At 45.5% G+C, this 121261-nt stretch overlaps 2 protein-coding genes across 2 annotated transcripts; both read right to left on the reverse strand.

Moving 5' to 3' along the window:
* Positions 1-13051: 13051 nt before the first annotated feature.
* On the reverse strand, positions 13052-32876 carry LOC148527158 (granzyme A-like). The gene is made up of 5 exons (XM_088469421.1): positions 32810-32876; positions 31651-31795; positions 26357-26501; positions 17540-17806; positions 13052-13204 (listed from the first exon to the last, which is right to left on the reverse strand). The coding sequence occupies exons 1-5, from the start codon at positions 32862-32864 to the stop codon at positions 13052-13054; spliced, it is 765 nt and encodes a 254-aa protein (XP_088325547.1). The 5' UTR covers positions 32865-32876.
* A 283-nt stretch (positions 32877-33159) lies between these two features.
* LOC148527159 (granzyme A-like) lies at positions 33160-106038 on the reverse strand. Its single transcript, XM_088469451.1, has 6 exons — positions 105975-106038; positions 105743-105919; positions 68276-68417; positions 62591-62732; positions 40269-40568; positions 33160-33425 (listed from the first exon to the last, which is right to left on the reverse strand). Exons 1-6 carry the CDS (start codon positions 106036-106038, stop codon positions 33261-33263), a joined length of 990 nt encoding a protein of 329 aa, XP_088325577.1. The 3' UTR covers positions 33160-33260.
* Positions 106039-121261: the final 15223 nt, after the last annotated feature.

Here is a 121261-nt window from a genome sequence, read left to right on the forward strand (position 1 = left end):
TAATTCTGCCCTCTCTCTTGGGTGGCACCGCACTCTTAACCAACTTATTTCTTATATTGGGTGCCCTCCTATACACGAACTTTGGCTTCTCTGATATGATGGATTTTAACAAAACATCCTTCCCCAAAAGATGCCAATGTCTCTTAATTATTTTTTCCACTTCCTTATATTGACTTCTGAATGTGGTAATAAATGACAAATCACTGTTATTTCCCAACTTTTTCTCTCCTCCCCTGATCGGTAATAAATCATCTCTATTAACCTCTATCATCTCCTTGATAGGGCCTTCTATATCGGCACTTTTGTAGCCTTTAGAGAGAAATTTATTTTTTAAGGTTTCCGATTGTTCTTTAAACACTTGTATATCTGTGCAATTCCGACGGACCCTTCTTATTTGTCTTTTCGGAATGTTCTTCAACCATAATGGGTGATGATTACTACTCCAGTCAATATAGGAATTACTATCCGTTGGTTTATTAAAAGTTTTCGTTTTAAGGACTTTATCTTCTACATATAATACTAAATCTAAAAAATTGACACTCGAAACACTACTGTTAAAAGTAAGAACAATATTAAAAATATTATCATTAAGATAGTTAAAAAAGACCTCCAATTCTGACTCACTACCTCTCCATATAAATAAAATATCGTCTATATAACGATACCATCTCACAATGTTGGGGGCAAGACTATTATTATTCCAAATTTTCTGGTTCTCCCAGTACCCCATGAAAAGATTTGTGTAAGACGGGGCAAACCGAGTGCCCATTGCAGTACCTTTACATTGTTCATAAAATTTCCCGCCATGCCAGAAAAAATTATTAGTGAGTATAAAATGTATGCCTTCAATTAAAAAATCAACCTTCTCATTCCCCAGGTCCCCCATATTCAAAAAGTGCTTCGTTGCATCTAACCCGTGAGAATGTTCAATTATGGTATACAGACTAGTCACGTCTGCAGTGACCAAAATGAAGTCATCCTCCCAATCAATGTCTCTTAATTTATTTAAAACCTCACTAGTGTCCTTGATATACGACTTCAATTTCCCAACCTCTGGTTGTAGGTGATAGTCAATAAAATGGGACAAGTTGGATGTAATCTCCTCCATCCCAGCAACTATCGGGCGACCCGGAGGGTTTTCTAGGTTTTTATGGACCTTAGGTAATATGTAAAATACTGGGAGGCTGGGATTCTCTATCAAGATGTATTGTTCCTCCTTTTCCGAAATAATCCCTTTATCCCTTTATTTCGTCAGAAGGGTCCTTAAATCCCTATTAATCCTCTCACTGGGATTACTCCTCAGAACTGTGTAAATTTGCCTATCATTGAGTTGCCTCATAATTTCCTTTTCATATCCTGCCGTGTTCATAATTACAATACTCCCCCCTTTATCGGCGGGTTTAATTGTGATGTCTTTATTCTCACTTAATCTTTTTAAGGCGTTCCTTTCCTTCACAGTGGTATTTTGATTTCTCCCCCACTTAGGTTCGAGTTTCTCCAAATCCACTGTGACTGCCTTGTTGAAGCATTCCACAAAGCACCCCCGACTAAAGACGGGATTGAAAGTGGACTTCGGTCTGAAAACTTCTTGTTTGGTAGTTCCACTAGTTTGTCCTAAAAAGTATTTTTTCAAGGAAATCTTCCTAATAAATTTTTGGATGTCCAAATAAGTCTCAAATTTGTTTAATTTGTTATTTGGCGCAAACTTGAGACCCTTTTTCAGAACACATTCTTCCTCTTTTGTTAGATTATGTGTACTCAGATTGAAGATCTTAACTGTTTCCTCTTTTTCTTTATTCTGACCTAATTCACTTCCCTTTAGAAGTGCTGATTTAGATTTTTTTGTTATTTTTTTCATCAGCCCCTTTCCCCTCTTTCCTCTTTTTTTGTGTTTCCTTATAGTCTGCGGGTCCATTTCCTCCTTCCTTAAAAATCCTCCTCTCCCAACACTTGAAATCTATTTTTCGTGTTCACAGGATTTCTATAACTAGTTTCTCTTGGGTACCATTCATCCTTAACATAATAGGCTTTTCTCCTGGGGGTATTCCTGCTGTTTGGAAAGTAAACTTTCCGATTACTTCTCCAAATCCTTTCATCATCCCTTTGGCGATAATTATTCCATTTCGCATCATTCCGCTGTCTCGTCCTATTTGGTCTATAATCATCATTCTCCCTATATCTTTCTCTATCCCTAAAATGGTCTTTATGTGTCAAATAGGAATTCCCCTCTCTTTTCTTTAAGCTATCTATACATTCACAAGGGGTATCGTCCCCCTCCTTCCATTTTCTCCCTCTAGGGGTGTGATTTTGTTCCTCCTCCTCTCCTATACTGAGAATATCATCCTCTACTTGTTCCTTATCTCGAACACTTTCCATTTTATCCCTTCTGAATTTGGTCTTTTTTCTCAGGATAACTTCCTTTTCTTTTCTAACAATCTTATTCTCCATTTCAATTTCCATCGCCTGATATTCCTCTATTTTACGAAAGGGTTCTAATTGTACTGTTAGGGCCTGAATTTCCTCCTCAATATCAACTAGATTTTTTCTCCTTTCCTGAATAATAAGCTCCATCAAGGCAAAGGAACAATCACTTGTTATTTTATCCCATCTCGTATAAAATTCACTACTTTCATTTCTTGACGATGCTCTTTTATCTATTTTTAAACCTTTAGGTATTATCTGCTCTGCCACATATCTCTCTAATGTGGCTGCATCCCACCATACTCGACTTTCTCGCATCAATACATGTTCTAAACTCTTCAATATGGCCCCTACTTCGTCATCATTACTTCTATCCCTATCTCCACCTCGATGTTTCTCCACTGTGTCAAATAGGGTATTGATTAACACTTGACGTTGATTCCTATACCCCAACATGATGCAGCTGATGAATTTATAGAGACAAAAGATATACTTAAAACACAGTAGAAAATGCACCAGCGCTTCACATACACTATTAAGGCTGCAAAAAAACTCTCTATTCCTCCAAATAAAAGTCACACGAATATATAGAGATATAGTTCTTGTGCCACTAGAAAAAGTCACCAAATATTTCTCTGTAAAATATAAGGAATAGGTCCGATGATATCAGTCACCAACGTTTCTTGCACAATATTACTGTCTCAAATCTTCTTATGGCCCAGGATAACACTTTAATGAATATTCCAAAGATCATGTAAACGAGAAGAAAATAAAAATTTCTGTATGGTGAAGTACGTTTAGACAAACTTTATTTCCACATCAACATATAAAAACACAATCCAAGGATAGGGTAAAGATTAGATTTAGTATTATATGTAGAAGATAAAGTCCTTAAAACGAAAACTTTTAATAAACCAACGGATAGTAATTCCTATATTGACTGGAGTAGTAATCACCACCCATTATGGTTGAAGAACATTCCGAAAGGACAAATAAGAAGGGTCCGTCGGAATTGCACAGATATACAAGTGTTTAAAGAACAATCGGAAACCTTAAAAAATAAATTTCTCTCTAAAGGCTACAAAAGTGCCGATATAGAAGGCCCTATCAAGGAGATGATAGAGGTTGATAGAGATGATTTATTACCGATCAGGGGAGGAGAGAAAAAGTTGGGAAATAACAGTGATTTGTCATTTATTACCACATTCAGTAGTCAATATAAGGAAGTGGAAAAAATAATTAAGAGACATTGGCATCTTTTGGGGAAGGATGTTTTGTTAAAATCCATCATATCAGAGAAGCCAAAGTTCGTGTATAGGAGGGCACCCAATATAAGAAATAAGTTGGTTAAGAGTGCGGTGCCACCCAAGAGAGAGGGCAGAATTAAAACGACAGGGTTCCACAGATGTGGACTTTGTCTGATGTGCAGAAACCACAGGGGACAATCAAGTAAAGTTGAAACCTTTATTTCCAATGTGACCAAGGTTAGGTATAAGATTAAAGATTTTATTACCTGTAAAAGCAAAAACTGTATATACCTTTTGGAATGCCAGTGCGGACTCCAATATGTTGGTCGCACTTCAAGACCTTTAAGGGAACGCTGGGCAGAACATTTAAGAAATATAAAAAAAGGGTTTGAGAAACATTCGGTCTCCAACCACTTTAAAGAATTGCATGAATGTTCCGTTAAAAGTCTTAAATTTGTTATGGGCATTAGTCAGGTCACCAATCATTGGCGAAAGAAAAATATAGGTGATGATCTGGCCAAGGTTGAAATGAAATGGATTTATGACCTATGCACCTTGTCCCCTAATGGATTGAATACAGACTTTGAGCTCAAGTGGTTTCTTTAATGGTTATGTATCGTTTATGGACTTTTTTATCTGTTTTTATTAGTATATATTATTCATGTATTTTACCATATATTATATTTATTCTGTGCTGCACGTTGAGGCTACCCATTTGGGTATGGTTTTAGTGTCCCTTAAAATCGGTATTAAGTTTAGCTGTAGCAGCTTTATATGTATTTGTAACCAGCCTGTATCACTATTTATTTTGCTTTTTGCACATTTATGGTGACTATTAGTATACTGATCCGGTTACCCACTCCGTATGTGGAACGCAATTTTCTGTGTATGCGTTCCAAGGAGGTTGGGAACAACAAGCACATCCGGGATGCTGGACGTGACGTATTTCCGTCACGTGGAGGGCGTGACTAGCGTCATGTGGTAGGCGTGACTAGCGCTATCGGTTGTACATTCCCGATAGCTACAGTAGTAGGTAAGGACCATGGAGGTATGGCAGCGTCAGGATGTTGAGGCTGTCACCATGGTGACTTTAGATTGACAGCAGGATATGGAACGATATGCGCTCCGGACCGGAAGTAAATGGATAATGGGGAATCAGGAAACAGGAAGCACTATGCGTTCCGGCTGTGGAACGCAATTAAGTATGTTTGTGGATTATATATTTAATATTTGATTTTAGTTATAGAAATGAATATATACAGGTTAACTGATAAAGTACCTAGTGGATTAAGGATAGTGATTGATCTGACAGATTAGGACTAAGACAAAATTGAAAGGTTATTGTCCTACCCAATGAGAAACCAGTAAGGGGGATATAAGTGAGTGGCATACAGGACACACATACCCTGAGGAAGGCTCTGATTATTGGTGAGTCGAAACACGTTGGTGTGTGACTGGTACCGTGGGGGGATATCTCCAAGACTGAAGCAAGTCCACGAGTCATTCCCGGGAGACGTAGTGGAGTTTTACCATCTTATGCTTGCTTGGGTGCTAGGAGACTACACCCCTATAATACGGTACACGGCTAATCTTTACCCTATCCTTGGATTGTGTTTTTATATGTTGATGTGGAAATAAAGTTTGTCTAAACGTACTTCACCATACAGAAATTTTTATTTTCTTCTCGTTTACATGATCTTTGGAATATTCATTAAAGTGTTATCCTGGGCCATAAGAAGATTTGAGACAGTAATATTGTGCAAGAAACGTTGGTGACTGATATCATCGGACCTATTCCTTATATTTTACAGAGGAATATTTGGTGACTTTTTCTAGTGGCGCAAGAACTATATCTCTATATATTCGTAATGCACAAAGATGTCTTGTTTTGTGTCCTCATGATTGATGAACCCATACTCATGTCACACATGGAACCAGACGACTTTGCCTGAAACTTTCCCTGTGTGAAGAAACTAATGTTTCCTTTCCTTGAATGGTGACAATTTGCAGCTTCCTGTCAGGCAAAACTGCTCCTTTACTGAGCTGCAGAAAGTCTCTATCCTCATTTGTAAAATTTACCCTTTTCCTCTCTGGAACAATAGTGGAACCTACTGTATATCGGTCATACCATTAATTCGCTTGGATCCGGTAAGAGACAGCAAAGGGCATATCCCTACTTACCAGAAACACCTAAACTACTGATACTTACCTTTATCTGAAAACTACACTATACTTACCTGAGTATTCCAAAATTGTTACATTATTTATGTGTGTCTTTTCACAATCGGTGTCCTTTTTTTAGTCTGACTTGAGACTCACTGCGACTAAAGCCCTGTACACACTAGATGATGTGTGTATGAAGTGACCTTGTTGCGATGAACCTGGCGGGGGTGCCAGCATCAGCAAGTGCATACACACGACGATGCGGCAGGATTTCACTATAGAAATCCCGGTGCTTAGCACTTATTGGCTGCTTAAGGTTAACTTAAGATTACTTTAGAGGTAATCAACGGTGAAAACTGCTCATTGGCTGAGAGGCAAAATCCTCGCCTCTCAGCCAATGAGCGCTCAGCAGTAGGATTTCTATAGTGAAATCCTGCCGCTGAGCCATCATTCCTTTTTTGGGAGGTCCTGACTAGAGGTCAGGGGTAATACTTGGCCGGGGGACCAGGTGAAAGGATTCCCCTGGCTGTGTCATTACCCCCCCCCCCTCCGCTAGAGATGGATTGGTGCTGGTTATCATAGATGAAACTACAGATCTGGTAATGGGTGGTCCCAGTTTTAGCACCATGTCAGATATTGGAAAAAACACACCAGTGGCATCCTTCCCCATGATGTCACCTGGTGAAGGGCGGTATGTCGCCAAAAAAGGGTCATGGCCTCGTGAACAGGGGGCGTGGTCCCTTGAGATGGGTGAATGGACTCGCAGCCAGAACCCCAGTTGTCTAATGTGTGGAAGACGTACGGGTGAGCACTGTGCAGTGCCGGCTCCCTCTCACTGTTAGGAGCTGAGTGCTGCACTTAATGCTATAGTGCAATACCTGGCTCCTGTCACCTTGGTGTCACCCTTAGGTGGATTTTTGGGGCCCAAGTCAGTTTGAAAGTCTTTTCTTAACTATATGGTGGTTTCTCTGCAACGGGGAACCTCTGAGGAATTTGAGCCTCACTGGGCAGTGTCTTCAGCCGGTATTCACTATTCATGTAGGAGATCACATCTGGAAGAGGCCTGTTTATGTAGAAAAATATCGTTAACTGTACAGAATTTTGCCCGGGACAATCTGGCATATTCAGTAGTTAATAACACCATGCATGCCGCTACATAACATCTTTTGTCAATTTAGTATGAGCATAATTTTTACTATAAACAACAAACAAACAACATGGAGCTGCCAGTGACGGCGACGCGCGCGTTTCACTGTAAGCAGCTTTTTCTAGGCTGAACAGGTTCAGCCTTGAAAATCTACAGGTTCAGCCTTGTTATTAACTACTGAATATGCCAGATTGTACCCGGGCAAAATTCTGTACAGTCAAAGATTGGTCAATCCAATAGGCTGATATTGCCGGAAAATATATTGTTACAGATCAATTTATAGTTAGCTGTGTATATATTAGAGCTAACAAGCTAACGCTAATATAGTAAAATTTGTTGTGTGCCCTGAGCATCTGGACCTTACACAGTGTAACACCAATGACACGTACAGCATGAACTGTGTTACATTTCTAACAAGCTGATATATGCTGAATGAGTTAGATTGTTGCAAATTAGCTTATTACCTACTCTCTATTTATTAGAGCCCACAAATTGACACTGTCACACTGGGAATTGTTGTGTACCTTAAGCAGCTGTATGATACATAGTGTAATACTCATGGAATCTAAATCACTCTCCTCCTGCATATAGTATAACTGGCAGCAGGAATTATTTGATACTACCGCAGACTGGGAACAACCAGCCTAACATAACAACCAAGTTATTATCTTGATTAAAGGGCCATTATATTAATCCAATAAAGATACTTTACCCATGTTAGAGACAACCATCTGTGGAACCGCGGGTGTAACCAATTCTCTGTTTCCAGATATCTTGTTACATAAAACTAATATATTTCAATGTACCACGTGAATGTGTAAGAATGAGACTATCATTATTCATCTGATAACAGCTCAGTTCAAAGACACAGTGATAACCTGGTGTATTGACTGATAAACCAACACCATAAGGAGTCTTTATTCATAACTTACATAATCAGGAGGAGATTTTGGATATGAATTTCTCCTTTTAATAATATGTGAATTACATTATACTGACACCCTGATACAGTGGTATGATATTTTTATTCACGAGGTATAAATAACAATATAACAGCAATATTGCAGTGATGCTCTGATGTTAGTGACATAACTTCCCTATAAATTGGTGTGTCGTATTCATTATATTGGGTGCAATACTTACCTATGAGGTAGGATTAACATCATAAAAGCTATATCTGACAACTAAACACAGCGCCAACAGGATTACTATTTGTGACATGTTAATTACAATACATGTGAGATTGAATCTGACACTCTGAGGATATAGAGAGGGTATCTGGCCGCTCATGAACATAGCATCTAGAATGGATAGGAAATAATTAGAATCATTGATAATTATATACAATGATTTCATCCATCATTATAGTTGTTTAGTTACAATTATATTTCACGCAACAACACGTCAGTGGATCTGCCTTCTCTTTTTTTACTATATATGTGTGTTTTGTTTGATATCAATTTTTAAACCTTATATTTCACTGTATATTTCCCCTCTAATTGGGAATATTTATTTTAGATTATAACCAATAAAAGTTATATTTTACTTTATTATTTACTTTACTGCTGCGCCCATTACCAACAACTCCTTTTCTCTTTTCTAATTATATGATCTAACTTAGTTGGTTAGGGCTGCACCCCTGTTACTCTATAAACTATCGAGCCAAGATTATATAGGGGTCTAGAACTAATTCAGCAGAGTGCAGATACTTTCCCCTTTTTCCCCTTTTTCCCCTTTTTCCTTTTTCCCCTTTTTTATGAATATATACTGTAGTTACAGGAGATTTGTGCAGGAAAAATGTGAATTTCCCTGATCAAACTTCTGTGTCTCACCAGGCTCCCCTGTGTTACTCCAGACCCCTCAATGTCTCCATCCCCAGGCCCCTCTGTGGTTCTCCAGGTTCTCTGTGTCTTTTTATCTCCAGGCCCCCTTGTTTCTCACCAGGACCCCCTGGATCTCACCACCCCCAGGACCCCCTATGTCTCTCAATCCTCAGGCCCACCTGTGACTCTCCATCCTCATTCCCCCAGCCCCAGTGTGCGTCTCTCAGCCCCATTCCCCCGGCCCCAGTGTGCGCCTCTCAGCCCCATTCCCCCGGCCCCAGTGTGCGTCTCTCAGCCCCATTCCTCCCACCCAGTGTGCGTCTCTCAGCCCCATTCCTCCGACCCAGTGTGCGTCTCTGGGTTCACAAGTCCTGAGGAAGGTTATCTAGTTTGAACGCAACGTTGACTCGTTTTGTGCCCGCAGTGTGAATAAATCTATGACTTAACAGAAGCCCTGTTGAGTGCTCTCAATTTTTTTTTCCTATAAATATATATATTAGAGATGTGCAGGTTCGGATTTACTCGGTTCTTATCGCCATTTTACCGCAAGTTCGGATTAGTTCGGACTTATTTTATTGGCTATCCAAAATACGTGCTAGCCGATAGCCAATAAAGTGCTGCTTTGAGATCCAAGTAAATCCGAGTAAAACCGAGTAAATCCGAACCCGCTCATCTCTAATATATATATATATATATAAATATATATATATATATATGTATATATATACTTAAATACATACTTTTTACATCTACTAATAAAGAAAGTGCATTTAAAAAGTATAGGTTTCATGAGAAAATTTTTTATGAAAATTAAAAATAGAAGTTACAGCCAAAAATTAGCACCCTCAGCTGCTGCCAGAATAATAAATGCCGACCCTGCAGTATATGCTTTTTTAAAAAAAAAACTCCTCTTCTGTTCTTCTGCAGACAGGCTGTCACTGTCAGCTCAGTCTGTCAGCGATAGCGTGGATGAGGCCGCGGCGTCCTCCTCCTCCTCCGGGCAGCTCACACAGCACCTCCGTTTCTCAGTAACACATGAGCGCGCACGGACTGACTCCATGATATCACCGTAGGCTAATTCTGATTGGGCCAACACTGGAGAGGCGGTGCTGTTGTCTTTCTAGGTCCTCCCGGTCAAGTGCGGGCTTATGCAGCCGCGTTAACACCAACCTGACTTCCAGCTATTAATTAAGGTTAGAAAAAAAGCAAAATGGCACAGAGGCTAATGGGTGGTCCGGTGCAGCCCCGGACCACCCCATTATTTTGCCTATGCTGGTTATGGGTAATACAGGGAACCCCTACTCTTTGTCCCCTGTATTTCCAAAACTAGGATCGGCTTGGCTGAGCCCAGTGCTAGTTGTGCTAAATACAGTGGACCCCTACGTCTTTTGTCCCCTGTATTTTGACAACCAGCTCTGGCCCTGAAAAGCCTGGTGCTGGATGCGTTAAATACAGGGGACCCCTACATCATTTGTCGCCTGTATTTTCACGACCAGGACCGGCTGTGAAAAGCCTGGGGCTGGTTGTGCTTTCAAGAGTGGGCTGCCATTTTTTTTTTTTTTTCACTATATATTCAATCTTTTTTACACAGATGCATGGATGGATCTCGCTGATCCAGCCCTGCCTCTGTGTCTTATTGATTTTACAAAGATGCTTGTAGCACGGATCGCACTGATCCGTACGTGCATCTGTGACAGAAACTTGCATCACGGATCTCACTGATCTGTGCAAGCATCTGTCTGCTATCAAGCACGATCTAATGATATGCAAATCATTAGATCGTGCTTGATATATCTTGTGTCACATCATGCAGCTTTTGCTGCACATCGTGTCCTGGAGTGCCGGGGAGAGTTCAAGGGATATCGTTAATGAGATCGTATCATTGCCTACATCATTCTGTGTGTAGGGGTCTTAAAATTGAAAAAAAAATAAAAACATTTGCGTCTGATTTGAGGAGACATTCTGATGCTTCCAGCCACTTGGTTAATTATTAGGTGTATAATCCATCTATTAACTTCAATATATTTCTATTGTGTGGCAGGATTTTTTGAATTTTGTGTACTATGGGCCTGAATCAGCATGGATCGCAATTGCGATAGCAGCTGCATAATCGCACGAAATGAAGCTGCAAAAATATGCTAATGCCTGCCACCACTCAGTCAGCATAGAGACGCCCACTACCACTTTCTCAAATCCATAATACCTCGCAGTACCGCGTATACATCGGTAACATCGGCCCGTCACGCACAATTACAGCAGGTCTGACCTGTCTCAGCAGTGAGTACTGTAATCGTAGTGGCTAATTTATGCACGCCCATGCAGTGGCATTCAAATGAACAGGCACGCCTGCGTTTCTGCAACTACTCCCCCATCACCCCACCCCCAATACTCACGGCCTGTCACTCACTTTGGGATGGATTCCTGTCTGCGTGCGTAATCCCAGTGTGATCGCCTCGTGAAGTCACGCCTCCAGCTGCAGTGCAGTTTTATCTCAATCAGGTATGACAAGGGGAGGGACTATCAGTGAATAGGTTACAGAGATACGATTTTTAAAAAAAATCACATATTGCGATTAAGTTTAAGACTGAATCTGAAAAAGGGCCCAGAGTTTTTATGTCAGTACAGGTTAAATAGCTTCTTACTGCATTCTATGGGCAGTCCTTATGGTCTCACCACCCAAAGCTATGTGTGCGGCATGGACTTCGGGTCAAGACTCCTCTTGTTGGGCCCTGCCCACCAGTACAGCATATTGAATAGGTGCAAAATCAGAAAGTTACTTCCAGGTATCCCAGATGCACTTACATTAGTTATCTGAGGTCACAATAATAATAAAAAATCAGACAATGTTTTGGATTGTTTCAGACAAACATTAACTTTATTTTGGATTTTGCTTAACAAAGGAATTAGCCTATAACAGCATGGAGGATTTTAAAATGTGTAGAAAGTAGTTACATGGAATCTGATTGGACAGAGGTGCTGACTGGTGTGAATGTTTTTCCATCCTACTAATTCTAGTGGCTACGGGGCTGGTTCTACTACTAGGCGAACTTAGCTGGTTGCCTTGGAGGCCAATATTTATGGTGCACCTAAAGCACTGAATGAGTGACATGGAGGCGCAGCACGAAGTAGTCACTCAATGTCAGTGTAGGCTTGGGGAATGTGATTGGGACCTGTATAGCATCTGTTTAGTAGCCGGTTCAAATCCCACAGGAGGAGATCCCGACGCCGGCTGGTAAGTACCCTAAGCCTCCCCTATCCCCCCCAACCCTATCCCTCCCTGGGGGGGCCTAAACCTAACCCCCCCTTCCTGCACCCTAAACCTAACCCTCCCTGAGGGGGCCTAACCCCCCCAAAAAACCTAACTAACCCCGCCACACTCTCTAGACCTAAACCTCACCCCCTGCGGCTAACGCTACGGACGCCCTAGTCTTATCTCATTCGGGCTGTCGTCCTTCAGCGTTCCGGCATCAGGATTATGATAGGCGTCTGTATTTCGACGCCTATCTTAAGTACCCCGTCGAGCTTCTCTTGTCGGGATATAGACTGGCGCCATTTAGTCCGCCGGTCTATAAACTGCATCCCATGATGTCCCTGTCCATTGCCACAATTCTGGACTTACGGGAACAGGAAATATCGTCAGCCTTCCCCTGTGCTTAGGTAGGAAGCAGCAGGGAGAGGTTAGTGCTGTTTCATGGGTGGGAATGGCATCCACAGCACTTGTGCCATGCCTGGGTGGTTAGGAAGCAGTGGCATCACTGAAGCACTCCAAGATATTGGAGCAAAAATTCTGAAGGCCATGGACATTTCTTTCAAAGTATTGAGTAAGTGAAATGATTTTTCTAGTTTATGCAGTAGGGCAAAAACAAGATTTATGGGGAGATTTATCAAATCTTAGAGAGAGATAAAGTGGAAATTCACAAACAAATTTGGAATGAGGCGACTAATTCACACAATGGTTTTGGAAGTTTCACTTATTTCTACTCTTTACCATTTCTCCTTTATATAATGTATTTGTGTCATATATGTATTCAGTTCCATAAACAGCTAGTAGAATATCTTTCTAAGTTATATATAAAATATGAAGCATGCAAATCAGCAGTTATAATGTGAATTGTATTCAGTATGTGAGCCACCAAATGACCAACATTAGTTTACAAATCAAATCCGGAACATTTTCACATTCCCTATGTTCCAAGTACAAAACACAATAAAGACAGCATAGCAATAAGACAATAGTATTGTATCTGTAGTTATTTCTTTATTTGTTTATTAATCCATTTCACATATTCTTTAGTGAGACGCGTGTAGACATCTGCTCCATTGGGAGTTCCACACAGTATTGATCCAAAAGAAATGATACCTTTTTGGAATCCTCCACAAATTAGCGGCCCACCAACATCACCCTGGAATGAACAAATTCTTATTAATCACTAATATATTTGAATAAACCACCAATGTTTACAGTTTGGCATGTCTGTCAAATTGCATATTTCTGTAAGGGCATATTTAACAAAATAATTAGCAAAAATGAAGCATCCCCAGAATGTACTATAGGGGGGGCTGCAATATATACCGGAGATATCTTCTGTGGTCTCTTTATTTTTCATCGCAAAATTGTGAAATTTATCAAGCATTTTCCGGATCGGCATCCATCACCCCTTACTAGCGCATGTGTAGTCTGATAGTTGTTCATGCACATTAGGCTTGCCGGAGCCGTACCTGGAAATAAATATTGCTTCTAACTCTTTGCCAGTATTGGATCTTATCGGAGCCCATATCTCGCCGAAAGACATTGGATAAATGTAATATTTTTATCATTTTGTATTACCACGATATGTGGTCATAAGAAATTTTATTTAATAGGGCAAAATTCACAATGCTGGTAAATATGCCACTATGGGGCCTATTCATCATACCTAAAATGGCCCGTTAACCACGCCATTCATCATCAGGGGTCTGACTAAGACCACCTAATATTCATCAAACTCCGAAAACTGAAAGTTTTCGGAGTTTGCTTGCGAGAACAAGCGCCATCTTCAGATGGCGGTTGTTCTCGTAACCACACTTTTTCCTATGGGAAGAAGTTCTGGGGATGCGAACTGGGATCCCTCCGCCGACTCCTCACTGACTCCCCGGTGGCTTTGTGTACATGCGGCAATGGGGGACAGGAAAGTAATGCAGCTACTTCCATAGCTGCGTTATACCAAACGTCTCCTGATGATGAATAGGGGCCTTAATGAGAAGAAGTCACCATAACCACTGCCTATTCAATCTGTTAATTTCAGGAAATAATAGTAATTGGACTTTCAAATCCATATACAGTAGCTGCTGCATTCAATTAATTTCATTTTGAGATTTGATTAAAAATGTAGGGTTCTGAGTACTCAAGAGATTGGGAAATACAGAGGTAAGTGATTTTATGTCAGCACATACCTACTCTTACATGCTCCCTCCCCATTGAGATCCCTGAGGTGAGGTATAAGTTGATGGTGCACGGGGCGTGGCATGAACTGTGTAATTGCAGACCCGCCCCCACACCCACTATGCAGTGCCGCTATTTGTGCCATTGCGCAGCTGGGGGCAGGGCCATGATGACACATTTAGCTGTGACTGGCACCATCAAGCCCCAAAACATTTTATTCTGTATGCAGACTTCCCTCAGGGGTTGTTTGCCGTCAGGCTGGACATTTATAGGGACTTAAAATGCTGTGTAAGTTCTGCAGTAATGTATGCAGAACTATTGGTGTTGATCCTGTATCTGCTTCTTTTATGGATTATGGCTCTCTACAGGCATCGGTATATAATGCCGGTAGCCGCTGGAACAAATACCGACAGCGGCAGCCCGGTGGGTGAAAATCCTTAAGTACCTAAAGTACTTAAGTACCCTAAAAGTACTTAAGTACCCTAAACCTCCCCTCTGCCCCCCTAACCCTCCCTTAGGGGTGCCTAACCCTACCCTCCCCCCCCTAGGGCCTAACCCTAACCTCCCCCCCATTGGTTGCCTAAACCTAACCCCTCATCCCTGCACCCTAAACCTAACCCTCCCGGGGTGGTGCCTAACCCTAACCACCCCCTCTAGTGCCTAACCCTAACCCCCCGGTCCCCTAGCCTAAACCTAACCTTTCCTGGGGGGGTGCCTAACCCTAAATCCCCCCGGCGATCCCTAAACCTAACCCCCCAATCCCTAAGTGTATACTTACCAGGCAGAAAGGACGATTGGTCCGGCATCCTCGGCGTTCCGGCATCGAGATTAAGACAGGCATCGGTATTTCGATGCCTATGTTAAATCCCTTGCCGGGATTACGCTGTCGGGATTGAGACCGGCGGCCTCATAACTACATCCCCTCTCTACATGACTGAGTAAATTTGGATGGTTTTATTTCTGAAGTATCTTCTTGTCAGGTGTATGACCCTCAAACCCCTTCACATCCCCCCCACAAATTTTTTTTTATATAAAACAGAAACCAAAGGAACCAAAATAAACAACAATATTGTAGTATATTTCAGACAGGTAACAGATTCCTGATAATAGATTTGTGCTCCAATTACCTTTGAACAAGGGCGGACTGGCCGTTATATTTTGCAGTCAAAATCCCGGTCGACCGGTTGGTTGTGGGGACGCTTTTCAATTGTGGCACCGCACCCCTATTTGTGTCACCCGGCTCATGTAAAATACAGTGTTACTCAGGCAGCCAGGCTGCCTGTCAGTGCCTGTCCTCGGCTGAACATCACTCGCGAGATAAGAAGCCAGGCTATTAAAGCCCTACCCAGCATGTCATCTGTGTCACACACCGTGGTGCCATCGAGGGGTTAGGAAGTGTGCAGAGAGCACACCAGCAGGCGCGGGTCTGTGGGTGACCGCGACAGCTGGCGTGGCAGTGTGGGGTAAGTTGCAGGGCCAGGGGCCACACCGGCAGTCTGTCAGCCCGATTGTCTCCTCTCCACTCTCCCCTCCCCAGGCTGTAAAGTGTGGAGTTTAATTTCACAGCCTGACAGGCTCTGAGTCTGCAGTTAATCTCACAGCCAGGGGAGGGGGCAGAGTGGAGAGGAGACAATTGGGCTGGCTGCAGTCAGTACCTGGTGGTAGAAGTGGTAGGCTAGCCACCAGAGCGTCAGCAGATCACTAAAACCTGGGCTGGGAGTTTAATTAAAATTAAAATTCATGAGATCATCCCCGGCCGGAGAAGGACGATGCCAATGACAATGGGGCTGGGCTGGCTGCTTTGAGGCTGGGTCTGGGAGACCTACAATAGCAGCACTGCATGTCAGGTGACATGACAGGTCGAGGCTGGGCTGATCATAGGAAGATGGGGTCTGAGAGAGCTATAAATATCGCTCATCTGTATCAGGGGGGATGTCTGGGGTGGGGGCACTGGGGGGGAATGATTATTGATGATCTGAGGGGGGGTTATTCTGTACTTTTTAGAGATGATCTGTGGTGGGGTAAGGTCAGAGGGAGCTAATTTTTGCTAAGGGGACATGATGATCTGTCTAAGGGGGAAGGGGGATTTGCTGAACTAGGGGGATATGATCTGTCTGTGGGGAGGGGGATCTGCTATACTAGGGGGAGATAATTTTGCGCTAAAGGGAGATGATCTGTCTGTGGGGGAGGGGGATCTGCTATACTAGGGGGAGATAAATTTTCCGCTAAAGGGAGATGATATGTCTGTGGGGGAGGGGGTTAATCTGTGCTAGGGCAGAAGGATGGTGCTGGGGAGATGCAGGACAATGCCACTGGGGAGATGGGTAGCGTGGCTTGCGGACATGGCATTTCACATTAGGCCACACCCATTGCCACCAGGCCACACCCACTTCTATGGGCACGCACCCCAGGCGTGTGCACATAGGGCCACTTTCACAACACTTTAATTTCCCAATCCGCCTCTGCCTTTGGAATGGTATTAAGCTGCTTGAGAAATAAAATGTACCCTGGGGCTGCTGCTCCTAGTGACACTGTTCTGGGGATAATTATGTGGGATTATTGATTGGTAGGAGACCCTTCTTGGCCAGAGAATCTACAACCAAATCTCAAATAAGCTTTTTAAATGTTTTATCCATGTATGGGCATTTTATATCATTGTAAAAATAAATAATCTTTGTTTCTAATACTACACTATGGTACTTTTTTTTTCTCCATGTAGAGGTACACCGACATCCCGACAGTAAATGGGGGTACCGACACCGGCATCACAAAGCAGCAGAATCCTGATTGTCTGGATGGGTATGTAACGGTATGTAACCCCGGGGGGATTAGGTTTAGGCACCACTGGGGGGCGGGTTAGGGTTAGGCACCTCCCAGGAGGGTTATGGTTAGGCTAGGGGAAAGGGGGGTTAGGGTTAGGCACCACTGTGGGGAGGTTAGGTTTAGGCACCCCCACGGGAGGGTTAGATTTAGGGTGCAGGGAGGGGGGGTTAGGTTTAGGCACCACTGCGGGGGGGTTAGTGTTAGACACCCCCTAGGGAGGTTAGGGTTAGGCACCACCAAGGGAGGGTTAGGGTTAGGGGGGAAGGGTTAGGTTAGCCTACTTACCCACCGCTGACGGCATTCTGATCCACCCGGCCTTCCGCTGTCGGGATTTCAGCCGGCGGCTAATCATACCGGTTCCGTCTGGAACATACTGCACTAGTTGGTTTTTTTCTGTTTCCGTTTCTCTCCCTCTCTCTCTCATTGATAAGGTGGTAGTGACATCAGATGATCTAAGGTCATTTATTTCACAGTGTATTGATCTGATACTCACATTACAAAAGCCCTTAGCTGCTTCTTTCCCGCTGGTGCACATCATGTCCTTAGTGATTCTCACTGTTGGCCTCCACTGTGCGGCACATACCTTCCTGTCCAGGACGGTCACTCTGGCCTCCATTAGCTTGTCTGTAGTGCCAGGTTTTTTGTTATCAGTCCTCCCCCATCCGATTATATCACAGACACTGCCGGGCTTAGCATCAGTACATTTCTCAGGAAACAGAACAGTTTTCACAGATTTCGTTAAGTTCGCTTTACCCGACAGCTTTAAAAGGAAAAGCAAATTTACATTAGGTATTTAATCTAACGCAACAAGCCTTATCAAATCATGTGATATTGGTGGCTTGAATTTAATGGCACATAGTGTGAAAATATACCATCATTCATAGACCGCCCTTTCATTCATCTATTGCTACCTACAAAATGGTTGAACAATTATTATTAATTATGTATTAATATGATATTTACAATTATTATTATTAATGTTAGACATTTTATATTTGGGGTCACCACTTTCTGAGGATTGCCCTGGGCTGAGCAGTTTGGGCTGTTTAATGCTTTGTCAGGGGGACCCCACACTTTGTGTCTCCCTGTAATGGCAACACCACCTCGGCAGGTTCAGTCCAGTTCTGGTTATAGGAAAACAGAGAGAACATCGCACCAGTTCCCCCCCGATTTTCCTGTTCCAGAACGGGCTCAGAGGACCAGGGCTTTTTTTTTTTGTGGGGTGGGGGACCACTCTGATTCTTATTCCAATCTTTAACCCTTTCTTTACACTACACACAGAAGCACTGCACCGATTAGACTGATCTGTGCAGTACCTCGGCACAACACGCAGATCACAGGCACTTCTATTCATTTCTTCTATTCTGCTCCGAATTCTGTTGTGTTTTTAATAGGGGTGAGCGGATTCGGATTTCTGAAATCCGAACCCCCCCGAGCCCCCCCGATCCGAGTCCGATCCGAATCAGGCTCGACTTTTCCCGCCTGACTCGGATCTGAAATCGAGGCAAAACGTCATCATCCCGCCTTCCGAGTCTCGCGGGTTTTGGATCCTATATAAGGTACCCACGTCGGCGCCATTTTCTCACTCGGCTGTGGACAGTGAAGAGGGAGGGTGGGAGTTAGGGCTGTGTAGTGTAGTGTAGTGTAGTGCTGCTGTTGTCCACTACTTCAAAGTCCATAGGGGCTGGCTGTGTTGTGCTGTGCTGCTGTTGTTAATAGGGGCTGTGTCCACTACTTCAAAGTCCATAGGGGCTGGCTGGACTGTGTTGTGCAGTCAGTTCTCCATAGGGGCTGTGTCCACTCCAAAGTCCTGTGCAGTGTCCCAGTCCTAAAGAGGTGCTGTAGTGTTGTCCAGGGGGTGCTCTGTCCATCAGGGGTGCTCCCCCCAAGTGCTAAAAAAATAATATATTTTCTGTGTTTGTGAAGTGTGTGCGCAGTAGCGCACGTGCATCAACATAGTAGTGCCAAGCGTGCGCCTGTGTCATAAGTAAAGGCCGGCTGGCTTGACCGTTAAAGGGTGCTGTAACCGCCGAAAGTACACTCCAGTCCAAACCAAAAAAAAATTATTTTCTGTGTTTGTGAATTGTGTGCGCAGTAGCCGCACGTGCATCAACAAAGTAGTGCCAAGCGTGCGCCTGTGTCATAAGTAAAGGGCCGGCTGGCTTGACCGTTAAGGGTGCTGTAACCCCCGAAAGTACACTCCAGTCCAAACCAAAAAAAAAATTATTTTCTGTGTTTGTGAATTGTGTGCGCAGTAGCCGCACGTGCATCAACAAAGTAGTGCCAAGCGTGCGCCTGTGTCATAAGTAAAGGGCCGGCTGGCTTGACCGTTAAGGGTGCTGTAACCCCCGAAAGTACACTCCAGTCCAAACCAAAAAAAAAATTATTTTCTGTGTTTGTGAATTGTGTGCGCAGTAGCCGCACGTGCATCAACAAAGTAGTGCCAAGCGTGCGCCTGTGTCATAAGTAAAGGGCCGGCTGGCTTGACCGTTAAAGGGTGCTGTAACCCCCGAAAGTACACTCCAGTCCAAACCAAAAAAAAAATTATTTTCTGTGTTTGTGAATTGTGTGCGCAGTAGCCGCACGTGCATCAACAAAGTAGTGCCAAGCGTGCGCCTGTGTCATAAGTAAAGGGCCGGCTGGCTTGACCGTTAAAGGGTGCTGTAACCCCCAAAGTACACTCCAGTCCAAACCGAAAAAAAATTATTTTCTGTGTTTGTGAATTGTGTGCGCAGTAGCCGCACGTGCATCAACAAAGTAGTGCCAAGTGTGCGCCTGTGTCATAAGTAAAGGGCCGGCTGGCTTGACCGTTAAAGGGTGCTGTAACCCCCGAAAGTACACTCCAGTCCAAACCAAAAAAAAAATTATTTTCTGTGTTTGTGAATTGTGTGCGCAGTAGCCGCACGTGCATCAACAAAGTAGTGCCAAGCGTGCGCCTGTGTCATAAGTAAAGGGCCGGCTGGCTTGACCATTAAAGGGTTCTGTAACCCCCAAAGTACACTCCAAACCAAAAAAAAATATATTTTCTGTGTTTGTGACTTGTGTGCACTGTGGCTGCACGTGCATCAACAAAGGAGCAGCGCCAAGCGTGCGCCTGTGTCCCATAAGTAAAGAGCCGGCTGGCTCATTTCTTAAAGGGTGGTGTAACCCACAAAGTGCACTACTCTCCAGCAAAAATAAAAAAATATTTTCTGTGTTTGTGTGCGCTTTAGCCGCACGTATATATATCAATATAACATAAATGGAGGACCAAACTTTCTCTGATAAAAATAAAATAGGGAAAGATCAAGAACCACTTCCTACTAGTGCTGTTGCTGCTGCTGGGAGTTGTTCATCATCCCAGAGAGGAAGTAGGAACATCACTACTTTTACTAAACAATTGACCCTCCAACAGTCCCTAGCGATGAGGATGAAGTACGACAGCAGTCATCCTGAAGCAAAACGTATAACTGAGGCCTTGACTGCTATGTTGGTGTTAGACGTGCGTCCGGTATCCGACATTAGTGCAGTGGGATTTAGACAATTGATGGAGGTAGTGTGTCCTCGGTTCCAAATCCCGTCTAGATTCCACCTGCATCCTCAAAGCAGCAGCGACAAGCGTGCGTCTGTCTGTTAAAGGGTGGTGACACCCTCAAAGTGTGCTACACAAACAATTAAAATATTGTTCTTTTTTTTTCTGTCTTTGTGAAATGTGTGGGCTGTAGCCGCACCTGCATCCTTAAAGCAGCAGCGACAAGCGTGCGTCTGTCTGTTAAAGGGTGGTGACACCCTCAAAGTGTGCTACACAAACAATTAAAATATTGTTCTTTTTTTTTCTGTCTTTGTGAATTGTGTGGGCTGTAGCCGCACTTGCATCCTCAAAGCAGCAGCGACAAGCGTGCGTCTGTCTGTTAAAGGGTGTTGTAACTCTCAAAGTGCTCCAAAAAAATCAAATTTTTTTTTTAATGTGTTTGTGACTTGTGTGCGATGTAGCCACACTTGCATCCTCAAAGCAGCAGCGACAAGCGTGCGTCTGTCTGTTAAAGGGTGGTGACACCCTCAAAGTGTGCTACACAAACAATAAAAATATTCTTCTTCTTTTTTCTGTCTTTGTGAATTGTGTGGGCTGTAGCCGCACCTGCATCCTTAAAGCAGCAGCGACAAGCGTGCGTCTGTCTGTTAAAGGGTGGTGTAACTCACGAAGTGCTCCAAAAAATAAAAAACTATTTTTTTAATGTGTTTGTGACTTGTGTGCGATGTAGCCGCACTTGCATCCTCAAAGCAGCAGCGACAAGCATGCGTCTGTCTGTTAAAGGGTGGTGACACCCTCAAAGTGTGCTACACAAAGAATAAAAATATTCTTCTTCTTTTTTCTGTCTTTGTGAATTGTGTGGGCTGTAGCCGCACTTGCATCCTCAAAGCAGCAGCGACAAGCGTGCGTCTGTCTGTTAGAGGGTGGTGTAACCCTCAAAGTGTGCTCCACAAACAATAAAAATATTCTTTTTTTTTTTCTGTCTTTGTGAATTGTGTGGGCTGTAGCCGCACTTGAATCCTCAAAGCAGCAGCGACAAGCGTGCGTCTGTCTGTTAAAGGATTACATCGGTGACAGCATCCAAGTAGGCATGTCAGACAGTCCGTACCTGTACTGGCAGGAAAAAGAAGCAATTTGGAGGTCCCTGTACAAACTGGCTCTATTTTACCTGAGTTGCCCCCCCTCCAGTGTGTACTCCGAAAGAGTGTTTAGTGCAGCCGGGAACCTTGTTAGCGAAAGGCGTAGGAGGTTGCTTCCACAAAATGTGGAGAAGATGATGTTCATAAAATGAATGATCAACTCTTCCAGGGAGACCAGCCTCCAGAACGTACAGAGGGACCTGTGGTTCCAGCAGGGACGAATTAATACTCTGTGAGGATGAGGATGTACATAACACTGAAGAGGGTGAGGAATCTGTGGATGAGGAGGATGAGGACGACTTCTTGCCTCCGTAGAGCCAGTTTGTGCAGGGACAGATTAATTGCCAGCTTGTTTTGTGGGGGCCCAAACGAACCAATCATTTCAGCCACAGTTGTGTGGCAGACCCTGGCGCTGAAATGATTGGTTTGTTAAAGTGTGCATGTCCTGTTTATACAACATAAGGGTGGGTGGGAGGGCCCAAGGACAGTTCCATCTTGCACCTCTTTTTTTTCTTTGCATTATGTACAGTTTGGGGCCTAGTTTTTCAATGCCATCCTGTCTGCCACTGCAGTTTCACGCCTAGATGGGTCACGTGTTTGTGCCGCCCACTCGTGTCGCTTAGCATAGTCATCCAGCTACCTCGGTGCAACCTTTTGGACATAAAAACACTATTGTGAGGTGTGAGGTATTCCGAATAGACTGGAAATGAGTGGAAATTAAGGTTATTGAGGTTAATAATAGCATAGGAGCAGAAAAACCTACAAATTCTGTGATTTTAGCTGTTTTTATGCTTTTTTTCAAAAAAATACAGATCCAAAACACAAAACCCAGAACCCAAAACACGGAAGGGTGGTTTTGGCAAAACCAATCCAGATCCAAAACACGAAGAAAGATCCAGATCCAAAACCAAAACACAAAACACGAAAAGTGGCCGGTGCACACCCCTAGTTTTTAACATGATTCATGTAAATACATGAGTTGTATTTCTGTCTATGAAAAGTACTCATGTGTGGTTCCATGTTCTATTGACTTCTATTTGCGTGTTTTGTCATCTACAGTACTTCAGTGCGGAATTGTATTTTTGCTCTCGTGTTTGCTTTAAGTAAATCTCCAAGTTGCAAAATCAGGGAAAACTCGCACGGAAATGAAATCTCAGCAAGACATAATTCTTAGGTAATACTGTATACCCCCAAGTGTAACTCCTGGGACCTATTCATCATCAGGGGCCTGAGGTACTTTAGTATCCTCCTTACTGCCCCCCAGCATACACTCTGGTACGGGGATAGGATAGCTGCTAAGGAAAGCTGCTGTCCCTGTGATTAGTTACGCAGTTAGAGAAGTAGCTGCGTTACTTTCATTTCACCATGACCGCCTTCTGTGGTCACGCATGCGCAAAGCCGCCGGAGAGTCAGTGAGCAGGTGGCGGAAAGTCAGAGAGGAGGCATGCGCAAAGCCGCCGTAGAGTCAGTGAGCAGGTGGCGGAAAGTCAGAGAGGAGGCATGCGCAAAGCCGCCGTAGAGTCAGTGAGCAGATGGCGGAAAGTCAGAGAGGAGGCATGCGCAAAGCCGCCGAAGTGTCATTGAGGAGGTGGCGGAGGGATCCGCTTGGAGCGTGGCTACAAGAACAAGCGCCATCTGACGTTGGCGCATGTTCTCGCAGGGAAAGTCGAAAACTTTCAGTTTTCAGGTTTTGCTGAATATGAGGTGGTCCTTCTCAGACCCCTGATGATGAATGGCCCGGTAACTTAAATATGTGGAAACTAGTGTTTCCGCATGGTTACTGGGCCATTTAACGTATGATGAATAGGCCCCACTATTACTCTTACTGCCAGTCCATACTGTAGCATGACTTTTGTACATCAGAGCAGTGAAACTCTCATATTAATATAAGAAGTTAGAACCAGAGAGGTAACTTACAGTTTATTGTATCCTTTAGTAATAAACTGAAAATATGATTATAAAGACTTATTGGCTTCTTACTTTCTTTCAAAATCTATTTAGTGGATTTTAAATTCAGTATTAGCAGTATTAGTATTAGCAGCATTAGTATTAGCAGTATTAGTATTAGCAGCATTAATATTAGCAGTATTAGTATTAGCAGTATTAGTATTTGCAGCATTAGTATTAGTATTAGCAGTATTAGTATTAGCAGCATTAGTATTAGCAGCATTAGTATTAGCAGTATTAGTATTAGTATTAGCAGCATTAGCATTAGCAGCATTAGCATTAGCAGTATTAGTATTAGCAGCATTAGTATTAGCAGTATTAGTATTAGCAGCATTAGTATTAGCAGCACTAGTATTAGCAGCATTAGTATTAGCAGCATTAGTATTAGCAGTATTAGTATTAGCAGCATTAGTATTAGCAGTATTAGTATTAGCAGTATTAGTATTAGCAGTATTAGTATTAGCAGCATTAGTATTAGCAGCACTAGTATTAGCAGCACTAGTATTAGCAGTATTAGTATTAGCAGTATTAGTATTAGCAGCACTAGTATTAGCAGCATTAGTATTAGCAGTATTAGTATTAGCATTAGCAGTATTAGTATTAGCAGTATTAGTATTAGCAGCATTAGTATTAGCAGTATTAGTATTAGCAGCATTAGTATTACCAGTATTAGTATTAGCAGCACTAGTATTAGCAGCACTAGTATTAGCAGCATTAGTATTAGCAGCACTAGTATTAGCAGCATTAGTATTAGCAGTATTAGTATTAGCAGTATTAGTATTAGCAGCACCTTTGTGTGTCTATTTGTTTTTTTGTTTGTCTAAGATATTGTTTAATGTTTGATTGCATATATGTGTATGACGTGTGTTTATTGATGATGGAGATGTAACAGGTGTAAATGAAATACTCCTTATGAGAGTCACAGGGCCTGAACGCACGTTAGCAGACGCACGCACCCATCGGCTGCGAGAATATGCTTATCAATGCATACGCACGGAGACCGCAGCACAAGATGCAGACGCCCAGCCCCATACTAAGCTGCCCATCTCCCTTTACTCACAGCCTGATCAGCATGCAAGATAGCATAAACATCGGTAACATCGAGAACCATTGGAGACATTAGCATAATAGTGGTTGACCTCACCTGATGCAGGATTTTGGCCGCTTCCTGTGTACACCTTACTGTATGGCTGCATATGTCACAGCACTGCCTTAATTATGCATACCCCTATAACGGCGTTATAACGCCTGCGTTCCCTTGACCACCCCCCTGTCACCACCCACAAACGGCACTTCCTGTCAATCAATTTAAAAAGGGTCTGCAAATACACAGCGTGTAGTCTGTGTACCATAACCCTTTTGCACTGGCTAGTTTGCACACGCACAGTGCACTGCATATGCATGCGCAGTGCAAAAAATCATCCAAAAGCGTGCGTTCTCTCCCTTGCGTTCCTTGCTGATTTAGGCCCCCAGTGCTCTCTATCCTCTGCATGTTGTAACTTATGTCAGGTTTCCTCCTTTAGTGTGTTTTCGGTACAGCACAGATCAACGCATACAGACCACACTTGCCGACATTCTGGCTGCCCCTTCCTGGATCGGGTAACCAGGTCGCCACAGCGGGGGGCGTGATGTGGCATATGGGGGCGTGACCATATGCCATTACCCGGCAGTGAGGGTGGAGCATGACCACACGATCATGTCATCGTGGCCCTTTCACCACTGCAAAATGCAGAGATTGGCGGCATTGTGAAGCAGGGGGCGGGGCTACGAAAACATGATTCAGCACGAATCACATCATTGCCCCCCTGCGCTTCGGGTGTGTGTATGTGGGGGTGCAGGGGGTTCAGGGGTATGCGGGCAGGTGGCGGCCAGCCGGGAGACTTGCCCACTTTTCTGGTAGGCCTGGAGCGCCACCTGATTTTTGGAAGCCTCCCGACCGTTCCTGGAGGGTAGGCAAGTATGATACAGTCCCACATTACAGTCTGACTGTGGTATGGAGGAAATCCACTTAACTCCCCGGATGACTGGGAAGCAAGTGGATTTTACCTAAGTGCAGAGTTGTGTATGGGACCCGCACCCACACCCCTGCACACAGCCCTTAGTGGCTAGTTTGGTTAATTCAAGCTACCAAGTAGCTAATAATCAGGGATGTATAGCAAAGACACAGAAGTCTGGATTATATGATTAAGGTTCTCCCTGGAGGAACATCCAAGTATCCCCAGCAGGTCCCATACCATCATTGGGCCATGTAGGGGGTCCTCACAACTACACCAAAACACTGTGACACTCATTAATAAAGAGTATTTCATTTACACTTCCTATGTCTGCATCATCAATAAACACACACCATACACATATATGCAATCCTCCTGAACAACATCTGATACCATAAGTAGACACACCAAGGTGCTAGAGCTTCAACAACTGTTTATCATTGTTATATTACTAAGAGACTGGATGTCTGCAGTTGAAGTTGCTCCTGATACACTTGTATATTGCCCTAAGCACTGGATCCTAACACTCCCCTTGTGTCATGCTTTATGTACACCCTGTTTTCTCTACTGTCCGGCACTTGGCACATTTTGGTACACTATAAACAAACATACAATATTAATTGATGTACATCTTCTTGGAAAATGAAACAAAAACAACCAAATATGCTCTATAAAGGCACACATGATTCCATGTAATAGATAATAAATTGGGAATTTACCTTTAAAAGCAGGAGATTATTAATGTGTTTTTCTTTATTAAATTTTGGATGTGGAATTGCTTGTATAACTGTGAAATGCTGTCTTTGGCTGTTTTTGGTATTCTTTATAGAGTGAACACCGAGGTCAACAGTAGTTGTCTTATCCCTACAAACACAAAAGAAAACTGTCTAATATACAGTATGCACAGACATTTCCTTTCCAGGCCTGTAGTGACATCATAGGGAACAAGTTAGCCACGTTAGCATTGGGTGCCTTAGCGCTGCAAAGTGAATACTTTAAAATAGTACAAAACAGTTAAATGAACATGAGGTTAGAGCATATGCAAAGCACTGGCAAATGCAATATTCATTTTCCAAAGTAATATAAAGAATGAAAATTTCCCAAAAGCATACTGTAATAAACTGCATAATACATTTATTTATAATGAGATATGTACCTTACATGCAAAGTTCCATGTTTTGCAGCGTAGATGTCAAAACCTAACAACATGAGCATTACAGCAATGTACATCAGACATAGTAACTGTCTATTCAAATACCTGCATATAGGAAATATACCAGCACAGCTGAAGCACCTCCCTATAGTCAGGACTTCAACATGGGTACTCAAGAAGATCCTGCAGTGCAAGGAATTCCCAAAGATGTTCGCTCAGAAGGAGCTTGGACCAGCTTTATCGCGGTGGCTCGCAGCTTCCTGGGCAACCACAAGGCTGAAAACTATTCAGAGTTAGTTGAGACTTTGTTGAGGAACTTCGGCACAATGAGGTCCCTCAAAGTCCATATTCTAGATGCTCATCTTGAGAAATTCAAGCAGAACATGGGAGCGTACTCAGAGGAGTAAGACGAGTGCTTTCTCCAGGACATACTGGAGTTTGAACGCTGCTACCAAGGACAGTATAACATGAACATGATGGGAGACTACATCTGGGGGCTGATTAGTGAACGTGAACACAGGGGCGCCGAGAGGGGGGGGGAGCGGGCACTAATTACCTTGCCACGGGCTTGCTGGAGGGGCCTTTCGGGGGCTGTGTGCTGTGTGCTGGGATGCAAAGGTAGACTGCTTGCTGCTGCAGCAGCAGCGTCAGTCTCCTCTGCCAGTGGGGAGAGCGATTATACTGATCGCGCCCCCCTAGATTTATGCTGGGCTGAGGGGCTCACAGCGCCCCCCCTCCCCAGCAGGCAGTCCTGCAACTATATTTTTTCTGTTTTTTTTTCTTAAGCGGGCGTGGCCACGCCACCCACGATTAGGCCATGACCCCTTCACCCAGGACTGACTCCAGGTACACATGCCCATAAAGCACTGCACAACAACAAAGAAGCAAAAGATCCTTGGCATCTGTGCCTGTGCACCACATCTGCAGCTTATCCCACAAAGCGACAAGCTCCTTGTACAAGTGCAGGCAGCCGTCGCCTACAAAACGGGCACCACGTATTGTAGAATGGTCCAAGTCGCCATCCCCGTTCCAATTGGGGGAGCTGCGTGTGATTTCGCAGATGTATGAAAATTAACATACAGTATATAAAGTTGTACAAACATGACCAGAATTAGAAGTGAGTAGCTTTTCGAGATTTACGATTATACAGTATATCATGTTCACTAATCAGCCGCCAGATGTAGTCTCCCATCATGTTCTTGTTATACTGTCCTTGGTAGCAGCGTTCAAACTCCAGAAAGCACTCGCCTTGCTCCTCTGAGTACGCTCCCATGTTCTGCTTGAATTTCTCAAGATGAGCATCAAGAATATGGACTTTGAGGGACCTCATTGTGCCGAAGTTCCTCAACAAAGTCTCAACCAACTCTGAATAGTTTTCAGCCTTGTGGTTGCCCAGGAAGCTGCGAGCCACCGCGATAAAGCTGGTCCAAGCTCCTTCTGAGCGAACTGCAGGATCTTCTTTATCTGTGGTCCCACAAAAATACTGGCTTTGACCTTTGCCTCAGATAGCTTAAAGAAGAAGTACTTGAAGGCTGCTAAATCTTTATCTAGAGCTCTAACAAATTGTTTCATGAGGCTCAACTCAATGTGTAGTGGCGGCATCAGCACCTTCCTGGAATCCATAAATGGCTCCCACTTGACGTTATTCGTCCCCACACAGAACTCGGTCCACAGTGGCCAGTGTTCTCTGTTGTAGTTGCCCTTGGTGTCCCTGCTGTCCCAAAGGCAAAGGAAACTGGTAAATGTGGTAAAACCGCCTTGGAGACCCATTATGAATCCCACCATGTTGAAATAAGAACATTTCAAAATATCTCTGACCAGGTCTCGAAAGCATAGTTTGTGGGAAATAATTGTCATTTTCTATACTCTTGGGCCAAAGGCACTTAGGAAGTTACACTTCAAACGCAAGGACAAACAAAAAAATTTAAATTTGTTACATTGGACCTGATTCGCTACGATTGGTCCGGCGTCCTGTCGGGGTCCTGGCGTCAGGATTAACATAGACGTTGGCATTTTGATGCCTATATTAAATCCCCTGCAGGGATTGTAGTGTCGGGATCGAGACCGGCCGCCATGCGGCAACCGGTCTCATAACTACATCCCCTTGCACAAGCCCTGGCCTTATTCAGAAATTGCTAATATCCACGCACGCTATCAGTGCAATGGCTGCTTAATTTATGCACGCCCCTGCAACGGTGTTCAACCGACCCCCCCCCCACCCGTCACCACCCGCAAACGGCACTTACTGTCAATCACTGCTCTGGGTCTGCAATCGCAATTTTGTTTGCAATTGTTAGTTCGCGCAAGCGCACTGCGATGTATCCGCAGAACACAACATTTGACCGATTGCGTGAGTCTTTGCAACTGCGTTCCTTGCTGAATCAGGCCCATAGTGATAATCAGATATCAATGACCAAGTTAGATACTACATATAACCTAGATATGTAAGTCTAAGGCAAAACATGCTCCATGGTGATCACCAGAGCAGTGGTACTAAGCTTTTCCAGATGATATACCGTCACTGAATCCATTAGTTATAATAACTGAATATAATTCCAACATATGTTCTGGGGACTTAAGATCTGAGGAAACCGAAAGTGCTGGAGCCAAAAGTCCAATTTCATTGCAGCCCGGACCAGCAGGGAATTTATCCTCACTGAGGAAACTATTACAGAGGACATTCACCTCTCATCCTAACATTGCTGTAATGTGGGGACACCTCACTATCATCATGAGAGCCAACAGTATTGCCGCACCTGAAACCTAACCATCCCGGGGGGGGGGCCTAGCCCTAACCTCCCCCCAGGGATGCCTGATCCTAACCCTCCCCCTTAGGGGTGTCTAACCCTACCCCCCCCCAAACCCCCAAACCTAACCCTAACCCCGTTACGCTCCCTAAACCTAACCCTCCCCCCACGGCGAACGCTAAGGGCGCCCCGGACTTGCCTCATTCGGGCTGGCGTTCCGGTGTCGGGATTAAGATAGGCGTCGGTATTTCGACGCCTATCTTAAGTCCCTTGTCGGGATTTCCTTGTCGGTATTAACTACATCCCAAGGGAAGTATGGAGGTAAGAGTGGAAAATCTACCAGTCTTTTCCCCATATTTGCCTAAGTACATAGACGCCAATATGCTTATACATCTGAATAATTGTAAAAAGGTCATCAGCTAATTTTTCTTTAAAGAGCTTTGAGAGAAAAGTGTTATTTTTGGTTGACTGTTGGTATCTGATCTTGTGTTTTCACACCTGTAACAGGAAAAGTCTCACTTCTAACTCAGGATGTTTCATATCAGCTCATCACATTTTCACCATTTTTTTTTAGATGTACAAATGGGGAACATTATCACAGTTCCTGTAACTGCTGTCCACACACTGTACACCTCATATCTCAGCATATTCCAGCTCATTAATGGTTAATATTTTTTGGATTACTGAATACAAAAAATGAGTCATTTGCTGTAGGATTACCTTTATTCTGTATAAGTCTATATATTAGCCGCCAGCAGCCTTAGGACATCACAGAGTTGGATATTTGTTTATGACATACAGTATATGCAGCCCTGCCAGTCACATGAAGAATCTGTACGTTTAAACCACCAGGAGCTGGATGGGCTAGGGCCAGGGTGGCATTTATTGAGTGGCTGTGGCAGGTTTTTTTTTAAAACATTGTTTAAAGAAATGTACTGTACTATGCGCTCGCAAGCGGGTCGATTGGCAGGCAGTGCGAACATGCCGCATGCACACTACGTGTGCGCAAGCCCTGGAGCGAGAGAGAAAGTCTCTCGCTCCAAGGCTCTCTACAAACAAAATGTTGATCGACAGCTCACCCTGTTTTGTAGGCGGGTCGGGGGGAGGGTGGCTGGCCAAACGGAGGCGTTCCCATCATGAGTGATATCAGTAGTGAACTTCTGGATCTATTAGAGCCGGAAGCTCACTGGGGCTTGCGGTAGACGAGACCCTACCACAAGGGTCTTGTCGCAAGCCCCGATGGTTGGCAGTCCGGCATTGATGGGATGCAGATGCTAAGGGGATGGGGGGGGGGGGGGCTGGTCACCCTTCTGAGACTCCTGCTTTGCTATCTTTCTAGAAAAGAGCACATTTTCAAACATATGCTGAGCTGTCTACACTTCAAGTGAGGGGTGTGTGGCTACACCTGGTAGGGGCTTTGTGCAGAAACTGCCCATTGTACAGAAACGGGCACGGTGTGGCCATGCCATGGTGGGGTTGGATACTCCTCTTGCACTGCCAGGCTCACAGATAGACCTGCCTATTTTGTACCGCGCCTCACCCTCTTGGCACCTCTAATGCAGAGTTGTTGGCAAAATGGACATAAAAAAGTATTCTTAAAAAAAGCATGGAAAAATAATATACGTCTGCCTGTGAGAAGAGCCGTACACATGAGATGCATTAGCCCTTACATTGGCAGCATATGCGTTTGATTTAAGACAAGTTATCATCATCACAGTGTATTTGTGCCTGTACTGTAGCTGGTGCAAATTCCTACTAACATGTATACAGTATGTATGGTTCTACAGGTCTTCATGAGCCGATTTTGCATACACACTTCCTTACTATACCAAAACTACATTAGTGCTCCTCTTTTATCATGCAAGCCTGCATAGACGCAAATGCTTACACCCATTTCATGCAGTATACTGTACACTATGCAAACTCGTATCTTGCAAACGGCATCAGGCCATATTATAGGCCCAACCCATATACGACGAGAGACATACATTTCCAAAATAGACACTGATCTCTCTCTCTCTCCATCAAACTCTCAGAGACATATACATGTGTTGACCATTGTAAGTGAATCCAGATCATACATATACAGTATAATAATTGGGATGTTACTCACACTATACAATCAGCTGATGTTAATACCCAGTTGGGTTTGATCAGTGTTCCTCCACAAAATGCTTTTCCAGCTGTTCTCACTAGAGCCATGTACGGCCTGGAGTGAGGAACCACTTCCTTCCCTCCTATAATTTCTGCAGTATCACCTGGAAATCACATATTTCTGTTGTAAATCAATATGAAAATGAGGATTGTAACCCTGTTCAATGCTTATAATGTGTTTTCAATATAGCAATTCAGTAAATGTGTCTGGGAGACTTTTGACGAATTTAGAAAGCATAGTAAAGTGAATAAAACCCTCTTTCTTCTATTTCTTTATATAATGTACAGTGTGCCTGATTCAGACCCGCTCATGAGCGCATAGCGCTCGCACGTGGGTCGATAGTAGGGTACTGCTCACGTCACGCATGCGCAAGCCCCGGAGCGAAAGAGAAATTCTCTCGCTCCGGGGTTCACTACAAACGGGGCGGCTGTCGATGTTGATCAACCGCTCGACCCGTTTTGTAGGCGGGGAGGGAGGGTGGCCACACAAATGGAGGCGTTACCGAAGGAATGCCTGCCATTTGTGGGAGGCACCACTGACATCACTAGTGATGTCAGTGGAGAGCTTTCTGCTCTGTTAGAGCAGGAAGCTCTCTGGGGCTTGCGACGGGTGAGACCCCATCGCGACCATAACCTGGCCGCTCGCAAAAGCTGTGGGTGGCCGACTTTAAAAAAAAAAAGTGGACGTCCTGATTCAGAACAAGCGCTCTCAAAGAGCGTCCGGCTCTGAATCAGGCCCAGTATTCCTTGTTATTTTAGATCAATATATCCCTCCTTTTCTTACACATTCTTGAATATGCTGGTGATATAAAAAGTATAATAGTAGTAGAAGTAATAGCAATTCTATTACTATACTAATACTACTACTAATACTACTACTAATACTAATACTAATAGCTTCATAAAATGAAGTTGGAACCATTGTTATTTTCAGTGATTAAATTGAGTTCTTGTAATTTCAGGAAACACAAAATACACTGAGGATAACATTCTACTCAACAGAGCACCAACATCATTTGTTGAGATAGTATTTCAGATTTTAAGTGTATATTATGTATATAATCAATGACTAATGTCACTAGTATGTCCGAAGCAATAGATGTAATAGAGATACTTACAATTTTGGATCTGCAACATTATTGCTACAAGTAATGGAATCCTTAGTAGGCTCATGTTGCTCAGTTGCCTGCCCCTTGTAACTGATCTGAATGGCGTAGTGGTATACTTGCTATAATAAAGGGCTTGTTGAGATGTGGTTTTGGTGTAATGCTATAGATTAATAGGGTACTTTTATGTTTTCTTCACTCTGACTGTATGATCACATGATGGGAACATCTGCTGTGTTACAGTTATGCTTTACAGACTTAATCAAATGGAGAATATACATTTTTGACACCAGTGTGTGGTTTTAGTAATGCTTTATTGGAGGGAACATGTGAAGAGTCAAAGAAGATGAAAGGTTTATTCTTGTAGCAGGTGAATAACAGATTGAACATTAGGTACAGATAGCTGGGTACGGTTTACTATAATAGAAAGAGATAAACATGATGTAATCATATAGAAGAAGAGCTAAATCTTGTTTCTCTTTGTTTCTTTCTCAATCCATTTGATGTAGTCATGAGTAAGTAATGTGTAGACACTTGGTTTGTGAGGGTATCCGCAGGGTACTTTGGGACGAAATGAAACAATACCCCTGAACATGTTCTTGCAGATTAATGGTCCTCCAGAATCACCCTAGAATACACAATATTATTTCATAAGAGTTTCTCCCATTTCCATGAAAAGATGTTTAAAAGTGAATTAAAAATAATTTGACAGTGACATGACTACTGGTACACAGTAACATATCTACTGGTATACAGTAACATGACTATTGCTACACGGTGACATGAATATTGGTACACAGTGACATGGCTATTGGTGCACAGTGACATGACTATTGGTATGCAGTGATATGACTACTGGTACACGGTGACATGATTATTGGTATACAGTGACATGACTATTGGTACATGGCGACATGACCATTGGTACACAGGGACATGACTATTGGTACATGGCGACATGACCATTGGTACACAGGGACATGACTATTGGTACACAGTGACAACACAGTGACATGACTATTGGTACACAGTCATATTGGTACACAGTGACATGACTATTGGTACACAGTCATATTGGTACACAGTGACATGACTATTGGTACATGGCGACATGACATGACTATTGGTACATGGCGATATGACCATTGGTACACAGGGACATGACTATTGGTACACAATGACATGACTATTGGTACACAGTGACAACACAGTGACATGACTATTGGTACACAGTCATATTGGTACACAGTCATATTGGTACACAGTGACATGACTATTGGTACACAGTGACCTGACTTTTGGTACACGGTGACATGAATATTTTTACACAGTGACAAGACTATTGGTTCACAGTGACATGTTATTGGTATACAGTGATATGACTACTGATACACAGTGATATGACTATTGGTACACAGTGACATTACTATTGGTACACAGTCATATTGGTATCCAGTGACATGACTATTGGTACATGGTGACATTATTATTGGTACACAGTGACATGACTATTGGTACATAGTTACTTGACTACTGGTACACAGTGACATGACTACTGGTACACAGTGACAAGACTATTAGTACACAGTGACTTGACTACTGGTACACAGTGACATTACTATTGGTACACAGTCATATTGGTTCACAGTGACATGACTATTGGCACATGGTGACATGATTATTGGTACACAGTGACATGACTATTGGTACACAGTAAGTGTAACATGACTATTGGTACACAATGACATAACTACTGGTACACAGTGACATGACTATTGGTACACAGTGACATAACTTTTATTACACAGAGACATGACTATTGGTACATAGTCATATTGGTACATAGTGACATGACTATTGGTACATAGTTATAGTGCAACACAGTGACATGACTATTGGTACACAGTGACATGACTATTGGTACACAGAGACATGACTATTGGTACACAGCCATATTGGTACACAGTGACATTACTATTGGTACACAGTCATATTGGTACACAGTGACATGACTATTGGTACACACTGACATGACTATTGGTACATAGCCATATTGGTACACAGTGACATGACTATTGGTACATAGTCATATTGGAACACAGTGACATGACTATTGGTGCATAGTCATATTGGAACACAGGGCCTGATTCAGAGCCGCTCGTAAGCGGCCACTCATTCGCTCGGAGCGATGTTCGCACAACTGCGCATGCGTATGGGTTGTAATACGCATGCGCGAACCAGTCATTGCGGCGGAAATTGTGTGCTCGCAAAATAGCGAGTGCCTGCTAATTTGAGTGACAGGATGAGGCGTTTGTGGGTGGTAACAGGGGAAGGTGCTTGAAAACGGGGAGTGGAGATCCGAACGCAGGCGTGCCAAACGGTCAAAACGGGCGTTTTAAGGGTGTGCATAATAACAAAGCAGCGTCATCGACCACGTCACTTGGTTGTCTTTTAGCCTGAACTGCTTGCATGTTTGCGTTAGGAAAACCTACCACAAGCACTGCGAGCAGTTCATGCACCTTTCGATGTACTCGATTAATCTAATAAATAGCGGAGATGACGTAGGATGCGAGCGGCCAGGGGGTGTTTTTAAAAAAATAGCGAGCGCATGTTTCGTTTGCTCGTTCAGACATAGAGGCGTCAATAGACCGCAAAGAGCAAGCGCTCTATTTAAATATCCGGCCCCTTTTTCTGAACGAGCAAGCGCAAATAGCGTCCAGCTCTGAATCAGGCCCACAGTTACATGACTATTGGTACACAGTGACATGGCTATTGGTACACAGAGACATGACTATTGGTACACAGAGACATGACTATTAGTACACAATGACATGATTATTGGTACACAGTGACAACACAGTGACATGACTATTGGTACACTGTCATATAGGTACACAGTGACATGACTATTGGTACACTGTCATATAGGTACACAGTGACATGACTATTGGTACACAGAGACATGACTATTGGTATACAGTGATATGACTACTGGTATACATTGATATGACTACTGGTGCACATTGACATCACTATTGGTACACAGTGACATGACTATTGGTACACAGTGACATGACTTTTCTTACACAGTGACATGACTATTGGTACACAGTCATATTGGTACACAGTGACATTACTATTGGTACATAGTCATATTGGAACACAGCGACACGACTATTGGTACACAGTGACATGACTATTGGTACACAGTGACATGACTATTGGTACACAGAGACATGACTATTAGTACACAATGACATGATTATTGGTACACAGTGACAACACAGTGACATGACTATTGGTACACTGTCATATAGGTACACAGTGACATGACTATTGGTACACAGAGACATGACTATTGGTATACAGTGATATGACTATTGGTATACATTGATATGACTACTGGTGCACATTGACATCACTATTGGTACACAGTGACATGACTATTGGTACACAGTGGCATAACTACTGGTACACAGTGACATGACTTTTCTTACACAGTGACATGACTATTGGTACACAGTCATATTGGTACACAGTGACATTACTATTGGTACATAGTCATATTGGAACACAGTGACATGACTATTGGTACACAGTGACATGACTATTGGTACACAGTGGCATAACTACTGGTACACAGTGACATGAATATTGGTACACAGTGACATGACTATTGGTACACAGAGACATGATTATTGGTACACAGTGATATGACTACTAGTGCACAGTGACATAACTATTGGTACACAGTGACATGACTTTTATTACACAGTGACATGACTATTAGGACACAGAGACATGACTATTTGTACACAGTCATATTGGAACACAGTGACATGACTTTTGGTACATAGTTATATTGGAGCACAGTGACATGACTATTGGTACATAGTCATATTGGAACACAGTGACATGACTATTGGTACACAGTCATATTGGTACACAGTGTCATTACTATTGGTACACAGTCATATTGGTACACAGTGACATTACTATTGGTACACATTCATATTGGTACAATGTGATATGTCTATTGGTACACAGTCATATTGGTACATAGTGATATGTCTATTGGTATACAGTCGTATTGGAACACAGTGACATGACTATTGGTACACAGTGAAATTACATAACCATATTCTATCAAAAAATTCTGTGCCATTGGCAATAAATTGCAAAGTTTAGCAGACGTGAGCACAGGATTTTCGTATAGGCTCTAGGGCTGATGCGGAGTGAAAATTTTGCCCTTTTGTGATGTGCATCTTGCATGGTTTTGTATTGCGTATGCTACAGAAGCTAGAGTAGGCAGCTGAGAGGGAAGCAGGGGTGCCAAGGGGGAAGTGAGGAGACTCTTTATCCAGGCTTGTGATGGTTGGAGGTGCCTGGTAGGGGCCCACTTCTGTCTCCCCCCCCCATAATAGATAGATGCATATTGGATGTTAAGAGAGAAGAGAGAGATGAGTTACTGTCCAGTCCAGCACACACCCTGATTTGGCCATGCCCCCAGTACCCGGGCCCATCACCGATCTTGGCGGCCCTTTTATAATGTAGGCAGTGTTCAGTGAGGGTGCGTTGATGGTATTGTGGGCTGAACAGGTGGATGGGGCAGATAGGATCAGGGGCGCCGAGAGGGGGGGGAGTGCCGCTCCCTCCCTCTAACCTATTAGCAGCCCAGCACACATTGCTGTGTGCTGGGCTGCAGTGGGAGACTGCTCACTGCTGCTGGTGGACCCAAAGCAGAAGTAGGTTTTGACTTTTATGTGACGTTTCTACTGAACCCACCATCCGTATTTTTGGACACAGGCCACATATTGAGTTGCATTCCTACTTATAGGGTTGGTTCTATAGACCAGGAAGTGGATGCAAATATTGGAGCAAAACTATTTCACATGTTTTACTTTATATAGAATAAATTATTTACTTATTTCAAAATGTTAACTTTTAGCTCAGTTAGGACCCTATTTATCAATATTATAGGTTGTCTCCCATATCCAAAAATAATACGAAATACAGAATTTTTTCAGCATGACTGAGATAGTGAAACCGTTGCTTTTTGATGGTTCAGAGTACACAAACTTTGTTTAAGGCACAAAATTAGTAAAAATATTGTATAAAATGACCTTCAGTCTGTGGACCTGATTCAGACCCGTTCGCTAGATGCGGCCGCTTGCTCCCAGCGTATGGAAATTTGGCTAAGTGACGTCAAGGCAGCTGCTCGCAAGGGAAGTCATAAGCACGCCCACTATGTCTGGGCGAGCGATCACTTTATGCTTGTAGACGCCCACCAGCCTGTCTTAAGACTCCCAATTGCGTACGTTATCTCCCGGAAGTGTATGAAACCACTGGTACATCGATCACCATTGGAAGCGATCGCAGCACTTGAGGTTGACTATACCCTGCCCCAAGCACTGCGAGCACTTTAGTATCTAAATCAACCAAATGACGAGTCCTATGACGCTGCCTGGTAATTATGCACGCCTCTGAAACGGCATTCGGATTCTCAGGCACGCCTGCGGCCGCACCTCCACTCCCCCCATTTCTAGTGGCCTGCCCCTGTTACCACCCACAAACGGCTTCACCTGTCACTCATTCTGCTGGGCTGTCTATGCTTGGTGAGCGAGAATTTCCCCATCTTCATACCAGTTCGTGCACGCGTAATACGAAGAGTATGCATGCGCAAATTGAAAAACATTGGCAGCGTGCGGCAGCTTGCGAAAGCATCTGAATCAGGCCCCGTGTGTATAAGGTGTATATGAAACATAATTGAACTTCATGTATATACACAAACTTTGTTTGAGCCACAAAATTATTGAAAATATTGTATAAAATTACCTGCAGGCTGTGTGTATAAGGTGTGTGTATATAAAACATAAATGCATTCTGTGTTTAGATTTGAGTCCCATTCCTAAGATATCTCGTTAGGGTATACAAATGTCCCAAAATACGTAATATTCCAATATCCAAAATACCCCTGGTCCCAAGCATTTTATATATGGGAGACTCAACCTGTATTTAAAAAAAAATGTGAACAAGGGTGTTTTCACGCCCTTTTCACATTGTTTTAGTATCACATTAATGTATTAAAGGGCTTATTGGAGCAGTTTTCATAAAAAACTGCTCCAAGCCCTTCAATTTGCATATTTTTAGTAAGCAGATCTCATTTACCATACTTGCAATGGAAAATACTAAGGGGTAAATTTACTAAGCTGAGAGTTTGGGAGACTTTGCAAACTCTGGAGAGTTTGGGCATTTTTTCCCACTCTCAAATTTACTAATGTCAAACTCGGGAGAGAGATCTCCTTTGCTATGGGAAAATACTGGAGAGTTAGCAAACTCTCTTCAATTCACCATCAGCAGAACTTGAGAACCTTTTCACTGGTGAAGAAAGAATTCTGGAATTTACCAAGCAGAGAGTTTCGAAACTCTCATGAGATGGGCAAACTCTCCTGCAAAAACTCGTGAAAAAAATACACCTGCCTGTGATCTGAGAGTTTAGCAGAAACATACACAGATCGCTGTGATCCATGTATGTTTCTGCCTGTAAATACAGAAAATAAATTTAAATATCAGAAAAAAAATAACATAGGGTCCCCCCTTAAAGCTTAACCAGCCCCAGGCTTGCCAGCCTGTCTTGGTTTCTAAGATTACGGGGGAACCATACACATTTTGTTCCCCGTAATCTTAGAAACCAGGACAGGCTGGCAAGCCCGGGGCTGGTTAAGCTTTAGGGGGGGCCCTATGTCATTTTTTTAAACAATTTTAACCCATCTTTTTAACAGGTACAACACAAGCAGCTTACACATATCTCACTGATATGTGCAGGCTGCTTGCTCGGGAGAGTTTTGCAGAGAGAAGACGCTGCAATCTCGAGTGAGTCATCTCCTGCAAAACCTGCTACTCGGCAGAGAAATCTTGTTCTGCTTCACCATCGGACATCTCACTCTCAGCCAAACTCCCTTCTTTGTAAATTTGAGAGTCTCAGGAGCTTCAAATCACCCGAGTTTAGGTGAAGCTAATCGAGTTGAAAAAAAAGCAAACTCTCCCAGACTCGATTCTTAGTAAATTTACCCCTAAATGTGATCTGTTCTGATTTAATAAAAATTAAATACAGTGAGATATGTGCGGAGGGGATTCGCAGGGACAGGGGGCTTTATCGTTAGCTCTGTCCCTGCAAGTGATAATTGATACATCCCTGTGATAATTCCTACATTTTCAATACGAATGTGGATTGTAGTAAATAGAGGTCTTAGAGATGAATCATTTCCATGTATTTAAGTTGTGCAGATACAGTAGGATGCAGTAGGAGTTATATTAAGGAAAGTAACTGGTTTGGGTGAGAAATGTAAGTTCAGGAGTGTCTGCCCTGCCAGAAGCTCATATATTGTAATCTGCCCTTGGATGTCTCCATCTCTTTCCATAGGTATGTAATCATGGTGATGCACCTCCTTTATTATAGTCACATACTTACATTGCATACATCATTTCCTCCACATATTTCACTGGTACACATCATATTCTTTGTAACTTGTTTTGACCTCAGAGATTTTATCCTGGCTTTACATGTCTCTCTGTCTAGGACTGCAAGAATGACTTCCATCAGCTTGTCGGGAACACTGACTTCCATCAGCTTGTCAGAATTCTGGACACCGATGTTTTTGGTTCTACCCCATCCTGCAGCCTCACAAACGGTCCCTCCTTTGACATCAGTGAAAGTTGTGGGTAATGCCAGGGGTTTGACAGCTTTGTTTAGCTCTGCTTTGCGAGAAAGCTGTAAAATAATAATAATAATAATAATAATAATAACAATAAAATGATAATTATCATCTTCAAATCTGTTATGAAAAACAGGAAAATATTTACAAGTTTAAACAAAGCACTATTTGTATTATTATTATCTTACATTTTTAAGGTGCCACAAAGTGCCCTTAGCACTGTACAAGCAATATATATACTAACAGTGTAACTTGACCAATCATAAGTATAATACAGTGTAAATTGACATATGATTGGAAGAGGGGAGATGCAGAAGGGGCTAGTGGGGTATGTGCCCCAGTGCTAGACATGGAGGCGCCAGTCGGTACCTGACAAAGGGAAGGGGTGAGGTAGCACTGGCATGTGTGCATAAGGGAAACATATGGCGCATTGAGGTTAGGTGTATGAGGAGTAGGATACATCTGTATTTCGGTAACTAGGAAGAAAGGAGGCATAGGAAAGGATACAACAATATCCTTATTACATATCACAAGTAACATATAAATCAACAATAATTATCACAACCTAAAGGAACGAGTAGCCTGGTAGGTTTCAGAAATTGGAAACTATAACAACAACTTAACTCTACACCAGGAGTGCTAACCGCTAACAACCATCAACAATAGCATAGTCCTTATAGTAAAGATGTCAAATTCAATTGCAAGTCGTTGGTAATATTCCCACAAGGTTGTAAAGCAATTTGTTAGAGCCCGATAGAATAGCTGAGTAGATATTACGATGTCTGGTTAGGGATTCGGCCAACATCCCGACAGTCGGATGCAAGCGCTTAGAATGCCGGTGCCAGAATCTTGACCATCATCATACCAATGGTAAGTAGCTGGGTTAGAAGGAGGGTAACTGTTAGGCACTAGGTGTGTAAGTGTCGGTATTTTAAATCTGTCATGCTGCCAACATCGGGATTCTGACCGCTGGGATCCTGAGCACCAGCATCCCTTACCCAACTCTCTGGTTACTGGAGGAGATGTATTATAGCGGCACTTATCGTGTTGTTATAACACTTCCTGCTATGTCTCTTTACCGAGATGAAGCAGGAAGCCCTAATGATGAGATGTATTACCATCCCTTCAATCAGACAAGGGGAGTGATAACTCCCCCCTTTGGCGCTCCTTGCTAGAGACCACAGTGCATCAGCCCACTTGCCCAGTCTTCCGGGGGTGGGGGCAGCACTTGATGTTCGTGAGGCTCCCGACAGTTTCGGGAGAGTAGGTAGGTATAGTCGATTTCGCACAGTTCACAATTGAGAAAATATGCTAATGTTTCCAAAGCTTATCAGAGCATAAGGACATCCACTGCTACCTTCTCATATCCATTGGACATCACACAGCAGTGCAGACATTGGTAACATTAATGCAGATCTGACCTGTCTCAAACACAGTGTCTCTTCTGACATGCACAGGGGCGCCGAGGGGGGAAGGGCAGTGGGTACAACGTGTCCCCTCACACCTCATTGAAGAAGGCACCTGTGCTGAAACGCGTTGGAGACCCTCACATCAAACCCGACACCGATCCAGGCTGACCTCCACTGAAGATCTCCATCCCCACCAGGGACCGCCAGTGCAGAAAGCACTGGTCCGCACCGTTCACACTTCCAGTGACCGGCTCCACCCCGGACCAGCCTCTCCCCGAGCCCCCCCACCCCCCTCTCTGGTGTGCTCAACAACTGACTCCTGGCCAGGGTTGCCTCCACCATCGATTCCCGTTTCCACGAGGGACTGTCAGTGCAGAGAGCACCCCGCACATCCGGCTGCAAGTCCGCACAGCCAACATCGCATGTGACCAGCTGAAATCCCAGTCACACCCTCCTTATCTCCCCCTCCCCTCAGCCTTTTCCAATCTGTTTCCCAGGCAGACCACCCCACCTTAGCAGGGGTGGTCCTAGCACACACGCTGCAACCCAGCCTCATAGCAGCTGACCCATCCATACCTCTGGTTCCGCACCACCAGCGGCACGGCCGAGAACCAACCTCAGCTGCACACTCCGTTTGCTGACCTCCGGAGACCAATCAGAACTGCCGTGCACCTGCAGCACACCAGCACACTGACCTGTCTCAAACACAGCATCTCTCCTGACACGCACAGGGTTGCCGAGGGGGGGGAGCGGGTACAACGTCTCTCCTGACATGCACAGGGGTGCCGTGGGGGGGGGGGAGCGGGTACAAAGTCTCAGCTGACATGCACAGGGGCACTGGGGGGGGGACGGGATGGTTACAAATTACCCGGGCTTACTGCAGGGGCCTGGCCTGGCACCGCTCTCCCTCCCTCTTGAGTCATACTGCACTAGGAGACTGCTCGTGGCTGCTAAAGCACCAGCCGGAGCAGTCTCCTATGCTGATTGTGCCATACTTACCTACCTTTTCTAATCTCTTCCCGGGAGAAGCCCGGGTAAGAGAAGCAGGATGGGGGCGGGGCCTAACGAATCGCGTCATTAAGACCCGCCCCCTCACGGCAAAACTGCCGCGATTGGGTAAAATTTACATAGGGGGCGGGGCCAAATGCTGTGATTCATGCAGAATCACATCTTAAGCCCCGCCCCCTTCACGGAGACCCGCGATCGCCGCGGGTATTCCCCTCATTCTGCCCACTTCACTAGGAAGTGGGCAGAATGCGGGAGAAATGCCTACCCTTCCAGGGGTGCGGGGGGTTACCCGAAAAATCGGGAGCCTCCCGCGAAAACCGGGAGGGTAGGCATGTATGGATTGTGCCCCCCATTGGCTGTGCGCCGGGTTGAGGGGCACACAGAGCCCCCATCCCCAGCACCGCTTTGCGGCGCTGAAAAACATATAAGATTTGTAAAAAATTTTGTCTAAGGGGGCATGGCCATGCCTCCCGCAATTAGGTCACGCCCCCTGGGCCCGGCACGGATCTCGTCGGTCCTGGACACGCAGAGAGCTCTCAATCTGCGAAGGAGATCGCAATGGCTAATTTATGCACAACCATAAAAACGCTGTTTAAATGGTCAGACATGCCTGCGTTAATACAGAGAATGATGTACTAAGCAAAAGAGGGCCTGATTCAGGGCCTGATTCAGAGCCGGGCGCTCGCTCTGAATCAGTGCCCTCCCTCTCTTTTTTTAGAGCGGCCTCCTGGCCGCTCGCATAGCTGTGGGTAACCACCCACAGCTATAGCGAGCGTCCAAAAAGATGTTGACCATCGCGACCATCGGGCTTGCGACGAGACCCTTGTGGTAGGGTCTCGTCTGCCGCAAGCCCTGGAGTGCTTTTGGCTCTATCAGAGCCAAAAGCACTCCCACTGACATCATTTGTGATGTCAGTGGGGCCAGCCCCAGATGGTAGGCGTTCCCATGGGAACGCTTCAGTCTGGCCAGCCATGCCCCCTGCACACCCACCAAAGGGGGTGAGCTGTCACTCAACATCGGCAGCACGCCCCCTTTGTAGCGAGACCCATAGCGACGGCTTGCGCATGCGCACGACGGAGCCGGCTCCCTCATGCGCATGCGCACTTGGCCAACATTGACCCGCTTGCGAGCGCTCAGCGCTCGCGAGAGGGTCTGAGTCAGGCCCTCAGTACGGATCACAACTGCAATTGCAATAGCGATTGCGCATGCAGTCTCACTGCGAAGATATGCCAATCCTCTGCGATCACTATGCTGTCGCAGTACAACATAAGGACACCCATCTTTCCTTACACACATCTGTAATGCTTAGCAAGACTGCAAAACCATCAGTAACATCAAGTACCATCGCAGCCTCACACACACTTGCAGAGCACAAGCTCTGGGCCTGATTCAGACCCGCTCGCGAGCGCTATGCGCTCGCAAGCGGGTCTATGGTGGTCCAGTGTGCATGCGCACGATGGAGCCGGCTCCGTCATGCACATTCGCGCGAGACCTGGACAGCGACGGGCAATCCGTCGCTCCGGGTCTCGTACCAAAGGGGGCGTGCTGTCGATGTTGAGTTCCCATGTGAACGCCTCCGTTTGGGGGTGGCCCCGCTGACATCACGAGTGATGTCAGTGGGAGAGATTTCGGCTCTGTTTGAGCCGAAATCTCTCTTGGGTTTGCGGCAACGAGACCCTACCACAAGGGTCTCGTCGCAAGCCCGATGGTCGCGACGGTCTTGACCATTGCGACCATCTTCCTGGCCGCTTGCTATAGCTGTGGGTGATCACAAGAAGGCCGGCCCTGATTCAGAGCGAGCGCTCTGTCAGAATGTCCGGCTCTGAATCAGGGCCTCTGACCTTAATCAGAACTTGCTAACCTCATCGCACGCAGTGAGTATACAAGCTGTGGAGGGCATCGCAGTGGCTAATTTATGCACGCCTCTGTAACAGCATTCAAACACACTGGCACACCTGAGTTTCGCCGACCACCCCCCTGTCACCACTTCCAAATGGTACTTCCTGTCAATCACTCTGCAATGGGTCTGCGTAGCCACTGCGATCACAGTGGAGTGTTCGCACACTGCGATACATACGCATGCCAGAATGCAACAATTGGCCAACTGCATGCATAATCGCAAATGCGATCCTTGTTGAATCAGGCCCAGAAAGTGGTACAGTCAATATTAAATGTTAAATCCCCCCCCCCAAAAAAAAAGTTACCGATGTTTACGCTATCTTGCGTACTGATCAGGCTTTGAGTAAAGGCAGATGGGCGGCTTAATATGGGATTGGGTGTCTGCATCTTGTGCTGCGGTGTCCGGGCGTATGCATTGATTAGCATATTCTTGCAGCGGACGGGCGCGTGCGTCTGCTATCGTGCGTTCCTTGCTGAATCAAGCCCTCAGACCTCAGGACCGTGTGCTCAGCTTGAACACAGGCTGCAAAGAGTCTCAGAAGACCAGAGCAGCAGGAGAAAAATCTCACACTTCCGAAAAGCTGTCTCTGCTGAATGAACACCTTTTTGGAAATGATAATTAAGTAAAGGTTATATGATGGGTGCCTCAGTTGCTTATATTGAACTTGCGAGTTCATCCCTTAATTATAACAGAGCACATTTTTTTCTTGAATAGAGCCCTTTATCTTTCCCCACTTTATCACTTTCCAAGCTTTGATAAATACGCCCCCAAGTTTGAGAACCACTGTGTTGCATCTGCTCAAAGCTATAGCTCATGACTCATTTTGAAATCCATTCAGTTCTCTTTAATGTTACTTTTACTAAAATAAAGTGAAAAAGGGTGTTTTCACACCATTTTCACATTATTTTAGTATCACATATAGTTATTACAGGGCAATTGGAATAGAATTCGTAAAATTCTACACCAAGCCCTAATTATCACTTATTTTTAGTAATCAGATCGCATTTCCCATAATTGTAATGGGAAATGTGATCTGGCCAAAGGTACTAAAAATAAAAATGTGAAAAAATACCGGGGAAAGCCCTGTGATAATAACTCCACCTGGAGGTGTCGTTATCCAGCATCTCCCACGGTTACCGGACTTCTGCTCCACTCTAACGGGCCTGGAGCCGGCCCCAGTGATCAGCTGTGTGGTCTAAACAGACCACACGCTGATTCACTGTAAATAAAAAAAAACAAAACACCTGTGTCCAGGGACCAGTGATCGGGGCTACGGGTGATGTCCTCCCTCCGGCCGGCTGGTCTCCCATGCTGCACTGGTGCCCAGTCGTCACCTGAATGGGTCCCAGTGGAGGATGGGATGTCAGCTGACCGGAGCCATGGAGGACATCACAGGAGCAGCGATCACCGGAGGTAAGTGTAATTAATGGAGGGGGGGATCGCGGGGGCGGGGCTTAGCGACGGCTAGTTGCCGCATGTGTGGGCACTTGTCACAGTATTTTGCGAAAATACCGTGATAAGTGTGCGGAGGGGATTCACAGGGACAGAGCTTTCTCGCAAGCTCTGTCCCTGCAAGGGATTTTTAGTAAATATCACACTACAATCTGCATTACAAATGCGGATTGTAGTAAAGAGAGCCCTAAATGAGTTGTGTGGAGCTCTGGAGACTTGACAGTTCAATTTTATAGCTTCATGAGTTCATGGCAGGATCCAGCTGCAAGCTTCAGGTAAGAGAAGGATCCAGGAAGCACTACCTGCTTCACTGTATGGTGGGCAGGTTACATTAAGTGTGGTGGCCCAAAGTGGACAAGGCACTTCGTATTTCAGGTAGTGACATACATACCTACCCTCCTGGAATTCATGGGAGTCTCCTGATTTTTCGGGTAGCCCCCCGCTCTCCCGGAAGGGTAGACACTTCTCCCACATTCTGCCCACTGCCTAGTGAAGTGGGCAAAATGGGGAGAATTTCCGCAGCGATCACGGGTCCCCGTATAGGGGGGCTGGACATAATGAAACGATTCTTCATGAATCGCATCATTTAGCACCGCCCCCTATTTATATTTGAGCCAATCACTTCAATTTACTGGGAATGGGTAGTGATGAATGTGCTTCAGATGCTGGTCAGAAAATCCCACATTACACTTACGGGCCTATTTATCATTAAATATTTGCTGCATATTCCCTGAAAAAAACCCCAGTTTTTGAGGAATATCTGCAAATATTTAGTATCTCCCCAATGTATGAAGGAGGGACCGCAGCAGGTATCGGAGGACGCAGTATCAGTCTCCCTGACTAAGGGGCCTATTCATCATTGCTAAAAATTCTCTGGAGGTAATTAGGTTTAGAGCTCGCATGGAGTTCTACCTAATTACCGCAGGAATTCATCATTCCTCCTCCCCATCAGTATCTAGTCTGAAAAGCGTCATTTTTGTAATGACAGATTTTCGGGACATAGATACTTTTCCCTCTCTACTCTAACTTACCGCAGCTGTAATCAGTGCTGCGCATGCGCCGTTACATTCACAAAAGCGGCGCATGTGCAGCACTGATTACATCTGTGGTAATTATAGGACAAAGGCTATGGGCCTGATTCAGCAAGGATCGCAACTGTTAATAGGCACGCAATCAACCGATTGTTGCGTACTGCGCATGCATCACAGTGTGCATGCGCAAACCAGCCACTGCGATCGGAACTGCGATCGCACAGGCTATGCAGACCCACAGCAGGGGGATTGATAGGAAGTACCGTTTGGGGGTGGTGACTGGAGGGTGGGTGGTTGGGGAAACGCAGGCGTGCCAGTGCATTTGAACGCCATTGCAGGGGTGTGCATAAATTATCCACTGCGATGCCCTACGCAGCCTGAGCTCTCACTGCGGACAGGAAGGTTAGTAACTTCTGTTTCAGGTCTGACCTTGTGCAAGTGTACATGAGGCTGCGATGCTACTCGATGTTACCGATGGTTTTGCAGTCTTGCTAAGTATTACGGATGTGTGTAAGGTAAAGTGGGCGTCCTTATGTTGTGCGGCGGAGGCATAGTGATTGCAGCGGATTATAATATGATTGCAGTGAAACTGCGTGCGTAATCGCTATTGAAATCGCAGTTGCAATCCTTGTTGAATCAGGCCCTATTTCAGTGTCCATTACTCCCTCATTTGAGAAAAGTATATTTCTGTGGGAATGAGAAATCCTTCAGCCACATAATACCTGATGGTATATTTACCTCAGATTCTGAAGTGAAATTTTAATGTAACTATTCTTGATCGTCTCCATAATATGGTAATTATGTTGCTATCAAAGATACTGTAAATAAATATATATATAAATAATATGGATTTCTCACAGGGAAGCTTGTTAAGGCAAATCTATTTTTTCATTCCCTGGAACTGCCCGTAGCAGGCAAATATATCCTGTCCAGAGCTGACAGAACAGTTCTGCCCATAGTTGGCATCAAGTGGAGACCTGAAATTTTATTATAGGGTACTCTCATGATAAACCCTTTGCTGGTCCTTCCCATATTGAATAATCCACAAGTCCCTTTTCTGTGGCAGATGGGGAGTCTGAGGCAGTAACTAGATGGGACAGCTGTGTATTAAAGTCACATTGTGCACTTAGGAATTTCTGTCAGAGACTGATGATAGAAGATATAGGCTGGGATGTACTAAATGGAAATGCGATAAAACCCCAATTTTCGGGGGTTTTACCGCATTTTCCATATATACTATTGGGTGGCCGCCAGCGCACCAACGCGGAGGGTAATGGCAGATTTTGCTGGCATTCTCCTATAGAAGCCTATGGGCTTCTACTGCATCGGGTCCCTCCCAGCATGCCCCGTGGCTGCCGCGTCACTCTGCACATATGCAGATGGACACCCAGGTCATAAACCCAGAAGTCCAGGGTGCAGCAGTGATCGCAAAGAACAGCTCTTATCAGAAGAGCTGTCCGTTCTGTACTAATCACATATGTTAGTACATATGTGATCAGCAGGGATGCGGTGACCAGGGGCGCCGAGAGGAGGGGAGGGTACTATTTACTCAGGCCCGGGCTTCCTGAGGCCCGGGTAAATAGCTGCAGTGGGAGACTGCTCGTGGCTGCTGAGCAGCAGCCACAGCAGTCTCCTATGCCTGTGGGGGGGAGCAATCACACTGATCGCACCCCCCCTGGCTTTACACTGGGCTGAAGGGGCTCAAAGTGCCCCCCTCCCCAGCGCAGCGATGCTTCTTGGTGCTGCAAAACAGTTTTTTTTCTCAAAGGGGGCGTGGCCACGCATCCCGCAATTCGGCCATGCTCCCTTTTATCCAGGCCCACCGCAGCTCTTGGCAGGCCTGGCAGTGACTGATGGGATGTACTCTGCAAGGTTAGTACATCCCATCCATAGTGTTGGTTTCTGTCACAGTTACAGTATATATATTTTCACCCCTGACTGTAGCAGGCTCGATCATGCTAAAAAATTTTTTATAGACTTGTCACTGTATCATCATCATCATCATCATCTTTCTCCTTAGGTATTAGTTGTGAGGAAATAAATAAGTAAATAATAATCCCTCAGACTCTGAGGTAAAAAATGGATTCTGACCATAATGTCACGATCATTGCTGTACCACCTCCTGCCAGTGGTGTCGCTCTCCCGGTGCTGCCTTCAGCACACCTCAGACTTTTTATGTTTGCTTACCTGGACTATTTGCTAATTAAGCAGTTGTGGGCGACACTTAAGACTTACCAATTTATACCTGCTCCACTGTGTGTTCTGGGCTGATTGGCTGGACACCGCTGATGCTTCCTTCCCGTTCCTCAGCATCAGCTGTGTCCAGCCAATCAGCTGTGTGAGCTGTGACTGAGGCATTGACAGGAGGACGGCACTTGATCAGAGGGGAGGACTAAGCTCTTCATTTCGATACAAGAGGATTTTTGAGGACCTATCAAAGAAACCTTGATGAGCTTCTTGAAGGTTCCCTGCCTGTAAGTAGGGTATGTGTTTGCCTTTGTATACCACCTCCAGTTGTTGTGATTTATATATCGGGGGACGAAACGAGGAGGGAAGATAAAGTTACCTATATAGGATTTTCCCAACTTGCTTATATATTTCAAACACCCAAAAGGAAGTGTATCTAATATCGAACCAAAGGGGAGAAGGAGAAAAACAGGATTAAGTAGTTCTCTTTTGGACATTATATTTATTCTTTGAGATTTTGATATGCAGCGCCATCCCGTGTGCAGATTGCTTTTGTTTTATACTGTATTTTGAGTTGGGTGATACTCGGAATCTGTACAATAGGAAGGCTGCAGGTTTTGCGCACCCTCTCCTGACACTTTTTTTAGTATCAGTACTGGATCATGTTGGAACTGATGATGAATTGCAGTACTGGTTCGGGTTGGGACTGATGATGATGAATTGCAGTACTGGATCAGTTTGGGACTTAGGATGATGAATTGCAGTACTGGGTCAGTTTGGATCCGATGATGGAAGTATTGGATGGGGCTGATTGTTGGAGGTATCGGCTGGAAACGATAGAGGTAATGTTTACAAGTCTCTGAGGTAAAACCAGACTGGAGTGTTAGATGGAATAGGAGACTCGATAACTACACTTGGAGCTGGAAAATAACGGACTGGGACCATTCAGATTCGGAGTACCTGGGAGCTCAGCACAGAGCTGTAACTTCAGCAGAAACTATGTTGTACTGGCAACAGAGGCCAGTCAGAAAATGGAATTTATAGGCTGCACCCATGCTGTGGTTTAGGAGGGAATTCTGATGACACGCTGTGAGCAAGGGGCTGCTGAGAGCCATCTCCATGATCAGTGACAGGACACTGAGCGGACAGGGCAAGAGCAGCGCAGACAGACTTCAGCACCAGCCAGGAGCAATGTGCAGAAAGAGCGGGCATCCGTGATATCCGGGAGTGATGCACAGCGCAAGCGGACCTCATCGCTAGCATGACATGGGGGCACGAGTCTTGTTAAACTTCTTTTGTATGATGATGACATTAGTTATATTTCTACACAAACAGGCATCTTCCAGACCATGTGATCTCCTTTGATAATAGTGACTACTGACTGAAGTCACCATCTGCCCAGGGAGGATCAATTTCTTCAGAGATTCCCCATTACAGAGAAACCACCATATAGGTAAGGTGTATTTTGATTTAGTATACACAAAAATAGTAGTATTTTTTTTTTTTTGAGGGGGCGCCAAAGTGACTTGTCGCCCTGGGTTCTACTTGGTCTAGAAGTGACCCTGCCTGCTTCCAGTACATGCTTCGAATAATGGTACCTGGCTCCTCTAGATAAATTGGGAGTAATAGAGAGTTTGGCTCTGACTTCCTTGCAAAAGCCCACAATTGCTCTCAATGATTTAGTTGCACTAACTGGGAAAATTATAGCTCTCTCTTTGACTTTCTTCCATGTACCTCTCCTATGCAGGAACTCACAAGTTCTCCTAAAGTTTCTTACAAACCTGTCACTACTAGTCAGGCATGATTTACCTGTCCTCCCATGTCATATGGGAGATGTCCAATTGGTATACACAGGCCTCTGTTAGGGAATCGGTTGTAATGCCAGTGGCTGAATAGCCGCCGGATCAAATACTGACAGCGGAAGACCGACGGCTCGAAAAACACGACTGGGGGTGGTAAGTACCCTAACCCTCCCCTCTACCTGGCCTACCCCTAACCATCCCTTAGTGGTGCCTAACCCTAACTTCCCCCCGTTGATGTCTAAACTGAACACCCCCTAACCATTCCCCTTCCGCTAGCCAAACCCTAACTCTCCCGGGGGGTTCTCAACCCTGTCCCTAAATCTAACCCTCCCCCCACGTCTAGAACCTAAGACACCTGGCTTACCTTCGTTCGGTATGCCGGGTGTCAGGATTTCGTCGTGGGGCTAATGATAGGCGTCTGAATTTTGATGCCTATCTTTAGTCCCGTGTCGGGCTTTTAGTGTCGGGGTTTCGGTGGCCAGAATAGCTGCCGCCGGTATCCTGACTACAGCCCTCTGTTAGACCCTCCTGATTTTAACTGTAACATCAGATGTGTCTCCACTGAGATAGAAAGATATTTACAAAGAAAGAAGAGGGTGAGAAACGCACAGGACTATATACTAACCTCTCCCAAATCCCTAGGGATTGGTAGAGGTGGAAAAAGATAAATATAAATTAAATCAACTATGTACACTTGTGCCACAAATGGAAACCCTTATATGTTGGTGGTGCTCCCCAGAGTCAGGCAAGGATCAATAAATTTGAGAGAAAAAGAAGACTCTTGTTTTGTGGGCACCTTAATTGTAATTATTTAAAGTATTAAAATATAACCTTTAATAATATACCTTTAAAACATGGTTGAACATACAACATGCAAACCTAAAATTTAAATACATATAAGAACGATCTCCTATATGAACTCAGTAACCTGCTGTGACAAATCAATAATTCGCAGCAGATATTAATAATACAAATCCCGTCATGTGATTAGCGAATTAATTAAATCATTACAATCATTGCACAATGGAAGCAATGTATTTATAGAAACACACAGTATCACAATGCACATACAATTGAGCCAGCCTATTCAATAATTATATCCGCAAGTAACTGCACTGTAAATAATTTGTCTGAATAGTGAAATGATAACCTGCCAACATCTAATACCAGCTCCCATTAACTTCCTGATGATCATTGGTTGAAAAGTTACCCAGCCAAGATATATCACATATGTCTCCTCTCTGATCAGAATGCTTCAATCCAAAAGTCAAACATATTGTTGCTGTGTACATTTGCACAATTTACATATATTGTTATTGCATGCATATGTCTACCAAAGATAAAATAAAATAATTTAGTAAGTTAGATATTCAAATATTAATAAACAGATTAGATAGAGAAACTCAATATATCCAGTAACTATAAAGTCCAATTGGTAAGCGACCGGATTTATGACTTTCAAAATTTGATAAAGCCCGTTGAAACGTGGAGCAAATGTCATGCTTGGCACCTTCATTTTGATGTTTTTAGTAGAGAGCCAGACTTTGTTACCAGGCTTCAACAGGAGAATGGCCATACATTTCCGGTCAGCAAACTTTTTGGAGTTGCAAGACTTTTTTTAAGGAGGCATGAACTTTTTTCCAAATTCCAGAATATGATTCAAGAAGTTTTGAAACCGCTGGAACTTCTAACGGGGGTAGATCTTGGAACTCTGGTACCTTGGGATGTCTACCAAACATTGTGAAGAAAGGTGTAGACTTTGTAGAAGTATGGTATCAGAAGTTGTGGGCAAATTCCACTCAGGGTAGTAGATCCAGCCAATCATCTTGAGAAGACGACACAAACAACCTTATGAATGTTTCCAGTTCCTGATTCACCCGCTTGGTTTGCCCAATAGATTGAGGGTGGTATGCAGAGGACAACTGCAGCTTGATTCCACAAGAGAAACACAGTGCTTGCCAAAATCTAGCCACAAACTGCACACCCCTGTCGGACACAATTTCGGATGATAGACCATGGAGATGAAAGATCTCACAAATAAAAGTTCTGGCAATTGATATGCAGAAGGTAATCCAAGCAATGGGATAAATTGAGCCATCTTGGAGAACCGGTCCACGACCACCCAAACAGTGTTACAACCTTTAGAGGCAGGCAGCTCAGTAATAAAATCCATGGAGACATGGGACCATGGCCTAGTAGGAATAAGGTAGTAGAAGTTACAGCATTTTTCTTATACTGAGGACATTTGACACAAGAAGCGATAAACTCTTTTACATCTTTAGCCATAGATGGCCATCAGTAAGAGCGTTGTAATAGTTTGAGTTTTAAAGACACAGGAATGTCCAGAAAACAAAGAAGCATGGGCCCACGTAAGAAGCTGTTTCCGGAGTCAGAGACTACAGTCCAGAGATTACAAAGATTTTACCTGGAGGTTGAGTATCTAATTGGGTTTGAGCAAACAACATTGGATGAAGTATGGTTTGAGACTCAGCGATCTACATCTTCCCCGACAGACACAAATGCCCTTGACAGAGCATCTGCTTTTTTATTTAGCTTACCAGGGTGAAACACAACTTTAAATTCAAAATGAGAAAAGACCATCTTGCTTGTCTGGGATTGAGCCTTTGGGCAGTTTTTAAATACAGAATATTTTTATGGTCTGAAATTATGGTAACAGGAAACTTAGCCCCCTTTAGATGATGCCTCCACTGCTCCCAAGCTAGTTTCATAGCTAAAAGCTCTTGTTCGACAATGATATAATTTCTTTCCGCAGGAGAGAATCTTTGTGAGAAGAACCCACAAGGATGACTCCGGCCATCTGCGGCCACTTGAGACAATATTGCTCCTTTTCTGACAGAGGATGCGTCAACTTCCACCGTGAATGGTTTTTCTAAATCTGTCTGGTTAAGGATGGGTACAGACACAAAAGATTCCATGAGCATATCATGGCGGAAGGAGGCCAGAAAGCGGGATTAGCACCTTTTTTCGTGAAAGCCATAATGGGGGCAGCAATAGTTGAAAAATTATGGATAAACCTTCTATAATAGTTAGAAAAACCTAAAAATCATTGAATTCCCTTCAAAGAATTTTGCTGTGGCCATTCCCTGATGGCGTTCAATTTTTCAGAATCCATTTGTAGGGATTCTCCGGAGATAATGTGACCCAGAAAAGGTACAGAAGATTTTTCGAAAATGCATTTAGAGAACTTTCCGTATAAATTATGTTTTCGGAGCCGAAAGAGAACTTATTTGACATGCAGATGATGAGATTTAAGATCCTTAGAAAACATTAGAATGTCGTCAAGATATACAACAACAATATGATAACGAATGTCTCGAAAAATTTCGTTGACATACCCTTGGAAGACTGCTGGGGTGTTGCACAACCCAAAGGGCATTAACAAGTACTCGTAGTGCCCATCCCTGGTGTTAAAAGCAGCCTTCCACTCATCTCCTTCACGTATACGAATGAGGTTGTATGCATCCCGAAGGTCAATAGTGGCTCCTTGCACCTTGTCGAATAATTCAGAAATGAGAGGTATAGGGTAGCGTTTTTTTATAGTAATGTCGTTAATCAATACAGGGCTTAAGAACCCAGCCCCAGCCGGAGAAGCAGATGGTCGAATAAACCCTTTTTCCAGATTTTCTTGGATATATTTAGACATAGCAGAGGTCTCAGGTACAGAGAGAGGGTAGATACGGCCTCGAGGAGGAGTCCATTTGCGATGGGGTGGTAACTTATCCGCTGCCTTCTCACAAAAGACATCTGTGAAATCACTGTATGGTTCAGGTAGTGGGACAGAAATGAAGTCAGATGAAGACTTCAACTTTTGTATACATCTTGGAATGGACCATACAGGAAGAACTTTAGGCATCTGCTTGTTATGGCAATTGGATCCTGATGCCAACACATGCATATAGGTCCAGTCCAAAGTTGGATTATGGATTTTCAACCACGGTAAACCTAGAACTAAATCAAGAGTATAACTGGATAGAACAAAGAACTCAATAATTTCCTGTTGAAGTGCACCAATGCAGAGAACAATAGGTACAGATTTGGAAGATATGATCCTGTTAGGAAGGTTTAGTCTAGGAGGGTTATGCTGTTACAGCCTTGGGGCAGGTGACCTTGGCTGACTGTGGCCTGTGGGCCGTGAGCAAGATGTGGCCTTTGGGCCGTGTAGCAGTCTTGAGGGCTGGAAAACTTGCTGGTTGCGGCCTGAGGGCCGTGAGCAAGATGCAGCCTTTGGGCCGTGTAGCAGCCTTGAGGGCTGGTATGCCTTGGCAGGTTGCAGCCTGTGGACCGTGAGCAAGATGCAGCCTTTGGGCCATGTAGCAGCCATGAGGGCTGGAAACCTTGGCTGGTTGAGCCTTTGGGCAGTTTTTAAATACAAAATATTTTTATGGTCTGAAATTATGGTAACTGGAAACTCAGCCCCCTGTAGACGATGCCTCCACTCATCCCAAGCTATTTTTATAGCTAAAAGCTCCTGGTCACCAATGATGTAATTTCTTTCCGCAGGAGAGAATCTTCGTGAGAAGAACCCACAGGTTTGTGCACTCAAGACAGCGAGTGCACTCCGTGCCGCCTGGATGACACATGCGGCAGGGATCTGGAATGCACACCGTGTCACCTAGGTGACAGAAGCGGCAGGTGGCAGATATACATATATTCGTTGAGCCAGGCAGATCAATTTCAGCTTCCTCAGATCTCCTACAGCTTCGACAGTATTCTCGTACTGTAGGCTAATTTGTAGTAACATTCCAAATGACCGCAGTACATTGGAACGATGCTGTCAGGTTTGGATTATTTTTTTGACCCAGGGTGGATGCAGAAGAAAAAACTGGAATGGGTTTGCAGTATTGAAATGCAGCAGGTTTAATAGAAGTATTATAATTCATGAAATGGTGATGAATATATAAACTGGCAGAAATAACCAAGTCCAAGTGATGTGTGGCTGAAAACAAATGTCTTGGCAGGAAAACAAAGTTCAATTAGTAAGGCTGGAAACAGGTGTCAGGCAGAGAAAACAAAGTACTGGAGTGGGTTCATGCCGCCTCGATGGTACAAACGGCAGGCAAGAAATAGAGCTGGCAGGATCACTGGAACTCGACTGGAAACAACAGGAGACTGACCACAACCGGAAACACGTGAAACGCTTTCACCGGCATTGGAGCAGCGTTCGCACTAGAAGAAAATAGAAGCAGGAGCCAATCCAGATCAATCCTGGCATGATGGACAGGAGGCAGGAGGAGTTTCATTGAACGCTCACCCGGCGTTCGTCTCGCCCTGCATATGCAGTGCGGCGGCTTGTGACAGATCCCAGCTTCAATGGTTAAGGCTTCTTGTTTCCCGACAGCAGGGAACATGATTTCAGAAAATGACCTGACCCAGCACAGTAGAGGCAGAGTTGATATTGCATCTGACGACTCCATTCAGAAGGGGTCAACCGAGATTTGTTGACCTGCATGGGTTCATCTAGATGGGAAGAAGATGGACCTCGGATGGTATGAGAGATACCTGGACGGGCAGAGGTATGGACTTCACACCCCCGACTAGCTTGTCTTTCCGGATGCCGCAGATCAATTTTGATACACAAGGAAATAAGATCAACCAGAGTTTCAGGTAGATCTCTTGAAGCCAGTTCATTCCTTCATTATTTTGGACAGACCATGCAAGAAGGCTGCTCTGAGGGCTGCATCTGTCAAGATCAGAGTTGTTGTACCTGGTGAGTCACGGTCTCTGCCTGTGCGGGTGCTTTGGCGCGGCCCTACCGGTGGGGGTGCTGGTGGCTGAAGGTTGGCGCAATGTGCATGTGGATGTCTGAGGGGTACAAGCCATGTGGTGATAGGTAAGACTGGCAGTGCTGCCACACTGGGGATTGCTGGGCGCCGCCATCTTGGTTTTGGGCATGTGACCTGAATGGGCCAATCAGGTTGGAGCATCTTGTGTTTACTCTCAGTAGCCTATCATGCACTTTCCCATGGTACTTAAGGGTGTTCAGCACATCCTCTAGTTGCCAGTGCAACGTATACACAGCGCAAGCTGTGTGAGAGTTCTCTGTGCTCCTTAGCTCGGTGTGATATTTTCAGTCCCAGCAGTGCTCTGTCTCCTGCTCTGTCTCCATCACAGGCTGTTCGCAGATACCCGCATCTCCCCTGCTATACCCCGTTACTCACCCCAAGGTTTGTGTACCCTCCAGCTCTCTGGACTCAGAACCCACTCCATTACTTTGTTTTCTATGCCTGATATCTGTTTCCAGCCTTACTAACTGGACTTGGTTTTCCTGCCAAGACATTTGTTTTCAGCCACACATCACTTGGACTTGGTTATTTCAGCCAGTTCATATATCCATCACCATTTCATTAATTCTAATACTCCTATTAAACCTGCTGCATTTCAATACTGCAAACCCGTTCCAGTTTTTTCTTCTGCATCCACCCTGGGTTAAAAAAATAATCCAAACCTGACAGCATCGTTCCATTGTACTGCGGTCATGTGGAATGTTACTACAAATTGGCCTGTGATTAAGTGCCCGCGCATGCGCCGACCGGTCGCCGCTGCTACCCCCCCCCGCCCGTTCGCCGCTGCTACCCCCCCCGCGACCCCCCTCTCCCTTACTTACACTTACCTGCATGCTCCAGGCCTACGGTGATGTTCTCCATTCCAGGTGATCTCCCATACTGCACTGGGGCCCGATCACCTGATGACCGGGCAGCAGTGCTCTGTGGGCGACAGAAGGGGAGTCATCACCGGAGGCCCGATCACCGGTCCCTGGAGTCAGGTAAGTAATTTTTTTTTTTTTACAGTGATCAGCTTGCAGTCTGTTTAGACCACACAGCTGATTACTGGGTCTGACTCCCGTCTCTGCTCTCCCCGTTAGAGCAGGCCAGGAGTCAGGTAACCGGGGGAGACCCTGGATAACGCCACCTCCAGGTGGCGTTATTATCACAGGGCTTTCCTGAATATTTTTTCACATTTTATTTTTAGTAACTATGGTCGGATCACATTTCCCATTACAGTTATGGGAAATGCGATCTGCTTTACTAAAAATAAGTGATACTTAGGGGTTGGAGTAGAATTTTACGAATTCTACACCAATTGCCCTGTAATAACTATAGGTGATACTAAAATAATGTGAAAAGGGTGTGAAAACACCCTATTTCACTTTATTTTAGTAAAAATAAATTTAATAAATAGAGCCCCAAGACACTGGATACCCTTTTAGCTTTAGCATTTGCAAGAAGAGGAATTTAGCTCAGTGGCAGATTTTACCTAGGGGTTGCAGGGCTGCAGCCACCCCCCAGTAAGATCCGCCACTTCAGTGAGCCAGTTGCATTCCATGACTGCATTGTCTACACTGTGACTTTGCTGTGACTTCCCATTGGAAGCGCTACCTGCCAGTCACACACAGGCCTTGCATCCCCAGAGAGAGGTGTTTTCTCCCCCTGGGACTGTCAGTCCGGGCTGCGAGAGCATCTTCCAGTGGAAGACGCTGCTCTGCCTTTCAGGCAGCCCCACATGGGTTCCGGCGCCTACCAGATCCATTGTGCAGGTGCCGGGGCCTTGCCGGCTGGACCAGCAACAGCATCCCCCCTCATGCAGAAGGCTCGCAGCTGGCTGCACTTGTTAGAAGTGGAGAGTGCTACTGTGCAGCCATCAATATGGCTCCTCTGGATGACCGTCAGTACTGTTACAGCGCATGCCATCTTGCTTACTGTGCATGAGTGACAGTGGGAGATGGACGTCTCTACCTTAGCTCCAGAGATTTGCGACCTTTCACTCACATTGACCGCTGTTCCAGCACCTGCACCACTACCGCATATCTGAGACAGACATTGGCTGGTGATCTGTGAACGACGTCGTTCACAGACATATCGCGTCGGCTGTGCTGCACAGCCAATGGACAGATATATCAGCCGATCGCCGAAACACATACAGCGGCAGCCGCGGGGAGGGGGTCATGGCCCACCGCTGCCTAGAAGATGATGGTCATTCAGTGTATATGAATGACCATCACCTACATGTATAACTGCAGATCACTCGATGTGCAGCTAGATCTTTGCAGTGTGTACCCACCTTTAGAGTACGGCTGTACTACCGCTTGCATAATAAACCACACTGTCTGGGTAAGCTACACTGGACTGGCTCTTGGGTCATCTTGCAATCCCCTGGTGTGTACATTTCACTAAAACCACCACCTGTGCACACATTGCCAACAGAGAGATAATTTCCTTATTAAGTTTCCCATACCCATGGTTTCTCAACCCCCGGAAGTGTACCAAATTATTCCTAAGGCTCATACCGAAACATCTCTTATGTAGAATTCTTTATTAGCATCAGACATAGTTAAAGATGATAAAGAATCAAACTTTTACATTGTCTCCAATTTTCTACTTACAGAGGCGTCACCGGGTCTGGTGACATCCGACGCGCACTCTTACTATCCCTGCATGGCGGTGGCGCGTCTGAAAAGTGGGCACAGCCTAAAATAAAGGGGCATGGCCTCGTGGGGGAACCCGATGACTTCACTCTGGGGGCAGCCCAGCATCGCCGGAGATGCAGGGCTGCCCCCGGAGACTGGGCTGTCAGCACCGTTGGCTCCTCTTCTATGACAGGAGTTGGGTGCTGCATGAGAATGTCACACTGACTGCAGCACCCGACTCCTGTCACCAGGGCCACCGTCAGGGGGGGACTGCCGGGCCCAGAGACAGCAGTGCAGAATGTATGAATCAGCAGCCGGGAAGACACAGCGCCGCCGGCGGCATTTGATATATGGTGCCGGCCGCAAGACATTATAGCTCGCGGACCGGCAGCCAATCAGGAGCAGCCATTGCAGCCGCTCCTGATTGGCTGTCGGTCCGCGAGCTGTGATTGGCTCGCGGGCAGCATCATATTTCAATTACTGCTGGCTGCGCTGTGTATACCCGGCTGCTGATTCATATATTCTGCACTGCTGTCTCCCGGCCCTCTGAAGAAACAAGGTAGCAGGAGTCCCTGTCCTGTGCCCCACCACCTGCTGCAAGAAACCAGCAAACCTTCCCTGCAATAACCCTCTACTCCAGCCAGCCTTCCCTGCCCCATGCTCCCCTAGTCCAGCCAGGCTTCCCTGCCCCATGCTCCCCTAGTCTCGCCAGCCTTCCCTGCCCTGTCCCCCACCTAATCCAGCCAGTCCAGCCAGCCTTCCCTGCCCCATGCTCCCCTAGTCCAGCCAGCTTTCCCTGCCCCATGCTCCCCTAGTCTCGCCAGCCTTCCCTGCCCTGTGCCCCCCCTAATCCAGCCAGTCCAGCCAGCCTTCCCTGCCCCATGCTCCCCTAGTCTCGCCAGCCTTCCCTGCCATGTGCCCCCCCTAATCCAGCCAGTCCAGCCAGCCTTCCCTGACCCATGCTCCCCTAGTCTAGCAAGCCTTTCCTGCCCTGTGCCCCCTCTAATCCAGCCAGTCTTCCCTGCCCTGTCCCCCACCCCAGTCCAACCTTCACTGCCCTGTGCCTCCTCCCTAGTGTACCTAGCCTTCCCTGCCCCCCCTAGTCCAGCCAGCTTTCCCTGCCATGTGCCCCCCCAATTAAGGTCCAGCCTTCCCTGCCTTGTGCACCCCCAGTCCAACCTTCCCTGTGCCCTCTCTGTCCAGCCTTCCCAATCCTGTGCCACCCATTCCCATCCTGCCTTCCCCACCCCAAACTTTGAGAATTTTTAAACTGGGTCATGCACTATTGACGGCTAACCCCCCCTGTGTAGCTCCACCCACATTATACACAGCTCCACCCACCTCTGCGCCATCCCCCAGGGGGGCCCTGCCTTATTTGTCAGTACCGGGCCCCACGATTTCTGATGGCAGCCCTGTCACTGCAGAGGAGCTGGCATTTTGGTGTCAGCCCCTCCGTGGGTGACACCCAGGTGTGGCCCGCATCCCCGCACCCCCCCCCCCTCATGATGCCACTGTCTGCTCACCTCGCTCTTACCACTCTTGTTAAAATTAGGGATGTGCAGGCTAGGATTAGTTAGGATTTTCGTGCTAAAAATTGTGTCTCACAAAAAGGCAAAACGTCATCTTTCAAGGACAGACATCATCATTCCTGGACAAAAGTACAAGAAAGATGATGTTTGTCCATGTAAGATGACATTTTGCCTCTTTCTGAAACACGATTTTTGGCGGGAAAATCCTAACTAATCCAAGCCTGCACATCCCTAGTTAAAATATACTGAAATTATTTGTCACCTGTAGAAAACCTCACTGTACAGCTAAACCCTCTATGTCTACTGGATGCAGTTTGTTACATGATAGCGGCTAGTATTACTATTTCTCAATGTTATGGGCTTTATTTACTGGGTGGTGCTGCCTTTAAAACTGCTTCAAAGTCTTACCTCTTCATACTATCATGCACATGGCAAGCTGGTCATCTACACATGCTGTACGTTTGCAAAATACTATGGAGACTGGTAATCGGGAGGCTTACTAATACTGCCTATACTCTCCAATTAGCTTGAAGGGAATTTTACCTGACACTCTGATATACCCTCAACTTCAAAGGATTGTGACTGCAGTGCAGATATTGACACTACTCAAAGTTTTGTAACCATTGATGGTCTATGGCTGATAACAGGTGTTTTTGCCATTGATGTCGCATCACTGATGCTAAAAACACTGGCACCGCAGGTCCGATGGCCAAGGTCTGTGCATGCGCAGCATTTAGCCATCGATAGTTATATACTGATGCTTTTAAACCATCGACCATCAATGGCCATAACTATCTCTCACTCCTTGTCTTTCTGGCTTTGTGAAGCACCATCACAAATAATTAACTCTCCTATCCTCTCCTGCAGGCTTGCAATGCTTCCTGGGAAATGTAGTTTATCCAGCACTTGTAGTTCCACAGGTTTAACAGTCACAAAACATCAAATAGCAGGTCACTCTACTGGTGACCATCAACAGCTCTGCCAACGATTGTCGTTGGTTTTAAACTTTTGAACACAAACCATCAATGGTTTTGCACATGGACAGTCAGTGCCTGTTTAAAAAGCATTTGTGTTTCACCATCGGGCTCAGCCATCGATAATATACCATCTGTGGCTGATTAGAAGATCGAATGTGCGACCGATGGTCCATCTTTGTAGCTGCAGATTTAAGACGCCGCCTGTGGGCATCTCTGTAAAAATTCCTGCGGAGGCATCATTTGCGTATTTTCACAGAACCAATGCATACGGAATTGCAAACGCAACGGGATTAGCGCCCATCTCTGAATCAGGCCCAAAATAATGACTCTCAACAGATGTACACTGGATTATTCTTACCTGTACTAGCTGGATGTCATTGTCCAATGTATCTTTATTGTAATAATAGTGTTTAATCCACCTTGAGACAAAATGTTTCTGGAAAAATGAATCTCGATGTGATACAGAATGGACACCAAGATGAACTTCAGTAGAAGCATTACTTAGAGAAGGAAAGAAGAAATATAAAAATATTATGTATTTTCAGAATATGGTGTTACTGTACATTTCTCGTCACTCTGGGAACTTTTCTTTCCATTCCATATGCACCTTAATGCCCCCAGTAGTAGTGCCACTTATGCAGTGCCTCTTATGCAATACCCCCTGTTGTTGTGCACATTATGCCGTGCCCCCAGTAGTAGTGCCCCTTATGCAATACCCCTTGTTGTTGTGCACATTATGCAGTGCCCCCAGTAGTGCCCCTTATGCAGCGCCTCCAGTAGTAGTGCCCCTTATGCAATACCCCTTCTTGTTGTGCACATTATGCAGTGCCCCCAGTAGTAGTGCCCCTTATGCAGTGCCCCCAGTAGTAGTGCCCCTTATGCAATACCTCTTGTTGTTGTGCACATTATGCAGTGTCCCCAGTAGTGCCCCTTATGCAGCGCCTCCAGTAGTAGTGCCCCTTATGCAATACCCCTTCTTGTTGTGCACATTATGCAGTGCCCCCAGTAGTAGTGCCCCTTATGCAGTGCCCCCAGTAGTAGTGCCCCTTATGCAATACCTCTTGTTGTTGTGCACATTATGCAGTGTCCCCAGTAGTGCCCCTTATGCTGCACCTCCAGTAGAAGTGCCCCTTATGCAATACCCCCTGTTATAGTACACATTATGCAGTGCCCCCAGTAGTAGTGCCCCTCATGCAATGCTCCCTGTTGTAGTGCACATTATGCAGTGCCCCCTGTAGTGCCCCTTATACAGTGCCCCCAGTAGGGCCTCTTATACAGTGCCCCCTTTAGTGCCCCTTATGCAGGGCCTCCATTAGTGCCCCTTTTGCAGTGTCCCCAGTAGTGCCCCTTATACAGTGCCCCCAGTAGTGCTCCTTTTGCAGTTCCCCCAGTAGTGCCTCTTATGCAGTGCCCCAGTAGTGCCCCTTATACAGTTCCCCCAGTAGTGCCCCTTATGCAGTGCCCCCAGTAGTGCCCCTTATACAGTGCCCCCAGTAGTACCCCTTATACAGTGCCCCCAGTAGTAGTGCTCCATACATATAAAACATACAGCCACACATAATTATACTTACCTGAACCCTCGCTCCTGCCTCTGCCTATGTCCGCTCCTCCGGTCCCCCCCGGCACTATGGGAGAAATGTCATGACGTCTCTTCCTTCACCCACTGTAGGAGCCGGAAGGTGGAGCTCATGAGTGAGCTCCAGCCCAGCTCCGGCCCTGGGTGCAGCAGCCAATAAGAGTCTGTCTGACCCTTATTGGCTGTAGTGCTAAAACAACTTTTATGGGTAAATTTACTAAGATTCGAGATGGTCCCGATTTTCAAAGTGATTTAACTCGCTGGAATTCACCAAAATTCAGGTTATTTAATCCCTTTTCTTTTACCAAATTTACCAACAGGCGATTTGAAGCTAAACGAGTTTGCCGATGGTGAAGCAGAACGAGATCTCTTTCCCAAGTAACTCGTTTTGCAGGAGATTAATCACCCGAGATTGCAATATTTTCTCTCTGCAAATCTCTCCAGACCTAGCAGCCAGCACATATCAGAGAGGGTGTGGTATAAGAGATAGACAAAAATTAGTTAGACAATGTCTAGATCTACCCCAGTTGTTAGACAGTCAATAGATCGACAGGTACAAAAGGTCGACAGGTACAAAAGGTCGACACACTAAAGGTCGACATGTTAGACGGTCGACAGGTACAAATGGTCGACAGGGTCAAACGGTCGACATGGAAAAGGTCGACACGTGGACTTGTCATCGTTAAGTATTTTTTTGGAAGTACCTGTAAAAAAAGATCCAATACTCACCTCTCTGACACAAGACGTTCTCCGTAGAAATCCAATACGGGCCCCTGATAGAGTGTAACAGCATGCTTCTGCATGGTGTTACACTGCGGTACTGTCTGCTCGTGGGAACGAGCAGACTTCACTCGTGGGCCACCGGCCAATCAGCGGCGGCTTACATTAGCGGCCGCTCATTGGCTAAGCCCACGTGGGTCCCAGCCAATGATTGGCCGCTAATGTAAGCCGCCGCTGATTGGCCGGCGGCACGCGACCGAAGTCTGCTCGTTCCCACGAGCAGACAGTAGCGCAGAGAAAGAGCATGTAGTAATATGCTGTTACGCTGTATCGGTGCCCATCCAAAATTCTGCGGAGAACATCGTGGGACAGAAAGGTGAGTATTGAATCTTTTTTACAGGTTATTCCCTTTGGATACTTTACGATCACAAGTGGACGTGAACATCTGGAACCAGGTGAGTATTTATGTGTATGTATGTATGTATGTATGATTGTATGTATGTATGTAATAAAGCTTTACTTTACAGGTGTGTTGTGTGTTTATTTAACCATTTCATTACAGGTGAAGTACAGGTACCAGTGGGCCCTTAATGCCCCGCATGCTGGTACTTGTGGTTCTAGATGTACCAGCTTGCGATGGAGGCTGGCTGGGACCTGTAGTTCCACTGTAATGACAATGATGAACAATCTTAATTTTACACAACACAAAACACAATCAACCCGCCACCCACCACCCAGGGGTGGCGGGGATAGCCCTGGGCTATCAGCCTAGGCAGGGGGGTGCCCTGGAGAAGGTGATCCCTTTATTGGGGGGGGGTCAGCAGCTCCTCAGAGATGCCTGGCCTGGGCTGACTAATGGTCAGGGCTGATGCTGCGGCTGGAGGGCCCGCTCGGGCTGCAGGCTATTCCAACCTTGCTGTATATTTACTACTGCACCTATTGGACTGAGCAGGCACCCGGTAATTTTATTTGGAGCCTCCACTGACTATTCACAATGCTTTTGCAAAAGAGGGATTGTTCTATATCTCTGGTGTTTTACTCATTCTACATAATTTCTTCTTAAAACTATAGCCCTCATTCAGAGCCACTCTCAAAAAGCGAGCGCTCGCTCTGAATGAGGGCAGCCGCTTTTTTTTAAAAGCCAGCCTCCTGGCCGTTCGCAAAGCTGCCTTAGCGAGCGGCCAGGTGATGGTCGCAACCATTGCGACCATCGGGCTTGTGACCAGACCCTTGCAGTAGGGTCTCATCTGCCGCAAGCCCCAGTGAGCTTCCTGCTCTAATAGGGCCGCCCCTAAATGGCAGGCGTTCCTTCGGGAACGTCTCCATTCGGCCAGCCACCCCCCCGACCCGCCTACAAAAGGGGGCGAGCTGTCGATCAACATTGACAGCCACCCCGTTTGTAGCGATCCCGGAGCGAGTGAATTTCTCAGTCGCTTCGGGGCTTGCGCGCGCACTGCCCAACAAGCGACCCACTTGCGAGCGGGTCTGAATGAGGGCCTATATTATAACCATATGTTTGTGTTTGTTATAACATTTAGATTGCATATTATGTTTATTAAACTTGTTATGTAAATTTTTGTATAGATCGCTCACACAGTATTTATTTATTATTAATTGATACATTTATATATGTTGGTTTTCCTTTTTTTTGTTTAATTTACATTACATTTATGCGCCGTTTTTTCTAGAAAATAGCTTTTAGGTTTGTTTCTCTTGGAAGCGGCGCATGCGCAGAACTGTTTACAGCTGCGGTGATACAGGAGCAGACAAGGAAAAGTATCTATATTACTTAAAACTGTCATCACAAAAATGCCAGCTTTTCAGAAGAGATACTTATGGAGAGCAGGAATGATGAATTCCTCCAGTAATTAGGTAGAACTCAGGGCCTGATTCAGAGCTGCTCGCTGTTTGCGAGCGCTCGCTCTGAATCAGGGCGTTTTTTTTTTTTTCCTCCTGCCCGCTCGCAAAGCTATGGGTGGATTATCACGACCATCGGCAATGCGAGTAGACCCTAAGGTAGGGTCTCAGCACTTGCAATGCCGAGTGGACTTCCTGCTCTAATACAGCAGGAAGTCCACTACTGACATCACGAGTGATGTCAGTAGGGCCGCCCACAAACAGCAGGCGTTCCTTCGGGAATGCCTCCGTTTGTGCAGCCACCCCCCTATCCACCTACAAAATGGGGCGAGCTGTCGATCAACATCGACAGCCACCCCGTTTTGTTGCGAGCCCCGGAGCGAGTGAAGTTCTCACTCGCTATGGGGCTCGCGCATGCGCGTGCACACTGGGCCACCATTGACCCACTTGCGAGCGCTATGTGCTTGCGAGCGGGTCTGAATCAGGCCCTCAATGCGATTTCTAAACCTAATTTTATGTGATAATGAATAGACCCCATATTAACAAAAGTACCTGTAAGTTAAGTATAAAGCTGAAGCAGGCATGGTTGTACTGTAATAATTACAAGTATAGTAGGTATACTAAATGGGTACCTGACCGTTTCTATTTTATGTTGCAAGCAAATAAAAACAAATACAGTTACACAACTCATTTCCCTTCCTGCAGAGTCCGGGGCTGGTTTTACATTATGGCACACTGATCCGTGCAGTGCTTTGAATCCGCTGCTGACTTTCAGCAGATTCATAATTCTATTTGGCTGCGGAGTCTATCGTAAAGGGGGCAATCTGGCTGAAATCGCACACAGAAGAAACGGATGAGTATCACCAATGGATCTACATAGACAGTACAATATGCTGCTTAGTAAATTTGTGATTTTGAGTCCAAAACGTTCCAGTGCAAAGCACTGGGGAGGGGGTGCTGTGAGCCCCTTCAGCCTGGCACATTCAGTGTGATCGCTCCTCCCCACAGGCAGAGGAGAGGAGACTGCTGCTGCTCAGAGGCAGCAATATTCCTGGTCTCCCACTGCAGCCCAGCCCAGCACACAGCAGCACAGGCTAATGATTGCTGTTTTAAATGTACCCCCTTATGTACCTCATTTACAGCTAGGAGCAAACACAGCTACATCGTGCACACAAATAATAGATAACTTTGGTTTTACACTGCAATTTAGAGGTGAGCCACTATGCGTCCCCTACCAACTATACATTTGGTGCACATTTTAGATTTGCTCTCCAACATGTCTGCACCTTCTAGCTGGCTTTCCTAATAACTCTGAATTAGTACTGAAAGGTGTAACTATTATACTATACAATGAGTTGTAAAAGCTGCTAGAAACAGCTGTTCTGCAGTGTGTGTTAATATTCAAATATTATTCCTGTTTTTTAGTGGGATTCTGGGCACATGTAATATATTCCTGTGCTTGCTATAGTTGGTAACAGAAGTACTCCTGCACAGTGAGGTCACTAGGATTGGTGTTACCCAGTGCGACCACCCACCCAGTCATCCCCACTTCTGCATTCTTTGTGTACGCCTTCGGTGCGCACTTGAAAGGGGGTGTGTCCTCATGCTTACGAAGCCACGCCTACTGTTCAATGCTGTTTTGAGGGCATAACCGCATGACACGCCCCCGTTCATGTCATGCTAGCGGCTTGCCCAGTGCATTGGGAGCTGCTGGGCATCCCCCCAACCTCTCAGGGCATAGTAGAGCAGCTCTGCTATTTTGGTGTCACCCCCTCAGATGGTGACAGTGGGGTCCGCACCCTTCTAATGACACCACTGCTCTTGCATACCCCTGTGAAAAATGTGATGCACTTATTGGTAATATTAATCTTCTAACTAATAAATACTTACATTGCACAGTGAGCTGCTGTTAGCACCCAGTTATCTTTTATTAAAGTTCCTCCACACAATGATCTCTCAGTTTTCAATCGAGCCATGTACGGTCTAGAATGAGGAGCAGCTTCTCTCCCACCTATGATTTTAACACATTCACCTGCAAAGAGATAAAAAAAAAAAACCGTACAGGAATAACATAAGATGCAAAGTAGCCAGAGTAATTTTTTTCCCCTGAAAATTATGGTAACTAGGGGCTTACATGAAAGTGGGCGGGATGTACTAAGAGCAGAAATGCGGTAAACCCCCCCGAAAATTAGGTTTTAAAATCAACATTGAAGTGTTCTTGGGGCTAAATCACACATTTACTAAAAACCTAATTAAAGATTGTCGATGTTGATCGATTTTGATTGATATTTAAACTGGAAACTGTTGGCACAATCAGAGAGATTACTGGAACCCTCGCCACGAGGTAACAATAGAACAAACAAAGAAGCGCTGGATCCAGATAACAATTTAATAAGTTATAATAACACAATTGAAAACCACAATTAAAATACATTATAACTACACACAGCCAGAAATTCAATTAAAATGCAAAAATACATGTATAGCAACCATATATCGATTCAATTACAACAGTAATGAATTGATTATTTCAGTGTTGCTAGTACCAGTCCATATGTAGAAATCAATACTGTAATTAGTCCATTAATGATTTCGGGGTAAATTTAAGTGAGAGTTTTTAGAAGTAGAGATGTTGCAAATAGCAACCAATTAGATTCTAGCTATTATCTTCTAGAAGGTGCTAGTTAAATGTTAAGCATGCCTCCCAACTGTCCCGCTTTGGGCAGGACAGTCCCGTTTTTCGCCCACTCGCGATAAGCTCGTCCCTTGCCGCTAGGCCCTGCCACCTTTTTTGGTCGCGCTCGATATGCCCCACTTTTATATTCACTAATGTTGGGAGGTATGGTTAAGTACAATCTGATTGGTTGCAATGGGCAACATCTCCACTTCAAAAAACTCACTTTAGTAAATAGATTATTTTTAAAAAGCAAATTGTAGATAGGCCCAGTTCACACAGAGGCCCTGATGCAGAGCCGCTCACGAGCGCTTAGGAACGCCTGGCATTTGTTGGGAGGTCTTACTGACATCACTACTGATGTCAGTAGTGGACTCCTTGCTCTATTAGAGTAGGAAGTCCACTCGGCCTTGCGGCAGCCAAGACCCGATTGTAGGGTCTCGTCGCAAGGCTGATGGTCGCGATTATCGTGATGGTCTCCTGGCTGCTTGCACAAGCTGTGGGTGGTCTCCCACAGCTTAGAGAGTGGCTGAAGAAAATTAAATAAATAAAAACCGCCCACAAACCCAGCGAGCGGGTCTCAATCAGGGCCAGAGTCCAACAATGTATTAGTAGAAGCTGTTAGTAATTAGCTTGTTAGTATTACTTATGGACTGGTTAATTTGTTGATGTCCCAGTAAATAAATACACACTGCTGTAATCCTCACCTCCTGGCTGCTGGAGATCCTATTATGCAATGCCACAAGAGGGCAGCGTAGTACCATAAATACATAAACAGGTCCTTATTCTTACCTCCCAGCTGCTTGATAACAGAGCCCACATCTTAGGGAGAACAGTCCCATGTGCAAATTAGCAATCAGCTTATGTTTGCAGTATAAACTGCTGAACGTGGGGACCCAGTCTCCGTTTCACAGACTCAGCTGCTCCACTCACAGCCAGCCAGCTTCCCACTTATAGGCAGTTTTACTACAACTCCAGAAACGTGGTCCCCGGCTGCACCAATCTCTAGGTTGTGTGGCTGGATGCAAAAATGTGCTGAACAGCGTCCGCAGATGTGACTTCACGCTTTCTCCCCCTTTTCCGATCAGTGGCTTCGTCAGAATATATGTACATTTCTGCATTTTAATTGCATCACTTGCCACGTGAAGTTATAATCTGTTTATTCTATTATTTGCAAAACAAGTTTAATAACTTATATATACTGTACATTTCATGGTTCTATCCAGTGGTTAAAATGGGACAGAAGGGCTGTGTGGGGTCCTGAGGACCGAGTTTGAGAACCACTGTTCTAGAAGATAATTGCTTGAATCTGACTGGTTGCTATGGGCAACATCTTTTCTAAAACTCACTTCTAAAAACTAGTAAATGTACCCCCTAATCTCTCAGAGAGGGAAAAGATTAGGAGGACTACATCCCTCTTCTCAACCACTAGACTCTGTGATTCCTGTGATTCTTGTTCTTGCCAAGAAACGTTATTCTATTTCTGCTCTCCTGGATTCTGGTTCTGCTGAGAACTTTATAACACAAAGCTATGTCATCAAGCATCATATACCCACTGTGACTTTGTCTCATCCAATATCACTGTCAGCTGTGGACGACAGTCTGATTCCTCCTGGCTCCATCACTGACTGCACATCAACTGTTAAACTCCAGGTAGGAGCATTACACTCCAAAGAAATATCGTTTTTTGTCATTCCTAAAGCCACCCATGCTTTTGTACTCAGACTTCCTTGGCTGCAGAAACACAACACCCAGATTGAGTGTTCTACCATGCATATCCTGTCTTGGGGTAAGAACTGTGTTAAAGCATGTCTGGAGAAAGTGGTCCCCATCCGGGTTTCTGATACTGCACTGGCTAAGAATCTACCATCCCAATAACATCTTTATATGGACGTTTTCAGTAAACAGGGGGCTGACATTTTGCCTCCTCACAGGGAATGGGATTGTCCCATAGAATTGGTACCTGGAAAAACACCTCCCTGGGGTCGTATCTATCCATTATCCGTGCCTGAAACTAAATCTATGTCTGAGTACATTCAAGAAATCTTGACAATGGATTTATTTGTCCATCATCCTCTCCTGCCGGCGCTAAGTTTTTCTTTGTAAAAAAAAAAAAAGATGGTGGACATCGCCCCTGCATTGATTATAAGGGGCTCAATGAAATCACCATCAAAAATCATTACCCATTACCATTAATCACAGAGCTCTTTGATAAAGTGAAAGGATCTACTATCTTCATGAAATTGGATTTAAGGGGTGCATACAATTTTATCCGCATTCACCTGGGTGATGAATGGAAGATGGAGTTTTATACTAGAGATGGGCGCTATGAATACCTCATCATGCCCTTTTGGTCTGAACAATGCCCCAGCCGTATTTCAACATTTCGTGAACGAAATATTCCGTGACCTTCTGTACCACTTGGTGGTTGTGTATTTGGATGCTAACCAGCTCTACTGTAAGATTGAAAAGTATGTGTTTGAAGTATGGACATTCCTTTTTTAGGGTACATTATTTCAGGTACTGGCCTCAAGATGGATCCCGAAAAAGTTCAAGCAGTACTTTCCTGGTCTGAACCCAATTCTTTAAAAGCCATTCAAAGATTCCTGGGTTTCGCTAACTACTATAGGAAATATATTAGAGGATTTTCTACATTGACAGCTCCTATCTCTGCATTAACCCGTAAGGGTGCCAACCCAACGCAGTGGTGCCCAGAAGCAAAGTCGGCCTTCCAGCTACTAAAACAATCTTTCATCCTTGAGGTGGACGCTTCCTCTGAAGAAGTAGGGGTGGTGTTATCACAGAGATCTGAAGAAAAATTACACCCATGTGGATTTTTCTCCAAAGAAATTCTTGCCTGCCGATAAGAACTATCCCATTGGTGAGAAATAACTTTTAGCCATCAAATTAGCTTTTGAAGAATGGCATTACCTGCTGGAAGGTGCCCATTTCCCAATATCTGTATTTACCGACCACAAAAATCTTCTGTTCCTAAAGACTGCCCAATGCCTCACACCAAGACAAGCCTGGTGGGCATTGTTCTTTTCCCGATTTGATTTAAAATTTCCTTCCATCCTGGCTCTTGCAATTGTAAGGCGGACGCCTTATCTCAGTCCATGAACCCCAAGGACAACTCAGAAGTTCCTGAACAGTATCCAATGTTAAAGCCTACTGTGTTTGCTGCTACTGATGTGCTTACATCTCCTCTAGGGAAAACTTTCTTCTCTCCTGAACTTCGAAAACAACTACTATTATCGGCTCATGCCTCCAAGTTCTCCAGCCATACAGGCGTTAAGACATTGGAACTTATCAAAAGATCCTATTGGTGGCCTTCTATGCATTCTGATGTACAATAGTTCGTATTTTCTTGCTTTCAGTATGCCCAGCATAAAATTTCTCGGCAGCTTCCTGTTGGGCCTTAACAGCCTCTAATATTCAAAGAAGAGAAGGAACTGGGCGCTTCAGTGTTAGTCTGTCATAGAGTAAAGAACTGCAGCTCAACAAATGGGAGTGGCAAACCCCTGACAAATGTAGAAACAAAGGAAAAAAATTGGGAGCACTGTACAGCCAGTATAAATATGTTTAATGTCTAAAATACAAGGGATAAAAAAAAATCAAGAAAAAACCATCCAGCGCTAATAGAACTGAACTAAATGCGCCCAATTGAGTGACAGCCTGAGCCTTCCTGTATCACCTGACTCGGTTCAGCCTATCCTGGGGAACCCAAGGGTATAAATCCCAGCTGCTGACTCTACCTAATTGCCAGTACAATGCATACTTGCTGACATTCAGCTCCCTCCTTCTGGGAGGGTGCTGAATGCCTGCATACAGCGGGGTGTGTGACCGGGCAATGACTCCATCTTGGGGGTGGGGCCAGGGCCATGACCGCACGGTCGTGTCATCATGGCCCTGCCACCTCTTCACAATGCCGAAAATAAAGACAATACATGGAAATACATATGTGTCCTGCTGTGAGGTTATGGTTTTGTTGTGGGCCCGGGGTGGTCTAAGGAGCAGACACTGAAGCAGATTTAAAAATAAACGTGGAGATTTTAATGAGTGGCTTAACAGATATGTGGCAAAACAAAACTTCCGGGTATAGCACTAAAGTGCACTTGAGAAACTGTAGTGAAGCAATGGGAAAAAGTCCAGTTAATGATAACAGAAGGTAGTAGACTATTCCAGGGTCTGTGAGGCTGAAATGAATTGCAGGTTGAAATGAATTGCAGGCTGAAATGAGTTTGCAGACTGAAGTGAATTGCAGGCTGAGGTGAATGGCAGGCTGAAGTGAATTGCAGGCTGAAGTGAGTTGCAGGCTGAGGTGAATGGCAGGCTGAAGTGAATTCAAGGCTGAAATTAAATAATGTCCAGGGAAAATGCAGGTGGAGGCAAGGTGCAGGGTAAACAGCTGACACAGGTACTCAGGCAATGGGAGAGGCAATAGGAGGAGACAGGGGAATTCAGTAGGGTTAGGAGCAGGTTATGAGAAGCAGGCTTAGGCAGAAATCCAACAGGCAGGCGGACAAGCTCAGGAACTCTCTCTCAGCTTGCGTTGAGAAACACGTTGCGCTGGCAACTAAAGGAAGCTCTGAACTCCCCTAAGTACCAAGTGCTCGGCCGTGACTGGACAGAGAGTGAGCATGTGACACGCCAAGATTGGCCGACTAGGTCACATGGCTGAAAGCAAGATGGGGGCGCCCATGCCAGAGCGAAATGGAAGCACCGCCAGGCCTAACCAGCACAGAGTGACAGTATGCCCAAACAGGACCACGCACAGTCAATGCTCCCCACCAGGCACCAGCACCACCGCCAGATGCCCCCCGCCACAGCATCCTCACAGGTATCACCCACCGACCACCATGCCGAGAAACCAAACCCTGGTTGTGACACCTGCTACATCTTTGCTCCATATGCCATGTAGCACGCCCTGCTAGTCGCGCTGTGTCATGACGTATTGAGTCACTTCGTAATGTACTGAAGCGCTGGAAAAGCCGGAGAGTCTAATACAACTTTCTCTCCACCAGATGTCACTTTTCCTAAACTGCTCTGCGGATGCGTAAAAAAAGACAATGGGACGTCTGTAGTACCGCCCACTGATTGGCTGCCTGAACCTATCATTTGGTACGCTATAGTTGTCATGGATCGAGAGCTGTAATTGAGTGTGTAATAAAGGAATAAATCATTCAGTGTGCACTTTTGAAAAACAATTTATAAATGTGTTCTGCCATCATTATTATAGTATATTATGCTAGATACCCGTATCAGCACAATAACACCTCATATTAGAAAAGTCAGCGCTGTGCACATTGTTCTGCAGTGATGTGCTGCACTCACACAGTGAAATTAGTAGTGGGGCCTGAGCAGTGCTGTATGACATTATCACTGAACTACAAATCTCAGCCCAGAAAGAGGTGTCTTTGAATTACAAACTGCTTGTGCACAAGTGTGCCATATAAAAAGCATGAGCAGTTTGTAATTCAGTTTGTAATGTGATAATTTCATACGACGCTGCTCAGGCCCCACTAATTTCCAAGGCATGTCATCACTGTGTGAGTGCTGCACACCACTGTCTACAGTGCCGTAATCATATGGGAAGTCTTTCATAAAATAGCCCGCCGTGCAGAATTACTACAGTCCTGTATACTGTATTAAAGACACTGCTTACACTGTTCAGTACTGTATGTGATTGACCTGTCTGTCAGGGCTTACTGTACTATTGTATTCTGTTGTGCCATATCTATCCACTGCTGTATTATTCACCACTGTAGTTTTAATTAGTGGAATACTGGCCACCCAGTGGTGAAGCTGTGTATTACATGCCATGGATATTGGAGAGGGGGAGAGGGCTTCGACTGCACACCCTAATTTCAAACATAATAAGAGGTGCTACCATGCTGAGACTTTTAGTACAATACAAGGGACAAAGAACATAGGTGCACACTCTGAGTACTAAGAACAATGATAGTCAAAATAATCCTGATAAACTTTACAATTAAAATGGAGTATAAGTGAGGTTCTTAGTACAAGTTTGGCCAAAATTGTTTGCCCATCCACCATGTCAAGGTGAACCCCATAAGATGGGTCCCTAACATCCCTAATACTAAAATATTTTGTCAGTTTATACAGGACTTACCTTATGAAAGGTAAGTCTTGGATAAATTAACATAATGTGACCGCCACAGGGGCCATCGGCAACACTATAGCTGAGTATATCTGTACAATGATAAATGAAGAGTGACTGGCAAGATACCCACTGCATTAATAAAGAAGTTTGCTGCCCTTGAAAGTGCCAGGTGGGGCAGTCATCTGGGGAGCACTACATAGGTTACAGTGGGCAGGATGAGCCATTCATAGAAGTGTAAAATGCAGTGGGTAATTACAGAGAAAAGAAAAGACAAGGTAGGTCAAAGTGGACAGAGGAGGAAACTGCCAGACTACCACAGGCAGAGATACGCGTTAGGATATCCTATATTCTCACCATCCACAGTCTACCACATAGCAGGACTGCTCAGACCCCCACGAGCTGTCTCTGTCCAGCCCGACCGGCTTTCAATCAGCCACCACTTTCCTTGAATCAAGGGACTGCTCAGACTTTTGCGAGCTACATCTATCTAGCCCGACTGGCTAATCCGTCAGCCACTGCATCCCCTATACCCAGGGTGAGCTGCCTCGCATTGGCTTCACCCGTCCTGCTCACGGTATGACCAGGAAGAGCGAGGACTGCATTTCATGCTCCACTACCTACGGACCAGCTCAGGCTGAGCATTACCCTTCCACCGCTGCCTTCCTTCCTAAGGCCACCTTAGAGTGGCATTCCGGACACTGCCTGCCACAAGAGGACGGGACCAGGAGGAATACTGACTGATTGACATCGAGACCAGTCCGGTCATTTTCATTCGTCAGCTAAGTACTGGATCTATTATCCATTAATATTACAGTCATCTCATTCATCTGGGTTAACCCTCGTCTCTATTTTTTTACACACTGGAACACTTTTTTTCTCTACAGTGCAAGAACATTAGTGAGGATAGCACTGGTTCACAGAATTTTCACTAACCTACCACTATTTTCTGGAATCGAAATCATCTTTTTATGATTGGACACTCATGATCCTATACAGGTCACTTACAACAGCCTTAATACCTTCTAACCACGGACATTACTCATATGCTAACATTGCTGCTGTTCATTCACTTAATTGTATTAGACTTAGCTTCTATCTGTACATATGTGCAATATATTTTATGTTCTCTTATATGTGATTTTTATTTTTATACTTATGAATTGCTATTAAATGTTTTATGATCTCTATCAGCGCTCCCTTCTTTTCTATTCCTCTTTATCATAGGGGCTAGCCACCCCTTAGGTGTAGCTGCTTATAGATTTCATTTTTTTTAGACCACAGCGCCCGGTTTCCTGTATTGTATATTGAAAGTGGATAGAGATACTGGATAAGTGGGATTGGGAAGAAGGGGGACAGCGGAGGGATGGTAGACTAGGGAATCCATGATGTGGCAGTAAGGAGAGACGTGCAAAACAGTCTAAAAGTATGTACAATGGATTAATAGCACAGATGCCATACTTCAAAATGTATGAAGACAGAATGCAGGAATAATAGACATTAACCACTTGGCTGGCATTAATGTATGAGATGCGGCCGCAGCCAGGAGTGCGTTACCTGGCCAGCTTTGCATCTCATGCGTTAATGCTGCATGTCTGGATCCCCCTTATGTAATAGAGGAAATCTGTTCTGCATGGATTTCCTCCTCAGGTCCCCTGGGAGTGATGTGGCAGTCTGTGACCGCGGCAGGGACTGAAGGGGATCTATACACAACCCTAATGCAATCCCTTCACTTCTCCTTCAGCACTACTGTCCATGCGTGGTCTGAGTGGAGAGTGCCAGGGAGGGTTGTTAGGGATCTAGAGGCGCTTTAAGAGAGGAGGGGACCCATGTGCAGGCACCGATCAGGCCCCCTCCTCTCCGCCAGTGCAGTAGACTCTTGCATTGTGCTAAAGTCTGTTGCGCATGCGCAGGTCTCCGGGAACATAGCGTCCACGCCACATTCACGGGATATCTCTACTGGGCATGCGCAAATCACCAGAGGAATAGCCGCTATTTTCCCAGTGAGTTCTGCAGAGCTGCAGCCAGCACTGAGCCGATGAAGAGGTAAGTATATTTAACTAAGTGCAGGGTGTGCGGTCTGTGGGCTCCCATTATAAATACACCCCTGTACGGATTCCTCTCCAGGTACTTTTTGCTACCGGTACTTTGAGATAGTGTTAGCTACCAGGTCCAGTCTCAGATACATTTAAATTTATAGAATCCCTTGAATGTATCTTTCGAAAAAGGTGTTTTGGGGGGATATCCTGAAAATGTTAGTAAATACTAAATAGGCCTAATAGAAACAAATTCATATACTCTATATTAATGTTTTTGTGCATGTGTATAGATAGATAGATATGAGATGGAATCATTATGTAATACCGATAGATGGGATCCAGGTGGTGAGAATCCCGGCGCCTCGATCCCAACAGGGTTAACCTACTGACATTTGGTGGTCGGTATGCTAAGCCTCCCACTCTACCTATCCTAACCCTTCCTCCGTGGTTTCTGAACCTAACCTCCCCCCTAGTGCCTAAACCTAACCTCCCCCTCCCCACATCCTAAAAATAACCCTCCCCCTAGTGCCTAACCCTTACCCCTAAACCTAACCCTCCCAGTGGTTGGGATTCTGGCTTTTGGTATTCTGGCGCCGTAAGCGTCGGCATCTAGACCGCCAGGATGCCGAACGCATACCTATGAGATAGATATGCACCATATTTATTTTTCATTTTTTTTAGGGGTGGTCACCAAATTATAACTTGCGTTGGGGATGAACTTACGCCACTGGCCCACCGACATCACTCCCAATATCACGCCCCAGAATGCCGTGTGAATGGCACTCCAGGGTGCATGAAGTCAAATTTGCGAGGCTTGCAGCCCCTGTAAAGGGACCCCACTTTACTGCAAATCCCTACCGTATTATTGCAAGCTTAAATGCATTGATCAATTCATGAATTTGTGAACCAAAACCCCGCTGTTTATTACTATTGTTAGTTATTATGGTGAGTGCAGAGCTCCTGTGATTTCTATTTAAAAAATGTGGTCACATACCATGTTGAACCTCAAATCTAGGAATGGTGAGTGCCATGGAATAGTCCTTTTTTTAATTAATATATATATATCTATATATATATATATCTATATATATATGAGACCCGTGGAGGACATGGAGAAGTTTTTTGGAGGTAAAGTCAGGAGAAACTAAAGTGGAGGGGATATCTAGTAACAAGGAATTCCTTTATTTTGAAGAACCACTAAAATTCCACTTGTCAATCACGCAGAATGCCAACTTCCATTCACTGCGCATGTCCAAAACTGAAATACAGCATACGCAGTTGTTATTTTTTTTATCTGAATATGAAAAAATCAACTACAGGTTGAGTCTCACATATCCAAAATGATTGGGTCCAGGGGTATTTTGGATATCGGAATATTCTGTATTTTGGAATATTTGCATAACATAATGAGATAACTTTGGAATGGGACCCAAATCTAAACACAGAATGCATTTATGTTTTATATACACCTTATACACACAGCCTGCAGGTCATTTTATACTATATTTTCAATAATTTTGTGGCTCAAACAATGTTTGTGTATATACATGAAATTCATTTATGTTTCATATACACCTTATACACAAGGCCTTAAGGTAATTGTATACTTCATTTTTTAATAATGATGTGCCTAAACAAACGTTGTGTACATCGAACCATCAAAAAGCAAAGGTTTCACTATCTCAGTCATGCTAAAAAAATTCTGTGTTTCGGAAATATTCCGTATTTCGGAATATTTGGATATGGGAGACTCAACCTGTGTACAGTTGTTTTACCATTATCTAATTCGAAAACTAAAATGCATAAATGATCACAATTCCCATTTTTGCTGAAAATACATGCAACATATGACTATAAAAAAAGCGAGAAGATGGTGATAAATACACAACATATAGAAAGGGGGGCCCTAGACTGCACACCCTGAATATATAATGGGAGGTGCTACCTGTGGAGACTATTGTTGCAAACACAAGTAGCTGCTCTTATCTATCTATCATTTTCTTACACTTCACCTTCTCTCATTAGAGTGATGCCCTGGGGTGACTCAGCTGGGCCTGTTTGGGGGTGTCCTGTGCTCTGGATTTCAACCCCAGTAGGTTAGGGACCTACCCTCAGAGGTTACCTGGGTGCGGTGGGTAGGCCCATAACCATGGCCATGATTATGCTAAAACCTCTATGTATTGCAAAATTTTATTGCATAATGTAATGTAATGTAACAATAGTCTCCACAGGTAGCACCTCCCATTATATATTCAGGGTGTGCAGTCTAGGGCCCCCCTTTCTATATACTCTATTTAGTGTGCTCCCATGCACACATGAAGGTTTGAGACACCTTCAGTCTAGATTAGCACCCCTCCCCCATTGGTTTTAAGCAGGGATTCTGGCATTTTGACTGCACCATAGTACAAGGCACAATCCTAGGTAAGTCCTGAAAAATGTTATACTGCAGTGCAGCTATGGGTTTATTCTTGGGGCATGGGTCCCCTGGATTGCTTTGGTTGGGCTGCTTCAGGGCATCACATTATATACACATTTTCCTTTTTGCACTTTTAGCACCTTTATTGTTTGTTTAATATATATGTATTTTTCACCTTCTTATATATGCAGCAGTAGCTGCTCTTATCTATCTATCACTTTCTTACACTTCACCTTCTCTCATTAGAGTGATGCCCTGGGGTGACTCAGCTGGGCCTGTTTGGGGGTGTCCTGTGCTCTGGATTTCAACCCCAGTAGGTTAGGGACCTACCCTCAGAGGTTACCTGGGTGCGGTGGGTAGGCCCATAACCATGGCCATGATTATGCTAAAACCTCTATGTATTGCAACATTTTATTGCATAATGTATTATATATAATTAGTAATGTTGGAGTTGTGCACTTGTACTTTTTTTTCTTGTGTTTGCGATAAATACACCATGTCTGACGGAAAGAAACTGGATCTTTTTGCATTTTTTGATACATCTGTTACCACTAGGGGGGTGGAGGTTAATATTGCTGAGCATTTTTTTTTACACTGGGGGGGATATTTTTGATGGAGGGTGGGAAATTAAACTTCAGTGGGGTCCTATGGACACAGGGGTTGGGAGGGTGTATAACACCCCCTGGGTACATTTTTTTTTAAATAAAATATTTAAATATATTTTATAAAATACTCTTTAAACTTAATTAGTTTCTGTGCGGTTTTGACGAAAATAATTTGTCAGTCAAGGATGTTGGTTCGGGCTACGGATGGAAATAGCATAAGATAGTACATTTCCATGTTGCAGCTGTTGGCGCTGTTGCGACCGCATTGTGTCCATCCAACTCAGAATCAGGCCCTTTATGTTTTTGTGTATATTAAATATGTATACATTGCTTTTTTCAGATGATACTCAATTTTGTATCATTCTCAATTCATATAACTAGTTTTAGATACAAGAAGAACTTAAAGAAATAATTTCAGAAATAAATAAAATACGCATCTGAGGCGCAATAAGTCTTGTATCAACCTGTACGTTTAGGTAAGTAATGGCATAATTGTGTGTGTGTGTATATATATATATATATATTAGGGGTGAGCGGGTTCGGATTTCTGAAATCCGAACCCCCCCGAGCCCCCCCGATCCGAGTCCGATCCGAATCAGGCTCGACTTTTCCCGCCTGACTCGGATCTGAAATCGAGGCAAAACGTCATCATCCCGCCTTCCGAGTCTCGCGGGTTTTGGATCCTATATAAGGTACCCGCGTCGGCGCCATTTTCTCACTCGGCTGTGGACAGTGAAGAGGGAGGGTGGGAGTTAGGGCTGTGTAGTGTAGTGTAGTGTAGTGCTGCTGTTGTCCACTACTTGAAAGTCCTTAGGGGCTGGCTGTGTTGTGCTGTGCTGCTGTTGTTAATAGGGGCTGTGTCCACTACTTCAAAGTCCATAGGGGCTGGCTGGACTGTGTTGTGCAGTCAGTTCTCCATAGGGGCTGTGTCCACTCCAAAGTCCTGTGCAGTGTCCCAGTCCTAAAGGGGTGCTGTAGTGTTGTCCAGGGGGTGCTCTGTCCATCAGGGGTGCTCCCCCCAAGTGCTAAAAAAATAATATATTTTCTGTGTTTGTGAATTGTGTGCGCAGTAGCCGCACGTGCATCAACAAAGTAGTGCCAAGCGTGCGCCTGTGTCATAAGTAAAGGGCTGGCTGGCTTGACCGTTAAGGGTGCTGTAACCCCCGAAAGTACACTCCAGTCCAAACCAAAAAAAAAATTATTTTCTGTGTTTGTGAATTGTGTGCGCAGTAGCCGCACGTGCATCAACAAAGTAGTGCCAAGCGTGCGCCTGTGTCATAAGTAAAGGGCCGGCTGGCTTGACCGTTAAGGGTGCTGTAACCCCCGAAAGTACACTCCAGTCCAAACCAAAAAAAAAATTATTTTCTGTGTTTGTGAATTGTGTGCGCAGTAGCCGCACGTGCATCAACAAAGTAGTGCCAAGTGTGCGCCTGTGTCATAAGTAAAGGGCCGGCTTGCTTGACCGTTAAAGGGTGCTGTAACCCCCGAAAGTACAGTCCAGTCCAAATCAAAAAAAAAATTATTTTCTGTGTTTGTGAATTGTGTGCGCAGTAGCCGCACGTGCATCAACAAAGTAGTGCCAAGCGTGCGCCTGTGTCATAAGTAAAGGGCCGGCTGGCTAGACCGTTAAAGGGTGCTGTAACCCCCGAAAGTACACTCCAGTCCAAACCAAAAAAAAAATAATTTTCTGTGTTTGTGAATTGTGTGCGCAGTAGCCGCATGTGCATCAACAAAGTAGTGCCAAGCGTGCGCCTGTGTCATAAGTAAAGGGCCGGCTGGCTTGACCGTTAAAGGGTTCTGTAACCCCCAAAGTACACTCCAAACCAAAAAAATATATATTTTCTGTGTTTGTGACTTGTGTGCACTGTGGCTGCACGTGCATCAACAAAGGAGCAGCGCCAAGCGTGCGCCTGTGTCCCATAAGTAAAGAGCCGGCTGGCTCATTTCTTAAAGGGTGGTGTAACCCACAAAGTGCACTACTCTCCAGCAAAAATAAAAAAATATTTTCTGTGTTTGTGTGCGCTTTAGCCGCACGTATATATATCAATATAACATAAATGGAGGACCAAACTTTCTCCGATAAAAAGAAAATAGGGAAAGATCAAGAACCACTTCCTCCTAGTGCTGTTGCTGCTGCTGGGAGTTGTTCATCATCCCAGAGAGGAAGTAGGAACATCACTACTTTTACTAAACAATTGACCCTCCAACAGTCCCTAGCGATGAGGATGAAGTACGACAGCAGTCATCCTGAAGCAAAACGTATAACTGAGGCCTTGACTGCTATGTTGGTGTTAGACGTGCGTCCGGTATCCGACATTAGTGCAGTGGGATTTAGACAATTGATGGAGGTAGTGTGTCCTCGGTTCCAAATCCCGTCTAGATTCCACCTGCATCCTCAAAGCAGCAGCGACAAGCGTGCGTCTGTCTGTTAAAGGGTGGTGACACCCTCAAAGTGTGCTACACAAACAATTAAAATATTGTTCTTTTTTTTTCTGTCTTTGTGAATTGTGTGGGCTGTAGCCGCACCTGCATCCTTAAAGCAGCAGCGACAAGCGTGCGTCTGTCTGTTAAAGGGTGGTGTAACTCTCAAAGTGCTCCAAAAAATAAAAAACTATTTTTTTAATGTGTTTGTGACTTGTGTGCGATGTAGCCGCACTTGCATCCTCAAAGCAGCAGCGACAACCGTGCGTCTGTCTGTTAAAGGGTGGTGACACCCTCAAAGTGTGCTACACAAACAATAAAAATATTCTTCTTCTTCTTTCTGTCTTTGTGAATTGTGTGGGCTGTAGCCGCACCTGCATCCTTAAAGCAGCAGCGACAAGCGTGCGTCTGTCTGTTAAAGGGTGGTGACACCCTCAAAGTGTGCTACACAAACAATTAAAATATTGTTCTTTTTTCTGTCTTTGTGAATTGTGTGTGCTGTAGCCGCACCTGCATCCTTAAAGCAGCAGCGACTAGCGTGCGTCTGTCTGTTAAAGGGTGGTGACACCCTTAAAGTGTGCTACACAAACAATTAAAATATTGTTCTTTTTTTTTTGGTCTTTGTGAAATGTGTGGGCTGTAGCCGCACCTGCATCCTTAAAGCAGCAGCGACAAGCGTGCGTCTGTCTGTTAAAGGGTGATAACACCCTCAAAGTGTGCTACACAAACAATAAAAATATTCTTCTTCTTTTTTCTGTCTATGTGAATTGTGTGGGCTGTAGCCGCACCTGCATCCTTAAAGCAGCAGCGACAAGCGTGCGTCTGTCTGTTAAAGGGTGGTGACACCCTCAAAGTGTTCTACACAAACAATTAAAATATTGTTCTTTTTTTTTCGGTCTTTGTGAAATGTGTGGGCTGTAGCCGCACCTGCATCCTTAAAGCAGCAGCGACAAGCGTGCGTCTGTCTGTTAAAGGGTGGTGTATCTCTCAAAGTGCTCCAAAAAATAAAAAACTATTTTTTTAATGTGTTTGTGACTTGTGTGCGATGTAGCCGCACTTGCATCCTCAAAGCAGCAGCGACAAGCGTGCGTCTGTCTGTTAAAGGGTGGTGACACCCTCAAAGTGTGCTACACAAACAATAAAAATATTCATCTTCTTTTTTCTGTCTATGTGAATTGTGTGGGCTGTAGCCGCACCTGCATCCTTAAAGCAGCAGTGACAAGCGTGCGTCTGTCTGTTAAAGGGTGTTGACACCCTCAAAGTGTGCTACACAAACAATAAAAATATTCTTCTTCTTTCTGTCTATGTGAATTGTGTGGGCTGTAGCCACACCTGCATCCTTAAAGCAGCAGCGACAAGCGTGCGTCTGTCTGTTAAAGGGTGGTGACACCTCAAAGTGTTCTACACAAACAATTAAAATATTGTTCTTTTTTTTCGGTCTTTGTGAAATGTGTTGGCTGTAGCCGCACCTGCATCCTTAAAGCAGCAGCGACAAGCGTGCGTCTGTCTGTTAAAGGGTGGTGTAACTCTCAAAGTGCTCCAAAAAATAAAAAACTATTTTTTTAATGTGTTTGTGACTTGTGTGCGATGTAGCCGCACTTGCATCCTCAAAGCAGCAGCGACAAGCGTGCGTCTGTCTGTTAAAGGGTGGTGACACCCTCAAAGTGTGCTACACAAACAATAAAAATATTCTTCTTTTTTCTGTCTTTGTGAATTGTGTGGGCTGTAGCCGCACCTGCATCCTTAAAGCAGCAGCGACAAGCGTGCGTCTGTCTGTTAAAGGGTGGTGACACCCTCAAAGTGTGCTACACAAACAATTAAAATATTGTTCTTTTTTTTTCGGTCTTTGTGAAATGTGTGGGCTGTAGCCGCACTTGCATCCTCAAAGCAGCAGCGACAAGCGTGCGTCTGTCTGTTAAAGGGTGGTGTAACCCTCAAAGTGTGCTCCACAAACAATAAAAATATTCTTTTTTTTTTCTGTCTTTGTGAATTGTGTGGGCTGTAGCCGCACTTGAATCCTCAAAGCAGCAGCGACAAGCGTGTGCGTCTGTCTGTTAAAGGATTACATCGGTGACAGCATCCAAGTAGGCATGTCAGACAGTCCGTACCTGTACTGGCAGGAAAAAGAAGCAATTTGGAGGTCCCTGTACAAACTGGCTCTATTTTACCTAAGTTGCCCCCCCTCCAGTGTGTACTCCGAAAGAGTGTTTAGTGCAGCCGGGAACCTTGTCAGCGAAAGGCGTAGGAGGTTGCTTCCACAAAATGTGGAGAAGATGATGTTCATAAAATGAATTATCAACTCTTCCAGGGAGACCAGCCTCCAGAACGTACAGAGGGACCTGTGGTTCCAGCAGGGATGAATTAATACTCTGTGAGGATGAGGATGTACACACTGAAGAGGGTGAGGAATCGGTGGATGAGGAGGATGAGGATGACATCTTGCCTCCGTAGAGCCAGTTTGTGCAGGGACAGATAAATTGCCAGCTTGTTTTGTGGGGGCCCAAACGAACCAATCATTTCAGCCACAGTTGTGTGGCAGACCCTGGCGCTGAAATGATTGGTTTGTTAAAGTGTGCATGTCCTGTTTATACAACATAAGGGTGGGTGGGAGGGCCCAAGGACAATTCCATCTTGCACCTCTTTTTTTTCTTTGCATTATGTACAGTTTGGGGCCTAGTTTTTCAATGCCATCCTGTCTGCCACTGCAGTGTCACGCCTAGATGGGTCACGTGTTTGTGCCGCCCACTCGTGTCGCTTAGCATAGTCATCCAGCTACCTCGGTGCAACCTTTTGGACATAAAAACACTATTGTGAGGTGTGAGGTATTCCGAATAGACTGGAAATGAGTGGAAATTAAGGTTATTGAGGTTAATAATAGCATAGGAGCAGAAAAACCTACAAATTCTGTGATTTTAGCTGTTTTTATGCTTTTTTTCAAAAAAATACAGATCCAAAACACAAAACCCAGAACCCAAAACACGGAAGGGTGGTTTTGGCAAAACCAATCCAGATCCAAAACACGAAGAAAGATCCAGATCCAAAACCAAAACACAAAACACGAAAAGTGGCCGGTGCACACCCCTAATATATATACATATATATATATATATTTATATATATATAGTGCATACAGTCAATACATAATCCACCACTCACATAAAATAGGAAAACTTTGCTCGGTGCTTCCACTATGCAAAAAAGCAACACATAGGTCCAAGGGTGCGGCACTCAGAGCATTATCATAAGTAAACTACAGGCACACAGGTCTGCTTCAATCTGTGTACCTGTAGTTTACTTATGATAATGCTCTGAGTGCCGCACCCTTGGACATATATATATATATATATATATATATATATATTACTCACCCATTCCTAAGAACAAAGGATAAAATTAAATGTCCAGCTATGTTTTCATACACCCCTGCACAGATTGGGATTAAACCAATGCGAGGTGGTCCAGTTGGACCCTGGCCAGGTTTTAGGGGGTTTAGGATCCTGGTCGGTCCTCCCATTGGTGTACGCTGGGCAGAACTTTGACCAGGAGAGCCTGTTCTGAGCCTTCTACTTGATGGATTTGGATGAAAAATTCACAGAGTGGTAACATTGGATCCCAGAAGACATACTAGGGGGTTGAGGTCCCAGTTGGACCTCCCCTTGGTGTACACTGAGCAGAACTTTGACCCGGGGAGCCTGTTCTGGGCCTTCCACTGGATGGATATGGATGAAAACTTCACAGAGGGTAGCAATTGATCTGGGATGCCTAATGGAGTGGTTAGAGTCTCGGTCAGACCTCACAGCGGAGTGCGCCGGGCAGAACCTTCCTCATGGGTGTGTTGGAAGAGATGCTAAGCGGCTAATTATTTTTAAAATGTTAACAGTTACATCCAACTCATTGATAACTTAATAACTTGAATAATTAAACTCGAGCAACCCTGGGTACTCAGCTAGTATACATTTATATGCACTATGATAACTTAAAGAAAGTTTACAGTTGTTGGTTGAAAGTCTTAGTAGTGTTAGTAGTAAATATTAGTAGTAAATGTACATGTACACGACATGACAATGTAGAGAAAACATAGAGTTATGGGTTGAAAGTTTTAGTAGTAAATATGAAAGTCCCATTACACTACTGGAACACAATGTAATATTATAAAGAAGTGTTGTTTACACTAAAGAATATTGTGTCTTGACAGTGTTAATAAATGCAAATTCATATTAACCTTAAAAAATATATTGAACTAAGAACAATCAATATCCATCATTAAGTGATGTAAAGTCACCTGTAACTTACATTTCTGCAGGAGCAGAAACGCTACTAGAAGATGTTGGATCCAGAAGAGAATCATATTCATATCAACTCTCCTGCCTGGGCAAAGACACATGCAGACCACACACACAGAGTTTTATCTGCTATAAGTAGAGGGAGTGGTTTCACTTTCAGTCAGTATTCAATGTATCATCCTTACTCAAAGGGATAATACACCACCCACTATTATTCAAAAGGATAATACACCATCCGTATGAAAGTAGAAATTGTTATTTGTTTCTATTTAAATGCAGTCATCTACTGTATATAATAAATGCTTTTGTTTGTTTATGAAATATACAGTGTGTATATCATACATATTTTCATTAAAGAAAAGCCATCTAACCCTTCCAGATGTCCTTTTTATGCCATCAGACCCCTCCAAATGCCAGTTTTATGCCATAAGGTCCCTGCACATGACCCTTATATGCAATAACTCTACACCACATGTCTCTTATAATCCACATAGGAACCCATTTACTTTTGAAAATGGAGCTAGTGCAGGGAGGTGGGATGGCATGCTTTACTCCTCCACCCCACCCCCATTGGATTGCAACTCTGACTATGACACATTGTGCAAAGGAGGAGGTCTCATGGTTTTTTGCAGGTCTTTTCCCCAGCCACTGTTACGTCGGCACAGTGATTATGCTTCCAGGCCCAACAGGACAGACAGTGGCACTCAGTACTAGTGGCACATGGCCACATATGAAACTATGATGCCCTCAGGAAAAATCGTATACCACGAGGGTTGTAGCCATGCCATATTAGAGAACTGGTTATGCCTTCCTTTCAGTTTCGATCCCCCAGAGATGCCCAGGTTCTCCAGTCTCTGTAGCCTCCCTTTCTCAATCCCTTTGAATGTTATGGAGTGAAATGGGCACTTCAGATAGTTGTCAGTTTAGTAGGATGCTAGCCTAACTGGTCAGTAAATCAATTAGTGATGTACGCCGACCCCCGTGTTTTGGTTTTGGATCTGGATCTCCCCTGGTTTTGGATGTGGATTGGTTTTGTCAAAACCTCACCTCCGTGTTTTGTTTTTCTGTTTTGGTTTTGGATCTGGATTGTTTCTTAAAAAATCATAAACAACTAAAATCACATAATATGGGCCTGTTTTTGTTCCTACAGTATTATTAACCTAAATAACATTTATTTCCACTGATTTCAAGTCAATTTTGACCACCACACAGCTCACAATATTGATTTTTTCTTCTGGTTAAGGGCCAAAAGGTTGCATCCAGCTAGGTGGCTGTCATGATTCCTAGGTGGAATCAAATCTGAGTAATAAATAGAGTTGAGGACTGTGCAAAGATTATGATTGGTGTACCCCTTGATGATTAAAGTTGATATTTGATACAATTACTGGCTGAAGTAAGAGAATTGTTAGTTGATAGTTGGACCAGTCACTGACTGAAGTAAGAAGAGATGATACTTGATAATTGGTGCAGCCACTGGCTGAAGAATTGATAGTTGGCACAGCCATTGGCTGAATTAAGAAGAGCTGATACTTGATAGTTGGTGCAGCCACTGGCTGAATCAAGAAGAGTTGATACTTGATAATTGGTGCAGCCACTGGCTGAAGTAAGAAGAATTGATACTTGATAATTGGTGCAGCCACTGGCTGAATAATTGATAGTTGGTGCAGCCACTGGATGAAGTAAGAAGCGTTGATACTTGATAATTGGTGCAGCCACTGGCTGAAGTAAGAAGAGTTGATACTTGATAATTGGTGCAGCCACTGGCTGAAGAAAGAAGAGTTGATATTTGATAATTGTTGCAGACACTGGCTGAGGAATTGATAGTTGATAGTTAATATTTGACGCAGCTTACTCACGCTTCTGCAGTCCCGAATATGTTCAACCTCTCTAACCGAGCGTCCTCGGAAGCTATGGGGAGCAGTGGTAAGTGCTGGTAATCCAAGCCCGGCCTGGCAAAAAAACAGAGCAACTCTAAGTGCAGCGCTGGATAATTTCACCGTCCCGATGCAGACAGCGCTTGGCTAATGCCGTGTGGTATGGGAATTCTTTGAGGCATTTCGTCACGTACCACATGACTTTATCAAAAATTTTCATGATTTGAACTCCCACAAGGGTTTAATTAGATCTGCTGCAGTTCACCTCAAACAAGTAAGATATTTTCAGATTGTCCCATTAGAAGCGCTTAGGTTATTAATCTTTTTTCAGTTGGTATGTGGTTCTAGCTCTCCTGTCATGTGACTGTTCTCCATACTCACTGCAGTTTTACAGCAGTGTCATCAAGCAATTATAGCGCAGCTACGTTGCGGCTAACGCACACAACCAACCACACACACAAAAAATATTTTTATTTTCACACTGGTGGTGTGACAGGCTAACACGCACACAAAAAAAAGTTTTTATTTTCACACTGGTGGTGTGGATAATACGCACAAAAAATTGTTTTTATTTTTTAGTTTTTTTACACTGGGGATGAAGAAGAATTTCCCTGATGGACAGAGCACCCCCTGGACAACACAATAGAACAGCCAGCCAGCCCTTATGGACAACAGCCAGCCAACCCCTATGGACTACAGCCAGTCAGCCCCTATGTAAAGGACAACAGTCAGCCAGCCCTTATATAGATTAATATAGACAACAGCCAGCCCGTATGGACAACAGCCAGCCAGCCCCAATGGACAGGACAACTTCAAAACAGCCAGCCAGCCCCTAAGGACAACAGCCAGCCAGCCCCTATGGACAGGACAACAGCCAGCAACAGCCAGCCAGCCCCTATGGACAACAGCCAGCCAGCCCCTATGGACAGGACAACCTCAATTATGCACAATAGCAGCACAGCACAGCTTCCTCCCTCTTCACTCTCCACAGCCGGAATAAAAAATGCCGGTGATCGCGGGACCTTTATAAAATCCAAAACCCGTGAGAATCCGAAAGCGAGATGATGATGTTTTGCTTCGTTTTGAGATCTGAGTCAGGCGGGAAAAGCTGAGCCGGCTTGGATCTGACTCGGATCCCCTAAGTTTAGGTGGGTTTGGATCTCTGAGCTCCGAGCCTGCTCATCTCTAGATCAAACTGTGCCCTTCTTTTTGAACAAGGAAACATAACTTTTACCTTTTACCTTACCTTACTAGTTTATAAAAGTATATAAGACACAGTGTGAAGAAGCAATGCCCATATTTGGCACTATCATGTTCCCCTAAAACGTGTGAGATAGAGTACTTCATTAGAAAACCTGTGTGTCATCCTTAGGTTTCCTACTTAAATGTGTTAAAAAAAATAGGGGAACATGAAGCATACCACAAGATTATAATTTTATCTTTTTAATTCAGAAATGGAAAATTACAGTAAATACTGATCACTATCGAAGGATTAAACATCGGACAGCATAAAAATATCTGTATTTTTCAGTCAGTGTAAGAGAAAAAAATAAAGCATCAAAGTAATGGTGATATGCCCCATTTATAAATAATTAAGAGTTGGCCAATGACCTACAGCATCAGATACTGAACACAACCAAGGCAGCTAAAGAATGAAGATACCACTGAGGGACTTAAGCTGCGTACACACGGTACGATATCTATGAACGATATGAATGATATCGCTCAACGATATATTGTTCATATCATAAATTTTTATGCAGTGAACGACCAACGATGTGCGTTCCCGCATGATTGATAACGATATCCATGATCGTCCGTACATGCAGGCGAACTTGCACGATATTGTCAACTTTGCCTGTTCAGAGGGGATTGGTATGAATGACCGCTGGACCTATGTCTGACGGTTGAAATCCCGATGCCAGAAGACCGACAGCAGTGAAGATCCTGACGAGGTAAGTAACTATCTATCCCTAACCTTTCCCCCCCTAACCCTAATGAACCTTTAGGGGTGCCTAACACTAAACCTTCCCCATAGTGCCTAACCCCCCTGTAAGTGCCTAAACCTAACCCCCCCTTCCCCACAGCCTAAAACTAACCCTCCCAGGGGAGTGCTAACCCTGACCTCCCCCCGGGGGTGCCTAATCCTAATCCCCCCTTCCCCATGCCTAACCCTAACCCTCCCAGAGGGGTGCCTAACCCTAATTCCCCACAGGATCTCCTAACCTAACCCTCCGCCACCGTGGCTGTCCGCGCTAGCCGCCCGGCTTACTTTCGTTCGGTATGCCGGGCATCGGGCTCCCGGCATAGGGATAATGATAGGCATCGGAATTTCGACGGCTATCACTAGTCCCCTGTTGGGATTGCACAGTCGGGAAGCTCATGGTCGGCATTTCGACCGTCGGCTTCCTGACTGCATCCCGTTCAGAGATGTGGCAGGATGACTTCACTGAAAGATATCTTTCAAGTCGTTGATGGTACAGATTGTACCGACATGCAGCTAAGGGCCTGATTCAAAGTTGGGAATACTCTGAATCAGGGCCTTAAGGTGCGTATCCACTAGGCGATTAAACAGGTCAATTGAATGATAACGACGTTGTTATAGTTCAATCGCTTATTAATCGCCCCAGATCGGCAGCAAATCGGGCATTTTAAAGTAAAAAACGACCAGCGATGAGCGTGCCTGCTGGTCGTTTTTGACATCTATCATCGCTTGTACGTGCTGGTCAACCTAACGATCACTGAACGTTCAGTGTAGGCACATCACAGACTGAAACGACAGCATGATTACAATGTACTTTCATTTACAATGGTACCTAAAACTTGGTTACTGACACCCTGCTGCTTATTTAGGTGTTATGTAGCATTGTTTATAAATCATGTACTTGTCCTGCATTGTCTGTACTGTTTAACTGTTGTCTTGTGTGCTCATTTGTTTCTGTACTTTGTAAGGCGCTGCGGAACCCTTGTGGCACCATATAAATAAAGGATAATAATAAATAATAATGTCATAATCGTGCTCTCGTTTCTATGTTTATTAGTGGATATGCCCCTTTAGAAAGAGCAAGTAACTGTGTATCTTGGTAAAACCATGCTGCACTGTAGGTGGGGCAGATGTAAAATGTGTAGAGAGATTTAGATTTGGGAGAGGCGTGTCCAAACTGTCATCTAAATTGCAGTGTAAAAATAAAGCTGTCCAGCATTTGTGGGCTACATGTAAAAGCAACCAGTATTTACCCCACATACAAAAACAAATGTCTGTATTTGCACCCCTTGCATTGCCACGTGGGTTATCCATATTGTCAATTCTCCTCACTAGCTATGGCCAGCGAATTAGTTCTTTATTGGTCACCCTCAGAGTCTTGTTTGCTAAAGGCTACATATGATCATGTGAAAGAAAGAGACACGGACACGAACGTGTATATGTAACCACAAGCATCTCCATCTCTCTCTGCCTTTATTCAACAGACAGTCTCCTTTATAAGGTACCATGCAACACATCTGGTATGCATTATCTGCAGTGAGACTATGGCTCTGTTTAAACATTGGAATCGCATACCTTACCATATATGTACATATGCTTTTCTGTGCACTTATAACAGGGTCTGCACAATGAATTAACTCCATCCTGTCCTGTGCACCCACCCTCCATGCATATATGGCATACAAAATGGATTCTTATTCCAAAATGGCTTCTACAATATATACAGTTAATTGTTCTAACTCTGGGCCTAATTCAGACCTGCTCGCGAGCGCTGAGCGCTCGCAAGCGGGTCGATGTTGGCCAAGTGCGGCTCCGTCGTGCGCATGCATGAGACCTGAATAGCGATGGCCAAGCCATCGCTATGGGTCTCGCTACAAAGGGGGCGTGCTGTCGATGGTGAGTGACAGCACGCCCCCTTTGGTGGGCGTGCCGGGGGCGTTGCTGCCCAGACAGAGGCGTTTCCATGGGAACGCCTACCGTCTGGGGCCGGCCCCACTGACATCACAAGTGATGTCAGTGGGAGTGCTTTCGGCTCTGATAGAGCCGAAAGCACTCCAGGGCTTGTGGCAATGAGACCCTACCACAAGGGTCTCGTCGCAAGCCCGATGGTCGCGATGGTCTTGACCATCGCGACCATCTTTCTGGCTGCTCGCCATAGCTGTGGGTGGATTTGGGAGAGGGATGGCCCTGACTCAGAGCGAGCGCTCTGTCAGAGGGTTCAGCTCTGAATCAGGGCCTCTATTCCCATATCTGAATCGGGCCCTGAATGAGAATTCTTATGCTGCATGGTTACCAGTTTTGTTTGTCATTACTATTGTAATTCCCATCTAGGGGTATATTTACCAAAGTGAGAGTTTTTAGAAGTTGAGATGTTAACACAGTCTAGAAGATAATAGCTAGAATCTGATTGGTTGCTATGGGCAACATCTCCACTTCTGAAAACTGTTGCTTTAGTAAATTTACCCCCTAGTATCTATTGGTCCCAAGCAGTAACATGACCAGTTTATAAGATACTCACCACAGCCTGCAACCAGACATATACTGTATGTAAAGAGCACTATTAGACAATTAAATCTTTTTGGAACAAACATAAACCTTTGCCTATATATCAAAGTAAAGTTTAGTTTTAGTTTAATAGCTGTCTGGCATCCTGTGATATACGGAGAGTTATGGAAAAACTTATGGTGCCCACACACATATCGATTTTTTACACGATCTGGCCGATTCCGACGCATTGGAACAACAGATCATGTAAAATATGGCCAAATCGTGAGAAAATTGTGAGTCCCCATTCATGATCATGATGCGATGTGCATCCCCGCTGGTCGCATATTGCATCGTCAGATCTGCCGTGCAGTAGGGCAGATCTGACAATCTAGGAGGTGATTTAATGTAAAAAGTCTGACTGCAGGAGAAATCATTTGAAGACTGGACACCAAATCGTGTGCAGATCGTGTGGAGATCGTGTGCGGAGCTGCCGGGGAGAGATTCAAGGGAAATCGTACACAAATCGTACACATCGGCTTATTGTGTGCAGATCGCTATGTGTGTGGGCACCTTTATCCTTGTTAACTCTCTTTCTTCGAAGTCTATAGGGTCCACAGGAAACCAATGGGGTGTAGCAAAGATTTTTTCTACCCCAGGATGCTCCGGTCCTTCCTCCTATATCCCACCCAGAGCCTGAAGGCAACTCAGTTTTGTTAACAAGCCCAAGGCAGGAGCAGGATAGGAGAGAAGGAAGACTGGTACACTGAGAATTCATACTCACACAGAGAAGGAAACAAGTGACCAAGAAAAGAAATACATAGAAGCCAGGTGCGTCAGGGCAGGTACCCTGTGGACCCTATGGACTTCAAAGAAAGAGAGTTAACAAGGGTAAGTTTTACCATAACTCTCCTTTTCTTCTTCAGGTTCCATAGGGCTCCACAGGTAGACAATGGGGATGTCCTAAAGCAGTTTTTCAAGGACGGGGATGCTAATGAGCTGAGAGGACAACCCAGTGCCCGAAGGAAGCATCCTGAGAGGCAAATGTATGAGAGGCATAGAACCTAAGAAAGGTGTGGACAGAAGACCACGTGGCCACCTTGCCTAATTGTCCGGCAGCTGCGACATAGCGGGTTACCCAGTAGGGACCCACAGAGCTAGTAGAATGAGGAGATACTGTAGCTGGCACAGGAAGGCCAGTCTGAACTACAATTTCTTCATTAAGGTGGAAATGAGAGACCACCTTGGGAAGGAAGCCAATCTGGATGAAATATCAGAAATGAGGAGTGACAGAAGAGCGCCCCTAAATCCGATACCCTATGGGCAGATGCTATAGCCAGAAGAAAAAGAGTCTTCGCAGTGAGCCATTTGTTGTCTACTGAATCCAAGGATTCAAATGAAGGTTCCTGAGCGCGTGGAAAATCACTGACAAATCCCACGGAGCCACAGAAAGGACAGAGGGAGGTTGTTTATGGAGAATACCCTGCAGGAAGGGGTGAACATCTGGCAGAGGAGCAATTTTGTGCTGGAACCAGATGGGCAGAGCAAAGACATGCACTTTCAGAGAGGCTAGGCGGAGTCCGAGATCCAATTCAGCTTGAAGAAAGTCAAGGAATTGAGAAACCCTAAAAAAACCTGAGGGTCATAGTTTCTAGTAGCAGACCACTGGAAATATGTATGCTACACCCGGTGATAAATCCTGGTAGAGGCCGGTTTACGCACTCTGAGCATGGTCTAGACCACAGAGCTAGAAAACCCTTTAGACCTTAGGAGGGATGTCTCTAGAGCCAAGCTGTTAAAGACAGATGGGCCAGGTCTGGATGTTGACAGGGACCCTGAGACAACAGGTCTGGTCATAGAGGAATTTGGAGAGGAGCGTCTATGGAGAGACTTTGAAGGTCGGAGTACCAATGGAGTTTGGGCCAAGCCAGAGCTGCCAACAGGACCGTGCCCCCTTCTTGCATGAACTTCTGAAGAACCCAAGGAAGACGGGAGACTGCAGTGAAGAGGTACGCCAAATGGAAGGTCCACCTCACAGATAATGCATCCATGAATTTTGCGTCGGGGTCCCTTATCCTGGCCCTGTACACTGGAAGCTTGTGGTTGTGTCGTGGGGTCATAAGGTCTACGCCCGGTAGACCCCATTTGTCCACCAGGAGCTGAAAGACTTCTGGATGTAGAGACCAATCCCCTGCATGCATGTCGTGATGGCTGAGAAAAATCTGCATCCCTTTTGAGAATCCCTGGGATGAACAGGAGATGGCTGGGAGATGGTGTTCGGCCCATATGAGCATGCAGGACACTTCTGCCATTGCTGACCAACTTTGAGTGCCTCCTTGGTGATTGAGGTAGGCCACTGCCATGGCGATTTCAGACTGTACTTGTACTGGCCTATCCTGAAGAATATCCTGAGCCAGAGTGGGGGCTTTGTAGATGACTCGGAGTTCCAAGACGTTGATTGGTAAGATCGCCTCGGCTTGAGTCCAGTGTCCTTGGAAGGAGTGCTGGCTGGTCACTGCACCCCACCTGTGGAGGCTTGCATCCATGGTGAGGATTGCCCAGTCCAGGATCCAAAAGGGGGGACCCTTGGTATAAGTGGCACATCTTTAGCCACCAGGATAGGGACAGGCGAACCTCCTGATAGAGGCCCATTATTTGGGATCTGAGCAGATAGGGTAGTCCATTCCACCTGGAGAGAATCAGGTGTTGTAGGCACCTGGTGTGGAACTGAATGAACACCATGTTGAAGATGGACACCATGCATCCCAAGGTCTGCATTGCAGAGTGAATTGACACTCAGCGACTGTGGAGCAACCTGTGCACTCTGGTAGAAAGGCAATTGTTACTTGTAGATGGCGGTGAAGAATTGCTAAGAGCAAGAAATCGTCCAAGTACTGAAGTAGTTTGATCCCCTTACAATGAAGCTAGGCTGCCATAACTGCCATGATCTTTGTAAATACCAGAGGAGCTGTAGAAAGCCCAAATGGCACTGCTTGAAATTGGTAATGTTGCAGTAGGACAGCAAACCAGAGACACTGCTGATCAGTGCTATAGGTACATGTAGGTAAGCATTCTGAATGTCCAGAGACACCATAAAGTCCCCAGGCTAAATAGCCAGGTCAATAGAGCGTAGGGATTTCATACAAATCCTGGGCACCCTGATAACTTGTTCAGAGACCTGAAATTGAGGATAGGTCGATGAGACTCATTGGGTTTCTAAACTAAGAAAAGGGTAGAATGATAACCCGTCCCTCGCTGTGATGAGGAGACCAGAATTATTACCCCCGAGAGCAGCAAGGACTGAATGGCCTTCTGGAGGAGCAGGGCTTTGCTTGGGGCCAGTGGAGATCCTGTGCAAAAGAAATGCTAGGGGGACGCTTCAGGAATGAGAGGGCATATTCATGGGAGACCACTTCTTGTACCCAGGCATCTGTGGTGGTCTGATGCCAGAACTGGGCGAACTGAAGAAGTTGACCTCCCACCCTGGGAGCCCCCAAGGAGAGGCCCACCCCGTCAGGCTGAAGGCTTGTCCTCTGATTTGGTAGGTGGACGTCTAGTAGCCCAGGCCTGTTTGGTCCTAGGCTTGGAGGCCTTTGTGGATGCTGACTGCTGTGGAAAGGACTAACCTTTAGCTTTTCCATGAGGATGAAAGGATGACATCTGAGGCTTCGTTGTAAATGCAGAAGGCAAGAACGCCGTCTTAGAAGCTGCCAAGGTAGTCACAATCTTGTCCAATTCTGGGTCAAACAGGATCTCCCCAGAGTAAGGCAGATACTCCAAAGCCTTTTTAGAGTCCGAGTCTGCCTTCCATGAGTGAAGCCAAATGATACGGCGGGCTACCACGGAAGTAGCAGATGCCTTGGAAGCTAGGAGACCATTATCCAAAGCCGCTTCATCCCTAATGTGAGAGATGTAGGACAGCTGTTCCCTTGAAGCATCAGAGGGAAATGTATCTTCTAGGGCTTCTGCCCAACTCTCAATGGCTTTTGCCACACAGGCCGTAGCCCTAGCAGGACAAGTAATAGCTCCTGTAAGAGAGTATATAGACTTCATGCAAACTTCAATCCTTCTATCCGTAGTCTCCTTTAAGGAGGTTGCTGTATGGATAGGTAAGGTAGCGTTCTTAACGAGGCATGTAACATGGGAATGCACTGCAGGGGGAACTTCCCATTTAGTGCAATCAGTAGCTGGAAGAGGGTAAAGAGAAATCAAGCATTTAGGTAGCTGAAACCTTTTATTTGGCACATTCCATGCATTACTCATTAGATCAGATAGCTGATCAGAGTGAGGAAACTCCGGCAAAACTACCATCTGTCGCTTCAAGAGTGGCTCTTTTGCCTTAGAAGTGGGTTTTATCTCTTCTATTTGAAGAATAGATTTTACAGCTCTCACAAGTGCAGGTATATTCAATTTAGAGGGGGGCTCCTCCTCTCCCGAGGGGGAGTCTGAGTGAGAGAGTTCAGCGTCTTCTGCCTCCCCAGATGATAACTCGGAATCTGGGTGGACTGGGAAGATAACACAGTACACTTAGTAGGTTTACTAGGCAGTGGCGTCACAAGGTGGGTGCGGTCCGCACCCGGGTGTCACCTACCGAGGGGTGACACAAAGGTGCAGCCTCCCCCTCATTGACAGGAGCTGGGTGCTGCACTGTAGCATTAAGTGCAGCACTCGGCTCCTGTCACTGAGGGAGCCGAATGCAACTGCACACAGGGACCTCCTGCACCCCCATTTCCCCCCAAGTAATAGACATGGGGGTTTGGGTCACATGGCCACACTCCCTTTTTGCAGCATGCATATCGTCCCTCCCCACACCGGGTGACATCGCGGGGAGGGAAGCCACTGTTACTAGGAAAGGGTCTCACCTATTGCAACATTTGTTGAAAGGCTGTACAGGTAGCCTTATGTTTACCTCAGAGAAAATAATGAGAACAAAGGAAACAATCATAGTGTAGTATTTTTAAAAGATTGTTGATCCACCCAATGTGAGGGATTTTGTATATCCAAGAATAGGTGTTGATAGAAATGTCCCATCCACCTTATGTTTAAGGTACACATTTCTTGATATGTTTAAAACAAACACTTTTTAATACCCCTTCAGGTTTTAAGGTTACCTTGTAATTTTCCTCACATAAAGAGGATTCAACAGCATAGATTTCAATAAAATCCTTTATTGCAACTCCAACACAAGATTTCCAGGTGATATTTCATGTCCCCTGCGCCAGTGTAGGTTATGCTCTGGTGGTCTAGTGGAGTCCCGGATGAACCGGCGTCCACATCAGCGCCTCTGGTCTGTCTCCTGAGACCGGAGGTAAGACTGCACATAGACATGGGGCCCCGCAAGCGGGGACCCACCTTACCTGTCCTGGCTGCAGTCTGTGGTCCCAGGAGCCCTACTAGCTAGATCCCCTGCCGAGAGTACCTAGCCAATGGCTGGAGTTGTGGCTCCGCGGAGGGGTGATGGAGGAGCAGTGTAGACGTCCAGGGGACTGTCTAGCACTGCTTGCTCTGTAGTAAAAAATAAAAATAAAAATAAATCATAAAATAAAGCTTGGGCTGCTAGAAAGCAGCCCCACTGTTCTAACAGTGATCCAGCTCCTGCAGGACACCAACAAAACTGAGTTGCCTTCAGGCTGTGGGCTGGTTATAGGGGAAAGCATCGGAGCATCCTGGGATAGAACAAAGCTTTGCTGTTGGTGTCGGGCCTCCCAGTACCACCTACACCCCATTGTCTTCCTGTGGACCCTAAGCATTGGCTTTGTTTACTTGTTATGGTATCTGTGGGTATTGCTCTTTGCCACCTTGGAATTGGACATACACAGTCCGGCCCTGTATCTAGTATCTTCTGCCCTTATTCCATCCGGGGGATCCAAGGAGGATATTGGAGTTGGCGCCACCTTACCACTAAAGACCTGTGTGATATGCTGTTTATTTGCCTTGATCTTGTAAGTGCGTTTTATTATTAAAACATACCTTTTACCTTAAGGTTTTGCACTATTTTTTCTTTCTTTTTCTTGTATCTACCCATTGTTACTGCACATGTTGCATATATGGGAGATACATCTGTTGTTTCAGGTTAAGGATTGCTACATCTATGGAACATCTTCTAATTAAGGTGGACTGATCTTATAAAGAAGGACTAACACTGGACTACCTTTTTAATTGTTGTTATTTGTTGCATGGTGTATGTCATTTATATTTCTTGGCTCTACCAGTGCATTTATCCACTTAATACTGTGATTTACATGTGGAAATAGGAGCGCAGAAGTATTTGCACATACTTTCTTTTTACTTCTTTGGACAACAGATACTGCTATGAGGCCTTAGGATGTTCAATACTTACTGACATTTGGGCTGCAGACAGATTGGGAATTGTGGGGGGGTGGTGTGTAATATCCCGCTAATTGGGTGCTAAGGGGGTGCAATGTAAAGCTCCAACCGGATGGTATGTACCACTCTTTGCAAGTTATTGTGCCTCTGTTGGTGCAACAATGAGGTAAGGAGTGTTTTCCAGATACAAAGGATTAGAACAGTTGGTTTCCGAATAAGTTTCATTTTATTCAAAAACATTATTTTTCCAAATTAGTTTGAATAACCACAGTCCCAATAACAGCTTCTCATCAATTCATAAGTTCAAACTATAAACATTTACATGTAATTCATACAAAATAATATTACATTAATAGATGCATCATCACCAGTATTCCAGCATAAACAAATAAAGATAATATTGTGCTTATAACACAAAACATATATATCCATTAGAGATGAGCGGGTTCAGTTCCCAGAGAGCCGAACCCACCCGAATTTAGCATATCCGAGTTGGATCCAAGCAGGCTCGGAGGTTCCCGCCTTACTCGGATCTCGAAACCGAGGCAAAACCATAGAGTCGGAAATCTCGCGGTTCGCGAGCTTTCGTCTCTATGATCAATGTAGTATATAAGGGACCACGCGACGGATGCCATTTCCACTTCGGCTGTGGAGACTGAACAGGGAGGGTGGGTAGTGTAGGGCTGGGAGAGGTGCTGGTGCTAACTGCTGTGTCCTGGGCTGGTGCTGATCCATTCTGGTCTCTGGTCACGGTGCTGTCACTGTGCTGTCTCCTGATCCATTCCGGTCTCTGGTCACGGTGCTGTCACTATCACTGTGCTGTCTGCTGATCCATTCCGGTCTCTGGTCACTGTGCTGTCACTATCACTGTGCTGTCTGCTGATCCATTCCGGTCTCTGGTCACTGTGCTGTCACTATCACTGTGCTGTCTGCTGATCCATTCCGGTCTCTGGTCACGGTGCTGTCACTATCACTGTGCTGTCTGCTGATCCATTCCGGTCTCTGGTCACTGTGCTGTCACTATCACTGTGCTGTCTGCTGTGCTCGTGGGTGTTAGGCTTAACCACAGCAGCGCACAATATCCAGCCAGTAACGCACGTTGTGCTGCCTGACTACTGTCGTGCTCCAAAAAAATCAAACAAAAGTGTCTTATATTTTTCTTCTGTGTGTGCTCGTGTGTGTTAGGCTTAACCTGCAGTAGTGCACAAGAGCCAGCCAGCAACTCACGTTGCAACAACCTTGTGCTGCCCGACTACTGTCGTGCTAAAAAAAGCCCCCAATAAAAGTGTCTTATATATTTTTTTCTTCTCTGTGTGCTCATGAGTGTTAGGCTTAACCGCAGTAGTGCACAATATCCAGCTAGCAATGCAAGTTGCAACCTTTTGCTGCCCGACTACAGTCTTGTTCCAAAAAAAACTCTGGAGCCAAGTTCTTCTGGAGCTGACAAAAAATAACAATCATCATTTGTTTTTTTTCTAATATTTTTGTATGTGCGCAAGACTGCACGTGTGTGAATTTTGTAACCGCACCTTGGCTGCACTATTGGTGATTGTGACACTGCTTCTAGACTGCAGAAAAAATATGGAGGGCTGTCACATGATAGGAGAGCAAGGCCAAGAACCACATGTTGTAGCTGCCGCCAGCAGTGCAAGGCCATCAACTTCCTCGATCTCTAGGAAGGCCCATGCCCCAGGGCTTAAGTCACGTCATCGATATGGTAAAGCAAGTTTTACTGAAATTAAGAAAAAAAAATTGAAAGGATATTTGCCTTTAGATAAACAAAAAATTGGCAATATGCCATTCACTACACAAAGTGGCAAGGAAAGGATAAGGGCTTGGCCTTCTTCCTTTATGAAGACTGCTGATTCTGATATCTCTTCTGCTTGTAGTAGTAGTGGTGGTGGTCCAATTAAAAATGTGAAAGTTGTTAAGACAGCTCTGGAAAAACCAACTGTGTGCCCTGAGAAATTGAAATCACAAATCCCCGAGGAGAGTGCAAGTGTGTCTGCAGTTGCCATGTGTGAGCCCGACCTAAATACTAGTGTACTGGAGGATCTTCCAAGTTCCAACATTTGTGTGCCATATGTAAATGTGGGGAAGGGCAGTCAACATCTTGCACACGTAGTCATTGAGGATACTTCTGTGGAATTGCACATGGAGGAGGAGGATATTTTGGTGGATGAAGGTGCTAAGGATGATGAGGATGTTGTTGATGAAGATGTTGGTGATGAGGATATTGATGCCGAGGATGCCCTTTTTGTAAGTAAGGCAGCAGCTGTTGCCCATGGTTGAAAAAGTTAAAGCCCATTGTTGTCATGCCGGGACAAAAGACAAAAAAATCTACTTCTCACGTGTGGAATTATTTCCACCCCGATCCGGACAACAGTTGTCAAGCCATATGTGCCCATTGCCATGCAAGAGTGAGTAGAGGGAGGGACCTAAACCACCTAGTAACCTCCTCCTTGTTACGTCACTTGGAGCGCATTCATCAAATATCAAAGTGTACGTTGCCAAGTTCAAAAACTCAAAACGTAACAAGTCCAGTGTCACCTACCTGCTCCCTCTCTGTGAGATCCAAGTGCCTTCGATCTCCAACACCAGCATCATCAACATCCTCATTCGTCATCGGAAGTAGTTCTGCTGCATCCAATGTTGGTATTCGAAGCATGATTGACTCCTCTCCTATCCGTGATTCCTCAGAAGCATCCTTGATGACTACACCTGTTGCTGCTACTGTTGCTGTCAGTGGATCTTCATCCCAGAAGGGGACCAGGAAGAAGACTACTTGTAGCGTATCCTCCAAAAAGCAATTAACTGTCAAACAATCCTTTGCAAGGGCAAACAAGAATGACAGCAATCACCCATTTGCAGAGCAGATTACTGGCGCCATAACAGCTAAGCTGGTTTAGATGTGTGTCTAGTATCTGTCATCACTGCAGTGCATTTTCAACAGTTAATTAAGGTCCTGTGTCCTCGCTACCAGATCCCTTCTAGATTCCACTTTGCTAGAACAGCAATTCCAAGTCTGTACAAGGACATTAAAAAAAACCTTATTAATGTCCTCAGAAATGCTGTTGTACCCACTGTCCACTTGACCACTGATATGTGGACAAGTGGGACAGGGCAAACTAAGGATTTCATGACTGCGACAGCCCACTGGGTAGGTGTATTGCCTTTAACAGCAACAGCAGCAGCAACATCTCCCAAAAGACAGCTGATACAGAGGCTGGCTACTCTTTGTATAACTGGTTTCACTAAGAGGCATACCGCTGAGAACCTCTTAGAAAAGCTCAGGGAAATCATTGCTAAATGGCTTACTCCACTTGGACTCTCCTCGGGATTTGTGATTTCGGACAATGCCACCAATATTGTTAGAGCATTACATGTGGGCGAATTCCAAAATGTCCCATGTGTTGTTCACACAATTAATTTGGTGGTGCAACGTTTTTTAAAAAGTGACATGGTCGTGCAGGAGATGCTCTCGGTGGCCCGCAAAATATCCGGACATTTTAGACATTCGGCGACCGCTTGTCGAAGATTGCATGAAGAGCAGGTACTGTTAAATTTGCCCTTCCATCAGCTGAAGCAAGAGGTTGTAACTCGGTGGAATTCTACCCTCTATATGCTTCAGCGGATGGAGGAACAGCAAAAGGCCATCCAGGCCTATACAACGGACTATGGGCCTGATTCAGAGCCACTCGTAAGCAGCAGCTCGTTCGCTCTGAGCGATGTTTGCCCAACTGCGCAAGCGCACGGATCGTTATACGCATGCGCGAACCAGTCAGTGCGGCCGAAATTCATGTGCTCGCAAAATAGCGAATGCCTGCTAATTTGAGTGACAGAAAGAGGCGTATGTGGGTGGTAACAGGGGAAGGTGCTTGAAAACGGGGAGTGGAGATCCGATCGCAGGCGTGCTTAAAGGTCAAAACGGGCGTTTTATGGGTGTGCATATTTAAAACAGCAGCGTCATTGACCACGTCACTGGGTTTTTTTTAAGCCAGAACTGCTCGCAAAATTGTGGTAGCAAAAACCAACCACAAGAATAGCGAGCAGTTCATACCCTGTTCGATGTACTCGATTAATCTAATAAATAGCGGACATGACGTAGGATGCGAGCGGCCAGGGGGCATAGTTTCCCAAAAAACGACCGCAAGTTTTGTACGCTCGTTCAGACATAGAGGCGTGAACAGACCGCAAACAGCGAACGGTTAATTTGAATAGCCACCCCTATTTTCTGCAAAGAAATGATTGGTTTGTTAAACTGTACTGTTTCGTATACAAAATAGGGGTGGGTGGGAGTGCCCAAGGACTATTCCATTTTGCACCTTTTTCCTTTGCATCATGTGCTGGTTGGAGCATTGCTGCCTGACATTTTAAATTAATGTTATGGTTGGTTTAGGAACCAATGAATTGTTTTTAAATTAATTTATGATCAATTGAACAGCCAGGGGCTGTACCCAATGAATTGTTTTAAAATTAATTTATGATCAATTCAACAGCCAGGGGCTGCACCCAATGAATTGTTTTTATATTCATTTATGATCAATTTAACAGCCAGGGGTTGCACCCAATGAATTGTTTTTAAATTCATTTATGATCAATTTAACAGCCAGGGGTTGCACCCAATGAATTGTTTTTAAATTCATTTATGATCAATTTTACTCCTGGCTGTCACTGTCATCGGCGTAGCTATGCAGGGGTGCTATGCTGCTCTGTCAAGGGGCTGCATGAATATTGCAATGAAAACAATTTTTTTTAAGTTATTGGGTTACAAAAAAAATGTTTTAATCTTAAACATGGCAGAAATGTTATCCTAACAGCTTATAAAGTTATATGCTCTAAAAAACTAAATGACAGTCAGAACACCAGCTGCTCCATCAAAACTAGTGGTGAAGTCTCTTAACAATAAACCCTAACCCTCAACAGGAGTGGTTTAAGAAAGGAGAGGCCAACATGCAGTCTCCGTGTGGGGCTCCCCCTCTCGCCAGTGCAGGTAATAGTCTACACCACATGTGCAGATCTCTGTTAACTCGTGGCCCGCTCCTGGTTCCCCGTGATTCCTCTGCTGCACATGTGTAAATCTTTGTGGAAAAGGCGACTGCACCAGTTTCCTGGTAATATCTGTGCACTGACACTGGAGAGGAAGTTATAATTTGGATACTGCACCCATTATAGACACATACGCCCATGTTACCCATGAATCAGAATTGTCCTTTTTCCCCACACTCATGTCACTCCCATTCCTAGCCTCAGGACTTTTTTGGGCTGCAAATACAGAGCGGAATTACCAGTAGAGGAACTGCCAGAGACAATGGAGTCAGGTGCCGCCAGGCGCCAGTCCTGAAGGGGGCAGTTCCTCCATTGTCACCGGTTCCATGTCCTGTACCTGCAGTGCTGTGCCTGCCTGTGCTGAAACAGAGGAGCTGTCGAGCTGAGCCCCGATCAGCATCAACGGCGCTCCTCCTCCCTGTCTGGAGTGCTCTGGTGGCGGAAGTCACATAACATGGGGAGCGGACGGGAGTCGGGAGAGGCTGAGCGGTGGCTACTGTGGCTGAAAAACATAGTAAGTGCAAGCCCTATGGGGTGGGAATAGTGGTAGGTGCTGATGAAAGTTCTATATTTAAAGAGCATATATTTTTTTTCACGCTGTGTGGGGGAATCTGAGTGATTAGGGAGAGCTGTGGTGGGTGTGGGGTATGTGTGAGATGGAGTATGTGTGTGTGTGTGTGTGAGGTATGTGTGAGATGGGGGATATATAAATTAATATGGGGCCCCAAAGTGGCATATTTATTGATTATTGGGTCCTAGTCCCGATAATATTTTTTTATTGCCGCTATTCGCATGTGCGCGAATATATATTGATAGATGCACCTTATTTATTTTTCTTTTTCTCGGGGGAAGGGGGGTGGGGTGCACAACTCTAACTTGCCTCCGGGCGACTTGGATGAATTTACGCCTCTGGGAATTACCTTTTCTGCATGACAAGGTTTTTCTCTAGCCTCTAAACATTCCGTTCCCTGGAAAACTCACCAAATTTCTGAACCACTTTCTAAACCTCTTTAAGCTATTCTATCTGATTAACACCCCTCTACACAGTTCACACAAAACTTACATGTGTTCTATTCCTACTCTGCAACCCACTCCGATATTGCTGTTTGCCCAACAGCGATGTTTCAACTTCTTCAGAGTTCATTCCATCTTCTTGATAGTTCTGCTGGTTGTTACGTGGACGCTTATCATCTGCTGCATATCTGCTGCCTTGAAGTCTTGACGCGTTTACCGGCCTATTTCCTTGTCGGCGGCTTCCTCAGAAGAAACGCGAGGAAACGCGTCAAGACTTTGCCATTTTCACACCACTCACCTGTCCCAATAGAATGGTATAGCACAGCCTGGATTCGTACAGCACAGCCTGGTTTATGCTTCATACTCCGGATAAAGCTGCACCTTGGAGAACGTTGTCAGCAGCTGGGAGGAACGAGCTGTAGACCACACGGACACATAAGGTGCCCAACTTACATTATTACCTGCATTTGGATTTACCGTTTTGTTCAGACCTCACCCGCACTTACACTCCTGATATAGCTGCACTTCGGGGAATGCCGCTAGCAGCTGGGAGAGACGGGCCACGGTTTTCTATACGGACATCCAGACACGGAGGCACTGGACATATTTTTTTTCTATACCAGGAGCTGGGACATTACACATGAGTAATTTAGAGGTGACGTTCTACAGAGTGGTGAGAGTAGCACTATTGCTACAAGTGACTCAATAATTTTTTCTATGATCTACATTGTTGCCATTCACTTGCTATACATTGAAACTGTCAGATGACAAACAATCTCTTTTGAACAGCTACAGCCTCAAACTAAGTGAGGTTTAACTATCTATGTGTGGATTTATATCCATGGGATTCATGATATTTATTAAGATCATATAAATTGTCATTCAGGTGTACATATTGCTAGCTGCACCCGTTAAGCTTACTAATAATTTTACCATTATTCTTCCTATTTTGATATAGTGATTGATGTAGGCTAGACCTACTATTTGATGTTATATATAACATAACATTGCAGTAATAGATATATATATTCAGAAGATTATTACATGTTATAAATATAAAATAATTTTAAATTAAATATATCGGCCGGCCGACGGTTATTTTATATTATTTATATGTGTTTTTTGATTTTTTTAAAATTGTTCTGATTAAATCAGCACCTCTATATTTTATATACAATTTTCTAACATAAGTGTATAGGTATAACTATAAACATATATATGTAGTATTCACAATTTGGACATGTGACATCTGACACACAGCAGGACACAGACGTGCGTTTCGCTGTGGCTTTTGCAAGATTAGCCTTGGCAGCGCCAAATCAGGCAGAGATGCTCATATACAATTCATATTTGCCTACACTCCCGGGATGGTCGGGAGCCTCACGAAAATCGTGTGGTGCTCCCGGCACCCTAGAAGATTGGGCAAGTCTCCCGGCAGTAGTGGCAGTAGAGTTTTCAGGCCTTCCTTTCCCCTATTGCGGGTGTTAGCAGGGCTCCCGGGACAGAGCTGGTCAATTATGCCGAGATGCAGTGGAAGATCAGTGGTGACACTCATGTTCCCATGTGAACCACACAAGTGCTGCTGCTATAGATGGAATGAGCCCCTTCAGGGCTTGGAGCCCGGAGGCAGGCACCTCCATTGTCTCTGGGAGAAGAGCTACAAAATTAAAGCAATTCTTAACTTGCAATAGTAGTAACATTGTATGTGTAATACAATGTAGCTGTAACAAGCAATATGTTAGCAGAACTAGCCATCCCTTTAAATCTCGGTTATCAGAACATCTGAGAAATGTTCGTAAGTTGCTAGAGACCCATCATATGTCATCACACTTTAAGGACATACACGGCTGCTCAATTAAAAATATAGTGAGTTTTAAAGCAATTGAAAGTGTGGAAAATAAGTGAAGACAGGGCGATTTAAAAGCCATGTTAGCCAAAGCCAAGATGAAGTGAATTCATGAACTCAGGACCCTACAACCTAGAGGGCTCAATGGAGATTTTGAGACCAAGTGGTTCATGTGACACTTCATCAGTAATATGTCTACATGTTTTGGAAGCACTGTGTAGAGTTGATCCATTACCATGTTTAGAATTTATGGTATCATATGGTATAAACTGCCTCTGCTTATATATAAAGAATAGGGGGATTGCAATGTGCATTTAGACACAATAGCTATTTTTATTGCTATGTGTGTTTGCCGCATACTTTATTCATCAGTGTGGATAGTATCAGTCATTCGGCTGAGGTTTATTCTATTAAAATATCTATACAGGTTGCTGAAAGTGTGGTTTAGGTATAGGTAGTTCCATTTTCAAATCCATACAGGAGGGCAGTTTAGCTGCTTTATAAAAGTTGTCAAGTTGATTCATGCAGGTGCTACACAATTTTTATATATGTGCTGTGTAATATTTAGGTTATTTGTAAGGAATACTAGAGAATGTTGTCTTATGAAGGATTTCCCTGGAATGTGTATTTTTATATGGTACCAGGAATATGTATACCGGATCTGCAGGGTACATAAAAGGAAGGAGCAGTTTTCAGGTTAGCTGTGCCTTGACAAACACCCGTGTAGGGTGGAAACGCGTAAAAAGCAAAATAAGCAGCTGACTTGAACGGTGTCCATATTACAATACACTCCATTATTACCATTTGAGATAAATGGAAAGAGTGGCAGAACCGAGAGGTGGCAGCTGTCGGGAGAGAGCCAGAGAATTTGGGACCTTCACATTCCTTGTTGCACACGGAACATCAGCCGCGGGTGAGAGCCACGAGCATTAGTCATGGGTGAGAGTCACGAGCACGTGAGGGTGAGTGCTTGAAGAAGCGGGCAGGTCTCGGGTGGGAGCCGAGACTAATAAGACATCTACCGCCCAGGAGAAATACCATCCCGGTCACTACCAGGTGTCATAGGATTTCCTCTGGAATAAGCACTTACCACTTCAGATGAAGCTGATTGTGCCATATATGTTGGGTCCCCACAGGTCCGGTAAGCCATTTTCTTTCCATGCATAGACTTTATATCGCTGGATGCCATAGAAGTTTTTCAAGGAGATTGCATTTTTTTAGTTTTGTTTTTTTAAAGATTTTGCCTGATTCAGACCCGCTCGCGAGCGCTAAGCGCTCGCAAGCGGGTCGATGTTGGCCCAGTGCGCATGCGCATGAGGGAGCTGGCTCTGTCGTGCGCATGCATGAGGCCCGGATAGCGACGGCCAAGCCATCGCTCCGGGTCTCTCTACAAAGGGGGCGTGCTGTCGATGGTGAGTGACAGCATGCCCCCTTTGGTGGGCGTGCCGGGGCCGTGGCTGCCCAGACAGAGGCGTTCCCATAGGAACACCTACCGTCTGGGGCCGGCCCCACTGACATCACAAGTGATGTCAGTGGTAGTGCTCTCGACTCTTATAGAGCCGAAAGCACTCCAGGGCTTGCGGCAACGAGACCCTACCACAAGAGTCTTGTTGCAAGCCCAATCGACGCAATGGTCTTGACCATTGCGACCATCTTCCTGGCCGCTCGCTATAGCTGTGGGTGGTCACCCACAGCTATACGATCGGCCAGGAGGCCACTCTAAAAATTAAGAAGGACGGCCCTGATTCAGAGAGGAGCGCTCTATCAGAGCATCCGGCTCTGAATCAGGGCCACTGTTTTTATTGAAAAACATAATTTTTAAGACTTTTCTTGGTCCATCGCCAGTATTATTATTAGATACATAGACATTTTGGTGCTATTATCCAGTGTTTTTTATTTGAGGAGTACAGCCCCATTTGTTCAGGAGGATCATTATTCTGCATACACTGAAGCTTTTTGTTTTGGACATTATGGAGCTGATTCAGATGTGATCGTTAGCACAATGTATATGCAAATTGCGTAGGCAGTGCTATCGCACAGCAATGCATTAGCACGCCCAGTATTTCTTAGAGAGCGATCACATAGTGTATACAGACACCCACCAGCCTGTCTTAAAACACCCACTTGTGCACGTCATGTCCAGGAAGTGTATGCAACCATCGGTACATCGGGTAACATCGGATGCGATCACAACACTTGAGGTTGACCATACCCTGCCGCAAGCACTGTGAGCACTTCAGTGTAAAAACAAGCCAGGTGACGTGTACTATGATGCTGTTTTATAATTATGCACACCTCTAAAGCACCGTTGAGATGCTCAGGCACGCCTGCGTTTCCACCTCCACTCCCCCGATTTTAATGGCCAGCCCCTGTTACCACCTACAAACGGCTTCCCCTATCACTCACTCTGCTGAGCTGTCTATGCGCAGCGAGCAAATGTATTGTGCACTTTTGCTAAGGTATTCGCACTGCGATGCATACACATGTACACAAGGCATACCATCGTCAGCAGCGAGATTATGCATCTGAGTGAGCGGGTCTGAATGAGCCCCTATAATCGCAGCGCTGCAAGATTTGACATTTTCTAGGATTGTAGTTCTGGATGGCTGTGTAATGCACAAAGATGTCTTGCTTTGTGTCCTCATGATTGATGAACCCATACTCATGTCACACATGGAACCAGACGACTTTGCCTGAAACTTTCCCTGTGTGAAGAAACTAATGTTTCCTTTCCTTGAATGGTGACAATTTGCAGCTTCCTGTCAGGCAAAACTGCTCCTTTACTGAGCTGCAGAAAGTCTCTATCCTCATTTGTAAAATTTACCCTTTTCCTATCTGGAACAATAGTGGTCATACCATTCATTCGCCTGGATCCGGTAAGAGACAGCAAAGGGCATATCTCTACTTACCTGAAACACCTAAACTACTGATACTTACCTTTATCTGAAAACCTACACTATACTTACCTGAGTATTCCAAAATTGCTACTTTATTTATGTGTCTTTTCACAATCGGTGTCCTTTTTTTTGCCTCAAGTCTGACTTGAGACTCACTGCGACTAAAGCCCTGTACACACTAGACGATGTGTGTATGAAGTGACCTCGTCAGTGATGGACCTGACTGGGGTTCTGGCATCAGCACGTGCATACACACGACGATGCGGCAGGATTTCACTATAGAAATCCCGGTGCTTAGCACTCATTGGCTGCTTAAGGTTAACTTAAGATTGCTTTAGAGGTTCTCACCATTGAAGTCAATGGTGAAAACCGCTCATTGGCCGAGAGGCAAAATGCTCGCCTCCCAGCCAATGAGCGCTCAGCAGTAGGATTTCTATAGTGAAATCCTGCCGCTGAGCCATCATTCCTTTATTGGGAGGTCCTGACTAGATGTCCGGGTTAATGCTTTGGCCGGGGGACCCGATGAAAGTATCCCCCTGGCTGTGTCATTACCCCCCCCCCCCCGCTAGAGATAGCTTGGTGCTGGTTATCATAGGTGAAACTACAGATCTGGTAATGGGTGGTCCCAGTTTTAGCACCATGTCAGATATTGGAAAAAAAACACCAGTGGCGTCCTTCCCCATGGTGTCACCTGGTGAAGGGCGGTATGTCGCCAAAAAAGGGGGCATGGCCTCGTGAACAGGGGGCATGGTCACTTGAGATGGGTGAATGGACTCGCAGCCAGAACCCTAGTGGTCTGATGTGTGGAAGAAGTACGGGTGAGCACTGTGCAGTGCCGGCTCCCTCACACTGTTAGGAGCCGAGTGCTGCACTTAATGCAGTACCCGGCTCCTATCACCTTGGTGTCACCCCTAGGTGGGTTTTTGGGGCCCCAGTCAGTTTGAAAGTCTTTTCTTACCTATATGGTGGTTTCCCTGCAACGGGGAACCTCAGAGGAATTTGAGCCTCACTGGGCAGTGTCTTCAGCCGGTATTCACTATTCATGTAGGAGATCACATCTCGAAGAGGCCTGTTTACGTAGAAAAATAACCCATGTCATCATCATAACCAGATAATATATACTGTAGTCATATAATTAGAAAAGAGAAAAGGAGTTGTTGGTAATGGGCGCACAAGTAAAGTAAATAATAAAGTAAAATATAACTTTTATTGGTTATTACCTAAAATAAATATTCCCAATTAGAGGGGAAATATACAGTGAAATATAAGGTTTAAAAATTGATATCAAACAAAACACATATATATAGTAAAAAAAGAGAAGGCAGATCCATGATGTGTTGTTGCATGAAATATAATTGTAACTAAACGACTATAATGATGGATGAAATCATTGTATATAATTATCAATGATTCTAGTTATTTTCTATCCATTCTAGATGCTATGTACATGAGCGGCCAGACACCCTCTCTATATCCTCAGAGTGTCAGATTCAATCTCACATGTATTGTAATTAACATGTCACAAATAGTAATCCTGTTGGCGCTGTGTTTAGTTGTCAGATATAGCTTTTATGATGTTAATCCTACCTCATAGGTAAGTATTGCACCCAATATAATGAATATGACACACCAATTTATAGGGAAGTTATGTCACTAACATCAGAGCATCACTGCAATATTGCTGTTATATTGTTACTTATACCTCGTGAATAAAAATATCATACCACTGTATCAGGGTGTCAGTATAATGTAATTCACATATTATTAAAAAGGAGAAATTCATATCCTAAAGCTCCTCCTGATTATGTAAGTTGTGAATAAAGACTCCTTATGGTGTTGGTTTATCAGTCTATACACCAGGTTATCACTGTGCCTTTGCATTGAGCTGTTATCAGATGAATAATGATAGTCTCATTCTTACACATTCACGTGGTACATTGAAATATATTAGCTTTATGTAACAAGATATCTGGAAACAGAGTATTGGTTACACCCGCGGTTCCACAGATGGTTGTCTCTAACATGGGTAAAGTATCTTTATTGGATTAATATAATGATCCTTTAATCAAGATAATAACTTGGTTGTTATGTTAGGCTGGTTGTTCCCAGTCCGCGGTAGTATCAATAAATTCCTGCTGCCAGTTATACTATATGCAGGAGGAGAGTGATTTAGATTCCATGAGTATTACACTATTAGGGGTATTCAATATGGGTGCGATAACATCGTGTTTGCGTTAATATCGCAATTATGATGTCATTATCGCAGGTTTTACTTTTACACCCTATTCAATTTCAAAGACTTATCGCAGTTTTGACAAGTCTTTGATAAAAAACGGTGATAAGTTTTCACTATTGAATAGGTGTCGAAAAAAAGTGCAGAATTGGGGTTTAGGGGTGCAGGCTTAAAAAAAATAGCCTGCACCCCTGAGAATGACATTTAAAAATGAACTGTGTCAAAAAAAGTTAAAAAAAAATAGGGACACCCCCAAAAATGTACTTAAAAATTGGGGTGCAAAAAAACAAAAAGGGAAAAAATTGTTAAACATTAGGGAAATAGGTTCAGGGCTATTCTGCAAGTATGCGGCAGATGTTTTGAAGAATAGAATTATAGCGGCAGGTGCACAAATGCAGAATTTTTAAAAACTTACTTTAGGGACATCAAAATATGCTAGTGCCCATTTTCATGTACCCCAAATTTGATGGGACCACTTAAAAAAATGAAAAAAATAACCTAAGTGCTCTTCTGCATCACTTCTTCAATGTCGGGAAGAAAACACCTGCTGCGGCTATTTAAATCCCCGACTTTCAATTAAAGGCTAAAACGGGGGTACCCATAGTGTTCCCCCATGTTTTTACAACTTTAGGGGGGTCTTACAATTATTTTAATGAAAAATTCGTAACTTTACGTAAATCCAACTTCGGAGTTTCCCGTTTTCGTTAATTTTATATTGAATACGGGGATAAGCGGGAGCACGCACCAGACTTAACGCAGAAAAAAAACTCCGATATGAAACGTTAACTTCGGCAGTGAAGTTAACGTTTCATATTGAATACCCCGTATCATACAGCTGTTTAAGGTACACAACAATTCCCAGTGTGACAGTGTCAATTTGTGGGCTCTAATAAATAGAGAGTAGGTAATAAGCTAATTTGCGACAATCTAACTCATTCAGCATATATCAGCTTGTTAGAAATGTAACACAGTTCATGCTGTACGTGTCATTTGTGTTACACTGTGTAAGGTCCAGATGCTCAGGGCACACAACAAATTTTACTATATTAGCATTAGCTTGTTAGCTCTAATATATACACAGCTAACTATAAATTGATCTGTAACAATATATTTTCCGGCAATATCAGCCTATTGGATTGACCAATCATTAACTGTATAGAATTTTGCCCGGAACATTCTGGCATATTCAGTAGTTAATAACACCGTGCATGCCGCTACATAGCATCTTTTGTCATTTAGTATGAGCATAATTTTCACTATAAACAGCAAACAAACAACATGGAGCTGCCAGTGATAGCGCCACGCGCGTTTCAATGTAAGCAGCTTTGTGTTCAGCCTTGTTATTAACTACTGAATATGAACTCAAGTGGAACGAAGAAGCTTTAACATTGGCCTTTTGGCAAGGTCTATCAGATCGTTTAAAGGATGACCTGTTGTCTTTTGAATTACCCTCTAGTCTTAGTGATCTCATTTCCCTTTGTAATAAAGTTGATATACGTTTTAGAGAGCGCCAAGATGAAAAGCACAGAGCTAAGCGTTTCCCTTCCCCTACCCGTCCCACTCCCTCCCTTTCCGAGGAAGAACCCATGCAGGTAAATCATACCCTAACGAAGAACGACAGAGACACATTAAAGAGAACCTTTGTCTATATTGTGGAGACGCGGGTCACCTGGTGGCTTCCTGTACCCGCAAGCCGGGGAGCGTCCCGTTTCTAGCTAGTTCTGGGTGCACTCGGTTAGTAGCAATTCTTCCGTCCTCTAAACTTATTGACTCTGGGCCTGATTCTGACCCGGACGCTATTTGCGGACGGTCGTTCTAAAAAAGGGGCCGTATATTTAAATTGAGCGATCGCTCTTTGCGGTTTGTTGACGCCTCTATGTCTGAGCAAGCGAGCGAACGAAAAATGTGCTCGCTATTTTGTGAAGATGCCCCTTTGCCGTTCGCATCACACATCATCTCCGGTATTTATTAGATTAATCGGGAGCATCGAAAGGCACCTGAACTGCTTGCAGTGCTTGTGGTAGGATTTTCCTACCGCTATCACTGCGAGCAGTTCAGGCTAAAAGACAACCAAGTGACGTGGTCGATGACGCTCCTTTACTAATTATGCACTCCCATTAAACGCCCTTTTGACCGTTAGGCACGCCTGCGTTCGGATCTCCACTCCCCCGTTTTCAAGCACCTTCTCCTGTTACTTACCACCCACAAATGGTACATTCTGTAAAATTAGCAGCCCCTCGCTGCCATGCGCAGTTGTGCGAACATCGCTCAGAGCGAACGAGCGGCTGCTTATGAGCGGCTCTGAATCAGGCCCTCTGTCTTGTCCATAGCCTTAGACATTAATTATTGCCCTGTGTTTGTGTCTGCCCTTTTGGATTCAGGGACAGCAGGGAATTTCATGTCGTCTCGGTTGGCAGATTAATTTCAAATTCCCTGCAGCACCTTGGACCACACTGTCTTCTGCACCTCTATTAATGGTAAATCTCTCTGTAGTAGAACTAAGAAAAAAGAAAACTCAACCTGTTTTAGTTCGTGCTGGAGCCCTCCATGTAGAACATATCAGTTTTTTCATCATACCCAAGGCTTCCCATAAAGTCATACTTGGATACCCGTGGCTGCGTAAGCACAAATCCAGAATTGATTGGAACACTATGCAGGTTCAGTCATGGAGTGTGGAATGTCAAGGGTCTTGCCTTCAGAAGACCGACGCCTTGTCACGGCCACTATCCCTGGTTGGGTGGTCTAGAAACACTACGGAATACACCCGTGTTTGGGGCAAAAGTTTTGACAACGATACAACTGCAACCTCCTGTTGGGAAGGCCTTTGTAGCCCGAGGAGGGGTAACTCCAAGGCCTCAACCCCAGAGTATGTCTCTAAGGTCTCAACCGCAAAGGGGGTCTCCCAGCCCCATAGGTGGTTTCCGAGTGTCCAGCCCCAGGACAGGGTTTTCAGTCCCATATCTCGAGAGGAGGTTTCAAGTTTTGTACCCCAGGAAGAGGTTTCCAGTTCCTATTCCTGTTGGTACAAAGCTGAGGATGTCCACGCTTCCAGTCCTGTCAACAAAGTTCACGTGGCTCACCCTGTAAATCCTAGAAGGTGTCCTGAGGCCACCCCTAAAGGGGGGGGTACTGTCATGACCAGGGTTTCTCGGCATGGCGGTCGGCGGGTGATATCTCTGAGGACACTATGGCGAGGGGCATCTGGTGGTGGCGCTGGTGCCTGGCGGGGTGCATTGGCTGTGCGTAGTCCTGTGCGGGCATACTGTCACTCTGGTCTGGTTAGGCCTGGTGGTGCTTCCGTTCCGCTCTGGCATGGGCGCCGCCATCTTGCCTCCGATCATGTGACCTAGTCGCCCTATCCTGATGTGTCACATGCTCCTCTCTGACCAGTCACAGCTGAGCACTGGGGATTTAAGGGAGTTCAGAGCTCCCTTGCATTGCCAGTTCAGCGTGTTTCTCAGCAGCAGCTGAGAGAGAGTTCCTGAGCTCGTTACCTGCCTCCTTGGAAAAGCTACCTAAGCCGGTTTCACCTAACCTGCTCCTGAGTCCTTACCCTGCTGGATTCCCCTGCCTCCTCCAATTACCTCTCCCATTGCCTGAGTACCTGTCTGCTGTTTCCCTGCACCTTGCCTCCCTTCACTCCCAGCTGGACTTCATTACCTCTGCCTGAATTTGTTACAGCTCACCATACCTGCATTCAGTTACAGCTCATCATACCTGCATTCTGTTACAGCTCACCATATTTGTATACTGGACTGTTGCTACCTTTCACTATCTGGACATTTCCCATTAACCCCCACTACAGTTATCAAGTGCACTTTAGTGCTATACCTGGACTTTTTCATTGCCATTCCCATATCTTCTAAGCCACTTATTAAAAGTTCCTTATTTTCATTTAAATCTGCTTCAGTGTCTGCTCCTGTCACCACCCCGGGTCCACAACAAAATCAGAACCTCACACATATAGTATAACTGGCAGCAGGAATTTATTGATACTACCGCGGACTGGGAACAACCAGCCTAACATAACAACCAAGTTATTATCTTGATTAAAGGATCATTATATTAATCCAATAAAGATAATTTACCCATGTTAGACAAAACTATCTGTGGAACCGCGGGTGTAACCAATACTCTGTTTCCAGATATCTTGTTACGTAACGCTAATATATTTCAATGTACCACGTGCAGGGGCGGAACTAGTGGCGGTGCAGCCGGTGCCTAGCACCGGGGCCCGCTGCGGTGCAGGGGCCCATGGCCGCCTGCATGCGACAGCGCTGCTGCCTGCTGACCTGGTCCCCATTACCTAAATGTTTGGAGCTGGAGCGGGCCTGTTTCAGCCACTCTGGCTCTAACATGAGAGATACGCACCGCGGCCCCACCCCTTGATCCAGCAGTCCGGCCCCTTGTTATGACATGGCACGTGTGACGTCAAGACGTCACGTGCGCCGTGTCATAACAAGGGGCCGGGCTGCTGGAGTAAGAAGATCGAGAGGAGCAGAAGAGGAAGAAATAAGGTAAGTGGTGGTGGTATGGAGGGGGGGAGGGTGAAAGAGGCTGGCGCTGGGGGGGGACAGGCTGACACACGCTGCTGCTGGGGGGGATGAAGAGGCTGACACACGCTGGCGCTGGGGGGGGAGCAGGCTGGCGCTGGGGGGGATGAAGAGGCTGACACACGCTGGGGGGGACAGGCTCACACACACGCTAGCACTGGGGGGATGAAGAGGCTGACACACACACTGGCACTGGGGGTGACAGGCTGACACACACACACTGGGGCTGGGGGGGATGAAGAGGCTGACACATGCTGGCACTGGGGGGGGGGCAGGCTGACACACATACTGGGGCTGGGTGGTTAAAAGGCTGACACATACACTGGGCCTGTGGGGGGGATTGCTGACACATATACTGGGGCTGGGAAGAGGCTGACACACACTGAGGCTGGGGGAAGTGATTGACACATGCTGGGGGGGAAAGGCTGACACGCTGGGGCTGGGGGGGAGGCTGACACACACACTGGGGCTGGGGAAGAGGCTGACACACACACTGTGGCTGGGGGGGAAAGAGGCTGACACACACACTGGGGCTGGGGGGAAAGAGACTGACACATGCTGGGGCTAGGGGGGGAAAGGCTGACATGCTGGGGCTGGGCTGGGGGGGAGAGGCTGACACATGCTGGGGCTGGGGGAGAAAAAGGCTGACACACTGGAGCTGGAGGGGAAAGAGGCTGACACACGCTGGGGGTGAAAGAGTCTGACACACGCTGGGGGTGAAAGAGGCTGACACATGCTGGGGCTGGGAGGGAAAGAGGCTGACACATGCTGGGGCTTGGGGTGAAAGAGGCTGACACACGCTGGGGCTGGGGGGGAAAGAGGCTGACACATGCTGGGGCTGGGGGGGAAAGAGGCTGACACATGCTGGGGCTGGGGGGGAAAGAGGCTGACACATGCTGGGACTGGGGGGGAAAGAGGCTGACACATGCTGGGGCTGGGGGGGAAAGAGGCTGACACACGCTGGGGGTGAAAGAGGCTGACACACGCTGGGGGTGAAAGAGGCTGACACACGTTGGGGCTGGAGGGGAAAGAGGCTGACAAATGCTGGGGCTGGGGGGGATAGAGGCTGACACACGCTGGGGGGAAAGAGGCTGACATGCTGGGGCTGGGGGGGGAAAGACGCTGACACATGCTGGGTGTGAAAGAGGCTGACATGCTGGGGCTGGGGGGGAAAGAGGCTGACACACTGGGGCTGGGGGGGAAAGAAGCTGACACATGCTGTGGCTGGGGTGAAAGAGGCTGACACACATGCTCGGGAAGAGGCTGACACACACACTGAGGCTGGGGGGGAAAGAGGCTGACACACACACTGGGGCTGAGGGGGAAAGAGACTGACACATGCTGGGGCTGGTGGGGGAAAGGCTGACACACACACAGAGGCTGGGGAGGAAAGAGGCTGACACACACACTGGGGCTGGGGGGGAAAGAGACTGACACACGATGGGGCTGGGGGGGAGGAGAGGCTGACACATGCTGGGGCTGGGGGGGAAAGAGGCTGACACATGCTGGGGTTGGGGGGAAAAGAGGCTGACACATGCTGGGACTGGGGGGGAAAGAGGCTGACACATGCTGGGGCTGGGGGGGAAAGAGGCTGACACAGGCTGGGGGTGAAAGACGCTGACACACGTTGGGGCTGGGGGGGAAAGAGGCTGACACATGCTGGGGCTGGGGGGATAGAGACTGACACATGCTGGGGGGAAAGAGGCTGACATGCTGGGGCTGTGGGGGAAAGAGGCTGACACATGCTGGGTGTGAAAGAGGCTGAAATGCTGGGGCTGGGGGGGAAAGAGGCTGACACACTGGGACTGGGGGAGAAAGAGGCTGACACATGATGGGGCTGGGGGGGAAAGAGGCTGACACATGCTGGGGCTGGGGGGGAAAAGGCTGAGACACATGCTGGGGCTGGGGGGGAAAGAAGCTGACACATGCTGGGGCTGGGGGGGAATGAGACTGACACATGCTGGGGCTGGGGGGGAAAGAGGCTGACACATGCTGGGGCTGGGGGTGAAAGAGGCTGACACATGCTGGGGCTTGAGGGGAAAGAGGCTGAGACACTGGGGCTTGGGGGGAAAAAGGCTGACACACGCTGGGGGTGAAAGAGGCTGACACATGCTGGGGCTGGTGGGGGAGAGGCTGACACATGCTGGGGCTGGGGAGAAAGAGGCTGACACGCTGGGGTTTTGGGGGGAAAGAGCCTGACACATGCTGGGGCTTGGGGGGAAAGAGGCTGACACATGCTGGGGCTGGGGGGGAAAGAGGCTGACACATGCTGGAGCTGGGGGGGGGAGAGGCTGACACATGCTGGGGCTGGGGGGGAAAGAGGCTGACACATGCTGGGTGTGAAAGAGGCTGAAATGCTGGGGCTGGGGGGGAAAGAGGCTGACACACTGGGACTGGGGGTGAAAGAGGCTGACACATGATGGGGCTGGGGGGGAAAGAGGCTGACACATGCTGGGGCTTGGAGTGAAAGAGACTGACACATGCTGGGGCTGGGGGGGAAAGAGGCTGACATGCTGGGGCTGGGGGGGAAAGAAGCTGACACATGCTGGGGCTGGGGGGGAAAGAGCCTGACACGCTGGGGCTGGGGGGGAAAGAGGCTGACACATGCTGGGGCTGGGGGGGAAAAAGGCTGACATATGCTGGGGCTGGGGGGGAAAGAGGCTGACACATGCTGGGGCTGGGGGTGAAAGAGGCTGACATGCTGGGGCTGGGGGGGAATAAGGCTGACATACGCTGGGGCTGGGGGGGAAATTGGCTGACACACTGGGGCTGGGGGGAAAAAGGCTGACACATGCTGGGGGTGAAAGAGGCTGACACATGCTGGGGCTGGGGGGAAAGAGGCTGACACATGCTGGGGCTAGGGGGGAAATAGGCTGACACATGCTGGGGCTGGGGGGGAAAGAGGCTGACACATACTGGGGCTGGGAGTGAAAGAGGCTGACACATGCTGGGGCTGGGGGGGAAAGAGGCTGACATGCTGGGGCTGGGGGGGGAAAAGGCTGACACACGCTGGGGGTAAAAGAAGCTGACACATGCTGGGGCTGGGGGGGAAAGAGGCTGACACCTGCTGGGGCTGGGGGGGAAAGAGGCTGACATACTGGGGCTGGGGGGGAAAGAGGCTGACACATGCTGGGGCTGGGGGGGGAAAGGCTAACACATGCTGGGGCTGGGGGTGAAAGAGGATGACACATGCTGGGGTCGGGGGGGAAAGAGGCTGACACGCTGGGGCTGGGGGGGAAAAAGGCTGACACACACTGGGGGTGAAAGAGGCTGACACATGATGGGGGGGAAAGAAGCTGAAACACGCTGGGGCTGGGGGGGAAAGAGGCTGACACATGCTGGGGCTGGGGGGGAAAGAGGCTGACACATGCTGGGGCTGGGAGGGAAAGAGGCTGACACATGCTGGGGCTGGGGGGAAAGAGGCTGACACATGATGGGGCTTGGGGGGAAAGAGGCTGACACATGCTGGGGCTGGGGGGGAAGGAGGCTGATACACTGGGGCTGGGGGTGAAAGAGACTGACACACGCTGGGGGTGAAAGAGGCTGAAACACGCTGGGGGTGAAAGAAGCTGACACACGCTGGGGTTGTGGGGGAAAGAGGCTGACACACGCTAGGGCAGGGGGGGAAAGAGGCTGACACATGCTGGGACTGTAGGGGAAAGAGGCTGACACATGCTGGGGCAGGGGGGAAAGAGGCTGACACATGCTGGGGCTGGGGGGGAAAGAGGCTGACACATGCTGGGTCTTGGGGGGAAAGAGGCTGACAGATGCTGGGGCTGGGGGGGAAAGAGGCTGATATGCTGGGGCTGGGGGTGAAAGAGGCTGACACACACTGGGGGGTAAAGAGGCTGACACGCTGGGGCTGGGGGGATAGAGGCTGACACACGCTGGGGGGAAAGAGGCTGACATGCTGGGGCTGGGGGGGAAAGAGGCTAACACATGCTGGGGGGGAAAGAAGCTGACACACGCTGGGGCTGGGTGGGAAAGAGGCTGACACATGCTGGGGCTGGGGTGAAAGAGGCTGACACACTGGGGGGTAAAGAGGCTGACATGCTG

Source organism: Taudactylus pleione, unplaced genomic scaffold (assembly GCF_031769625.1).
Source record: "Taudactylus pleione unplaced genomic scaffold, aTauple2 ptg000092l, whole genome shotgun sequence".
Lineage (NCBI taxonomy): Eukaryota > Metazoa > Chordata > Amphibia > Anura > Myobatrachidae > Taudactylus > Taudactylus pleione.

What these genes read in the sequence shown, in the direction of transcription:
- LOC148527158 (XM_088469421.1), bottom strand. Translation starts at nt 32,864, where the DNA reads ATGAGCCTACTAAGGATTCCATTACTTGTAGCAATAATGTTGCAGATC. An exon ending in ACATCAGCTGATTGTATAGT is followed by an intron (nt 26,502 to 31,650) that starts GTGAGTAACATC and finishes TTGTGTTTGTAG; the next exon opens with GGATAAGACAACTACTGTTG. An exon ending in CAGCTAAGGGCTTTTGTAAT is followed by an intron (nt 13,205 to 17,539) that starts GTGAGTATCAGA and finishes TGTTCATTCCAG; the next exon opens with GGTGATGTTGGTGGGCCGCT.
- LOC148527159 (XM_088469451.1), bottom strand. Translation starts at nt 106,038, where the DNA reads ATGAAGCATAAACCAGGCTGTGCTGTACGAATCCAGGCTGTGCTATAC. An exon ending in ATACCATTCTATTGGGACAG is followed by an intron (nt 105,920 to 105,974) that starts GTGAGTGGTGTG and finishes GTTTCTTCTGAG; the next exon opens with GAAGCCGCCGACAAGGAAAT. An exon ending in ACAGCAGCTCACTGTGCAAT is followed by an intron (nt 62,733 to 68,275) that starts GTAAGTATTTAT and finishes TCCTTCTCTAAG; the next exon opens with TAATGCTTCTACTGAAGTTC.